The sequence below is a fragment of the Tyto alba genome, unplaced genomic scaffold (assembly GCF_018691265.1).
Source record: "Tyto alba isolate M040663 unplaced genomic scaffold, T.alba_DEE_v4.0 Super-Scaffold_23, whole genome shotgun sequence".
Lineage (NCBI taxonomy): Eukaryota > Metazoa > Chordata > Aves > Strigiformes > Tytonidae > Tyto > Tyto alba.
Window position 1 is genome coordinate 19,660,926 of NW_024881297.1, and position 127,823 is coordinate 19,788,748.

A 127,823-nucleotide genomic window follows, 5' to 3' on the forward strand; every position below is an offset into this window, starting at 1 on the left:
GTAAGTCCTACAGTCTCTGTGCCTGATCTTGTTGTAGCTCAGCCAAGAAATAGCAACAGCAGAAAGGTGTCTGCAACTTACAGTTTTCAGCAGTGCCTGAATCTTGGTGAAAATGCGTTGCCTCATCCAAAGAAATCATATCTCCATGAGGTAAATGTCATGTTTCTGTCAAACCATTAGGTGTTGCTTTAAAATTTCATTGATGTATAGAGTAGGAAACAGTATGGCTTCAGTGTTGACTTTTCTCTCTTGTTAATTGGCAAACAGGTTAAACTACGTATGGGTACAAAAGAAATCCTTCTGAAGCTTATGCAGAAAGAGAAATCTCTTTCATGGAGAATTCAGACATTGAGTAATTTTAGGTTTAAATTTAGATTCAATTCCAGTTTGGACCAGATTATAAACACTGCAGTATTTCAGAAAAAAAAAGTAGTGGTAGAAACCAATGGGTGAACAACTAGCTGGAGAACAAGGTGGCCTTATTGGCCAAAAAAAATGGTCTGTGGTCAAACTTCCTTGACACTAAGCTGCATGCTTAAAGTTTGTGGAATTGACAAATGTGATGGAAGTGATGTGTTGGAACCTGCTGCTGGCCTGCTGTAATGGCTATTTTCCATACTTGCTATCATATCAATTTCATGAGCAGCTTCAAGAAAATCCAGTGAAATAGCATAAGAATATATTTGAGTAATAATAAAGGATTGATTGAATTGCCATCTCAAACCCCATAAAGGAGTTGTGGCATTTCTAATTTTTCCGTAAGGAAGGGAGAATTTATTGTGGGTGGTCTTTCATTTGTGGCTAAGCAGTAAGCCACACAGGGAGCACAAACAAAATGGGTGGGAAGTGCCTTGACTTTTAGTACATCTTGGGCAAAAACTGGTTGAGTCCAAGCTAAAATCAAAGTGGTTCACTAAAATTTAGAGTAGAGCTGGGTAGCAGCATCTTTCTCCCCACGAAAGTCACTTCTGTGAGCACAAAAATGTATTTCAGTTCTGCATGAAGTGTGGATAAAGAGTTACCCTCACCTTTAACTGTTTAGTTTACCTCAAAAACATGACAGCTGGGACCGACTGTCCCATATTGCTACTTCTTGATCTGGGGCATCTGAACCTGTTTAAGAAACATGTAAATAAAAATGAGGATAGCAGCCAACCTATTTCTGTGGGAAGCAGAAGAGAGTATTTCAGCTTGACAAAAATGTAAATGTGTGGGAGCAGTTCTCATTCATGCACCAAAAAGAGAGGATGACAGCTGTAGATAGCCAGCGCGTAATGCTCGTGTCAAGAGCAGCAGGCTTCCTTGTTTCAGCAGAATGAATTCCTAATGCCCTAAGTGTGGTATCAAAGTATAAACTTAAAACTAAATCTCAGAAACTTCCTGGACAGCAAATCTGCCTTCAGCTTCCCCTCCAGAATACTGGAGTGCCAAGCTGTTTTGAGCACTTTCAAAATTGCTTTTTTTCCAGTCTCCTTTATTCCTTGTAGTGGTCTTTCCTCTTCTGAATAATACTTACATGGCAATTAAGCCCTTTACAAGTCACCTAGGATCCGGTACTTTAAGCCGCTGTCTTTGCGTTATATTAAATTTTCTCTAACTCATTTCCTTATTTTTCCCCTATGGAAAGCCCCTAAACAAACAGTTCTTCAGTGGACAATAAAATAATTTGAATGGCAGCCATCCAACCTGGACTTTCTCTAGATAAGTGGCCTGGGTATGCATAAGAAGCAATGAAAATTTTATTATTCAGTTATGTATGGTGTAGCCAAAGGGGGTTTTCCTCTTCTGAATGGGGAGGGTGGGGAGGTCAGGTAAAAAGATGCATATGTGATTTCTGTTGTACCCCCACAATTTTCCACTGGAGGTTAAGAGAAAGGGTTCCCCCTTCAATTTTTCCATTGACTACTTTTCTCTGCCTCCACTAAACATTTTGTTGTGCATGCTTTGCTGTGATGAAAATGTCATTACTTTCATATCACTAACATTTACAGGAGTTAAAAATGAAACAATATAATTGTTTGAGTCAAGGTGGCTGTTAAGCTGGTGTTAACAGGAAAGGAAGAGCCCACGTTTTCATCTCCTCTTCTCTGGAAGGAGCAAGGATGCTGTTCCCTACTAGTAACTGCAGAAGGCAGCTGTTGCTGCAGCAGACTGAAGAGCACATCCCTCCCCGTGTGTCCGTTGGCCATGGCTGTTGAGGGCTGCTACAAGTAGCCCGGCACGGCAGTAAGTGTGTGCAGCTCAGAATGACTCCAGTGAAAAGGTTTGTAAGTGTTTTGCGTTTGTTTCAGGGAACGCTTCCCAGAATAAATCGGCATCTTTGGTCACTTCTTATCTGAAAGGTTGCATGCCATCCCATGAGTTAACAGAAGGCACCTGACCTTAAAGGCTTAGCAGTCCTGGCTTTGCCTGGTCCTGGATGAGGAGAAATCTGATTATTCCTGGCCTTCCTGGCAGAAACCACAGTCGTGCAGTTGAAAGGTGACAGATATTAAACTCAGGAACAGCACACATGGAAAGTTTTAATTTAGCCCCATCATTGTTGCTGAGCTGACAGATGATGACAACATGACAACAACCACCCCTCGAACTATTTTCAGTCCCATAGAAATTAAGCATGTTGGTCAGTCCAAAGTCAAAAGCTGTGTTTGAGTGCAGTGAAAGCCAGAAACATAGAAGGCTGAATTCACCAGACTTTGCATGAACGCATCGCTGAGGAAGAAGTAATGCTATTCCCTTGTTACTCAGTCAACCAGTGGAAAAGCATTTCCCCTCAGAGGTGTATTTCTTGGCTTTGATTTCTTTTGCTGCTTGGAAGGATTTGAGTACATGCCACTCACCTCCCGAGACAGTGCTCTAGCAGTTTGCTACTGAGCTTTTGCTGGTGGGTTGCTTTCAAACCTCCCCTGTGGAGGCTGTTCTGCTTTTTATAAATGCTTATACAAAACTAAAATAGAGATCAGAATAAGAAAAAGTGACTGATGTGGAGCTGAGTGAATAGGATGCTGTTCTGAGAAGCGGAAGATGTTGGTACCATTTTTTGTTGTTGTTGTTGTATTTATTTATTTTAACCAGGCAGTCAGTAAATCTGAACTGTGTTGGTAAGAGGCTGAACCATCAAACTGAAGTAATTAACATTTTCTCCAACAAAGTAAAAGTAAGTACTTCATATGTAGTGGAAGGCTGTTATTGCAAAGGACTGGAGAAATCACCTTGCAACTCCAGCAGTTAAAACATTTATCCAAGAATTAAATACAGTTAAACTCCCTTCAGGGAAAGGCAGAGGAAGGAGTTGAACCTTGGTCTCCCACATCCTGACCCTGGCCTGTTGTTTCCTCTGCTATAATTGCAAATGCCTCCAGAATAGTGTGGTTGGTTTGGTTGTGTTTTTTTTTTGTTGTTGTTTTTTTTTTTTTTTTTTTTATTATTATTATTATTATTTTTGTTTGTTTGTTTGTTTGTTTGTTTTTTTAAAAAAAAACAAAACTGCAGTGAATTGGACATGAATTTGCAAATGATTACTGTGTGCATGTGAGAAGCAGAGTGTAAATGATTTGACAGAAAAAGATCCACCCTGCTCTACTGAGCAGCTGTGATATTTCTGCTAGGAGGATGGAAAATGCTCTCAGGGCAGTTAGATCACTAGTATTTCCAACCCAGGAGATAACAGAGTCTCCTAAAAACATCATCATGTTTTCTACTCCTTGGTGCAAAACTGCACAGGTTTTGTTGTCATCAAAACCAATACAAGAATCAGGCTTAAAGATGAACCTTTTTCTGAACATACCTGTCATGAATCTTTCACTTCTAGGTAATGCCCTGACAATGTTAATTTTTATCATCTGTGAAACTTGATTATTAACTCCTGTGTGCAGTGGACTGTAGCCCGAAATGAATAGTATATTCTTGAAAATGCTGTATCACTTCTTGTCTGTGTGAAAGGAAGACGCTTCTGCAGTCTCCACCTCTGTACGCCCTCTTCCTCAGACAGAAAATCAGATACGATAACGTAGTGTTTCTGGGTGGGGGCAGAGCTGAATGCCACTTCTGATGAGGAGACTGTAGCTGCTTGAGCTGAGCACTGGTTCTGTAGGGAAAACTTCAGAATAAATTCTAATTAAAGTGCATTCCTAGAAATGGGTCCCTGACCTATCTGCCCCTTACAGTAAATTATTCTACTAGATTAATACTTGTGTTCTATACCTTTTGAGTTGATGCAACTTTTCCACCATACTAGACCACTGCTTTTCCCACAGAGCAGCTATTGCTGTGCTTTTTTGCTCTGTGTGGGCGTACCATTGTGTCACTGTTCCATGGTAATCTGAAGAACGAGAGGGAATCCTCTGTGGTCTCTTACAAGCAGTGCTTTCAAGTAGATCTGTGTGGGCTGTGTTTGTTTGAGAGAGATGAATATGCTCTCAGTGTTAGAATGACTTTAAGAAAGGGGTTTCCCTGAGCCTGGGGTGTAGGTTAAACCTTGATATATATATATATTGAGAAATATATATATATATTTGCCTGCAAACCGCTTAGTTCTCATTTGATTCAGAGAGCCTTTATCGAGACTAGTACATCCTAACCTAGCAGCACGGAGACGAACACCTTCCATAAATATGGTGAGTAACTTCTGCATCATTTTGAAGCTCGTATCAGTGGGTCTCTGCCTAGCCTCAGAATGAAGTCATGCTTCTTCTCCCCTGTCATCTACCAAAGAGACCTTAAATTCAAACCCTGATATTTTAAAAGTGTGTTTGTTTTTCTTTTTTTTTTTCTAAATGACTTCTTAATTTCTTCATAATTTTTATATAGAATAGTTACAGCAGAGTTCCTCTACTTTCTTTTCTTGCACAGAGTTGGACAATGAAAGGTACAGGAACTGTAAAGGATTATTGCCATACAGAGAGCATTAAGGCTATGTCAAACAGTTATTTTGGGGTGAGTCTAGTGATACAAAGATTCAGTGCACTTGTACTGGGTTTTGACCCACATTCATTCCTTGGATAATGCTTCTGCTGAGACCTTTGGAAATTTTACATGTTCTGTAGAGTTTGGGATGTTCCCAGTGCTACTGGCTCTGACTGGAGCAGGCACGGCATTCCCTTAGCTGGGTCTGTCATTAGGAGATGGGCCCTTTATCCCCATCTGCTAAAAATTGTTTTCTGTAAGCCATGTAGCATTTGAGGCTAGGTTAGGACTCTGGTCTAGGTGGTGTTTTGCTTGCCTTGCTGCTGCAAATTGGCATTAATGCTGTGTCTCAGAAAAATCTCTGATGCATTCCAACCCCGAGTAAGAAATTCCAACCCTGAGTAAGAAATACTTAGAGCCACAGTATTATAAATTTCCAGTGGTACGTTTCAGATTAATAAGTACAAATAAGGTGAGCTATGAGGACTAGTGAGCTGAGGTTTGTGTAGAGGGAAAAAACCAAACATGACTGTGCTTTTTCCCCTACTTAATTACTTCTTTGACAAAAACATAAAGCTCCAGTACTTCTATCCATCATAGTGAGAAGCAGCCCTTCTGTTTTCAGGACTAGGGGTCTTTACTGCCAGAGGGCATGCATATCTGTTGTGGTAGGGCAGCTGTAGGAACTCCAGAATGCTCTACCTCCCCCCCTCTCAAAATGAAGCAAAAGTTGTCAGTGCACCTGTGAAGATTACAAAATGCTCACAGCAAACCACTTAGAGGACTGGAGAAAGAGAGCTTCTTATAGGGTCATCTTCCCTTGGCTTGCTTCTAGATCTGTAGGATGCCATGATATACTGCCGGCAGAGTCCTAATATCTAGCAGTAGCAGTACCACATTTCCAGAAGTGTGGGCACTAGTGTAGTACACTAGAACGTATGGAACGCAACATGCATTTCTGAGTTGCTTAGTACTGGTGTTCCTGCCAGCCAAGTGATGCCAAGGCTTTTTTGCAACATGCTTGTTAGATTGTTCCTACCCTTCTATGGGCTGCTCTTTTTCTTTTTTGTCCTGGGATTTTGCAGCTTGTATGGAGAGCATGAAATTTAAATAACAGACCTGAATTCCTCATCTAAATCAGATCCTTCTTACCTTCTCACTGCTCAACTTCTGTTCTTTCAGTTGCATAACTTTTTGTAGGTAGGTCTGCCTGTATCTTGAATTCTTTTCTCACAGCTTTGCTTCCTCCCCAGCCACGTGGGCCCTGTAATTGGTGCAATCTCTATTCTCTTATTGTGTTACCTCTTTATATTGCAGAGACTTGATTCCAAAGTCATTGGAGTTGATAGATCCTAAATCTTTTCCCTCTTGGCTTGGACTGTACAAGAGAGGTCCATCATTTATTTTTCTTATCACAATATCACAGTTTCACTGTAGTGAGATCTTCATTAAAAATTGTTCAGATACTACCCCTCTTAGGCACTATCAATGAATATTGTAGTTCTTAATCATGTTTTTATCCTGCAGCATTTTTCCTTATCAACTTTTGTGTTTTACCACTCAGAAATTTCCCTGTCCATACTTTGGCAGTGAATAATAATAAAGAACCATTTTTTTTACTACATAATTTAAAGCTGACATTTAACAAATACATAAGTACTTCCTTCCCATCTTGCCCATCTCCAAATAATTTGTTGTGCTAATTAAAGTTGGATACAGATCATGAGAAAACATGTTTGGAGAGGCTCATGCTGTGCTATTCCATGATATAGGGCTAGTTTGCAAGTGTTTTCCTGAAGATCCGTATACTTGGCAGATTTCCTTATATTTGCCAGATCTGTGATTGCTTGATGAATGAAGTTTAAACAAATCAGATAGTTATTGTTGAGGGTTTTATTTTTATCAATATATTTTGTACTTTTTTCAACCTAATTTGTGTTCTACTAACAACAATTTGCTTTCACAGAAATTGTGTACGATAGGTACGTTCAAAGTATCATTGACTTGGCCCGAAAACCTCCATACACTAATTGGCTTCAGTTGAACCTATCATCTTCCAGTGGAGAAGAGATCTCTTCTAAATGTAATAAAAATGAGGAGTCTATGTGCAGTATCTAAAAATCAGTGACAGGCAGCATTTAAATATCAGAGGGGCTCAAATAACTCAGAAGGTAAAATTTGTTTCCAAAAACAGAAAATGTTGGGATTTTCTTTAGATAACATCTTTGGTTGTCATCATACATCTTCTAGCAACTTCTCCCCAAAACAGAAAAGTTTAAATCCTCCCAACTCCAGAAGTCATAACCTTATAATAATTAGGGGTTAGTATTTCAATTGCGTTTTTTATGGCCTCTGATGATGGGAGAGAGAGGGTGACTACAGGAATCCAGAGAAGTACTGAGGTTGTTTTGAGGTATGTTGTGTGTGGCTCTGGCTTGATGATATTTATGGCTTCCTCTGGTCACTTCTTATGGGATTCTCTTGCATGTTGGAAGTGTAGTTGTGATATTTTTGTCACTGAACTTATGTTTTGTAGCCTTTCAAATTAGCTTGTATGCTTTAAACTCATCTGTGCAAATGCCCATGTGGAGGGACTGACATGGTAAGTTCAAATGCAGAAGTCTGCCACCTGAATGCCATGGGCACGACTGGTTGCTTTTTGATAACATTTGTACCACTGATTTCTACTTCAAGAAGGGATTTATATTCATTGGGGAATAATTTTTTCACTTTTAGATGTAGTTCTTCACGTTCAATCCAATGATCTTTAGAAATTGCTAAATGGACAGATTTCCAAACAGAGAAATATGCCTGAAAATTGTTCATCTCTATTTAATTTAAGAAAAAAATTTATTTTTAACAAGGCGATCCAGTGTAAAATGGTGCTTTGTACCCACCACTTAAGCTAGTTTATGTGTGTTGATGGAAGCATTATCACACAGCCAGTGGTGGCAGAGCAGCACCGGTAGGCCAAAAGAGCTATACAGCAAAGTCGCCCTGCTACATCCAGTACAACAAAGCAAGTGCAGAGATTACGCTGCACATTTTCCTTCCCTGGACCGGAGCCAAAGAAGCCGCAGTGCAGAGCCTCTCAGGAGCCCCATCTCCTCTGTGCCGAAAGCCAGGCGTTCAGCTCTGGCTAGAAGCAGTGTGTTCAGCCTTTAATTGGCCCATTCCTCGGACGGGTCCACTTCAAGGGGATTCTGTTGTTTTGGGTTCTAATTTACTTCAGTTGCTCTATAGTTTGAAATTATCTCAAGAAACGTAAATAGACTGCTTATCAGCTTGTGGATATCACAGCTTCGTGGGAGGGCATCTGTGAATTAAGTCCTTTGTGGTGATCGCTGTTCTGAATCTACTGTTACCCTAACCAAGGAGATTTGTACTTAATGGTGAGATCAGTTTTAAGTATTTGACGTGAAATCTTCCTGCATCACACAGGGCAGGTACCGGTTTCATTTTAACTGAACCGGATCGGGCAAAACAGAATAGAGGAATCGAACTACTCTTTCCTTTTTGCAAAAATCAAGCTTCAGATTTTAAATTTTGGTTAGAAACTATCCAATATTGAAGTTTCAGCACATTATCAGGAAATAATGGGGGGGGAAGGGGGAGGGAGAGAACTGGCAGGTCTTGCTGTGTTTATCTGTGGCTTTTTCTCATGATGCGTTTACATGACTGAAGCTGCATTTTCAGTGAAAAATGTTGGATGCAAAAGCCAGAAAGACATGTAATGCAGTGGCTGATTTGAGGCTGGCTGCACTGCACACTAGTGCTAATATGAGTACCAAATCTGGGAATATCTAGGTAGGAGGAGATCACAGAAATGTTATATGTTTGACTTCCCCAGAGCAAAGAAATCTTGAAGGCTTTAGTCCTGTTTCAGATCACTTTCAGTGAGTGTTGCTTAGGGTCTCTTTCATCAAATGCTTTTTTATTTCTTCAGTTGTTCTTCCATTTTGCTCACATTTACAGTAATAATCTATTTCTCCCTCCCACTCCTCCTACATGACAGCCACACACAGATGATGTATAACCTGCTGGCTTGTTTATCAACAGTATTTATGATTATATCTGTTCCACTTTGTTTCGGAGCTATTTTGCAATATGGGTAATACTTAAATGAGGTAAGTTTACTAGGCCTGGCTGTGACAGGCCCTGGATCTTTCGCAATACAAAAATTAGTATCACAGAAAGGATAACTTGTAAATGGGCTTATTCCTTATGTATAATTTGCTAATACGTACATCTATTTATTTGGCATACTATCTGTTTTCTGCTCCCTCCACTGTGACAATGTCTGTTTATGATAGTGGTCTGTAAAATTGAATTGTTGAGCTGATTTAGGCAAGAAAAATGAAACAAAAGAAAAAACTCTTTTTCTTTCTCTGCCTCATTTCTAACATTGATTTTTACATTGCATTCCCACAAAATACTGCTTTGGTACAACTGAAGAACAAGTGAATTACAGAGTGGGTTTTCAGAAAGTGAGCAAATATTTGGAAAAATAGGATGCTCTTAAGCTAGAATTAGACTTGGAGAAAGAAGAGGAGAATGGGGCAAGAGCAGTGCAGGATTTAATATTTATAATATGGATCTTTGTGAAATGCATTTAGGATAATATTTTGAAAGTCCTGTGTGGTGAGTACCTTGTCTGACTGTGATCATTTTTATAATTAAGATTTTACTGGAATTAGTGAATCTTGTCATCCTTGAGCAATGTTGGGGTTTTTTTTTAGTTTGTTTTGGGGTTTTTTTGTTTGTTTGTTTTTTTTCCCCTCTCCAAATATGTTTTTCGTATGTGGAAAACTTAATTGTTTCTAATGCAAATTAATACTTCAACCAAAAAGTGCTTTTTCTGGCCTATTTGGGTACATTTAGGAAGTATTTAGGGCTTGGAGCACTGATAAATTTGGTGGGCAAGCACCAAGGGAATTTTGCAAGCTCTTTACCAAACATTTTCAATTATTGCAAAAACCTATAAATCTGTGAGCAAAACTGATCCTGTTTTACTTCAGGGTGTTCCTGCTCTTAAAAGTCTTGACAGAAAGCAGAAGATTTATGTAATTCTGAGCAATGCTTTACATGACCATTATAACCCCCTATTTTCTATAGAGCCTTAATTCTTTGAAGGAGCTGAATTTTATCCATCTTGGCTTCAATTTGTCTGATCTAATAAAAACCTACAGCAATAAATTGCATATTATAGTTGTAAAAACTTATGGTTGTTTTAATAACAAACACTTGCACATGGTACAATAACCTAGTTGTATCTCTTTTGTTCAGATTCATAACTGTAGTTTTAGATTTAGCACAACTTGTGCTGCCAACTCATTGCAGTAAATTTTTTGATGTGAAGAATAAAAAAATTAATAAAAAAAGAAAAAAAAATCTAAAAAGCCTTTCAGAACTGACATGCTTTACCAAAAAAACTATAAGAAATGAAAGGCAAAACCTTTCATCAACAGTTCCTTGCACATGAATAGTTTGAGAAACAGTGGAGGCAAATCAAAGCGGGTGGCAATGCTGCTTAGGTGGCACTAGCCTGACTGTGCTCAGCTGGGTGGATTGTGCCAGCTATCACTGCAGGTAACTTTCTTCTACTTTTTGCCATATCTTAGGCTTGTATAGACATGCATTAAATGAAGGTGCCCAGCACTGAGGGACATGCTGCAAAATCTGCATATGACTGAGAGTCAGGAGATAAGTACAGCGGACCTTGTTGAGCCCCAGGGGAGGGGACTCGCCCCCACACACCCCAGCAGATGTTAGCAGCAGGACTTCTGGAGAACTGCTTGTTTACGCTGGCTGGGTGTGCAGCTGGGCCACGCAGTGATTTGGGAATTGTCGGCTTTAGCAGCTCCTTTCCGTGTGTTTCTCCAGCTTGGCAGATCAGGGCCATAGAAAACCCTGAGCATCCACTGTGTGGTCCCACAGAAATCCCCAGCAGGGAGTGTGCAGCACCCCTTCTCTGCGTGCCCCCAAATCTGGCTTGCATCCTGTCACTGCAGAACCAGGAAGTGACACATCTAATAAATAAATGTCTTTTTCTGTGTTCTCCACTGCTTTTTTTTTTTTTTTTTTTTTTAGTTTTTCAGAACTTTCTTTGCTGCTTGCATGAATTTTACCAACATAGGTATCTTTTCAGTAACATCTCATCTGTATCCCTTTAACGTGGCCTATTTTTCAGCACATGGGCTGCAATACTGTGTGTAACTTGGCAAATGCATCTGAGAGTGCTGAAACATCTAAGCCTAGTGGGATGAATTAGAGATGGAGTAGAAGTCTGAGTTCTGTGGTGTTTTGTTTTGTTTTTTTTTTTTTCTTTAGACAAATATGGTCAGATTTCATTTAGTAATTTCATTTTATTTTTTGTTGTTTCAGTGAGGGTATGGAGCATTCTTTCTAGGTCAATATTTTTCAAATTTTGTAAGTTAGACACCTAAAATCCAAGTTTAGGCACTCCAAAATAAGGCTTAATTCTCATTAATATCCAGTGTCTGCAGCTCCCATTGAAATCAAACAAATACAGCTTTCCATACTTCAACATGTTTTTGTTATGATTAAACAGACACTCATAAAACTCAGACAAGCTGGAATCAAGTTTCACATGAAACTGAATTGACGTTTTTTCTTAATAGGATCCTTGTAATTAGTGATTACCAGATGCATTTAAAATGTGTGAAATGCCTGCAGGAATGGGAATTAAGAGGGGGGAGGGATGCCAAACACCTCAGATCTTCTCCTGGCAACCTTTCATTTTGAATTTCTGCTCTGCACATAGATGAAGCAGCATGTTTTCTATAAAACGTTCAGCTGTGGTTTCACATTAAGTTGATGTTACCAACAAAGAGAGTGACTTGTAATTGAAAACTTATTTGGTTATAAATAGCAGGTTTCGCTCTTGATGGCTTCCCACTTGATTTCAGTGGTCACGTTGCTATCCTTACAATAGGTGCTATGGAATCAATTGAGTCGAGATAAGCTCTAACCTGCCAGTTTTCTAACTCCAGCAATTATTGTAATGCTATTGGTTTTTAACTTGATCTAAAGAGAACAATATGGCTTCTGGACTCCTTTTCTGATGAACAAGAGATGTCCCACCTAGCCTGAAGAATCATACCCAGAGCTGCCACCAGCCTGCAGCACAGGAGCAGAACGACTCCTCTGGATGAGGTGGCATTGGCTCACTCTTTGTGCCATCTGTTTTCCTGCTTATGATGGACAGGTGGTGGTGCCTCATAAAACTCAAAAAGCTTGCTTGCTTCCTGTTTGGAGTTTTCATCTGAAAGGGAATATGCTTACTGTTACCCCAATGCACATCCTTTTCTCGGTGAAGGGTGTTTTCCCCTCTTGTTTCTCTTTGGAAATGCAGTGCTGGGCAGTAGCTGGCTCTGGCGAGAGGGAAGCTTGTTAGGAGCGTGTATAGTTCTCAAACAATGCAGTTGTGCACAATAACTCATACATGGCTCCTTTTCTTTTTTCTCCAAGTGATCTAGATCAGACTCATTACTCAGATTCTCAGATTTGGAGCAGTAGTTTTACTGGACCATGAAGCATATGAATTTTCTGGTCAGTGTGAGGATGTGCTTTAACTTTAGAGTATTTAAGGTAGTTATTATTTTAGGATGAATAATAAAAGTCCTTTCTGCAAGACTTCCAATGTTTCTGTGACTGCTGATAGCTTTGCTCCTTGGGGACATTCTTGCAACCGCAGCCAGAGACCGTTATGGCTCCTACCCTTGCAAAACTGTCCCTGACAGAGCAGTGGACTTGAGAGGATGATGCTGGCAAGTAGATTCCTGGCTTAATTGTCATCCATTTATGGTATATGAAGAGGAAAACAGCAATACGGGCAAGGCATGGTTATTTCTTCTAATTGTAATCGTGTACTTAACTTTTTTTCTAGATTATTAATCTTTTTATTTCACTTTTAAGTCTGTGTTTTCCCTCCCTGTTTCTAATAGATTCACTGTGAGACGCTCAAAAGGCAGAATAAAGATGCAGAGGATCATCTAGAATTGTTCCTCCAACAGTGTGTCGAGATGGAAAGGTATTAACTATCTTAATTTTATGTAGAGAAACTTCTTTTATTTTTACTTTTTAAAAAGTAATTTACATTACATTATTGGAAACATATACTTGAGTGTTTCCTCTATATGTCAATCATTAATTTACCTTCCAGAGACCCAGGTTAATACTTTTTTTTTTTTTTTTCCTGCTTTAATCTGTCCTGTGGAGATCTGTATCAGCTCTGTTTAAATAAGTGAAACGTGAGAATTTTCTGTACAGAGAGGAGCAGAATCTTAGAGAATAGTGTCAGTTGGAAGGGACCTCTGGAGGTCATCTGGACCAACCTGCTTTGTGCAGGGTTAGTGAGGTCAGGTTACTTAGGGCTTGTCTAGGTGAGTTTCAAATATCTCCAAGTATGGAGACTTCACAACCTCTTTGGGCACCAGCTTATTCACAAACTAATATTAGTTCTACTGATAACGGCAGTAAAAGAGGTTGTAATATAGGATGTAGAGATAAAGAGGTCACATTATGGCTACAGCCTCTAGTGAGGCTGTGGTGATGGCAACCCCCTTTCTAAGACTTCAGTGAATAATAAGGAACTTTAAGAAAATTAGTAGTGCTGAGTATTTCAGCAAGATAAAAAAAAATTCAAAGTGATTGAGGATGATTAAAAGGTATCTTTTAGAAGTATTAAATATAGTGTGTGGATTTGACAGAGATAGAAAGAAAAATAGTTTTAAGGTAACTGTAGATTGTTCAGAGAAGCTTAGGAAATAATACCCTATCCTTCTTTTTTCCTGTAAGAAGCATTTTTTCCCAGGTTAATATATTGTGAAATAACTGGATTTGAAATCCCTTGTAGACTGGGATTTCCCATTTATTCAAGATATTGTGAGCTGCTGCCAGTGCAGTTTGACTCCAGCCTGTGTCTGTGAAGGGAGGGAGGTGCCAGGTTCCCGTCTGGCGATGGCATCCCTAGTGAAACCGGCCGCTGGTCGCTGGCAGTTCAAGCTCAGGACCTGTGACACATCCAGCCATGCAGCAAGCTTCCTCTGCCTTTCAGCTTGGCTGCCAAAGAGCTGCCACAGGCAAGAAGTTGGCTTGACTTAACAGAGCTGGTTATCCTGCGTCAGCTACTGTATGTTACATTTCCTGGCTGCGTTTCCAAATGGTGTTCATCTGTTTATTTTGCTTGCGCAGTTAGTAGATCACTGGAAATATCTTGGGTCTGTGTGGGAGACACTGGCCCAAATGAATCACGGACTTGTTTTCCTCCCAGGGTGCAGCCCAACTGAGTGCAGGTCAGTAAGATGTTGGTGGCACATCCACGTCCTGCCCAAGGCTGAACTAGGAGGCAACATGGGCTGTGCATAGGTCTTGTTCTGTTTGTGGTGATGCCTGATTTAGGAAAAGAAAGAATAATGGTGTAACGTACCAGTTAAAAATGTCAACTGTGTAACTGCATCAGAATCACAGCTTTCCACAGAAATGAGTATGGATAAGATCTGATTAGACTTGTGGTGTTCAAGCTGTGTTTGTGGAGCGAGCAGCCAGTCCAGAAAGGGCTGTGAGAGAGTGACCATTTCAAAAAGATCCCTGCTGAGGCTAGCAGAGTGTCCTAAAGGGGATGCAAGATTTTCTAGCATAGAAAAAGAGCAGGCCCTTGAAAACATCCAGATTTGTCTCCTTTCTTGTTTTTTTTAACTTAATTTTTAATTTTTTCATCATTTTCCTGCTGTCTCCCATTAGCTTTCTGCATGTGTACGTTTCAGTGGGGGAATTCATCTGCTCAGAAAGCACATGCTACTTGTTGGCTCTGCTTGGCCAAGCTTTCCATCTGATTGATTTTCATGGCAAAACTTCAGTTCCCTTTCCACTGGTTATCCCCACATAGCGACATGAGTCCTGGGTGACAAGTCTGGGTGACCGTGCTCCATTTAGTGCTTCTCTAGAGAGATAATCATCTGTATTTTGCTCATGGCTCATTTAAAGCCCAAGGAAGTTGGTGAAAATAACTTTATTGGCTTTCCTGAAGTTTGAGCTCAGCCCAGATGCTGTCTGTCAGGCATAAATTCAATTTTTTGGTCTTGGTAGTATAATTAAGCAGAATATCCAAGTGAAAGGGGAATTATGTTATTTTCCTGGTGTACAGGCTGTATAGGGTACAGAAGTGAGGTGGCAGCACTGAAACCCAGTCCAAAAGGACAGGAACCTCAGGCACAGAAGGGAGCACTGTGTGATAAGTAACGTGTCATTTAACATGAACCAGCTAGTTGTCATCCTCTTACATGTTACATATTTGTTGAGAGGAATAGTCAAAGACTGGGAGACACTTAACGTCTGTAAATCAGTAGCTTTACTTTTCACTGAGATGGGACAGGTTATAGGTGCAGCTTAATTTAATCACTGGGTCCTTTTTTTTGGGAGGGGTGGAGAGGGAGGAGCTTATTTCAGAGAAACCAGATGTGTTTCTATTAAGAACATGCACCTCTTCTGTTGTTGTGATTTGTGTAATTCTTAAAATTAAGCAAAACTATTAAAGAATAATTGTTTCTGTTCACATTAACAGCACACAGCTTCTCCAGATGTGGCATTTGACAGCCAAACAGCTGCTGGCTATTAAATGTGCCTTAAAAGCTCCATTCCTTTGTCGTAAAGGGAACAGAAGTGTAGGGACGTTTATGGGGTGATAGGCAGATGTTTTGGCTGCATCAGATTTGAGCGAAAGTTTAAGTGGTTTCTCTGCTATAGTCACAGTATGTACATGTTTTAACCCCTGTCATACACCTTGTCTTATGGAGCTCTCTTCTTGGGACTGCAGAGAGATTATTCCTAATCTCACACTTACCTCCCAAGCAACAGTGCCAGCACTTTTTTCACAGCATCTGGGACATCTCACTCTAAAGACAGGGCAGTTGTTCTGCTAGGTGCATCTCAGCTGCTGCTGGTGGCTGGCTTTCCAGCTATGTTTTTGAAATACTGGGTGCATTTTTTTTTTTTGGTGAAACTTGAGTTATTTCAAATTATGTCCAATTTGTTTAATGTGTTGCTTTTTTAAAAAAACCCAACCCTTTCTTTTTAAGTATATCCTCATAATCGTCAAAGGCAGGTGTTCTTTTTGTATTTGTACCAGTGCCGTATGCTTTATGCCCAATAAACTGTTTTTTATAGTGGTACATGAGAGGTGGAACATAGAACTAGTGAAGCTCAATTTCAAGAGATCTGGCTCAAATTCCCAAGCCTGAACTCTGAGCGGAGATCCGCTTGCTGGGTGTTGAGTACTGGAATAGCACCACTGATCTTTAGGGAGTTGCACCACATTGTAACTATTCTCTATCAGCTCAGAATCTACTAAACTTGTAAGAGCTTTTTTTTTTTCCTGTAACAGAAGTCTTTTTGTTTTCTTGGCAGAATTTTGTTCTTCCTATGGCTTGTTGGAATGGAAATTCTTTGTCATTTAGTCTTAACTGGATAAGATTTTGATATAAAAATCCAAACATATTTACATGAAGAAAATGTAATAATTCTACAAAGCTGAAGTAAAAGAGAGCAAAAATCCTGTAAAAATCATATGGAATATAAAAGAATAGGCTAGTTCTACAGATAAACTGTCACTCTTAAGAATTGTATGCCTAATTTTATTCCTATTATAAGTCTTATTTCTAGCACAAGTTAAATGAAATATTCTGTAACCCAGGTCTCATTCTCTCCCATATTCTAAAGGTATTTTTCTGAAATGAAGTGCGTTATCATAAATAGGAGAAATATGAGCTGAAGTGGTTTGCCTTGAAATTTGCCACCAGTTCATCCTCCATGATTCAAATGCAGAAATTTATTTCTTTCAATGGATCTGCCCTTCAGGCTTAGCCAAGCAAGAATCCTATGTCCCAATGCCCACCCAAGGGGATGAAGCATGTGTTTAACCCCTAGACTCTGGAATTAATTTCCCGTCAAAATATGACTCTGGTGTTGGTGTCTGGCTGTAAATCCTGGCTTAAAACATTTTTTCACAATTGTTTATGGTGTGTATTTGTGCTTTCTCCAATCACAGGAGAGTGATCCTGGCACACCAGCCTTGAAATGATTATTTCAAATAGAGTTATATGCCTTTGGTAGTAATATTTTGCAATAAATGCCTTGGGACGTGTTGTAGATATGTCCATAGTTGCCACAAAACTATTATTATTAGTAAGTAATAATGCCAGTTTCCAGTGAAAGCCAGGGAGAGCCAAGAGCTCACAAATGATACCAGCTGCAGAGCTGGGATTCTGCATGGGGCTTGTACCTGTATTGGATAAACATGTATTTTTTGGCCACCAGTCTGTGCTGCTAGAAGCCCAAAGTATGTGGCTCATCAAAAGACTATGGGGCAGGCCATCAGGAGCTGAACTGTTTGCTGCTCCGTTACGAAAGCGTGTATTATTGTTCTGTCTGCTGCTGCTTCTCCTGACCAGGAAAAGATGGATGGCAAGGAGTGCTCCTGACACTATTAGAAGCCACTGGTATCCACATCTCACACTTCCTTTCTGGTGCCACTGTATTCTGGCTTTAGTGATAGTTTTGGGCCAAATAATGGTTTTGCTCTGGCTCAGTTACATGCATAATTTAATAAAATTCCCCATGCATGTACAACCAGTACTTCATTGCCTAACCCTGTGAGGACAGACAGACCAGCATGATTTATTTAGCTGGGTGGCATTGATCTACATGGGAATTTCAGTCCCATTCACATACAAAACATCTGCTGGGCACAATTTCTGTTCTGGCTCCCAGCTGAAAAACTAAATTGCTGTAAAAAGTATGCAACCATTTATAAATAATTACAAAAAGCCAACTGAGCCTAGAAATTGAAATAGTGCAAAGCTATACCATGGAGCCAAAAGTGAAAACTGCTTTAAAGGCAGCTAGGTGAATATTTGGGAGAAATTAAAATCTCTTTAATGTGATGCACAGTTAGTTTCTAGCAGTGTAATCCTGCATGGGTATGGCAACTGGCAAACCAAAGAGAACAGGCCTTATTTCTTATTCTTGGAGAGCATGGCTAGAAGGATATGGGATACTGCTTTTCAGATATGACATGGTTGGACTCTCTCCTTTTCCTGCAAGCTGCTAAAACTTATGCTGGGGGACCAGTTTCCTTCATTACATCTGTAGGTTCTGCTTCCGTATCAAATGTCTTAATTTTCACAAAAGAGGAAATTTAGCAACTATCTCAAAGTTTACAAAGAGGAGTTAATATTCTAATCTTTTATAGGCTTCTGTGTTAATCATGGCTTCTGCATTAATCACAGCATGCTATGTAAGTAGGATGAGTTGTGTATTTTTTTATATCTTCATATACTTTAGAAAGCTTTTGAACATTGAATGGATATACTTTGTCCCATGTGACCACATGAAGGTGCTTTTAATATTCTCTTATGCTTGATCTTACAAAACATAAAAAACTATATCTCCTAAATTTGAATGGATTTCATTTTTCTGATTTTTTTTCCTATGAGATTGCCTATTTGCATAATTTAAGTATTAAAACCTGAAACACCTAATTTTATAAAATGATGGCAACCATGTAGAACAGTAAGGGTATTAATGGTGCAGAAATGTACCTGCGAACTTCACAAAACCAAAAGTATTTGTGAAAAAATTACTTTCTGCAGAAGCTAAATTCTATGTGCCCTCTAGAGCTCACCAGGGAAAGCTCAGGTAATCATCAAGAACTGTCTTGTTCTGGGGTAGCTCCTAAGCACCAGTATCCTGAAGATGTATTCAGGCACTCAGACGGTCTGTGTGCTCTGAAAGTCTGGACTGTAAAATGGATCTTTGCACCAGATATCATTAGAGTTTTACATCACAATAAATATATTCTTCCAATTATCAAAGTGACTAATATTAAAGTACAGATAAACGGATTAATATCTTCTGGTCAGAAGACCTTAGTCTAAAATCTGAGGGAAAACCAAATGCACTGAGAAATACAGTCAATTAAATAATTTTCTGACTTTCATGATGATGTCAAAACACAGAGATATTACAGAGCAGCAATCAATTTGTAGGCATTTGAGTCTTTTGTTGTTCTGTTCCTGTTACCCAGGCACAGCTTGTTCCTGCTTTTGCCGAGGTGCTCCTAAGCTCAGAAAGGAGAATGCAGAGAGACAGGGTGGGAGCAGCCAGAGGTGAACATAGTTTACAGCCACAGTGTCAGGCAAACTGCAGGGAGCAGAGGAATGAACACTTCCTGTTTGAAAACAAACATTTAAAGCCAATCCACCATCATTACTGGGGTATTTCCCAGCTCCATTCACCCTCTGATCTCGGAGGCTGTGGTCACACATCTCCTCTTACTGTGGCTGAACCAGCAGCAGAGATGAGTGCAGCCTGCCTAAATACTTGTTGCTGTACTCCTGTCAGAGATTGCTGCCCATCTTTTACTGTTCTCAAGACTGCACCTAGATATTGCTCCTTTATTTTGAGCAGCTGTTTTAGTCTAAATTGCTTTATTTGACTTAAACTCTGACCAAGCTGGGTGAGTGGGTTGTGCTGGCAGTTGGGGATGGTGATTTGCAGTAGAAAGGTAGTGAAGGTGGGAGGTGGCTGGGGCTATAGAGGAGTTAAACTCTGGCTGGCTTTGCTGCAGCTGGAGCAGGACTTTGACTGTAAGCCTGGGTAATGAGCAAAATGCTCTTTACCAGAAGACACTTTTAGGCCAGGGTTTTTTCTCTCAGCAAGGTGGTAGGCTGGTTGCTCTACTGATCTCATACAGGAGGTGTGTGGAGCAAATAGAGGAGTGCAACTAGCCTACCTTTGGTTGGTTCCCTAAGCACAGATAAAAACCTGAAGTTTTGAAAACTCAGGCTGAAAGTATTGGCCTGTGGTTTTAGCAGCTCTGTCCAAAATCCCTCAATATGGCTCAGAAACATTTCACCTTGCTTTACTTAACCTCTTCCTTCCTTTTGTCACATTTCTGGGGACTCTAAGGAGGCTGCAGCAATAATTTCTCCCTTACTATGCACATACAAGTTCATGCACTTTTCCTAAAACTGTACCATGAGCGACTGCTTCCGTGCTGTGGTTTTTCAATTCTTCAAAAGGACTGAGTGCTCTGCACGTTGTATATCCAATTCTGTTATGTAAAGCAATCTCAGACTGGGTCAGGCACAGGAGTCCAAATGAGCTGTAGATGCTGTTTTCCAGGGAAGTGCACTTGGGAGAAAAGGGGTGCTGCTACTGTCATGAAAAGTTTGCATTATGTAGCTGATTAAAAATGAAGGCTATAAGCAAAGTGCTTGGTCATGTGGCTGCCTGAGAATTTATTGTCCAGGAACCTTAACAGAGAACTGCTTAAAAAAGAAAAAGTGCCTTTCACACTGGCCTAGCCAGGATTTTGCAATATTTAGCAAGATAGAAAAGGGCTGGATTTCTTTCACAAGCTGTTTTCCTTCTGTAGATTTCTTCATGAGCTGCCACTGGATGCCTGTGCTTATGGGGCTCACCTGCCACCCACGCACAGCTGAGGCTTTGAAAACTGCCACGAGCGTTGAGAGCAGCTGCAGCCTGCTGCGCTGCCGTGAGGTTCATGACAATGTGCATCAAGAAGGCCTTTCTCTTCATCTTCATGGCTTGGAAGGGGATCTATGGCCAGTTAAAGTGGTCTAACAAGAGACAGTAATCTCTTCAGTTGGGTACTCTCGTTTCTTTGAACTCACACTAGTTGCTACATTTTTTTTGTTTTGTTTTGTTTTGTTTTTAAAAAAAGGCAACAGATTAGTATGAAGAACTATCTTTCTGCAGAGAAGAAAACTGTAATGTGTTCTAGTACTTCAGGACCTTCCAGCATTAAAACCCCCTGGTCTTGGTTCCTTGTATAAAAGTCTTATTCTGTTATGGCATAGGTCTAGGTCTCAAAATGCTTTGAAATACCTTGTTTTTGCCACGAAACTTTTCTTGGTGCAAGCAGGCTTCATGGCAGCTCTGAAACAGCTATGAAATTCCAGCTTGTCCAACTACTAGGTGTCAAGTTAACAAAAAGCTTTTGAGTTTTACTTGTCCTTATTTGCTACTGTTGGTATTTTATTGTAGAACCTCTGCAAATGATTTTGCATTCATGCTTAATGAAAATACATTTCTGTTATAGTCTCCGTATTGTAAATACTGAAAATAAAATTAATCATTTTAATGATTAGCATTAAATGCATCAATGCTATTAGCATTGAATGCGCCACACTTGTTTATTCTTATGATTAGGATAGATGAGTTTGTTTATTGGATACTTTTATCAATTGCCCTTCAAGAGTTTCCTCAGAACCTTCAGTGTGATCCCTGTGGATCATCTGTCTAAACTGCACTAAGTGTAACTGATAAATTCTTATTGCTTTCAGTTTTTCTGGTAGTTAAAATGAAGAATTTAGTATTTTCTGACTAAATCAAGAAGTAATCTTGCTATAACGGGTTGGTAATATTTTTAAGCCTTGCAGTTTGCTTTCTGGTCATGCATGACAGAGTTGGTTTAAGCTGACTAGGAAATGAAGGTCTGAGCTTGCAAAAGTCATGAGTGTTTATTGAAAACTTGGGTTGGGTCTAGCACTTTAAGGGGTTTGTTTTAATTATGCCTCAGTCCATTCTCTGAAAGTCACATTTCACCATTATGGTGTATCAAGTAAAGCAGCCCTAATTGCTAGTTCTGTGAATTTGGAGCAAGTCTTTAAGCATACCTAAGACCTGTGTGCCCTTAGCAAAGAGACTGAAAGAAATCATTTTCCCATCAAACAAATACCATTTTAGTGTTCACAACAGCAATTTTTACAAGATATGAATATTTTTAAAAGGAACTTTCAGGAAAAAAATATTGAAAATGCATGTCAGGTATCTATTATGAAGTGTTACAGAAAACAAAACATACCATTAAAAACCTTTGTGAGCTGAGCACCTGGTTTTGGAGTTTAAAGCCAATTTAACCATTTTGATTGCATTTTTGTTGAATATAAAATTCTTGAAACTGTGGTTGGGTGGGTAGGGTTGAGGGCACATGACATTCTTCATATAATCCCCCAAAGGGTTGACTTGGATTTCGTAGACACAAGATAGTAAAATTCATAAAGACCATGTGTTTAAATATTTTAAATTAATTTCTGCCACAAAGCACTTGGATATTGGCTGTGTGCCACTGCTCTAGTGCCCTCTGATTGCGCACCAGGAAGGAAGGTAGCAGGAGCTCAGGGCAGGATGAGCTCTGCTATCTGTGTTGTCACATTCAGAAGACAGCTGACAAATTTACTTTCTCTGTGCCTCAAGTTTTGGTGTAAAGATTAACACTGCTATTTCTTTCTAAGCAGGTGTGAAAGCAAAGAGCTTGATGTTGAAATAAGGAATCTGATAGAGAAGAATAACACTTACCAGTCATGTGAGGACCCTGAACCTATTGCCCAAGAGAGTCCAAACCCTCAGAGAACTTCGTGTTCCCTTAAGGTAAATGCAGTCTGCTTTTGCAATGTTTATTTCTCAGGAAGGAACATTCAGGGCATGTTCTCTGGGTGACTGGAGAATGCATGAAACTTTTTGATTTCTGAAATGATGCAATGAACTTGCTACACATTTTTTTTTCCCCCGATACAGCTACTTACTCTTATGAGGAAGACTGAGTGAGAAGATGTATTTTGCAGGGCTTTAAAAGGTTAACTAAGCCCACTGATTATCCAAAGTGCCACCCTCTGTAGCCAGCTGTGCCTTTTTAGGTAACAAATCCACAAAACTCTATACCCCAAGAGCACTGGCATTTCTTTAGGTTGTTGCGTTTGGTAGTTCTGGTTTAACTGAGGATGGGCAGAGGTGTGGGGGACAAAGATCTTTGGTAGTGTCAGAAAGGCTTTTAGATAAATCAGAAGAAAGAAGAAGAAAAATGATGATTCAAACCCACACTTCTGTGGTATGACAAACAGAAAACTGTAAGCCACCTGCCATGATGGTCATCTTTGCTTGCAGTGAAGCAGCGGTTAACGAGCATGACAGAAACTTGTTCTAGGTTTCCCTCTCAGTTTCCCTCTTCTCCCCTGAAATAGCAAGCTGCTTTTTATCTTGTAGTAGAAGGGCAAAAGGAAATTTTTATTTTCTGCAAACTGGGAAAGGGAAGAGTGAGAGGTACGAAGGAAAGGAGTGATTAATCCATGAATGCCATCCACCTGCAAGGGGTGATGCACTCACCTGCCTGTGTGACTCCACCACAGGGTGGGGGGAAGGAAGCCTCTGAAGGCTGCACTCTGAGGTGTGATGCCGGAAATTGATGAGGAGGTAAAGGAGAGATGACTCTCTTATATGAAATCTGAAATTACACATAGCTTCTTTCATATGTAAACCGCCATCTCTGAAATGACTCATGATCTCAGGGCATGAAGCTGAACTGAGCCTAAGGAGATGCCACAGGGTCAGACTGGTGGGATTAGAGACAGTGAGAGAGAAGCCACTGGAAGGAACGGGGATTCCCAGCCCAAGGGGAGGGATAAGCACGGTGAAACAGAAGTCAGTACAGAATCAAGTATCATTGAACTATGAAATTACAGGGCAGAGCAACCACCTTAGTATAAGATGCTAGGAGTACATGTATTGAATTGTGTGTTTTGGAAAAGGAGGTCATATTTTTAACAAACATACTATACTATACCTTCAGTTATGGAGGTTATAAAATAATATTTAGAAAAACAAAGCAGAAAATGTCAGTTTGTGAAATGAAATGCTGATTTATACTTAAAATGAGGAGAAAATTCTGTATTTAAGAATCAAGAAAAAGTTAATGAAACAAAAGTGTACCCTTCCCTACAGTGTGGGTCATTCATCAGGAAGTTATTTGACAGAGCCAGCAAGTAATTTTTGTTCTGTAGCTTTTTTTTTCTGGAATGAAGAGTATAAACTGCATGCTGCAAAATGGCATTTCCTGCTGAGTTTAAATAATTTTCGAGACTGTTATCTCAAAATGTCTGTAAACAAATTCCCTTTTTCACCAGGGTGTTTTCCATAAAAATATATTATTGTGGTTTTAAAGACTAATATTTGAGAGGGAGAAAATGTAGGTCTGTGGAATGAACTAATTCTTAGCACTTCCTGCAGCCTATGATTACTTTATCTGTAGTGCTTTAATTTCAGTTTGTCATGATGCTATGTGCCCCCCTCCAGGAGAGGGAAAAAAGGGATTAGATTACAGAGAAACATCCTTACAGGCAGATCAGAGCAATTAGAGCCTGTTGGTGTACTTGGTTCGCTGACACCCACTGGTGGTTTGTTGGTCCAACATGTAGAGACATAGGCACTCAAGTCCTTTATGTAGTTTGGCTAGGGACATTGTCTTCTCAGTTTAATGAAATCTGTTTACTTTTGCTACAAACATTGACCAAAAAAGGGAAACACGATGGAATCTTTTACTGATTAGAACAATTGTTAATTTCTAATTCACATCTACTTAACTATTCCCCTGTCTTTTGTAACATCACTTATTGCTGCGATGTACAGCAGGAGTGCATGTGAATGAGAAGGATTGCAAGATCCAGTCTTCAGAGGCCATAATCTGCAAAAATGCCTGTCCTCAAAGCGTACTTCAGAAAGGAAAGGGTTCCTTGTTCTGTCTTCCACAGAGGGGGATGCTGAAGGCTAAAAGGATCAAGCAATTTTCTATTTTAATGTAAGAAACCAAAGAAACATATTTCTTACAACAAAAAAGCGTCTTCCTTTTTCAAATTTAAGTATAAAGCTGATTACATTCAACTGGAACAAGCTAGACTATTATGCATTGAAGTACAAATATTAATAAAAAGTATTCATGCAAAGTGTTTTCAGTATGTTTAGGGCTTCATCAAGATTTTATACTTGAGAAGGATGTTTTCTGGGGGAGGTAAGGGTGGATAAAATATCAAATAGGAAGGGAAGAATAGCAACTAAAATGATTAGTGGTGTGTCAACATAATGTAAATTTGACAGAGATAGTATATTTTATGGGATCAACTGATAAAAAGAGAAAAAAAAACCAGTAAATATTCAAGCACCTAAACTGTTTCGGGTGTGAAGTGAAAAAGAAAAAAATTTCATTTAAGAGCTATCTGTACTTGCAACAACTATGTTGTAAAACTCAAAATAGCCTGTTTCCTACAGTTACAAATTATCATCCAATTATTGTTCAATGAAACTGGGATTTTCATCATCAGGCCTGAGTTTGTAAATGCTTAGGTACTTGAGTAGCCACGTCCTTGTGGTTAGTCTCACTGGTGATGATGGAAAATAGTGGATAAAGGAAATCCTGAAACAGAAGCCTGTGCTATGTTTTACTTACTCTGAAACCACATCTTGCTCTAATTTTATCTGGTTCCCACATATTAAGGCACACATTTGCATCTGCACATATTTTTCTGTCAGAGTGAGTACCTAAGCAAGCAACACAAAAGGTTGAGGCTGACATACTTTAAGGGAAAATCCCTTTCTAGCACACTTCTCTGTGTGAAGCACGCAGACCAGGTTTAGACAGGAAGATGTAGATTCTTCTTCTGGTTTGAGAGCTGATTTTATTCTTCAACTAAAATCTCTCATTTTTTACAATTTGACCATGTGCACCAGAATAGGAACAGAGGTTGCAATGGATACTGTAGCAAGCACTGCTGGCATAATAACAGCTTCAGGAATAAAGCAGAAAGCAAAGCTCTACCAAACTAAGCAAACAGAAGGCTCTCTAGAAGCCACCAAATTTTAACCCAAGCACCAATACAATAAAGCAAACAAATAAAAAGCCCCAACAGACCTCACAGCAGATTCCTGATCAGCTAGGAAAGAAAAAAAAAAAATTACCATTTTGTCATCATCAAGGAAAGATTCACTTTTACTTGAATCAAGCATTTTTATGGTTCTTGGTTTCACTGCAGTTAGTGAACAGACAGAATTTTCAGAAGTTACAAGTGGTTTTTATTATTTCAATTTGTGAGTGCCTATTTTGCAATACTGTAACAGAAGCCTTTTCCAGAATAAAGATCCAGCACTTTGAAAATGAAAACTTTCATCTTCTTGTTCTGCTGATGCTTGTGAGAGGATTCAGCGCTGGCCACAGCTCCAAGGCTTTAAATTTTCTCCTGTTGCAAGCTTCTCAAAGATGACTAAAAGACTTTTACACTCAGAATGGTCAGGTCTTCCTAGAACACAAACTGAAATAATTCTTATTTTTAAACAAAAATAAGAGGTTTTGAGATTATAAAACCCAACCTCAAAGCTGCTATTAATAGAAATTACAGAATATAGAAATGGAATAGAAGTTAATAAAAGGCTTCTAAGCAGTCCCGCACACTTTGCCCTTGATGGCAGGGTTGTATGCTGCCACCTGTGAGTTACCTCGGTGGGTTTCTGAGGGCAGCAAATCCTGCCTGGTCCCATTTACTTCCTGGGAAGCTTTTTTCATACCTGGTAGCTGACTAACTTATTCCTGCTCCTCACAGCAGTCTTTACAGAAGCTTCTGGCTCTCAGCTCCCTTCCTGGCATTCCTGGCAGCCGTGCTCCAAACCACCTGAAACTTTCTTACCTGAGTGTGCTCAAACGGATTGCCATAAAAGAGAATGTTTCCCCCTTCACCCCAGTCTTTGAAGTAACACAAGACAGCTGTGAACAAAAGTGAAAGATAAAACAGGTACCATCTGTCATAATGATCAGAACTGCCTGATTAGTTTTGAAAAATACATGGTCAGTTCTTCTGTCACCATTGCTGTAGCATGGACAAAGATCATAAATGCTAGGGATAATGCTTCATAAGCTAAGTATATGAGTATGAATGCAGAGAAAAAAAGGAGTGTGAAGGGTGGGAGAAAGTTGGATAAGGGTCTTACTAGTAATTCATGCTAATTAAGAGAATTTATATGTTTTAAATTACGATTCACAGACTTTACAGAAGTTTTCAGACTGTTGGTCAAACTTGCAGGTGCAGGTTTGCTCACTATATTTTCTTAATACATTTAATTGTGTTTTGATCAATCACTGTAATAGAGATAGAGCAGTGGAAGCCTATGAACAGAAGGGCTCATGTAGACATTAAGGAAGTACTTTTATAATACAGATAGAGGAGAAATTATCAACCACTGTTGTAGGAGGAGCCAGATCTGATCAGCTCTCTAAAGACAGAAAGTCATCTTTCTTCTTGTGTTAGCTTTGCTTTCTTAAGCTACTGAACTTCACTTGCACTTCTGGAGAGCAGACTCTGCTCTGTTTCTCTCCTTTGTTTTCCAAGTTTACTTGAACTATGCTCAAATGTAAAGAAAAGTTTGTTTATATTCAGTGGTGACTGATGCTACAATTACATGTCACAGCCCAGCAGAAGGAGTAATGATGTTTCGTTTCCTCATTTGGGATGGATAGAAGGAATGTGTGAAGGAAGTGACTTTCAGGAGATAGAGTGGAAGTAAAAGAGATGAGAAATGGATGAAAAGGTAATGTAAGTTACTTACACTCTTGCTCTAAAATATGTGCTGGACTCCAGATAGATAAAGGCCTGTATGTCTGTGTATTTTAGGGAGGCTATAAAAAGTGACATGACTCTGCCCACTGCAGACTGTGGCATAGTTGCACATGTGTTTATAGAGAAGTCAGAGGCTGTTATACTGTAAGAGGTTGCCAAGTTTGTGTTTTTCTACTCAGAGACTATTCCCTACAGTCTGTTTTCTCATGATTTTTTTATTTCCATGTAACCAGTAAATGCCATGACACAGACTGACCTCTTAATTTAAAGAAGAAGAGATAAAATAAACAGGGAAATTAAGGTTCATGAAAGCATTAGACTAGGATTCATAAAACTTGCTGACCAGTTTGTCACAGCACATTTAGCAAGTCTTGATTTTTGCATATTAGCAACTAAAGTAGGTATGATTTCACCACAGTAAAATCTGACTTTTAGTTGTCTGACGAAGGAGTGAATAGATTTCCCCACAAGCCGTTTACTGCAGTGTTAGAGATGGTGCTGATTTGCATAGCAGTGTCCAGTGTGTGTGCAGTCAGGGGTGTTGCCCACGACAGAGGTGCTGTTTCAGTCCACAGCTGCAGGAGTGGCTCGGGCAGCTCCTGGGGAGCACTCGCCTTCATTAGCGCCAATGGCCGTCCTCTCGGCACAGCGCACAGCTGACATCATTCCCACTGTGCAGAACAGGCACACTTGATTTCTCCTTAGGTATCTCTCTGCTTTTCTGTAGACATTTACCAAACAGTGAAGCACCTAGCAAACATGCCGTTGGACAACACTGCTAAGTCTGTATTTTCCTCCAAAATTTACTTGCCTGGTGTTCTGTGCAGACCTGTTTGCACTTTGCAGACTTCCTCTTCAGCTGTCATTTTTGCTTCCTGTTAAGCTTTCTGAGCTTCCTGTGACTGTGCAGCACTAGGACAAATTTTCCTCCAAAATCTTTAGCTGATTTGGTTATGTTTTGCAGGCTGGAAAATTTTAACAGCTTTTTGAAAGTTTGCTTGGAGCTCTAAATAGTTTTTTTTTTTTTTGTTTTGCGACTGCATTTACAGTCTGGTCTTCAACTAGAATTCTCCAAGCAATTTAAAACTGTGTATTTGATTCAGTACCTTCAAACTCAAGTATAAATTCCTTAAAAATACTTTTCTTCTTTTGACTGCTGAAGTTTGATAGTTGTCCAAAAGAGTCCTTTTAAGGATTTTTATATATCTCAGATTTCTGAAGTGCTGTTGTACAATGAAGTTGTTCTTCATTGTATAGCAGTGGACTGATAAATAAATGTAGCATTTTTATCTCTTCAATACCAAAGAAAACAAATGTTGTCATCTCCTTGTCCTTCTTTTCAGTGCTATTAAGTGTTTTCACAGAGAGAGACAACAATTTTGCTTCAACTTCTAGTTTTTGCTGGAAGAATACCACCACCTCTGAAGAGCTTGAGATTTTATTCCTTACTCATTGGCATTTCTTCTATTCGTAGATTTCAGACATACTCTTCTCTTTCCAATACCCTGTACTGTTCTTGGGTGGCAGTCAGCACAGAAGAGTGCTTGGGCGGGAGGGAACAAGGTACTTATCTCCCACGGAGCGACTCACACAACTGAACAGCACATTGTTCTTGAACAGCACATTGTCACACTTGAGATGTATTTCCTATCAAGTCTCTTAAAAGGCATTTGACTTTAGGCACTGTGCAAAGAGGCATCAGCATTATCCATATGAATGCGAAGCTTGACTAGCTAGGCACTGAAGAGTACTTCATGTCATTTCTATTCTGTCATACTTTGTATGAAACACTTGTAGTGAAGAGCAATAGCTAAGATGGTGCAAGAAAAATTGACACCATTTTTAACGTGTTTACGTAGGGTGGAAGGCCAGTAACAAAGCAAAGAGCTTCCACACAGGCAGGTCTAGCTCAGAGTTTGATTGTTAGCAGGGAGCAGTACGTCTTTCAAACAAGAGAGTAATGTTAAGTGAAAGATTTGCCCAGTGAAGGAGGCCAGTATAAATTGCAATCACTGACAGTGCCAAACTACATGCAAACAACAGCTATTTCAGCAAACAGCAAAACTTGACTCAAAACTCTTATGCATAGCCCTAGTGTGAAGAAAGACAACGGCTATTGCTGCTCAGTCACTATGGTAGGCTCACAGAGGGTGAAAATGGACAAACATGCAGGTGGTTTTGGCAGGGAAAGGGGGAGATGTGGAGATGCCGTTGCTGTTCTAGCATCTACTCTTCCCAGAGCTTCACTTTTTTCCCCAGGCCTCTCACAGAGTCATGCAGAGGTGGGGAGGGTGGAAAGGAACAGTGTTACTATTAGTTAAAATCCCTATAAATGGCACCTTCAAATCCTCCAGTCCGAGAGAGAATCATTCACTTTCAGTAGCTCTTAATACGGTCATTAAGATACCAACAACAAATGACTTGGTTTCCTTATGTCCACTAGCTTTTCAGGAAGCTACTCAGTTTTCCAGGAAACTCTTTTGAACTAAATAACGGTAACAACTGTGTGCACTCCAGGGTCTTAGCCTCATCCTCTCTTCAAAGTAATTTGAGCGCTAGTATCTTTCAAGTGAGAGCTGTGATTCATGACTAGGGCTGTGCCCTGGGTTTGCTCTTCTGTCCCCTCTGCAGGGACTGTTCAGCACCTCATGTAGCGCATCGCCGCGCGCTGCTGTGAGGAAATTGGAAACTGGGGCTGGTTTACCTTAGCAGGCCAGACCATAAAGTGCAGCTGTTCAACTGAAGCTTTCTCCCAAAGCTTAGCTGCTGCTGGAACGGGGATGGGACTGCTGAGCATGGGAGCCGGGGTAAGGGAAGGTGTCTGTGCTTGAGAATCATTGCCCTTGAGAACAGACATGCAACGCGGAAGTTTTGTGATTGTATTTTTATGAATCAGATGCTCAGTGTTGGTACTTTATAGACAGAGACAATTTCCATGAGTTTATAACCTGTAAGACTGTGGCAGGCCAGTGCAAGGTAGTGGGACATTGTGAGAAGGCAATAGATAGTTGCTGTTTGTGTCATTTATGTCTAGTTACAGTACCCTCTCCTTCAGCATCTGACTCTTAACTTTTCAGGTGTCCTAACTTTAGTACAGTCAGAACACAAAATTATGCAGTGACAGGCTGCTAATGGATGATGCAGATGAGGCTGTGACAGACAGATGGACAGACCATGAGTGAAAGGAGACGTCATCATTCTCTGACCTGACAGTAACATCTGGATGACTTTTAGCGTTCAGTTGGTCTGTTTCCCTATGTGTATCATAGGGTTATTGCCTACTTCTGCAAAGAGCATTGAAGACATTAGGTATAAGCTTTGATTTGACATAAACTTTCAATAATATTACAATACTCGGTCTCATTTTTTAAAACACATAGTGCTTCCTCTTCCTTCTCCACTACAGGGATTTTATGGTTTAACTATTACTACAGTCTCTCAGGTAGCACAGTAAGTTTATTAATTTTAGAAGTTGGCTTTCTTGCATGTCTGTTTCCCAGAGGATGACCTTCCTGTTTCACTCAACCTTGTTTTGATGGTACAGAGTCTTACTTTGTTTCATTGCCTGACAGTTACTGGCTCATATTTCTTACAATATATTAATCACTACATAAATGTCAAGAGATGCAATTGTGGAGATTGCTGTTGTATTATTAACCAGTAGTTCTTCTTTGAACCGGTGCTGTACTTGGGAGGGATATGCTCGAATATTAGTTTTGGTATAGGTAGATTAAATTATTTTCTTTTTTGATGGATCGGATGACTCCTATGTAGAATCTAAAATGTCTTTATTAAAATAACTTTTTTTTTTTTCAATTTATCTCTTTATACTCCACGAATTTTCCAGCTGCTCCATAAACCAGGAAAAAATAAGGACAACATCCGAGTAGGGAGGATATATTTAATATGCAAATATTATAATATAGTATCTTTCTTCCAAATTGCGTTTTGTATCTTGCAAAAGAGGAGTTGCTTAGTTCCTCATTATGAACCAGAGATCTGGACTGTGGCTGTTAAATTCCATCATTTCACAGGATTACTTTACTTTGTCGAAATCCTTTTTTTGGAAATTGAAAGAACTCCCACAGATTTATGTTATTTTATGTCAAATTTCACAGGTTAATTTTCATTCCATTCCTTGAAAAGGAAATAAATGACCTCTGCCCCCACTGAAAAAGCCTCAGACCCAGGGATCTTTCCACAATAAGGAAAATTATTTTTCTTTCATGCTTCCTTCTCAATTCCATCATTGTTCAGAATTCAAAGACAACAATACTTTGCACTTTTCTATTTTGTTCTGACCTTGGTATGTGAAGTCTGTGGAAACCTTTTCTTTGTTAATCTTTCCTGTGAGATTAACTTGATAAGGTTAACATCTTGTTCCAAATGGGAAACTAAGACACAAGTCTGAAGTGTTTGATACCTTGAGTACTCAAGTGAAGACCTGAGTAGCTTGAAGCTAGATCCATGCCTAGATAAAGTAAGTACTAGAACTGCAAATCCAATGTCCTTAGAAGAATAACAACACCTGTCATTAATCATCTTTGTGGAACTTTTCTTCAGGGGAAGTGAATCAATTTTCCCATTATGTTTTTCCCTTAAATATATTGAGGTTTATACGGGTGTGCTCTTCCCCTTAGCTGTTAACAGGCTTTGCTATTACTCCTTTATAAGCATGACTCACTGATTTTTCTATCATGATAGTTCATACTGTCTTAGTGTCACTTAATATTTGTCATACTTACGTAAGTCTTTTTTTAGAACTGGAAGCAGGGATAGAAAACTCTGTCCTCTTATTTACTGAAAAAACATACCCTTCCTTCCCTTATACATGCAACTTCCTCTCTTGGGGTTAACTGACCAGTTGATTGTTGATTTACATATACACTAAGCAGAGTACCCTTGCCCGTCATATTAGTCATAGGCACTGTACTTCAACCCTTCTGGGAAGTCCCAGCCAGGAAAGAGGAAAGGTTAAAACCAAAATTCCACCACTTATTTCTGAACCTTGGCTGCTTCCACAGGCAGCACTTATGGATCTTCTGGGTCTTAATGCAATTCTCCTGCTCCTTTAGCCAATGTAAAATACCTCTTTCACTGTTCTTTTTCTCCTAAAGACCCACAGTGAAACAAATGCTCAGGGCCATCTTGGATGCACGTGGAGCAACATGGAAGCCCCAGCAGAACCCCTAGAAGTAAGTGACTGTTTTGGCTGTCCTCTGAAGTGCTGTCTGATTAACAGGAACGGCTTGAGCTGTTGCAGGTATCACGCATTTCACTTTGTAGATTGACAATTATGGGCTCATTTTTGTATTCCAGTAGATTTGTCTGAATGCTTTACACTGTTTAAGAGTAGAAAGAAATGTTAGAAATATTTCTGAATATGACATTCTTAGAAAAAACCTTCCCTAGTGTTTTTTTTTGTTTGTTTGTTTGTTTTTTTTTTTTTTCCTTAAAAGTATCTGGTCATTTTAATTTGTTGTTGTACAAAGGGTAGAAAGTGGTTCATTTTAGTGACCCAACAATGTCTGTGAGCAGTATTTGGGCCAGTTGGTGCCAAGCGTGTATATATATATAGCTGTTAGATTTGTGAATTGTCCTATTCACTTTAATAGGGCTCTTAAATACATGCCTAAGGCCCAGATTTTGAAAGCAATTCAACATGAAAATAACTCCATTGACTGCCTGGTAATTGCTTCAGATACTTTAAGTTAAACACGTTGATGAACTTCTACAGAAGAGGGATTAAGTGTTTTCTGGCATGGAAGTTAATTGCTCCACATCAGAGCTCAGCAGGACTGGCCATGGGACAAATACACAGCCAGGATTTTTGCCTTAAAAAGGATACAAGACGACTATTCTTTGATCTTCTTCATTGGTATTTGGCTGTAAATTCTGTAGCTGAAGAAAAAATAATTTCAGGAGATTTAAGACCACAGAAGTGCTCACACTTTTATTCTAGTTTATCAATATATTGGTTGAGAATGTAGGGAGAAAAAACAAATCCCGCACCAGGTATCTGAATATAGTCTGAAGATAGTATGTTTTATTTTTATGAGCATGTATCTTCTCTCCAGTACAGTTCTCTTGATATATATCTATATGTATAATAGACCACATGCTTGTTTTCAGACAATCCACAGAGACTTCTTGGAAATTATGATATATGACATTGCCATTATAAGAATGAGGGTTTAGCTGCTGTTGTCCTGCATGGGCAAAACTCCACACTTTAAAAAATGGAACAATTGGAGACTGATTTCCTAATTTCTCCAAATGGCCTATTCATTTTCTCTATTGCTTATTTTGAACCCATTGAGTTAAAGTATATTGCCTTGGGCCTGCAAGCACTTAACAGGGGCAATACCACTAATTATTCTAGTTCTTGTAAATGAAGGGAATTATTTACAACCACTTCAACTTATGCTCAACTTTTGTGGCTTGTACTACTTGTTTGTATTACCATCTGTTAGATAATTAAAATCCTATTTTGTGTTCTGTGTTTCAGATGGTACAAATAGACATAATTTTGTTTATTTCAGTGTCCATTTGCATAATGATTCAACTAAAACACAGACTAAGCAGGGTTAAAGCAGATGTACACTTCAGAATCTGCTATCAGCAGGTATAAATGTACTGAAATATAAACGCAATGTAAGAAAATGTTGCTGTTTTGGTTTCTTTACATGCACATGGCAGGGTGGATGGGAGTTTTATATGATAATCCTGACTTGAAGAGAGGATGCCAAAAGCATCAATTTTTGAATATTTCTTTTCTCCAGTCAAGGCACATATTACTGACCAAAAAGAAGACTGTATCAGCCAGTTCTCTGGAAAAACAGATCTCCTCACTGGAAAGACAGAGACGAGAGGTAATCTTAAGTTTAGCCTTAACTTTTACAGGTATAAACTCTGAGAGACATTACAATATCAGTAATATGCCCCGGGCAGGAAATCACTGAATGTGTTATCACTGTTACTTACACTGTGTTTATGCTGCAGTTGGGTTTACTCTCCAGTCCAGCAAGGCCTATGTTTTTCCCGTGGGAAAAACATCCTGCTCTCTTGTGAGACAGTTTTTACATGGACACTTTATGCTTTGCATTTCTTCAGAGCCCGAAGTGTGCAAGCACTTAAAATTATGTTTAAACTAGTTCCTGTAGTCCTACTTCTCTCTACCAAGCTCAGTAGAGTTATATTTGGAAAACTGTTCCTAAAAACAACTGATGACTTACTGTAACACGACTATGAATCTAGAAGAGCAAAGATTTATATGATACAAAGGGCAAATTTTCTAAATGATTACTACTGTAAAGGCCAGAGAACCCCTGTGAGTACTACCCAGTGGTGTCTTGGTCACAAGTAACAGCAAGCTGGAAGCTGTTCTTTTGCTGAGCATCCTAAAGAGTGACCCTATATCCTACAGAGCAGAACACTTCAGAGGGACTTATTTAGCTTTCTCCAATAAAAATGCACGCACGCTGACTTCACTCCTACCACTTACATGCGTGGTGTTAGCTGATCTTCCAATCTTGCATGCCTACGCTTGCTTAGTTTAGTGGTACAAAGAAAGGCAAGCAGGGTTTGCACCCAGTAATAACTGCAGTCAACAGGAGTCTTCAATTCACTTGTTTGAAACCTTCTAATAGTACATGTTTGTGGAACTTAAAGCAAACTAGCAAGAAAGTCCTTGGCCGTTTAGGAGTTGCAGCTTGGGATTTGTACAGCGTTGCAAATGATTCACCTGTAGCTTATTGTTTATTTGCATGTTTCCCAAATATTACTTCCTGAATGTTCATGTGCTTTAAGTGAAATACCAAAGTGGTGGCAGGTGAGCCATAAAGCTTGCCAAACCTTAAACTTGCTTTTTTTGAAATTAACTGGCTGGATAATGAGGAGGTTGTGAACACTCATAACTGGAGGATTAGAGTGCCTGTCTAATTTTCTTTATTGACAATGTTGAAATAAGGTTTATTTACTGTGACTTCCTGATAATTACAGCTTCTGGAGGTGAACAAGCAATGGGATCATCAATTTAGAAGTATGAAACAGCTTTATGAAAAGCAGGTAACAATGCTGACTACTTCTATTGGAATATGTATGCCACTTGCTGATAGTTAAGTCTGTGCTTAAATACCAACCAGCCATAGCTATGGTAAATATCTTAGGGGGGGGAAAGGCATCATGTTTCTTTTGTCTTTAGTTCACAAATTAAAAAGCTTCATCACATAAAAGTGAAGCTAATGTTTGTACTATCTTCAGTGGGACAAAACAACCAGAGAAGCAGGGCACCTCTAAGATAGTAGAGACCAGGATGAATGTGACAGCATAGATCTTCATGCCCTCCACAAGGTAATAAAAATTGCTTGTACCTCAGAGCACAATTAACTGAAAATTAGCCTGAAGTTCCCGGTGTGCCCAGCCACTGATCCACATCACCACATATCTCTTGGTTCTTGTCCCATCTCTTGTGGCTGGCTTGTGAAGCCTGGAAGCTCACTGGGGCTCCCTATAATGGGGGAAGTCTCACATAAATCCTCCATGAATGCTGTCTTCTATAAGCAGAGAGACTTTTTTGCTTTTGAGAAGCTGCTCTGTACAGAAGCTCTTAATTAAAAAAAAATATACTGTAAATAAATACTTTTTATTTTCTTTTTTTTTGTCAAGATCCTATTGTCATAGCTTTAATTGCTTGCTTGCAGCTGTGTGATATCTTTGCTGCAGACATTATAATCAGCTGACTAGTGGAGCTGCCTGCTTCACTGGTATTCCAAAAACCAAGCTGGTTCATTGACTAACACTTCTCATCTCCTGTTTCCTTCTATGAAAAGGAAGCTTGCAGAATGACCTCATGTGCTTATCAGGAAAATCTTCAGTCTAATACTTTCCAGTAAGCTTTACGGAGATCTGGATAATTTCTTGGATTTTTTTGTCTTTTCTTCTTTCCCTAAAGAGAAGAGGGATTTAAATGGCTCTTCCTCATTTAATATGGGACCATTTTATGCCTCTGTCTAGATCATTTGGTTGTGCACTATTGCACAGGGAGTCCAAATTGCAAAAGGAAAAAAAAAAATTACATTAAAACGGAAAATTTATTTGGAGGGACAGACCCATGATAGTTGTCCTTTGGCAGCAAAATAGTGTAAGACCCAGCTGGGTTAACACCAACAGAGAATTTGCCCAGTATCATTAAGGGTCTCCACTGCAGATAGAGCAGTGGAGCTTGGAGGTACAGAGGGGAAGGTCGGTGTCTGAGGGCTTTACACACAACCAGCTGCACTCCTTCACGCTGATCTGCTGAGAGCTGAAAGGATTTGAAGGCACCTTCGAGGTGCTGTGCCTTTTGAGATCCCCAGTCAGCCCACCATGGTCTGTCACTTGCTTTTCAGCTGGCAGAAATGAAAGCAAAATTGGATGTGTCAGAGAGGAGAGTCAGTGAGCTGGAGGAAGAGAGACATCGACAGCATCCAGAAGATGAGAGGTTGCAAGCCCTGGGCAGAGAGAGGCCGTTGCAGGAAACGGTAGGAGGGTGCACTCTGCTACCCTGTTTGAGCTCAGTGTTGATGCTGTCTTGCCTTTCCTCTTTCTCATGAGTGGCAGGGTGTGGGTTGTCACACGGCCGTAAGATGAGACTGTGGTGTTGGGTGCTCTTCGATATTGTCCCCAAGACAGTGGCTGATCTTCTGTCTGATCAGAAAACTATGTATGCAGAGAGAGCCATTTCAACAGAAATTGGCAGAGAGCATGGCATTAGTGTGTGTGGAGGAGTAAAGAGCAGATTGATATGAATACTGCAGAGATTTCCTTCCTCGCTGTTCAGTTCAAGGTGAATTCCTTTGTGATCAAAAATGCTACAGTAATTTCAAATGGAATAGGAACATCATTGCAGATGTTACACAAAGTGCTTGGCAATAAATATTTGAAGGAATTAATTCAGCTCTGGACACCCACATTCTGGTATTGACAATATAGGCTTTTATACATGTGCTAGCTCTCTCAGCTCCCTGTAAATATTAGCGATGTAATCAGTGCAGTTATGAGGGCTGAAAGTGCATGGGCTGATAAGCTGATCTAGAGCAGTGTTCACCTCACCCTGAGAGTGGTTGGGCACCTCTCTCAGGACTCCTTAGGCACTGGCTCTTGTGTAAGGCATTCTCATCTGAAGTTAAATCCCTAAGCTGAAATCCCACCACAGCAAAACCACCAGACTGAGTGATTGGCATATATACGCGCAACGTATACACAAAACCTTGTGCCCTGTTTTCCAAACACCACTCCGTGGTGCTTCCTCTTCTCATTCTGCTTCGTGGTATCACACACTTTGTAACCTCTTTTAAGAGTTTCTGGATCGTGCTTTGACGGCTGAAGTCGGGCTTCTCTATTTGCTTGATAACATGAAACAAACTGAAAACAAGTGGTAATCGCATCACATCTTATCTGAGCCTGGAAATTAACTGCTACAGGAAAAGAAATGAAAATCCCTTAGCTTTTTTCTTCGTAAGCAGAACATTCATCTTACTTGCTTATCAGTTACGGTATAGTCTTAGCTAAGCATGTGCTTGATTTCCAACCAATAGGACCATTTACATGTTCTAAAGCAAACTATGTTGTTAGGTGCTTGCTGAATCACTGACTGTATTTGCTCAGCGTATGGATTAAATGCAAGACCATCTATCTTCCTGTTCATATTACTAAGGTTTTTACTGACTGTCCTTTAATATGATAGCTGTGAAAAGAAACCCTAGCTACCTTTTTGAAAAGGTAAGGATGAGCAGTACACTCTCCCAATTTTTTTTCTACATACACGAATAATGAACTAAACAACAATATAGCCCAAAATTCTCTTATGGGGACAGGTTAACCTGCATGGTACTTCAGCCTTAGATCAGCAATTTCTTTATAAATTATATACTCAGCTTTTATTTACCCTGAATTTCTTTACTTTTTGTATGTCATGCACGGATGCAAGAGATCTATACCTTTGCAGAGGTAGCTGCTAAAAGCATAGATTTTTAAGTGAGCAACAAGGATTGTAACACCCTGCTGTGCTAACTCAAGTTACCCTATGCTGCCCACAGGGCAGGATGAAGGAAAAGCAGTGCCAGGGGATGATTCAGGAAGATGCATAAAGATACATTCAGCTTGAAAGCATGTGAGCAGGATTGTTGCTTTTATAGTTCAGCACAGGCAGAAGAGGCCCAAGCTGACAGATCTACCAAGATTAGATTTTTAGGGCTTGATGGGTTTTTTGTTCTGCCACAGCTAACGTTCTTCATACCTGCATTTGGTTTTATATATGTGTGCATGTGTGTATTTTATTTTTTTCTTGAAAGGTAACAACCCTTGCTTTTTAAAATCTTTTACTTACTCCCCTGCCATAGCCACAGAGCTGGGATGCGTTGTACAGGACAATTGCCAGAGCAAAGTAATACGATGTTTCTTCTCTACTTGCTTATCTAGTCCAGCAACCTGACAGTACCTTTTAAATTTGTTTACTCAGAGTGGCAGTTCTCTGGGTGTTCTGCTGAGCCATTTAGGAAAACCAGCAGCACCAAACAACCCTGAGACAGATCACATGCTGCTGTCTTACAGAGCTGGGGTTTTTTTGTTTGGTTGGGTTTTTTTAATGCACCTGGAAGTATGGCTCTCACAGAATGATAATGTTGTGAACTTTATCTGTCCCCAGATTCTCCATGGTCCACAGAGGAAAACTGACTGGGAGATTTTTTTTTTTTTGTCTTTTTCTTCTCTGGGCATGACTGTGTACCCATACACAGGAAGCAAAAAACAACCTAGTCACTGGAAAGTCTAGGTGCCATAATACCTAAGATTAAGTCTTGAATAAAAAGCAATAAAACATAAGAATTCAGATAATTTATATGGTTCAAAAACCTGAACAAACTGCAAATCGTGAGTTATAGATGGCCATGTTCCTGGAGATGTCAGCCTTTGAAGAAGGAGAATGTGTGCTAGCGGCAGAAAGAGGAAGGGGAAGGGGAAGAGAAGAGTGTAGCTGAAAGCCTATATGAATTCTAGTGTTTTGTTTTTCTTTAATATCTTAAAACATGTACATACATGCCAGCTTAAGCTAGCTCCTGGGTGAGTTCCTGTATTTAATTCAGAGGTACCCTGCTAGTCTTGCCCAGTTTTTGGAGAAAATTAGATGTTCCAACTAACTTAGAACAAAGGAAAATTAAGCTACCTCATGTGTAAGTAACAGTTTCTTGAGTGTTTTTCACTGGCTCACTTGTGATGCACTTCTCATGGGCCCAAACTGCAAATGCCTAGTAGCTGGCTGCACAGAGATATGCCTGTTGCACAGAAAAAAAAAGTGTTCATGTGGTGTCCTCTCTGTGTGATTGTTGGATCTCATTTTTTTAATCACATAAAGCAGCTGCAGAAGAATATTTGAAATACTTTCTTTTTTTTTTTTTTTTTTGTAGAACGGGCCATTCTGTTTCATATGTCTAAAGAGCTTTGGTCTAAGACAGTCTGGCAAAACCAGGCTAGTGGGGAATGCATTACCCTGCGAGAGAAGCTTACACAGTGCCATATGCTTCAGGGGCTGATTTCACTTTAAATTGAAAATAGCCACACTGAACGAGATAGGAGAAGAGAATCAAAGGTTGGCAAACCTCTCCTAATTCTTCCTATAATACCATCCTGAAAGACTGGTATGTAAATCCTGTTGCAAGTAAGGACATCTTCCTGGTAGTTTGCTGGGGTGGCAATGGTGTAGGCACATGCACTAGGAAGGATCAAGCTCAAGTCAACAACAACTGTGATGAGGTTAAAGAAATTGGATTGTCAAGCCTTGGTTGTTAGCTTGGTAATTCTTGAGCAGGCTGAGACCTGCCTCAATCTCTTGTGTAGTAGAAAAAGCCCTCAGGCTACGCGATACTGGGATGTGGTTTTGTCTTTCATGTTGTATAACGCTGTGAATGGCTGGGACTCCACCAGGGTTTAGCCTTGGCCTTACACTATGAGTACATAAGAATAATGCAGGTTTGGGATAATTATCAATGTAGTATTGATCTGCTTGGCCTCCCAGCTTTCTCATGCCTTTCTCTGCAGACTGTAGAGAGCCAGGATTTAGTCTGGTATGTTGTCTCTGTCTCATCATGTGGTGAGTGGTCAAAACAATTTCAACAGACTTTATCATATCTGGGTTTTACTAACCATCCGCCTTCCTGTTGCCTCCCTTCCCAGCTGTGTTTGGGACAACAAAAATGCAGCACATCTGCCAGACAGCAGATATTATGAAAATTGTTCTCGAAAAATGGTTCCATCTGCATTTCAGCAGCATCTCTCTGTATTTTTGCATCCCAGAAGGAAGCAAAGGTCCTTAGTGCAGCCCTCCATGACATGAAGGAAGAGAACAAACTCCTGAAGCAGAGGAACGCCTCAATGATCAGAAAGAAAGAACACTATGAGTGTGAAATAAACCGCCTCAATAAGGTATGAACGAGAATGAGCCACTGACCAGGACTTCTGCCTTTAATTCTAGGGTCTCTGTTGTCAAGCAGTGACACTGCCAGACGCCCATCTTTTCAATCCTGGGTGAGCAACCTGTTCATGGTAGCAAACTCACGATCATTGTTCAGGAGCTGGGGAAACAAGCAAGAGCTTACTTTAGCTAATACCTGTGCATGCTGTTCTTGGAAGGTAGTAGGGTTGCGTTGTAAAGCGGAAAATTAAGATAATCTTTGGCTTCTCCTGTGAAACCTCACTATGTGTCGTATCTAAGCTCCTTCTACATTCTTCCTCCTTGGAACAAAAGAGAAATGGCACAAAGATGCTTTCATATGCATCCAGTGAAACACTGTCATTAAAAAATATTCTGTTTGAAAACTGTTGTTTTACATATATTTGGAGTTTGAGAATAATGGCTTCTCTTCACAAGACATGCTCTTAATTTTATATGCATATATATATTCATACATATAAGTGTTATGTGTATATATGCCTCATCGAGGAATTGATATAAAATAGCTAAATGGGATATATTTTTTTTAACTGGGGGAAAGTAATAAATGTAACTTTGTTTAATCAAAAGATCACATAAAGCAGTAGGTGTTTTCTAACAATTTTGTATTTCATGGTGAACCACAAACACTTCCTGAGGAAATGCACTGCAGTAACCATTGCTGTGTAACTTTAAGTGATACACAAGCTAAAGGGCCACGATGTGCAAAAGTCAAGGCAGAAAAGTAATGTTGCCATATTAAAAAAATCTGACAACATATGATCTCTAGCTCTTTTTGAAATGCTTTGACAGGACTTGCTCAAACCCTCAGGGTAACTTTCATTCAGGGTCTTGTTTGTAAAACAACTTATTTCAATGCTTTATTTTGCTGTCTTATCTTATGATGTGGTTGGAACAAAGACAGATGGGTAAATAGACCATTCTTTTAAATGAAACATTGGCTTCGTGTAACATGCTTTCCCATGAGTAATTTACTGATTTTCTGTGTATTTGCATCCTTCAAATCTCATGTCATGAATGCACATAAGACTGGAAGGGACCCTCTGTGCCTTTTTAAGTTTAGTTCCCTGCTACTGCAGGTTCAGTGACTTGAAGTTCTTACAAATTCTCTGAAATCAAACAACTTTTTCTTTAAAAGTATTTAAGCTCCTCTACTGTGGTTCTGTTGGAAGGCTGTTCTGGAACAGTGACCTTTCTTTCATTAGATGCTTTCATCTGTTTCAGTCGGACTGAATTTATTCTGGCCAGATGATATTCATCTGTTCTCCTGTCGGTACTGTCGAACAGATCTGCTTCATTCCTTGTGTGAAGCAGAGCTGTCTTCTTCATGAAACAGAACTGTCCTCTAATGAAAATATAATTGCTCTCAGGGCCACTTGATCTTTTGCTATAGGTACAGAAAGCAATCGTATTTTCACTAAAGGACAGTTTTGCTAAGTTGCCCCAGCTATTTAGTTTTTTTAAAATACAGCTATGCCTGCTAATATGCATGTTTTTTCATCTGTCATTTTAAACTGCTTAGTTCTCAGTTTATGGAAGATGCTTCTACTTATTTCTAAGTATATCAACCTTTTTACTTTAAGAACATTTGGCTTCATGCAACCTTGATCCAGTCTTCCAGAGAACCCAAAGTATGCCTGATCTGATCCTACTTTGATGTCTGAAGCAAAAAAGTGATGTTGCAGTGCAGTAATCCCAAGATTATTGGCATGTTTCCTTGTTCACTATATAGTTCAAGTAGAAGCCAAATTTCTGACTTATTTCATAAATTTGCTGCAGCGCTGTCTCAAGTGTTATTTAAACATAGACTAATAAGCCCTAATGCATTTCCCCTGATAAGAAAATCTGTGTTTTATGAAAGACATCAGATTAAAGAGTGCTTTACTTAATTCCTATTCTTATGTCTATAAGGCAATTCTCTTCAAAATTTTCTCCCAAGCCTGACACACTCTTGGGGTTATATTAAGAGGTTTCTAGGTACGTGGACCACTTATCCTTTTCATAGCTTTGGCCACCAAGGTAGTTATTTTTCAGTCATACAGTCCCATTTTTGATGTTGAAAAAATCAGGAAACCTTTGTGCTGTTTGTCTTGCAATTTCAGGTTTCAGTTCTCAGTATTTTTGAATGAATGTTATGTGACACCACATTAAGTTAAACTCAGTTTAACTCAGTGAGCTGTGAGTTCTTTCTGATTGGTACATCTTCCTTGCTGTTAGTCATCCTGCCACTGCACAGTGCTCTACATAATCCTCCTGATTGGAAATAGTGTCTTTAGTCTTGCTTTCCTGTGTAATGCCTTCCTTCTTGTACTCATTTGTATAGTGAAAAAAAAAAAAAAAGTGTAGTTATCTGTATATATTTTACAGTTTTATTTCTTTTGCAGTATACAGTGTGACTATCTCTCTTACCCTACACCTTCAGCTAAAAGCTACTGAAAATGGTGGCTTTTGTTCAGATGAAATCCTTTCTCCAGTCCCTAAAAGCATTTTAATTTTTCTTCTTGAAATTATTCATCTAGCTGTCCCTCAAGCATTTTTCTATGCTTTTTTTTTTTTTTTCAGCTTTCTTGAGATATGATTTTCTGGGGGATAGGGATAGGGGAGTGGTTTGTTTGGTTTGAGTTTTCATAAAGTAGGAATAGCCAAATGATCTGAAAAAATTGCATACAGAACCAATTATAGAAGGTGCCTAGAAGTTCTTTGTAATTTCTCAGATTTGCTAATTTGAAATTACAAATTTTAGTTACATATTTAAAATATCTTATTTACTTTTACTTTCAAGTGTCTCATAATCATTTTATTCAGTTGTTTTTTAAAACCAGTGGAACAGTAATAACTTTATCTCTTCCATAAATGAGTCTAAAACACCTTCTTTCAGTTCAGAGTGATGGGAATTTTGAAAGAAAAATACTCCAGTTATATTTTTAAGTATTAGCTTTAGTAGTGTTCACTATCCATTTTATACTTGGGAACCCAAATCTCCTATAATGACATAATTCTCATTAATTTGCTGTTGATTTAATAGCAACATTACAAAATTTTACTTCCACCTCCTCTTCTCCCCAATACCTGGCACTTCTCAGAATGTCTCTTAAAATCTTTACTCAAAGATTTTGATCTGGGTTTAGTGGGACTCTAAACCAGTTCATCTTTATTCATGCTGCAATTTCTTATTTTATTTGAAATGATAAAATGGGCTCTCACAGTATTGCTTCCAAATGTGATTTTAAAAAAGCCTCACCTTATTTATCTATTTTGTTAACCTTATTAAAGATCAAATTTTCTGGATTTTTCTATTTTTATCTCCATAATTCTGGGGTGTAGAATCTCCTCAGGAAAAAAACAAACAAATAAAAGAACCCCCTAAAAAAACAAACTTGAAGAATTGCCTAATATATCTATATCATGTTATGATCCTAGGAAGTGAGCTGCAAGAAAAATAGTCAATATATAGTAACATCTATTCAAGAATTAGAACTGTCAACACCTTATGAATATACATACTTCAGCTGTAAAGGTGCATTGCCATTTGGTAACGTCAGGGTGGCTGTGATCAGTAAGATGCATCCTAGTGAAGGAGCTTTAACAGAAGACAGAGCCATATAAAAAGTGGGTGCAGAAGATGACTGGGAAAATGGTACATTGTGAAGAAAGCAAGACACTCAGTTACCTTTGAATTAGGACATCTGAAGCACTTTCTTTTGAGGGTGGTCAATATTAGAAGTTGTTTCCTGGAGAGGCCGTGAAATCACCCTGCTTGGAGGTGCTCGATACTCAGTTGACGGGCCCTGAGCAACCTGGCTGGGCTCTAAGCAAGGGCTTGGAGGTCCAGTGGTCTCCTGCCACCCAAATGAGTCTCGTGATTCTGTGGCCATCAGCCAGATCAAGATGTATCCCGCGTAGGCGGGGGTGAGAAGAAAAACAGAGCATGTTGCACTCATCTTTGTCCTCAGTGATAGACTTAATAAACCACATACCTGGGAAAGGATCTGGGTTGCAGTCAGCCAAGGAGCGTATTGTACATACTGTGATACTGTCAGACTTCACTCACTCTTGCTGCTGCTGACGATCCACGCCCGATCTAAACACCAACGTGAAACTTATTTTTATTATTTGTTTTATTGTTTGTGCAGAGCACTGCAGTGTCACAGGCTAAAAGGGATTAGCAGTGGCTCAGAGGGGCAAAAGGAGGATTAGTCAGTAACATATCTGTATTTTCATCCTCCCATGTTTATGTTCAACATGTTTATGTTCAACACTACATGTTATGTAGTGACATGGCACACAAACTTTGCCACTATTATACCAATTTCTCTTCTGCATAATTCTCAGGGACAGTAGCTCATCAGATGAAAAGCCTCCCTTTTCTCTTCTGTTCTCTCCATGGAAAGTGCTATTTTTTTTAATTTTATTTTTTTGTTGGTCTTTAGGTTGTTAATACTAATCCTTGGATTACTTTAGATACTGGTTCCCCTGCTTGGCCACTTCTCCCTCTGCCTTTTCCCCCTTTAAATTATCTTCCCTTCTTCACTTATGGCACGAACTGTGGCCAGCAAGGAAGAGCTGGGGGATCATTATCAGGAATTGAACTTTCTAAAATGGATGAAGCTAGCTGAGTCACTATCTTATGAGAGAGACACTGAAAAGTACTAAATTGTATTTGTGCTAGAGTGAAAAAAAAATATATATGTGTGTAGTGGTTATAGAAAGAGGGGTAAGAGTGATTTAAAAATAATTCCAGTCCAAGGGAGAGCTGTGTGATACTGTTAAAGATAAACAAAATTTGCAAAGAACTATGTCAGGAATTGACTGAAAAATAGAGTAAGAGCATTACCAGTGTACTGTGTGTATTCATAACTCCCTCTAGTGACAAGCCATAGAGACTACATAACTTCCTCTCAACCTCAGGGTTTACATTGGTTCCAGTTGAAGAAATTTGTGTTCTTAGTGCAAAAAATGTTTCAGTCAGACTTTACTGTAGTCACATTTTTTTAGGCCATCTTTGAATATTGCCTTTATCTTCTTAGGTTTTTTGTTTGCTTGTTTTTGACCTCAGAGGAGTTTAGACACCTCTCTCTGTTTTCCCAAATTCTGACTTGCACAGGGAAACGGTGTTTATGAATGAGACTTGCAGCTGTGATTTCTGCAGGTAAATGTTGGTTATAGTTACAAGTAAAAGCATAGTCCCCTAAACAACACCGTCTCAAATTCAATGATGTAGTGTAGGCACTTTGAAAATTTGGACCTAGACATGCATGTATGTTTTCCATGGGGTTTATATCCAGTGTATAGAATTGAAGCAACTGCAAGTGAAGGGAAAATCCCCACAAGTCTGTGGCTTGCTCTAATCTGTTTATTTAGAGAGCAAACATAATAATTGTAAATGATTTTTTTTTTTTTTTTTTTTTTTTTTTTTTTTTTATGTAGTGCATATCTGTTTAGTAATTTTGCTGTTTGACATTGCAGGCCCTTCTGGATGTCTTGAAAAAGCAGCACTCACCTGTCCTTGGGACTCCTTCAGAGAAGGATAACAGGAACAGCCTTGAGGACATGAGAACCCAACTTGAAGTTCTCCAACAGCAGGTAAGAACAGCTGGAAGGAAGCCTGGATGGATTTCACACAGCATAATTTTGCCCTCTCTCCCAAGAATTGTGCCTGGTAGACTTGCTGTGTAGAACTTTTGAAAGGAAAAACCAGTTTAGTCGTAGCCCATTCAAACGGTGTTTCCTAAGATGCTACTATCACAACAGTGTCCGCAAAGTGGAATTGAGTCCTTTCAAAGGACTGGAGCAAGGACTTGTGGAGGACTCAAAGCAGCAGAATAGTTCTCCTGACTCTTGGATACATCCTGCCAGCTCTCTGCTAGGGGCTGAATTTCATCCAGAGTGAATGCTAAATTTCATGAGTTACTGATTATGTCTTCTGCTCCTTTTTTCTCAGAAGCTGAAAGTTTAGTGAATTATTTAAGAATCCTAGTCTTGAAAAACTAGAGTGTTGGCAGTGCAGTTTTTCAAAGCGTGAGGCAAAACATTTGCATCTGTAACCTGCATACCAGTCATTATAGAGAAGTGTATTTATTTTTTTTAATCTTTGTTCTGAGAAATTCAAGTGCTTTGTGCACTCTTGTTCTATCCATATGAAAGAATCTGTTTAAAAACATGATACTTTTCAGATAATTTTACATTTTAGGTCTGTCATCCTGGACAGTGTTAGGGTTAACATTATTGACACACAAATGGATGTGATCAGAATGGGAATTTTATTCATTGAGAATAAAATACTTGTTTCTGTCACGTTTGACAGCAGAGCCAGATTTTGCTCTCTAATGTAATGCTTGCCACATGCTGGAGAATAAAATCCTGCACTTGATTGTACAGTAATGAGTTATTTCATTCTACACAATAAAATAGAGTAAACCAATTTTTTTTCATAATTCTCATGGGGTATCCATTTTATGAATGTCTTTTTCTAGTTGTATAAATCAGTACAGTGAGTCCAGACTTCCTTCTGCACAAAATGGAGCAGAAGGCTTTAACTGTACAGAGGAAGGTCTCTGGGGACAAACAGCGACGTGACAGAGTCTCACCAGAGCTTGGCTGTCATCAGCCCATCCCTGGCCACGACAGAAGAGATAAAGGCATTCATTCCTTGGGAGGTGTCCCCCTCTTTCCCAGGGCAACAGAATATATGGCAAAACTGTGACAAAGTGGTTCCCTTGCAGCTTCAGCAGTTCGTACAGCTGGGGAGTGGGAGGGAGGTGGGACAGCAGAGAGGGAATTGGGAGAGAAGAAATGAGGAAATACTGAGGAGAGAAGCGTGTAGGTGGACAGGGATACAGGAGACCGAGATTTCTACAAGCGACAGCTTTGCCTCTGCTTTGGAGGGTCAGGAGCTGAGTCTGTGGAGCTGAGTCCCCACACGGCCACACAGAAAGCTTTTGTTCCTTTTACACAGTGTTATTCAGGAAAGGGGTTATATCTAGTGTGGGGGACCATCGGGTCTGAAAAAACCCTTGAAAAAATTAGCTGCAACAGGCAAGTCGTGAAAATAATTTATAGAGCCCTGTGTTGACTTTTTTCTTCCCCTGAGGTATTAGCATTTCTTTAGTCCTCCTGTGAAGTCATAGTGCTGCTGCCAGCAAAAAGAAAACTGGATCTATATGACAGGCGAGGCATGAGCCACAGCAAACAAGTTCTTTGGAAATAGACTGTCAGCAGGCTTTAGTGACCAACCAAGAGGACATCAAAGGACTTCTGAAAGTTCTGGTGGTGGTTCCCACCCCAAAGTGCTTTTGCTGTTGTTAATAGAAGTGCCACCAGCTTCTTACCAGGTGGATGCCAGCCCATTAGCTGAAGAATTAAGCCAGTCAGCTTAACACCAATTAATCTACAGACTTGTGTTTTGCTTCTGAATCCATGCACTCGCTGTCTGTGCCTGGGGTGGTCAGATATTTTTATAATGGGATGAAGCGCTATGAGTCCTGGTGACATAAAAAGAGCTAAGCCATTGCACTCTTCAGTATTTGAAGTGCAGCTTATCTTCTAGGAACAAAGTCAAACCTCTCTATTTCCATTTTGAACTGTGTACATAACATACCCATCTGCTTCTACACTGGGGCAGATAGGTTCTTGGGGCTGCAATCTGAGAGGATGAATTAGAAACCCTATATTGCAGACAAAATGTACATGGACCAATGATCTTTTCCACGTACAGTTTCTAACATCTGGGCCGTGATAAACTCCTACAGGTTTTTTTTTTTGTTTGTTTTGTCTTGGTTTTTTGTTTTCTGTTTGTTTGTTGTTTGTTTGTTTTCTCACAGTGCTGCAGTCAAGGTCTAAATTCCTTGTCAGTCCTGACTAGTCCAAGTCTTCTGGTCATTAATAAGTGACCATGGCTGTAAATACCATCACTTATTCTGCACAGATTAGTCCTTTGTGCCATACCTTGGTTAGACAGCTAGCGCAGTGGTTAGGGTAAAGCCGCAGACAACTACGAAATGGTGTAAAGCAAAGCAGACAACGGTATCCAGTGGGCTCTAAAAAGGCAGGACAGGATTTGATGTTAGTGGCTCATCCTTTTGTTGGGTAAGGTGATAATGTTCTGTCAGAGTGCATGCTAGAAGTAATTTTTTTGTGCTGTGCCAGCACCTCCCATCTCTTCCAGGATGCTAACTGCTTGTATCTGAGATACAGGGTGCAGTTACAGTGCTTATGGTTGAAGTTAAAAATAGCTGGTAAAATGTTTGTCCTGCTACTGTTTATCCCTTAAAAGATCCATGTCCTTAGTATTTGCTTTCTTACTTGTAATATTTAAAACTGTTGTCAGTCTTTTCAATTACAAGGGTCTATGAATATTGAAGTGGTGGACTGTTCTGATTGATGAGTGCCATTGGAGAATAGCCATTGCTTGTAATTTTATATCGGTCATAAAATATACAAGGGAAACTTTTAGTTGCAGGATTGTGAAGAGGAGGGATCCCTTTGCAATGCACCCTACTTCATGGCCAGTGTTTGAAAAGCAACCAAACAACGAAGTGGATGAAAATTTCCATTGTGGCTCCGCTGAAATTCACATACTTGGTTATAATGATTGCAGGTACAAATATATGAAGAAGACTTCAGAAAGGAGAGATCTGACAGAGAAAGGCTTAATGAGGAGAAAGAAGCACTGCAGAAAATTAATGAGAGATTACAGTCTCAACTGAATAAACTAAACTCTCAGGTATGAGTCCAAAGAAAGTTACCATTGCCAGCACATGTGTATTTTATTTTTATTTTCTCACTTTCCACGCAACCCAAGGCTTTCTGGCTTCCATTAATTGACATTGGATTTTATATAAGGTCACCACCTGGGATGAAATCATTCTGAAGTAATGCAGTAAGAAGATGAGAAATTATTAGAGATGGCTTCCAAATTAAGTAGATGAAGGGAGTATTTATTGCAAAAACTCTTTAAACATATCTTGAAATTGAGGGGGCTGAACCGAAAACAAATCCACAGAACTGTTGATTGTTTCACTGGCTCTTGATATAAGAGTTCTAACATCAAACCAACTTTTGAAATAAAAAGCTTCTGTAATTAATCCTGACCTCTGCAGTGAAATTACAGAGTAATGTTAATATCACTGAGGAAAAAAATTGTCTCCATCCAAATTAGCTGAGCAGCCGCTGCAATAAGTTTTTGTTGCAACATCCTTTTTATCTTTTCACAGTAGTGTCAATATTCTGTTCACAGACATTCAAGAAGCCATAGTAAAATCACGGCATGAAAAATTCTGAGCTTTCTCAATTCCCATTTAAAAATGATGAAATTTTGAGGTTTCCTGTCTTGACAAAATTGTGCAATGTTTTAAAAGAATGGCTGATTACCAAAATGTTCTATGATGATTTATTGTCCTCCCCAACATTGCTGTGAAACAGAAACTTCAGTATTGGTTTATTCTCAACCAACCCATGCATCAATGCTAATAGGATCTTGCAATAGTGTCAGAAGCAAGGTGCTGTCAAGCACCCCTCACTCCCATCGGCTTCAGCAGGAGTGGAGAGCAGCTTGGGCAACCTGGCCGATGCTGGGTGCTGCTGCAGTATGGCCCCAGACTTGCCTGTGCTTTTATGGGTACTTGGAAGCATTTCATATAAGTGTCAAAATAACAATGCCAGAGGGAGTGCCATGATTTGCCACTCAGGGCACCTCGGGCATATAGAAATACCTTGGACAAATCTGTTAGCATTGGGTGCAGCAACCTTCAGGCATATTTCCCTGACGCACCAGCCCACTCCTGAGTGGCTCAGTAAGGTAAAGAAATTTTTTTGTAGGAGACAGAGTACTCAAAGACACCTTCTTCCTATATATATTTTTGCATTGCCTAGAGATTGTAAAAGACTAAATTTCTTGCACAACTCCAACCCATCAATGGATGCTGTGAGAACCTCTCACAGCAGTGACAGTGAAGAGAGGGACTACAAATGGGGCTAAAAGGCCTTTCCCACTCCTCCCCAGCTGCTCTGAGCCAAGAGAAATGCCAGCAGCACTGCACATGCACAACACACCCGAAGGGCTGTACATGTGCTGTTTAATATGTACAACTTGACTGTCCCTGCATTGCATTGATAGTTTACACTAGAGATAATTTTGTTTGTCTCTTCCTGCCTTGGGATTTGATTAAACAGAGCTTGTGAAGTATTTTAAACATGAGAGAAACCATATAGAATATTTATTAGTTTGTTTTCTTAAGTCAAATTATTTAGTTGTGACTCATAGAATCAGAATAGAATCATAGAATGTTAATCCTCTTTTACCCTCCTTGCTCTGTCCTTAGGCAAATTCCTGTTGACTCTGCTAGGACACAGAGGGCCTAAGAAAAGGCAGACCCAAATCTCGAGGCCATTGACTTTGGTCATTTACCAAAATTATTTTTTTTTTCATGTTTTGCAAGTGCCTGTCCATGTATCTCTGCTTCAAATTATTGAAAGCTATTGAGTGTAATGAAAATGTTTCTTGAATATAGAAAACACCCAGAAATGTGCTTGCCATATCTTGACACCAATATTTTCTCACATAAGAAGTGTAAAGACTCTGGTATAGCACAAGTCAGCTTTCTTAACTAATTTTGTAAATCATGAACAGTCTGAAGGGGCTAAATGAGCAGCATTGCAACCCATGCTGAGAGACGGGGGCTTCTTCCCTGTTGCTTTTTTCTGACAAATTTGTACATGAATATTCTGTTGGTCATTGTATCCCATTGCTAGTGCATTTCTTACTTTTCTTATTTTTGACAGACAAAAGACCTCCCGGTACAGCCTGAGAGGCCCAGCTACCCACCTCCACTCTTCCTCTCACCGTGCGTGAATTATGGGAATTGTGGGTTGGTTCTTCACTATCAAGATCCTCGAGTACATCCAGCATCTCGCGGGGCACATGAGCAGCAACAGCCCTTGGTAAGGTTCCCACCATCTCCCATTTCACAAGGGCACTGATTTTCTCACAGCATGGTGACCACAGGAGAATAACCCTGTGCTATCACAGTGCCATCCTCACCAGTAACTAAATCTGTTGTTTTCTAGTTTGTTGTTGGTTCCAGATCAAGATTTTGTACTGGTTTTAGAATTAGCCCTAGGTCCAGAACAGCCTTGGTGATCTCTGTACAGTCCCTCTTCCCTTACTATCTGCCCCAAAATGCTGGTTTGTTTCTTCCTTGCTGTTCCAGTGTCTTTGGTACTAAGTTCCACAGAGTGTTGCCATGTCCAAATCAAAGCATAACCAACAGAAATTGGTGCACAAAGAGGAAAAATTGCAACAATTTTAATATATGGTTGATGAGTTATACTTTAAGTATATATTATTATATATTTTACTTTTACTTTGGCAAATACTATTTATCTGCAATACCACTAAGAAGAAAAAGGGATTATACTTTTGTTTTCAGTAATACTGGTGGTCATTCCTTAATTAGAAAAAGAAGGTTGTTTGATTGGAATCTTGCTGATTTCTTAGATTAATTTACTTCCATGACACATATTCAGAGCCCTTTCCTAGCTATTTAGTTACCCAAATTCATAAATATGGATCTGCTCTCTGGAGCCCAGTTCTGGGCCTTCAATATAAGTGATAGTGACAAAAATTAAAATGTAGCTGTGGTCAGCATTATTCTGGTCTCTTCCCTCTATTCAGTGTAAGAAAGCTTGTTGACTAATATGTCTTATTTCCATGTCTTACACTGTGTGTTTCTTTCTCTGGCCCTGTCTTTGGAAACATGACTTTCCTTCTTCACTCATGGCTTCTATATTCATAAGGTAACACAGCTGTGCTGCCGTCGGGCAATACTGCTGTAGCCAGACCGCAGTCCCAGGTTCCTGTAACGCTTTCTGGGGCGGGCAGACAAGCTATCGGCAGGATTCACAACGTTGCTATTGAACTGTAAGGGTGAAATCCCAGATGCTGTTGCTTGTACCCAGTAGTATCTTCCCTCTGGTACACTGCTGTGAAATGGGATTACGTGAGGAAAAAGGTTCTATTGAGGGTGAGGCACTCTGGCTATGAATACTTTAGGAATGCAGTTTTCCCAAGCAAGCCTGTGTATTTTAAAAAATAAGAAAAAAAAAAAAATCAGCAGAAGTGGAAGTTATATCTGAGTGTGGCTAATACAATGGGAAATTTGCCTTTTTTCCTGGCACACAACAGTGTCCTGTCTTCCTCATCATGAAGAAGAACAGCCTTGCACTAAGGCAGGTTATGTGAGGGGGAGTTATCTATTTCAAGGAAAATACTCCTTCAAAGAATTGTATTTTTGAAGTGCCTTTGGGTTATCTATGTGGGCTGTGCTTATTCAAATCTAGTGAGAATTCATTTAAACATTGTGAATGTAATTTTAAATACACAATATCTGTTCCTGGCTATAAAGCTGTCGTGTGGAAAAATGCTCATTATTTGATAAATTATAGCTGAATTTTTGTGAAATGTATATAAGACCTTCGGACTGTAGAAATCCAATGGAAAAGCTGTGGTCAAACAAGCCATTTCTATGCTTCAGTGTGCTTATCTACCTATTTATCAGAGTGGGAAGTATTGCAGAAAGTTTTTCACTGAAATTTGGACACTGTCCCAGATTATTTTGGCTCTTCTCCCTGAACTTTCATCATCTGGGTTTCTAATTCTGCAAGGGATCACTGGGTTTACAACTTTGCCATTCCTGCTGGAGCACCGGGGTCAGTTTGACTGGTTGCTTTGTAACTCCCAGTTTCATTCTGACTTTTCTTTGAAATTCTTTGTCTGTGTGAGTGCAGCATTGCTGCTCTGAGCTTTTGATACCTCCCTGAGCAATTTGTTAGCAATGAAGAAAGGTGTTAGAATTTAATGAGTGTCCTGAGTTAACGTATGTAATCCTGTGTGTTTAGTCTGTGCTTTCGCTTTTTCATTCTTTTTGTATCTTGCACCTTTTCATTCATTTTTACATTGTTAGTAGAAACATTTTGTTTAGTCTGACATGAAATACATCTAGTTTATGAAATTCATTCAAGTTTGCATAGTGTAAGTAACATATGAAAAAGTAGAGTAGATCAGAGAACTTAAAATTCAACACAATCTCAAAAAAAGCAATGCAAATAAGTGTATTTTGAGCCATTGATGGAAGAACTACCCATGCCTAAAGCAGAGTCTTGCTATGTATCAAAGCTTATTTTGTTTGCCCACAAGCACAGATTTAGTTAATAATTCCCATGGATGGTATAATTTAAGTGAAAATAGGATGGCTCACTTTTCCCTGACAGTGAATGAGACTGATTACTGCTATGTAACTATGAATGACAGCATACATAAAAGTTAAATCTATTTTCTGTATCTACAGCTCCATCCTGCCATCGCAGTTTAGGCAAAACTTCTTTAGAAGTCTTTGAAATTTCTTCCCCACAAGTTGAAATCTGTAAGAGTCTCCTTGGGACTACTCAGGATTTTGTCAGAATAATTTCTACGAAACAATAATTATTTTCCCAGTTTAACTAATTTGAAGCAGCAGGTACCTGGAATTTGACAAGTTTGCATGTACAACTTAAACCAGATAGCTTAATATAGCTTCAACTGAATGTCTGGTCCCCAAATTGTTTTCTCTAGTGGTAATTTGCTAGTCATTTACCACAGTGTGTGTTTTAAACTATAATGCAGTGTTTCTTCCTTCCAGGATTTCTCTGGACAAAACTATGTTTGCATGGACATAACTTCCTCTTATAAGAAAGATGGGAATTTTTCCCATCCCACAGTATTTTCAAGAAGTTATTTGATAACAGCTAATTTTATAATGACACTAATGCTAACCTGTGGGGAAGGGAGGAGAGCGGAGAACTTTATTAAATGGGTTATTCCTGCCACACTGAAACATGTTGTAGACGTTACATGTATTCAGACTGGAACAGCTTCACCTGTCAGGTCAATGTGTACCAGGTTTCTCCGGGGTTCTTTAGTACAGAGAATGTGATGCCTGCTAGTATTTTCTGGTGCGCTTCATTCCTTAGCCCTTTTAAAATATGATTTGTTTCTGTTAATGCTTCTTTTGATTTGTGGGATCTAGAAAGGTTTACACCAATATTTCTAATGAGTGGAGCATCTAAACCACATGTCATAAAAAAAGAAGCAAGCTGAAAGACTTGATCAGTGGGAATATAAAGCTAAATATAAGATTTTTTTGTAAACTACTTTTGTGTGTCTAATAAAAAAAGCTTCACAGTTCAATTATATTTTTATCATGTCACTATTCTTTTGTTTGAAGTGTCTATGAAGTCCATATTGCTGTAATAATGTTTTATTGTTCTGTGCAGCCAGACTATCAGTGGTATGTTCCTGACCAGTTTCCGCCAGATGTGCAGCACAAGGCAAATGGTAAGACAACAGCTGTACAGAGCATATTTTAAATGTACTTTTTTTTTAAATGGGGGCCTTTGAGGGATGTAGAGTAAACTTTCCTATTTATCTGTTGAGTGCTTACGTGACAGCTTTGCCTCAGAGAGCTGAGGTTGGTGTATGTGCAACACAGGTGAGGTTTCCAATGTAATACCATCTACATTACAGTTTTTGGCTTCATTGCAATTCATAAAATGTCTCTATTACACATTATACGATCACACATTTGCCTCATTAAACACCTAGCAATAGTCCTAAAGAAAAGATATCCTTAGAGTTGTCCTTAGAGCTTCTGTTGCTCTAGCTAAGACTAAGTTTAATGATGTGCTGAACCTGGGGGCCAAGATGGGGCAGATTTTAGAAGTCCTTGGTAACAAAATACAGGCTTTAGGGTGTTGTTTCACCTTAAAGTCAAAATACCCTTTGCTATTCTTGATCTGCTTTGATAGTTCAAGTTGCTCGGTCTGAAAATAAAACCATATAAATGGACAAAGTTAATTAGTTGCCCAACTGTTGGTGTGAACCACCTTTTGGAAACTAGGAGGAACAGCCGGTTGTACCTGGATTTGAAATCATGCGAGGTTCCTGGGTGTTTCAAAGCACTTGTTTCAGACCACTCAAAAGATGGATGCCAGAGAGTACAAGGAAGAAGGGACATTTTTCTGGGTGGGAATCCTCCACTCCATATCTTCTTCTTCAGAAACTCCCCTAAACAACTCCTTTTCTCTCAAAAGTGGTTGAGAATTATGGCACCTAAAGTTTTGCATTTTGCTCTGTTCTCATGTCCCGTGGCCCTTTTGTAGAGATACTATCTCAGATGAATGATAACATTATCCTGTGCTGCAAGGGGACCAGCAAAGTTTGCTGGTGTGCACTGCAGGAGCATGTGCTTCATGCGTCTGCCGTTTCACAGTGTGAGTGGGTGCCATATGGGGTGGCAGGGACTCATCACCAAAAGCTGTTTTGTAACATTTAGAAGATGATGTCTACAGAGGAACCATTCCATTATTTATTGTCGTCCACATTTGTGCAGAAGAGAGGGTGGGGTGGGAACGTAGCTCGCTGAAATGGAGGCTGAGCTTCTCATAATTACATGGTGTCTGTTTGGAGGGTTCTGATGTGGTTGTAGGGAAAGTGGTGCTGTGACTGCAAGAGAGGACAGGAGATTAATTTTGTAGTTCCTCCCACTTAAATTCAAAGTGATTTACTGCACCAGAGAATACAGGGAGGATGTTTATAACAGTGAATGAAATGAGTCCGGCCACCAACTGCAGCTGTGGTCCAGGGCAGTGCACTTAGGGGATCTGAAGAAAGAGAGTTCTTTTATCCTGCTTGATTATATGAGTTGACTTCTGGCTCCCTGTAAAAAACTTTTTTAAAATCCATGCTCTGTCTTGCTATTACTGTTCCTTGTCCAGAACATCCAAATACCTTCTTCCCAGTGGGACAGTAAGTGGGACACTTGGAGACTTTTCCTTTCCCCTTTTTCTTCAATACCCATAAAGAGGAATTCTCAATGAGTCCCCATCATAGTGCTGTGTAGGATGTCTGCTTTAACACCTTTTAGCTCTTATTCTTTTAATCTTTGCTGGTAAAACAAAGATTATTTTATTAGCCGTTAATCACAGAGAAGTCCAACTTCTACTATCAATTAAAAGGCACTAGCCTGGGTTTGTGTATTATATGAAGTCATCTATATTAAATCTGCATTTCAGTGTTTTGAGAAGGTTGTTTCAAAGAAAGAAACTCGAAGAATACGTGATGAAATTATTCTCGATATTCCAATTTCTTTGTTCTATTTTGTACAAGTGCTAATTACAATGGTGGGTTTAAATGAGCTAGTATGTGCAGCAGCATTCCCGAGTCTCATTTCTCCTCTTTAATTTCCTCATTAGGTGATAAACTGACCAATAAATCTTATCTCTTCTCAGATAGGGCTTTATTATAGAAAAACAAAAGAGCAGTGCAGCAACTTTTAGGCATGAGGCAGTTTCCTTTAGGAATGCTATTTCAGTAGATTGATGTTTCTAGGGAAGACCCTTAAGTTTTTCTTAACAAATTTTCCTTTGACACAGGGTATTTTTTCTTAAGGAATAATTACAAAGTACAGGTCAAGGGTTGTAAATTCAGACCTGAACACAAGTGAAATGAATCGGAAAACTGGTATTTTTTATGATACCAAAAAAGCCTGTTTTAAAGGTATCTGAAATCTATGAGAGTCTCTGTATCAGCTCTGACTAGTTTGCTATAATGTCATTGGGACTGCAGAGGTATATTGTCACCAAGGAGGAATCAGTAATTTTTTCTGCAGTTTTTTATAGATGTACCTAGTTTGTGTTTTCTTCCATCTCTTCCCTCCTTTGTGAGGGAGGAAGTTATCTGCACCCAGGTGCTTTGGCAGTTGACTTAGGTTCTCCAGGTCCTTCTGTAACCAGTTGTAATCTCATATTTTCTCCTTCTCGTGTAACCATATCTGTACTTTTTTTCTGACTGACACCACTATTCTTAGCTGCTCCTGTGTTCAAAGAAGGCTGTCTTAGAGGACTGCTGCCTCTGTGAAGCAAAGTTTGTCTTTCTGTTTTCTGTAAGCAACACATCTTTGCCATTATCCACAGAAAGAGATGATAACTGAAATATTTTTAAAATGTAAAAAAAAATCTGCTACAGAAATTTTATCAATCCTATTTGATCCTATTTTCCAAAGTTTCTACTCCAGTCTCTTATTTTCACCACAGATCTATATTTTGGCAGTTGGAAGAGGATCACTTATGCACAAGTCTGAGGTGCAATGTTGCCTCCAGCACTCAACTTTCACGATAATGTGGTGGTTTGTGTCTGGCACTTTTTGATTTGAGCTCTTTCTAATTATCCTGGAAAGAGCTTCTTCAGAATATTGGAAGGCTGAGAGGAATAGGGGGGCAGAAAGAGAAGGAAAAATAAAACAACTGAAAAAACAAAACAAAAAACCCAAACCAACCAACCAACCAAACAAACAAAAAAAACAGACCAAAACAAAAAAACCCAACCAAACAAACAAAAAAACCCCACAACCTCAGAAAACTTTTATTTTTTCCATTAAGCCTTTCTTTCCAAAATGAGAATGTACAAGAGATTTTCCACAGTAGCAAGACAATGGTAATTATTTAAATGAAATCCTTGCAATTTAGCTTTATGAAGACAGTGAAGCTAAAGGGAGTTGCTAAGATTACAACTATGAAGTATGGCTTTATGCAAAAACCTTATATGTCTGTTCAGAGTTTGGAGTAGTGAACACCACTTGTTACTTTATCAGGGCTACATCAGCTCCCTCTTTCCCAAGAACTTTCTCAGTTAAGTGAGGTTCAGCGATGTCTTTGACTACAACACCTCAGACCTACCTTATGCTTCTTGCTGAAGTAATCTGTATTTTGTAGCTAGAGTATCTAGGGACCACTTAAGGATTTAATTCTACTGAAAAGAGCATAAGGAGTTGGTTTTAGTGATCTACCTCTCTGTTTTACAGCTATGTACCTATGTACCACTTAAAAATCTGGATGAAGAGAAGGGTCTTGTGCCCCTTGTGGTACTTAAGGCTCTGTAGAGAGAGAGACAGTTATTCCCAGAGTTGCCACAGGCTGGCTGCTGTGGCTTGACACCTGTCCTTGGCCTTGAAATCACGTCAGCATGCCCTTGAACACAGAGTTCAGAGCGTGACACAACAGCATGCTCGAGTATCTTATCCCTGCCTTGGTTCATGTAGGGCATGGAAATGTGATGGTAGGAATGAGTGCAGGTGACCAAACACAGCTAGCAAGCCTGGTATGTGTGTTTGATTACATTTATTTAACATCTTTACTTCTCCATATGCCTAAATAAGTAAATAAAAACTACTGGCTCTATGTAGACATCTGGCATCCAGGAAGGGATTCTGTGGAAAAGACTTGGCCTTTCTTTATATTTTTGATTCGCTAATCAAGATTTAAATGACTTTATAATTTTTTTTTTTTTTATTTGTCCACAGTTGCCCATAGTTATTGTTGAGTTGCCTTCTTTAACCAGAAGTTGATGATCCCATTGACTGCATAAAGCCACTCAACTTGTTTTTAAAATGTGTCTCTGCCTTTAGGGAGTTTACTTAAAAGTTAGCAAGAAACACTCAGGCCCTTCTGGCTTTAGGACCCTAGAAATGTTTTTAGCAGGCTTCATAGGTTAAAAGCCACAGTCTCTCCATTGGTAATCATGGAGACAACTTTGACCTGCCAGGGATTGCATGGGACAGTGAAGAATTAGTAACCACATAAAATATAATTTTCCAAAAAGGATGGGGAAAAATTCTGTCTTTGATGATGGGTTTAGTGAGTTGATGTATTCTACACCCTTGCGCATTCGCAGTGCAACAAGTACTAAAGTCATGCCCCTGGTTTGGGGTGACTTTCCTGCCAGGCTGCACTGCAGGAGGCAGTTGCCTGCCATCTGTAGGTCTGCATGGCCATAGGAAGGTGAGTGTTTAACCCTGTTCCTCTTCTGCTCTTTCATGCTGCAATCTCATCAAGAGTTCAGTTTTCCACACCGCCACCAGGATCCAAACTGAATCCAGAAATATTCAACAGGCAGTTTGCAAATAGGAGGGTGTGGGCTGTGTCCAGGTTTATTGGTCTGATTTTACTAGCATTTTCTTCCCATTTGTATCCAGAAAGTTTCATGTTGCACCTCCTGTTAAACTGTTTAAAAACTCAGATAACTCATGCCAGAGTTCATCTTGTCTGTGAACGTAAGTATTTCTTCTCCATATCTTCCCAAACATGAAATACTCCAGCTGAGAGCAGGCAGGGTAAAGAGACGGACAGGAACATTTTGTGTTCAGCCATGCTCCGTAGGTGGGCTGCAATGGAGATCAGGCTGCCAGGGAAAGACCCTCAGGTAGTCCTCACAGGGCGACCGCCTGTCTTCAGAGCAGGATTAGGGGAAACCGTCAGGCTTCCAGAAAAGCAAAGATGTTTCCTTGAAGGTCACAATAAAGAGAGGGGCAGTGGGGAAATGTAAGTGATGGGAGACAGGTAGAGATTAAGGAAGGAGATGGTGAGATGAGATGTTGTCTCACTGCACTGGCAATGTATTTTCTCTGAGAGAAAAATTCTTCCTGCCTGCCTCTGGGCTGGTCCCTCCCCAGGTACTTTGTGGTGCAGAAAGCCGGGTCCTAAACTACACTTAAATTCTTCCAGTTTAGCCTTTTATGACCAGCAGCGCTCCTTTGGAGGGACATTAGCTCCTAAGTCTCTCTGGGCTCTGTCACTCAGCGTTCCTGGATCTGGTTTCTGATCTTTTTGTTCTTGGTTGTGGAGTTCTTTTTGTTTTGTTGTTTGTTGTTTTTTTTTTTTTTTTTTTTTTTTTTTTTTTTTTTTTTTCCCTTTTTAAGGAGCAAGGCAGAAAGATTTCCAGCAAGTGTACTTAATGTCACTTTATTTGGCAGGCAGTGTTGACTTCCTTCCTTATCCAACTGTGCAAAATTGAAGAGACAGTTGAAAAAAAGATTGATTTTTGGAGATTTTCCCTGAACCCAGTTTTTTAATGAAAAATTCTCTGGAAAAGAGGTTTATTGCTCAAAGCCTGCTCAGAGCAAGAACCCTTTTGCATGCCATGACTGCTGGCATGTATTGCCTTTTTCACTTCCAAAATTAATCTTACTGTATTTGTTTTCTTGGCAGAAAGATTCTCGGTACATGTATTTAAGAACCCCAGTTACCCCTTCAGAACATCAGAAATAACTACCAGATTTCTTTGACCTAAACTGTACGTTTTTATTTTGAATCTAACTATGCCAGGCACAAGGAGAAGCCAAAATGTAGCCCTTCACCCTATCTCTGAGTTCAAGGGGTAGCTCTGGAGGGGGAGGTGAGAGCAGCTGGTCACCACCTTGTCTTGGCACGCCTAGGGAAAGCAGAAATCAACCTGCAAAGCCCTAAGGATGCCCAGATGAGAACACGAAGAAGCATGATGTGTCCGCTTACGTTCATTATAATATCATCTCTTGTTCCCTTGCACACTCTGCTGCTTTCCAGATTTTTGCCCTCAAGGTACCTACTTTGCTGCTAATGTTGTTATAATTATAGCTAATTGGGAGAAGAGGAAGGGGAAGTGTGGGGTTTTCCACTGAAAATAATGACATCTGTAGGGAGGGGGGAAAAACTGAAAAATGGATTTGTGGAGATCTTCAATGAAAAACAGACAGAAAAAAAAGTCAATTAACTGACATCTTAATTTTCCTGGAAAAAATCCCAGACCCTAAACATTTTTGGTATTAGCCTGTCCTCAGTGTACACATTACATCAGAAATTATCAGAGCATCCAACTAGTCAAGACAGATTTAATTAGCAGCTTGCTATCCCCACTGGGAATGAAAATGTGATTATTTTCAGGATTTTTACTGATACAACTTGATTTCTGCTGCTGCAGTGCAACAAAAAGGCCATTAGCATACCTTTAATTTCTAAATCCAGAACAGGGGAAGTTTTCTTTCGTAGAAAGGTATTTCTTTTAAAAGTCAACTTGAGGTAAAGATCACAGAACATGTTGGTTTTCAGAGTATCAGGCAGAAAAGTCTCATGTGAAGAGGAACAGGATATGTAATTTAAACAGCTGGATGATTTGATAATTTTGTTTCTATGAAACAATGTATCAAGATTTATCATTCTGTGCCTGTTAGATTTTAAATGACTTCACACACACTGGTATTTTTTTTTCCTTTGAGAATGAAGCATAGGGAAGAATCAAGGCATTTAATGGGATGTCAGTGGTGGTCTTCTGGTAATAGGTGACGTGGTGGCTGTTTTCATTAAATTACTCTCTTTCCTGGTCACTGGATGATGCATCCGTCTGTTAACTGGAAATATCCTTAGTTCCTCATTGATCATCTAAGGAAGTGATGTAAAAATTAATTCCATGCCATTTGTTTGTTAAAGTAGCAGCCAAGTGCTACCTACCCTTGTTACATGGAGCCCACTTTCCTTTGCCTGTTGTATGTGTTTTAAGTGTAGGCATACTCTGTGATGGGCTCTGAAGCCTGCTTGTACTGCAAAATACCCAGAAGGTTTTCTGAGTGGTTAATGCTGTCCTAGGTGAGAGGCACTCTGTGTTTTGGGGAGCCACATGTTATATCATGTTTGCTTTTCTCCTCTGGTAGACCGTGCCTGCAGTGCTGTGGTACCTGTTGGTTTGCACCAGCTGGGCAAGAATTTTGGGAGCCAAAAGCATCTTGGCATAAGCGGGGTGACCTCAGTGTGTCCCAGTGGGACTCAGCACTGGGAAGGAACAAAAATAATTAAAGGGCATCCCCAGTGTATAGCTGCCTGAGGTGTTTGAATATCTAGGTCCTTTTTTTTTTTTTTTTTTTTTCCAAAATATTGTTATATGAATGCCAACATTTGATGTAAAGCTTTGAAGGACTTTTCTTGTTAGAAAAGTTTTGTTCCACCATTTTTGCTGTTATAGGGGGCTATTTGCATGAAATTAAATGAACACACAAGTATCTGTACCTTGCACAAAGAACCAGTCTGCTAATTGTTGCTCTTCCTGGCTTTTGTGAACAAATAACATGAATTTTAGCTCTGATACTACCTGCAAGGAAAAGGTGTCACCAAAAATCAATGATTCACGGTATTGCCACTTGCTACAAACGTGGACCTTTTGGATCAAGTTTTCTTTCCTATACATTTGGATATCATCAGTGCTGTGGGTTTGGAAACGAGTGATGGGGTTACTGTGTAGCAGCTGCAGAGAAATTCTCCTAGGAAATTTCAAAACCCTGCTGGAAATATTTCACTCATAATGTTTCTCTTGTAAGCAAAATACTGTGTGCACTTGTGTGTGTGCTACTAGTGATGTGTTACAGCATTTCCAGAATCTTTTGAAACTTCAGGAAGGAAGTATGTGTTACACCGGCAATAGTATATTTCCGTTCTTCAATTTTGTTTTGTTTTCCTAGCTTGAGTGAGTTACTCTCAAACACATCTTTGAACCACAGACACCTACTTAGCTGTAGGTACTACTACCTAATTCTTCCCTCTGTCATACTTATCTACTCTCTTGGGTGCACCTAACACTAATGTATACCTATGAGCACTGCTGGATGTCAGCTATTATTTTTAGAGGTCTAAAAAGATTTTATATGGGGGCTTTATGTTATTAGACCCTACTGTTTGCTCTGTATCAAAAATCAGGACTAGATTAAAGTTGAGAGAGAGACTTCTAGTGCACTGTATGTTATCCATCCCTACCCTCTTTTGCTTCTTCACACTCACGCTGTATTGGATTGATTACAGACTCATAATGACGTACAGTATTGGCTCCTGGGGTGTGTGTGTGTATGTGTTACGAAATAGAGGGAAATTAATCATAAGCAAGTTGATTTCTTGATGTCAAAATAATTTGTATTGATCTACTTTTGCAGATTCATCCTCGGAGAAGGGAGCCCATCGCTGACAGCCTATGACCTGAAGAAGTGTAGACCAAAGGCTGCGAGCTAGTCTTGCAACTTCGTTATTCTGGGGTTTTTTGGGTTTTTTTTTGTTTTTTTTTCTCCCCCTAGCTCCTTATCTCTTCAGTGCGTGTTATTTATGCCTGGTGAAATCCCTGCAAGGACAATAGAAAAGCAGATCATACAGGCTAGTGATCCTCAGGATCCAGTTAAACTCTGCTGGGAAGCGTTATTGCCCTTTGTTCTGAAGATGCTGTTTGTGCTGCCTGTGAGAATCTGTTAAAAAGCCTATGAGAAAAGATGCAGCTATTGCTGGGGATTCAGAGACAAGTCACATCTGGTTTGGATTCAAGAACTTATAAGCCCAAGAGTCTTGTGATATTTTTTTCTTGGAGAATGATAGTCTTTTTTATTTGATTCCAGGGAATGATTTGTTGATATACCATCTTGAATTCTGCACTCCTTTTCTTGGTTGTTTGATAAAAAGGAAATATGCTTCACTGGTTTAACACATTTGTGTAATTGTAAGCAGGGTACTGCCAATGCCACGCCAGGTAGAAGATGCCTACTCCCCTTTTTGAGTCAAGGCCAGCTCTCCTTTTGTTTTGGTCCCAGAATGATATAAAAAATGTAATCACAGTTTTTTTTCTGTGTGTACTTATTTGTATCAGAAGAATTTTAGAAGAAATACTTAATGGGTTTATCTTCTCAGTGAAAATGGCTTTACATTTCCAAATTATTATTGTAATGAATCTGAACATCGTTGTGTAACCTCTAAGCCGAGAATAAAACCTGGCTTTTAAAACGAAATTGTATTTAGACCATGAAATTTTGCCAGAGAAATTGTGGTGAATGAGTGTTCAGCAAACATTACTTTATAATCTACTTGCAAGATTTTCTCTTCCTTTCAGGCTTTTAAGAGGGCAGCTGTTGAGAGGCAGGTACCCGAACCTGCTGGGATCCCACCTGAAAGAAGGAACTGAGATTTTTATACCATAAGGCCACATGAGATGTCCTGTGTGCTTTTCTTATAGCTCAATGAGTTTAAGTTCCCACACAAACAGCATTTTGGCCTGTGCAAAGACAGTCATCAGTTACGAGATAGCCTGCCTGTGTCATTTCTGCTTTTAGAACAGGTATTTCTATTCCCATCAATATACAAAGATCGTGCATTAAAATAATAACCTTACAGGATGAAACATGTTCAGCATTTGATTGTGGACACAATGGGGAACGGTCCATGGGAAAGGATTTTTCTGCTTTTGCCTACATTGATCAAAGAAGGGACACTCCTAATTTACAATACAGACTCGGCAAGAACATGAGCAAAGCACCGAGCGAAATGGCCTCTGGAGAGAAATTGCCTTTTCACAAAACACTGAAAATTAGAGTTTAACTGCAACATAAACTACAGAATAAAGTCCTAAGTCTGTTCGAGAGATAAAAATTTCTATCTCTGCGTGAATTTGGAGCTGGCTTATAGACACTGTAGCAGCAGATAGTTTAACCAGAAAACAACTGCACTACTCCTGATTAGTGATTTGGCGAATAAGGGTGAGATCACGGAAAATGCTAATGCGGTGCCTTTGGAAAATCCAATTATAATGTAACCTAATTCAATGCGAGCTCTCAGCAGGTGACCAGTGCTGTGGGCAGAGCACCCCACACTCAAAGATGTCGTGAATCCTTAAAACAGACAAGCTTCTGTGTGGTTGGTAGGGGAGGCAACAAACCCCCATTTCATCCGTTGCCACTGTTTTTCCCAACTAAACCACGATGGTTTGCGCCTTCCATTTGTGCCGCTGAACTCATCATCTGACAGCTTGTGCAAGCATTAGCTGGCCCAAATGGATGATTCAACATGAGCCATTCACAGAAAGAAAATAGTTTGCAGGGCTATCTTTTCTTTCTTTTTTTTTTTTTTTTTTTTTTTTCCCTTTGTTTAGTCACAGACTTTTAATGTTTGCCTGGCTCGGGCACAAGACTGTAAACCCTGACTCACACAGATCCTTATCATGCTGAGTGTGGGGTATTCCTTGTATTATATGATAGAGAATTTGTATATTTTAAAATGCATATAAAATGCCTGTACAGTTAACTTTCCTCTTGATGTTCTTATAATGATGTATGTTTCCCAAATGCAGGTCCTGTCATCTATTTGAATTAGCATTGTCAGACTCAAACACCCCCAAAGGATACGCTTTCTGCAGCGACCCAGACAAGTTTGAGGGGGTGAGTTATTTTAGTTAAGATCAACCACAGTACTCAGGCATTTTTTCTTCCTCAAGCTTTGCTGAAACTGAGTATCTGCACTCCCAGTTCTTCCTCTGGCCTTTTAAAGAATATTTTGGCATTTTCCAGTCTTTCTTACAGAATTTATTTTCCAAACACCTCCCAAATTTTCCATCTGATTCTTTCTATTTAGCTTTCTGTGTTATTTCTGTGTATCAGTGGTGAGTGGACCAATTTCACAGTAAGAGCTAATGCATTTGTGAAAGGCCTCTTCTTTTTTCCTTCCTTTTCTTGTAGGTACTGCTCAGGGTTTGGGAATATTGGAATTACTAGGCACATTGCAAGAGGACCAATTCACATACAGAGTGTAACTTTCCTTTCATGCCAGACCAGGCATTTATTTGCATACCCAGACCTGTAACAGCAGTAATGAGTCATGGTTTGTGCCCCCAGATTTCTGCTATCATGGTGACTTGGGGAAACAAGCCAAGCATAAAGTGAGTTTTCTGCCAAAACTTTTCAGCAGTTTAAGGGGATGTTTTCACTTGTCTAGCAGAAAGATTAATGTGTCCTGCATTGATGCTGGCCAGTCTGCCCACCAGGCGCAATGTATCAGGAGCGCTTAACTCATATCCCTGTGTGTGTGTTACAAGGAATCAGCTGCCATATTAAAAGTGCTTACAAGGGGATGAATTTTTAGGTATGTGATAAGGAACTGACCTGTAATTAAGCTGATTACTTCACGGTGTTAAAATGCTGAGGGGGGTCCAGGCATCTGTTGTGATCAGCCCTTAGAAAGCCTCGTTACTTCTGGTGGGAGCACGCGTGTTGACACAAGTCTGTACAGATTTTGAATGGTGAGTTATGACATCTAATAGGCACACAAAGTTTTATTAAATAACAAATTCTAGAGAATATTTTATGCATGTTTTGGCATGGGTTTCTGTAGACTTTCTTCTAAATGGAACTTTTGCTATTCAGTTGCAGTGTTATATACTAAACTTGTGGAGAAATTTTAATTTCTATGAATGAGAGCAAGTCTTCATATGTCACATGAAATTATCTGCCTACAATATTACTTTACATTATTTTCAACACAATATGCTGGATTCACTAAATGATGTTTTGATTAACATAGCAGTAATTATCCAACATTAAAATAGGCGCACGTTTGAAGTCATGGAGTCATTAACACAAATGAGGTACCTAAAAGTCTTGGGGACTTTGGGAAACTTTTGTCCCGTCCTTTTTTCTTTTTCCTTTCTTTTTTTTTTTTTTTTTCGGTAGAGCTAGCAAATGTGACACCAGCATTTTGCTGACTTGGAATTTTTTTGGTTTGATTCACCACTATTTTACTTCCCAGGTATAGGTATTTTAAGCTTTATACCTTGTCAAAAAAGTATGTTTTTTTAAGATTGTCTTTTATTCTGAAGGCCTGAAGTGCTATGGGTGACCACCATGCCAGTGCTTATTCCATTCTATTTCTATAGATACTTCTTTCTACCCTACATAAAGTGTGGCATGATATGAAGATTTAATTGGTGATGAGCAAGTTGTCTGTCTTTATAAATCACTGAATAGCATCCCTCTTTAGTCTCAGGATGTCATTTGTTTTAGGAAGGAAAAATTTTTACTTTGAAATTTCTGATATAAGCTGGGAGCGGTTTGAATTGCCTCAGAAACTCTGGATACAAGAGGAAGTGGATTCGTGATAATGCTGTAGGCAAAGCACGTGGGGAGCCCCAAATGCACACCTACACTACCCTGTAATAGGAAAGCTAGACATCACAGCTGAGGTTGATTTGATAGATTACAAGCAAAATCGTGGATCACATTGCTTTCCTCCTTGAATCCATTCACTAGTTCTTTATCTTTTACTGCATCAGTATTAGATTTCTCGTCCAAATAATAAACCTTCATCTCTCATTCATCTCCCACATAACATTTCACTCTCTCAGGCTCTCCCACTTTTTTATCCTTACTCTTGCATTCCAGAGCATGTCTTTTGCATGCTATATAAGATGATGTTGCTATTGCAGAGTCTTCAGCTTCTGCCTGTGAGAAACATTTCTGTCTTCCTTCAAATCTCTCTCGTAACCCCACTTCCCAACTTCTCTGCATGATTGATTTCTAAACCTTCTTTACTTGCAGTGGCCTTTCAGATTCTAGCATACCAAACTAGTTTGTCTTTTAATAATATCTAGGAGAAGGTCAGGGCTTTGTTTTCTAGATCCACTGGCAAAGAATGCCATTCTACAGTCCTGTAAGAGGGATTTATGTGTTATCCTCTGCAATGTAAAGCGTTATGTTGTTAAATATAGTCTCAGGAATTATAGTAGGAACAAATCATCAACAAAAATATTTCCTTCTGAGATGAAACAAATTATATAAATAGCAAAACTAGAAATGCATAGTGAATGCTGTGGATGAAAAACACCCTGTATGCTTTGGCTCCGGTTCCCCACACCCAAAGACTCGTACTTCATTAGCTCCACGTTACACTCCCAATCTTCTACCAGTCATTGCTCTGTCAGCATTTCACTTTCCATGACAACATGTTTTGGGAAAGTAGGATTATTAGATGCCCATACTTTCTGGTCTTCATCCCCCTTTCCCTTTCTGTAGTCTAGAATACCATGAGAAAAAGCTGGTGGTATATGACCACTTTTGGTCAAGCAAGCTGAGTTACTGCAGCTCCTCCTATTCTTCCTTCCTATAATAGACTGGGAACGCAGCCTTACCCTAATGAACTGGAAATTCTGCATTGCCCATACCGCCCTGTGCTGAGCTTAGAGAGTATTTCTAATCAGGTTGAAGTTCTCCCTCTTGCTTAAAAAAAAAAAAAAAAAAAAGAAATCCTCAAGTTTTAAAAATGGTTTCTGTATTTTAACTTTGTTGTGAGAATGACAGAAGAATTTCTCTGATTTTTGCAGATGCAAGTTTAAAGGTCTGCAAGACACCACAGGGTGGAAAGTATTTTTTTGATTAATAAAACACTTTCCCACCAGGAGCCAGGATGCTGGCCAATGCTGTGTTTTCACTTACGGCAGCAACAGCCTTGCTTCCACCTGTCCTGTAAATGGGGAACACCCAGGTGCTTCCTGTTCAAGGGCTGCTTATGAGAGAGCAAATGGCCCACGCTGGCCACCGACCGTGAAGTGGGCTGGTGGTGGTGAGAGTGGGGCTGCAGGCAACGTGGGCGGGCAGGTAGGGTACGTGATGGGGCACGGTTCCTGATACGATCTGTTGATCGCTGTAGAAGTTAAGATCTTGCAAGGCTGAGACGGTAGGTTGCAACTTTGTTGGTCTAATGGGAGTTATCAGACCAAGGAGGGTCTGGGGCTCTTCCCATAGCCAAGGGAAAGGATTTGGAGAAGGGAAATCTCATGGAGCAAAAGCAGGATATGTGCTGCTAGTATTTGTATTGCATGACCTGATTAAGAGAGAAGTTACAGCTTTGATGAGGAGTAAGCTCCTTTGTTAGCATTTTCATCAGCAGGTTGGTTTCTTTCATTTAATTATTTGGTTTAGTTGAGAAGAGACAGAGAGGCATTTTAATTTTCTCAGAGGAAGTTTTCATTTTGTGCCTTCCTGTGTTCAGGCATCTTCTATCTCAGCTCTTAGCCATGTAAATCCCAAGTTAATCCATTTAAGGCGATGGCATTACCCTGTAGAGCTGGCACACACATAAGTCCTTTGCAAATTATTCACAAAACCAGCTACCTCTTTGACTAAATATAGCAGAGACTTAAAACTGTTACTTAAGTCTAGGCATCAAGCACCAGCCAGATTATTTTCCTATGCTAAAGGCTGGGAAAGAGCTGCATTTTTCTGAAGATTGAACTAAGAGCTGGTCCTTTTGTAATTCCTGTTCTTTTTGTTTCTTTCTCCGCAATACTGAATTTGCAGGCTGTCCTTTGCAGTCATGACCCTGCATGAAATCTGTAGAAATAAAGTGTCAGGAGAAACAATCCTAGTTGTGCTGAATGGAAGGACTAGCAATGATACCAGAAAGACACAGTCATCAACACCAAAGTGCAGGATATTTCAAATAAAATTCTTTCTGTGTTAATGACCTGTTCAGACCCCAAAACAGCTTTGGAGGTGCAGTCAATCTCCCTATATTTTCAGCTTTCTTTTAGGAAGGAACGTTATGGCCATACAGAGGAAAAGCAGATCACTTCTGAACTGGTATGACAATATTCTCTTACATTGGCAGTAGCAAGGAAGGGATTACTTTATTCCCTGTTATAATTCCCCAGTGGTCAAGAGTTAGTGAGAGTGGGGGATACCACACAGGGGACTTTGAGCCTCTAGTGATGTACTTGCTCTAGAAGGGAAGGGAACTTGCTAAAATCAGGGTTGAGGCATGAATATTGCATTACAGTTAACTAAAAGCAGGCTTGAGTCTGGCTCAGTAATGCCAGCAAAAATGGTTGCTCACAGGGGTTGTTCCTAATCCTTAATAGTGACAATTAAAATTCAAAGCGTGTGTGTGATGTTGTCTCTTCAGAAGTCATGAATAGTGAGATAGTGACTTCCCTGAGGATTTGGGTGTGGTTGGGTCAGAGGGCTCTAGCTGCATTTCTATTTCTGTCTGATAAATTAGTAACTTGGGAAGTTGAAACACAGCTAAGAAAAAGCTGCAAAACCAGAAAACCTCACCACCAAATCAAACCCACTGTGTTACAGGGTGACCTCTGTGAACCACAGTTCTGCATTACAAGATACCTGTTGGGCAACTGAAAAGAAAAAAAATCCTCAGGAAAAAAAAAAAAGGCAATTAATCTGAATGTGCTGTTAATTTAATAGTATACCCGTGGGGAGCCTTAGACAGTGCTACTATTCACAAGCTTACCATAACTTCCTACTGTTCCACAGATGCTTGTGACAGGCTCCACTTTCCATGCTTGTTCCTCTGAAGTCCTTTGCTTTGGAGTCACAGCAAACCATCTATTTGTATTTTATGAGTCAAACAAGGTTTATGGAAAGTAATATTCCCATTAGACGTGAATTTACAAAGGTGGTGCTGTACCGCCAGGGAATTTTTCCAAATAATTGACTTCTTATTAATAGAAGTTTTCACTTTGATGAATACAGACATTCAAGCTATAGCATGTTGTGAGGCTCTCTGTACCTGAAAGCACAGATAAGAGATGTGGGAAAGGCAAACAAAAAAACCTCTCCATAGTACCAGGGAGGGGGAGGATATTAATAAAGAAAGGAGCATCCCTCACAAGTTTCTTGTTTGCTCTGATTCATTCAGCCTATTCAACCTGATTTTGTTTAGCTTCTGTATGTAAACTTTACTATTGTTTGAGCAGTATTTAATTTTGGTTGTAGAACAGCTTAATCTTACGAAGACTGTAAGCCTTTCTTCATCTGAGAAGAAAATGATAAAGATGTTGCACCTTGATTTATGTAGGGTATAACGCTGACACGATGTTTCATGACTACTAAACAGATGCCATTCATCTTGGTCAATCATTCTCAAAAATACTACGTTTTAGTTGCAGGCATCTAAATCTCCATTAAATTCTTCAGGCTATTTAGCAAGCAGATATAAATCATACATGCTTCTTTTCTAAGTTAAGTAAATGTGGCCTGTCTACCTGTGTCCAAATCAGTAATTTATGTCCTTTTACTAGAATAAATGACACATCATGATTCCGAGTCCCATATCCCTACATACTATCAATAGTTTCTTTTCAGTACTCCTACTCTTTTCCCAGGGGCCTAACTCTTGATCTAGTTCGTTGTGAGACTGGTTAGTTCTACCCTACTGATAAGGGATAGATAGAAGAATTTATTAAAGATAATTCATTACAAAGTATAGTTACAATAATACAGTTAAGATTTTACAACCACTCGCGCTTGACTAACAAATATATGTACAATATCTACTGATGTAAATACAGCCTGATTTGACAAATGATGCGCAACCTTATCTTGTCGGGAACTAGAGAGTCCCAATTCCACCAACAATTTGTAACTGCATAACCTTCTACAGATTAGTCCCTGAAATTCTTCAAACTTTCTGCCTCTGACGTCCCCAGGCACCCGGTGGGGCTCTACAGAGCCAGGCTGATTCTGGCTCTGCTAAACCACACGGGTTTTCCTTGCTCTATAGAAAAATGTATGTAATATCTCAGGTGCTTCCAGGAGGTCTAACGACTGCACCTGCGGGTGGTGATGTTCATGAACATATGAACACATCCCAGTTGGTGCTCATGTGCATACTTGTGTATTTATATTATACACACAGAAAATAAGTGTTCAGTTACGAAGGTTTGAGTGTAAGAGCTAAATATATAAATATACATGCTCTTTCCTCTATGAAAGAAATCTAGCAGGATTACTAAAACTTTTTACCTGGCCACATAACAAGAGTCAATATGTTGTGTCCCCATGGGAGAGCACTGTACTAAGAGAAACCAAAGATTTCTTTTCAACCTGGAGTTCAAGCTACACCAGGCTCTAACTTTTAAGTCTTCCCAGGCTGAGAAGCTTTTACTGTGTTAACGATGCATAGTATTCATGGTTGGCAGAATCTGCTACCGGCCACCATGCTTCCTTTCTCAGTGCCGGCTTTCTGTTTATACACTGGTGAGAGAAAAGTGCATTTCCATTGGTTTTTATTTACTCTTTTATTATGAGTACTTTGAGTTTACTAAAACAGTTTAATTGGGCTCCAAAATGGTCTGTCCCGCTCACAAAAGCATATTGTTGTTCCCCTTCTGTTTTTCCTCTTGGAATGAGGGGCCTCCAGAGCTAAACCACCGTCTCCTCTCTGCCCGCAGGCTGCAGAAGGGCTCGCGGTGCATCTCTGTGAGCATTGCTGGAGCGGCGCTGGGCGGCACGCACCTCTCCTCTCCTCAGCCTCCTTCGCCCAGCAATGTCTGGTGTTTCAACAGGAGGGAGAAGGTCAGTGACTCTCCAGTGGAGCTGTGCTTCCAGCCAAGAGGAAGACTGGACTTGTCTGAAATGAAATAATTTTTTACAAACCTGAAAAAACACTCCTTGCAATGTGTACACCTTTCCTTTTGTAGTGAGAAAGTACAGTATAACAATTGGCTTCCTCAAAGGCTCCCCGGGTTATTCTCTCTCCTCACCAACCTGGTTTCCATTGTGCAAGGCACAAACTCTTCATTTCAGGGGTTGGATTGATTTTACGAGTTCCCAAACACAGGCACAACCCTGCCTTACCCTTGCATGGAGGTGAAGAGACCCAGGCGGAACAGGTCCACGCTCTTTGCCTGGTTCCCTACTGAGCAGTGTTTATGAAGCTGTACTGGCTGCGTGCATGCACGTACCTGAGAGTGCATGCGTCTGCCAGGCCTTCCCAGTGAGCTTGTAACATCTATGAAATGTCATATTTCCCAGCTTCAGTCAAGTTTGTTAGAAAACCAACAGGTCTCAAGGGTGTTAGCTTCCTAGAGGTGAGCAAGTAGAAAACAGAGGAACCTCTTAGCTCAAGGAAATCTCAGCATGAAATCTGTGCTTATTAGACATCAGAGAATCCACACCAGGCCTCAACGAGGCAAGACCTGTCCCTGGGGGACCCAGATTCAGCGACCCGGGGCCATGCTGTCTGTTTGATCTCCATCCCTGGTCCCGCAGGTTGCAGAGCTGGTGAGATTTTTTGGAGGGAGAGAGGCAGGCCATAACGAATCAATGTGGGATGCTTATATCATGCACTGTGGACGCTTAGAAATTTATGGTGTTAGTGTCATGTTTTTCTTGATATTACAGTCTGCATGATCAACTTCTGCCTGAGTGGTTATACTACAGACTATACAGAAGTTTTCCTGATATATGTATTGTTTCTGTTAAAGGCATTTTGTTTCATACTCTTCATTTTGTATAGGCACAGCTGTCTTTCAGAAGGCCGATAAAGCCATAAAAGGCAAATAGGTGGGTAAGAGTGATCAATTTTTATTTCCATTATGGTCATATAACACAAGGCAGGGTTACATGAAGTTACACTCATGAAACATGATAGGTTGGCTTTCCAGTGTTTCCAGTTTGATTAGTGTTTCAGTCAGAGAAAGCTCCATCTTTAGTCAGTGTTCTGAAGATATATCACAAGGGGAATGCACACCAAAATAGTGTATCATCATGTATAAAATTAAGCCTGGTGCATTCCTCTATTTAGGGAACTGAGGCTTTTATATTTTTGGTAGTCATTCATTGATGAAATTCTATGTCAGCAGAACAGTAAAATAAGAACATAAAATGTCAGTAATGTATGTGCACAATCACGTATACATACAGGACATGTTCAGAAGATGGAGTCCAACCTGTTTGTTTTTATCAGTGGGAACTTTGAATAAGGATATCAAAATAAAGTCACTGCTGTACAGACTCATCTCTGCTTTGGAGATCATAAAATTCTTCAAGCAACTTCATATGTGACTTTACGCTGGGAAGGAGGGAATTCCTCTAGAGGGAATGAGCATGTAAAATGTAGAATGCTTGTAATCCAGATCCAGGCCAATTCAGAGGAAATTTGTAATGTTATCAATAAAGCAGGAGAACATTATAAATTAGTGCATGATAAATGGGTTGATGGCCTGGCACCTCATCTAGACAATAAATTGAAATCCTCTTATTGATGCCAGGCTGAAGTTAGAGCAGCTGAAGTACTTTGATGCTGGTCTTCCCTTGATTTGACAATGACATTTCTGTGAACACGGTCATCATCATCTTGATGGTTTCACGGAGAAACCATGCTGTCTTCTCTGGAGAAGTGGGATGTATTAAGCAGCACCTGAGGATGCTGCCTTGTCTGTATAGTGCCAGGCCTTTACTGAAGTGGCATCGTGTTGCTGTGGCTAAGCTGTAGCTGGTGCTAATGCTGCCTCCCCCTACTTCTCCATCATCTAATTTCTTTCTTAACAGGAGTAAAATACCATTTGAAAACAAATGTGCTGCATCTTATTCCACTTTCAAAGATATGCTGGTGATGGAGAAAACGAGAGGCTTCTAAACTGCACATTTCCTATTTGGCTTTTGCTTGGTTTTAAAATGCTGCTTCCTTTCCCTTTCTCCTTGCTGAGCCAACACTCACAAATCTTAGAAGGCAACCCTGCACCCTTGAAACACCTGTTCTCGCAGCAGCACTGGGGGTATTGCCAGGTAGGGATGTCTGTATTTTTTGGGACTTGTCCTTGGGGCAGCTGGTAGCATCAACTGCTGGTTGTACACAAAGGCATTACATGACTTTGCCCTCCCTGCCTGTGTTAGCTGGTTAGCACTGCACAAATACTCTGATTACAGTGTGATGGAGCACTTTCCTCTCCCAAGGGGTATGTGTTTGCCACAGAGACCTTTATTTTAACCAGTTTGGATTCTAATTATCCCCAGAAACATTAACAAAAGAGGAAGTAAAAAGGAAGAGCTACCCATGGACCCCAGGAGAAAGTAGATTCCAGTAAGAAACTTGGGGCTTGTGAAATTTTTGCCTGCATGTTTCTTGTATTCAGTGTAAGAGTTTTTTAAGGACTGATCTTAGTAACATTCCTCAGAGCCTTTTGACACAGCAAGTCACGGTGTTTACAGGCAATAAATGCCGGTTCTGTGTGGAGGAGTGGGAGAAGAAGCTGGGGTTGGAAAATATTTCACTGACTTATACAAAAAACCTTAAAGCTGGTGCTGAGAAAAATAATTATCTTTAAGCAAACAATTCCATTTGGAATGGTAATACCCTAAAAGTATTTCCAGCCATTTAGTTCAGGGGTGCTCTTTCCACTCTGACTCTGATTTAGTTGACTCCCTGTGTTCTTCCAGCTGGTGGTGTAAAAATGAGAGGAAAGATTAAATAAATGTATCCCGTCAAATCCTCCTTGGCCCTTACAGCTTTGGTAGTAAGCTCATCTGCACAGATTTCTTAATGTCTCGAGGCAAGCTCTCCCATGGGCTTTCCTGAGGACCACACACAGACATTCAGTTCTCTTCTTGCATTTTACTGTTAATTGCCCATCTTATAACAAGCAGTCCTTGAGCATATCAAGAGTCGCAAATAACTTCTTTTGACTAGCTCTGATGTGCTTAGCTACAAGGAAATTGTAAATAGAAAGCGTCTCTGTTGTGCCTTTTGCTCCTCACAATGTATGAATACTATGAAAAAACAAACTAGTCAGGCTTGTTGACTGCACACGCACATCTGAGGCTATGTGCAAGCTGTTCACATAGCCACGTGAATCCTGCTAGCCTGCCCGATTTGTGGAGGCTCCTACCAGAGACAACACAGCGAGGGCTTCTGAAGGCAAACAAGTTACGCATGTCCCCACATGCTGTATTCTTTAGTCAGAGACAAATTTCTGCTGTTATAGGAGATGTTGGGTTTTAAGCTTTGCATAGTAGTGTTTTATATCATATTGTTCTTGTATGTTTTTAAATTTTGCTTTCCTGGCCAATGCAATTTGTTATAGTTAACTTTTAATCTTCTGCATTGGTCTTTACTATCTATTCGCTTGAGACAGGAAGCAAGTCTAGATCTTTGAAATAGATGTCCTACTTAGACTCAGCAAAATATCTTTAACAAGCTTAAAAACTATGGTAACATCCTAAAGTGTAAAGTTGGGACCTTTGTTGTTCCTGAGCTATGCTGTCTCCCATCGATGCAGCCAGGTGCAGTAGCTGGAGAAAGTGCTGAGGGATCAGGGTTCCTGTCACTGGTTTGCCGTGGGACCAGAAACAAGTCACACCTGGCTCAGTTTGTTGTCTAAAGACCGTCATCTAGTGCCATCTGAGCTGCCACTGGGTATCCAAAGCATCAGCAGGTACGACACTGGGCAGTGGGAGGCTTACATCCTTCAGTATGGGCAGCTATGGCCAAATAGGACCCTCTGAGATGTCTTGGTGGGTGTTACGTGCCTCTCTTCAGGAAACTGATGTAGCCTTTAGTCTCCCTGTGTCTTGTTTTCTCCATTAGTAAAGACCGTGATACTGGTTGCACAGGGATGTTGTAAGGCTTGACATTGGAAAATGCCAACTGCGTTTAAGACTACTCCATAGATTAGTTTCAGAGCACAGAAAGTCAGAGATTCTTGCTGACACAGATGTGATTACAGCTTTTCTCTGCGAGAGCCGAACAGGCTGGCAGGATGATCTTTTGGTTAGCTGTCCTTTGAACGAATAGTCAGGGTTGACCAAAGCAAGACCAACTCCATGGCAAAGGGCTGATGTAGGACATCTGGTCCTGTCGGTTCTTGTTGGAGGGGCTTGTAACTCTGGGTTTGACCCTGAGGACTAAAATCAATCCCCTGAAGTCAGTCATGGCTGAAATTCCCACGTGTCGTTGGGGCACCTGAATTTGGCCCCGGGAGAGCTGGCTGGATGCTTCGACGTTTTGGGGAAGCCCACCAGATGGAGCTCTTGTTTGAGGGATGAAGCTCCGGCAGGCTGCTGCAGAAGCTGAGGAAATAGGACATAGACCTCGTTTTTATTGGATTGTTTCACGTTACAGAGTTGCACTGAGAAAGCCTGGCTTCCCAGGCTCTTGCCTTTAACAGGAAACATTTGATGTTAAAGATGCGGAAAAAGGAAATGTATTTTTGCAGATAGAAGTGCTTGAAGCTTTCATTGATGTTTTTACTTTCTTGCTGCCGACTTGCTTTGCAGAACTGTTTTACTACTTATTCCCTCAAAACTTTCTGTCCTTTAGTATGCTTCCCGTATTTAATTATAATAATTGCACCCCTTAGCTACTAAACCTATATAAAATCCAAGCACTGGAAAACTTGCTTAATGGTTTAGAGGAAAAAAAGGGTACGATTGGGGTTTGAGAAGGAAAAGTCTTCAACCTTAAACTTAGTTACCTAAAAACCAGCTAATAAAATGTTGGAGTGTGGCAAAGAAAGCAGAATTAAACATGTCCTGGTCTGTGAAGTTTTCTGAGAGACGGAGTCTGTGAATTCAGAGGTCCAGCTCCACAACATTGCCACCAGGACTGTGCTGGTTTGACATGCACATCACCTCTCAGATTTGCACCTCAAAAGCTTTTAAAACCACATTTTTAGAAGCACGTTTGTTATTCATGTAATCAAACAACTACATTAATACATCAGAGAGCAATGTAGACATTCTGGCTATTATAGACATTATGCTTATCTTCAACATGGGTGGTACGAGCACTGATGAGATTTGGTCCCTGCTCCATGCAGCACAAAGTGGTAATAAGCCATGTTCTTCAGGGAAAGCAAAATGAATAGATATCACTAATTTCACCTTCTAATGAGACAGTCAAGTCATTGCAACCCACCTCCTCTGTTCTCTGTAATGCAACATAGCCATCCTGACGGCACTGGGGATGTCCCGGGGGTAATGTAAAGCTGAATTTGACTCACTTGCTCTCAGATTTATTTTAAGCTCCACCAACCAACCAAATAATGTGTTCATTTTTTGGACTCTAGTTTCAGACAACACGAAGCACGCCTACTGCCTCGTACACTGGAATTTCTGGGTTTGTGAGATGAAAAACAGTCAGATGATCTTTTATTCTAAATCTTGTAAGATGAGCTTCCCTTCAATAATGCATTTAGAAGAACCATTTTATAACTCTCCATCCTGCTCTGTTGTTGCCTGGAGCTCTCCTCCACTCTGTATAAGTGAATGCTAGCACACAAAACATTGCTGCTAATTGCTGGGTGCTATTGGATAGACTTGGATAAGAAAAAAGGAGCATATGTGAGTTAACGTAGCTGGATGTATACTTTAAGTGCTGTGTGGCGGCTAGTTGTAGTTTTACAGTAGCCAGACATTGCCTCATGCTTAATTTAACCTCTTTTTATATTGTTACAGCCCATAGTGAAGACTTTGAAAATGGATAAAGTTGAAACCCAGGGTTTACCAGAGAAGACAGTTTAACAGTTTGTTTCCTCATTGGTCCTTATTCATAATTATGGAGAATCAAATCTTAGCTCTGATATATTTCAGATTCTCCCAGCAATGCTGTCATCTGGTCAATGACTGACAGTTTCCCTTTTGCTCTTTCTTTCTCAGGATTTTGTGTCTCTTAAGTAAATTGCATACTCCAATTTCCTAGGAACCAAAGTGTCTGCTGATTAAATACACCCAGTGCCATGGGTCAGCGCTTATTCGGGGCTATTCTATCAAGAGAGCGCCATGCCTACTGCACACAGCAACATTATGTGCCGTAGGTGTACAAAAATGCTAAGAATTCTGAGCATCTCCATGTTACACTCAGCTTGGGATCTTCTGGGAAAGTCTAAAGGGAAAAATGCTGTCATGAGGGTGATTTGGGTGTTTCTGCTGAGTAGAGGTTGTAATTTTTAATTCTTGTCCTTGGTTAACCAGAAGGGAAGAAGTCTCAGTCTTGAAATGGGAGCTGAGGATATCTAAGGCTGGTCTTCACCTTGAGGGAGAAAGGAGAAGAGGAAGAGGTTGATGCTGTGGATTTTTCAGTGGCCTGGAAGGAATTAGGACACTACAGACTCCCCTTGTCTGTCCTGTGTGAAGGCAAATCCTTCTCAGTCAGCTGTCATCAGATAAGCCAAAAATCAGTTCTTTGAATTGGTTCTAGTTTTCTGCCACATAAATTACTATTTTTTGTATTTAACAGGTAGATACTTTGGGAATCCTCAAACTGATCCTAAAAATTGCAATTCCTACTTTTGCACTGAGGTTTTATGAGGAGCAGAAGGTCTTAATTGTCTATGTGTGTCTATGTATAGTTGAAGTTCAGGGCACGTGATGCGTTAAATGGGGAAAAAAAAAAAAAAAAAAAAAAGAAAAGAAAAAAAAGAAGAAAGTTTTAAGTACCATTTTTGAAGAGCTGATTATTCTTGCCAAGGAAGGAATTTGTTGCTCCATTGTGTGAGTGTGTGATACCGTGGTTGAAAATAGTGACTTGAACAAACACTTTGCAGTGACATGTCTAAAACATTTATTCTTTGAAGACAAGAATATAACAAGAACTTAGGTCTGGGCTGTGTCTGTGGGAACACCTAGTCGCAAGAATTAAAGGGTATGTGTTCTAGATCAAAGTAGCCTATGTTTCATAATACATCTAATTATCATACCATTCTCCTTTATTAAATTCGTTTTAATTAGAGGAATAGATATCTTGAATCAGAGTTTAAGGGGTCTATTGGGCATTTGATATTAAATCAACGGTTTGTTAACAGTTTTATCTGGAAAGTAGATTAGATTATTTAAATTCTGTGAAATAGCATAATTTTTATTTTCTCAGTAGAATAAAGTTATGATAAAGAAATAATGCTTGGAGCATGAGAGCTCTGCTTGTCATTATTTTTCACATGCAGATTTGGGATTTTACAGTAAAATCACTCATCTTTAATCTGCTTATATAGTACTATATCAAATATGGCAAAATAAAACAAGTGCTCCAGTAGTGTCTAACAGCAGGTGTTTTCCAGTGACGATATGGGAAATGCTAGTGCTGGCTACCTGGATCATATTTTAGATTTGTGTTTTATTTTTGTGCTGTTGGAGCAAAAACTCTTGTTAATCAGTTCATAAAACAGTAGGATTAAAAAGAATGCACTGGAGGTGTAAAACAGTCAACACCAAGAGATTTTAAAGTTTAGCTTAATAAATAAAAGGTAATTGGATAAACTAGGCAAGTAATGAGTTAAGGGCAACTGAAATGTGCAATTTCTCGGGGTCAGTGGCAGCGCGTCAGTTTACACCGCAGCTGGGTAAAGCCTAGAGGGCACATAACAGGGTGTCGCGAAATTGTATTAACCACGCTTTGCTGTTGAGGTGTCTTGTTTTGTCCTTCTCCCACCAGTGCCTTTAAGCGATGCGGGAGGAAGACTGAGTTAAATCGCAAGCTGCACACCAACTGCTGCACGTGCTTTTGATTTTTCTCAAGATAGAGTAAAGAAAATGTCTCTTATTAGAACAAGAAACCGTAAGTGAGGGGAGAAGGGAGCCAGCAGCGTGTGTGCAGGGTGCTCTGGGTTTTTGGTGGCAGCATGCTGGGTGCTGCTCCTTGCCTGCCCTGGGCTGTGAAGCGGGGAAGATGTCCTCATGGGCTCAAGATGTCCTCACGGGTCAAGATGTCCTCACGGGTCAAGATGTCCTCATGGGCTCAAGATGTCCTCACGGGTCAAGATGTCCTCACGGGTCAAGATGTCCTCATGGGCTCAAGATGTCCTCATGGGTCAAGATGTCCTCACAGGTCAAGATGTCCTCATGGGCTCAAGATGTCCTCACGGGCTCAAGATGTCCTCACAGGCTGAAGATGTCCTCATGGGCTCAAGATGTCCTCATGGGTCAAGATGTCCTCATGGGCTCAAGATGTCCTCACGGGCTCAAGATGTCCTCACAGGCTCAAGATGTCCTCACGGGCTCAAGATGTCCTCATGGGTCAAGATGTCCTCATGGGCTCAAGATGTCCTCGCGGGTCAAGATGTCCTCACGGGCTCAAGATGTCCTCACAGGCTCAAGATGTCCTCACGGGTCAAGATGTCCTCACAGGCTCAAGATGTCCTCGCGGGTCAAGATGTCCTCATGGGCTCAAGATGTCCTCATGGGTCAAGATGTCCTCACGGGCTCAAGATGTCCTCACGGGCTCAAGAGGTCCTCACAGGCTCAAGATGTCCTCACGGGCTCCTGCTCTGCCCAGCCCTGAAAGGCTGTCACCCCCTACGCAGGTCGCTCCGCTTCAAGCAGCACCCCCCTGCTGCCTAAGGGGCAGAAGAAAAAAACCTCTTCTTACTGGGGTGAAACCCTGTGGCTCAGCCTCAGGCAAGCGAAACCCTGTCAGCATTCCTGCTGAAAGGAGGAGCATCCTCTCTCTGCTTGCAGCAAATGGTTTGGGTTTTATTGCCTACCTGCGCGCTGTCGCAGCTCGGGCTCCACCTGGGCACTCAGGGGTTGCTCCGCCGGGGAAGGCAGCAGCAGCTACTGAGCCAGATGCTTCCGAGGTGCCTCCTGAGGCCCCCGCTGCCCAGCCCACTCCTCTTCTGAGAGAGTGAGTGCTGTGTGATGCTGCAAAACTAAAACCCATCGTGGCCTATGAGGCATAATTGATTGGTAAGTCCCGTTTAGCATCTCAGTTTCTGAGGTTAATAAGTAACCATACTCTTCCCCTAGCAACAAATGTTAATTGATGGGTTACTGATAACAGAGCTTCAAATCTGCATCACAATGGGAACCACATAATTGGATGAAAAAAATAATATATACATACAATTAAACATACCCATGCGAGCACACACAGTGTCGTCTGTCCTCCATACCAAATGCACAGCAGCACTGGGTGCTAAAATTTGCAATGAATTATTTATATGATGAATTATCTCTCTTTCTCTCCTCCTAGAATATCCAACTGCCCATTTCCATTTTTGTTTCTGAAAGATTTATTATTCAGATTTGTTCACTGGATAGCTTATTAAACATTTCCTCCTCTTTTTCTCCATAATACAGAACATACATCTCGTTTTCTGGTAGCACCTATCCATCCGTTCTAAAAGGGTCTCCCAGCGTGGTGAGACAGTGAAGAGCGCAAGTCTTACCCAGACAGTTTACAGTCGTCTCTGTGAACCAATTACAGATGTTCCAAATTTTGGATATTAATTTGCTCACTTAAGTCAAAACAGTTTCAGCCCCTGAGGAAATGATCCACAGCTACAGATGGAGATTGCGACTGCATGCGAACGAGTAATTTGGTTCTCATCAGTATTTAGCATGCAGCTCTTGAAATTCATTCTTGTGTCCATTTTTGCTGGTAAAGCTCAGTTCCCTGGAAGCCTTTGGGAGAGTGGAAAAAGGTGAGTGCCCAGAGCCAAGTAACTTAGAGGTTTGCTGATCTCCTCCCCCCTTAGTTTTCTCAGTTTTGCCGTGTGGGCATAAGGAGCAGCATTTTACAGTCAAAGACTTCTCGCCCTGGGTGTCATACGCTGCCGTGCCTGGGACCTGTTCCTGTAAAGATTGTACAAACATGAATTGTCTCTGGATTCAGGGGGTAGCATTTCAATGGCAGTTGGCTACGTGCTGGCATAGTACCTGTGATAGTTAAATGGATTTAAAAGGAATCACCTTTAAATCACGAGAATTTTCCATATTTTGGGCTTTTGTTGTTTGGTTTCCATTTAACTGGCTCCCAGGCATTCATGTAATTTTCAGCTTTTAAATCCTAAATCTGCCTTCCCTATCTGTGTTTAATATTTTTTTGTACCTTGTAAATTTTGAGAGTGGTGAATCTTGTTCTGAAAGGGTTTTAACTGTTCCTCTGGCTGGGAATCGCTCCATGCTACACTTTAAATCGTGATGGAGATTTACAGTTGCGATAGAGGTGCAACTGCAAGCATCCAAAAAAAGAGTTATCTATACGCAGAGGAGTCGGTATTCACACACCTCAGTAAATAATATCCCAGGGATGTCATCCTGCTTCCCCTGAAATCACAAACAGTAATACCCTCTAAGAACAATAGCACTAAAACTGTCCTCGGGTTAAAAATAATCGGTTTGCCTGTGTGTGAAGCGCATGGTCTCGAGAGCTCTTTGGCTGGGTAGCAATATTTTACCTCTAATGACCTCAAACCGGAGCCAGCCATTTTTGCAGGCTCCACAGAATGCTGTTGTGCCACGAATCGTACCCGAAGGTAGCTGCCTGCCTTCACCTGAGCACGTCCCTCTCTGCCGGCCCCTGCGCGCCCCAGAGGCTTGGGGGGAAACTAGGCAGAACGTACTGGGTTTTCTTTACTAATTTTGGCTTTCTTATTTAGTCAGATTCTCCCATTTTTGGATGATTGAATCTCTGTGTCTTCTGCAGCAGAAGAGGAGCACGTGTAGTTTGCCGAGATTTCTTTTTTTTTTTTTTTTTTTTTTTTATTGAGGTGTTGCAGTTGGAGGCAAACGATCTTCTAGAAAGGAAGAAGTCGGGATGCTGTGTGCGAATACCAGGTATTTTTAGGTTCTCCTTAAACGTGCATAAATTAATTATAAACTTCTGTGTCTTTCATCCCTTCCCCAAACTCCTACCCTTGATCCTATTTGAAAATAATAAATATAGTTATGAAATAAATAAAAATAGGGATGTGAACACAGAAGGGTAACTGGATGGGGGGTCCCATGGGACTCATTTTCTTAATCCTTGGTTTCTTTCGGTGAACTTATACTTTTGAGCAGACCTTTGGGCAGAGCGGCCACTCTGTGAGCTGGCAGAGTGGGAGGTACATGGCAGTAAGTCATGGCAATTAGCAGAGGTCTGGACAGCTACATGTCCCTGAAGGCATGAGCTCTCTTGGGGGTTGTGTCTTCACAGAGTGACACTGACTGTCACCCTACAGAATATGACAATTTGCATCCCTCCACCCAGGCTTCACTGCCAGATTTGCTCAGCAGTCTTGCGAAAAAGGAGGTTTTACTTTATTTTTGCTCCCCAAATCTGTTGAAGTATTTGGGGAAGGAATGATTACCTTCAGGGAAGTTACCCATCAGCTGCTATTGCTAATAACCCGTTTAATGCTTGTGTAGCACTTGACGTTTTTATGACTGATCTGCCAAAAAAAGAAACGAAAAGAGAGAGGGGGTTTGTTTTTAAATGGCAAAGGATACTTTCTGCCTTTTCGTTGCAGCTCCCGGGCAATAGTAAGAAAAACATCCCTCGCTCCCCAAACCTGAAAGGCTGCCTCTGGTCAAAACGTGAGGAGGGAGAAGGTGAGAGGTTGCATATGCAGCTTCGAGACCCGTTTGCTAAATTGCAGGGGGGTTTAATAAATCCCATTTCGCACTCATCCTTGGCCACCTCTCCCGCCCTCTCTCCCCTGTCCATCGCCCTCGGGTTGCTCCGCAGCGTCCCCGCAACCCCAACCCCTTCAAAGCAGCGGCTGCGTGAAAAAGAGCAGGGGGAGGGCTGCCCCCCTTCCTTCTTCCACAGCGCACCCCCTGTGTCCCCCCCTTCCCGAGCCACCCTGGCCCCACTTTCGGTCAGGATCCCAATTCCAAGATGGATGTTGAGCAGCTCCCGGCAGCGGAGCCGAGCGCGGCACAAAGCCGGGCGGCGCGGCGCTGCCCCCCGCGGGCCCTGCGCGGTTCTGCCGGGGGGGGGGGGGAAGTGGAGTGTCCCCCCCCGCCCCAACACACCACCCCCCCGTGGGGCGGCGTGCCCCGGGGCTCCCCCGCGGGCCCGCCCCTCCGCGGAGCGGCGCGGTGGCGGGGCGGGGCGGCCGCGCCCGCGGGGCACCCCTGCCCGCCCGCCCCGGCGGCAGCAGCGAGACGCGCCGGGCGCCGCCGCTCCGCGCCCCTCCGCGCCCCTCCGCGCCCCTCCGGCAAACTTTTGCCGGCGCTAAACCGCCCCGCCGTTCCTCCGGGGAGGCGAAGTCGGGGCCGTGCCCTCGCCCCGGCCGGCGGCGGGTGCCCTGGGGGGGTTCCCGGTTCCTTTCCCCTGCTTTTTATTGTTTTTCTTCCCTTTTTGTTTTTGTTTTTGTTTTTTTTTTTTTTTTTTTTTTCTCTTTTTTTTTTTTTCCCGCGGGGAGGGGTGGGGAAGGCAAGGGGCTATAAAGCGCGAAGGGACGTGCGTGACACAGTCCCCGTTGCAGCCCGTCCCCGCTGGAGCGGGGGGTTAGGTGAACAACCCCCCCCCTAAAAAAAAAAAACAAAACCTCCCCGCCCCCCCACCCGGGAGCGACAGGACGGGACGGGACCGGACCGGACGCCGCAAGGTAAGGCACCGGCACCGGGCCGGGGGAGCGGGGCCGCCCCCCCCCAATTGCCGTAAGGGGGGGCGCGGTGTTTCCCCCCCCAACCCCCCTCGGCACCATCTGCGGGGCCCCCTCGGCCACCGAGCGGCCACCCCGGCGCGGTCCCTCCAGCCCCGCGTCCCCCCGCCGCTCCGCCGCGGCTTCTGCCGGGATGCTGCCGGCGGGACCTCGGCTCCCCCCGGCCCCTTTGAGGTTTGTTCCCCCACCCCGCGCCCCGGTTTGGCTTTCTTTCGGTGCCCCGCACTGCCGCCGGGAGCCCCGGTGCCCCGAGCGGGTGCGTGCCAGGCGGGGAACGGCTCCGTCTTCGCTAGCATCATAGTCGGTTATCGGGGCGGGGGGGGAGAGAAGAAAAAAAAAAGTGGCTACCGAAAAAAAAGTAGACAGAAAACTCAACGGTGCGATGTAAGTGCTGAGATTTGCTACGTGCCGCTTGGGTTGTGTTTTTACTTCGACAGCGGAGAGACAATGGCTACAAAGCGCTGTTTAATCACTTGCAGATATAACTTTTATGCATTTAAACCTTCAGGGTTAAAGGCTAGCGCAGATTTTGGAAAAGCCGTGATTCTCGGGGCGCTTTTGTTCTGGCTGTATTTAACACCCGGGCGGTAACGTGCCCTGCTTTCCCCAGCCCGCTTAGCTGGTGCCAGCGAGCAGCGCGATCCTGGCCGTGCTGTGCTGCCCGGGCAGCTCTGGGCACGCTCCCGGTGGGCGCCTGGGTGGGCAGGGCAGCCCCCGTCAGGCTGGGGCGCCTGTAGCGTCCCTCGGGTTTGCCCTCCCCACCGAAGGATCTGGTTAGCGTCTCGCTGCAATCTTTAATTAAAACGCCTCAACGGCATCGCCGCTCCCCGGGGCTTGGCTGGGCTGCGGGAGGAGAGCTCGGAGGGGCCGCGAGGTCCCCAGCGCCGCTCCCCGGGCCCCCCTGGCCCCGCCGGCTCTTTGCGAGCAGATGCGGGGTGACGGGCGGGGGCACCGGCGTGACACCGGCGTGACACCGGCGTGACACCGTGGCTCCGTGGGCGCGTCCCGCGGTCAGGCTGCGCTGGCAGCCCCGTCCCGCAGCGGCTGGGGGTGGGCTCCCAGCCCAGGTGCGCCCACTTCACGCTTGGTTGAGGCGGTGGAGCTGTGTCTGTGTAAAAGTGGAAGAGAGGAGAGCGGTTGGAGGGTGAATTCCTCCCTGGGCGGTTGGCGGCGAGTGATTTATGCGCTGGTGACCCTGGCAGGGCGCTGCTGGCTTGGCCGTAACCTGGTTTCCATAAAAACAACGCTCGGGTGTTAGACATCGTCGGCACCCTTGGCTGTGCTGTAAGGAGAGAAACTTAGTGATTCTGTTCAGCCTACTTGGAAAATCGCTGATTCTTAGCTATTTTAGGAATGGCATTTTGGATTGCTTCTTTTCAGAAATGGCTCATCCTCCTGGTCTCGCTCTCCTACCTCGTAGCAAAATGCGTACCTGCAAGAGGGGAGCTGCCACGGTCAGCTTTCTAGTACCACTAAACGTCTCTGTGAGTACTTAGAGTAATGTCTGGGATTTAAAACTTGTTAATATTTGAAGGAGGAGAGGACTTTTTAAAACACTGAGAGATGTTTTTTATGTTCTAGTTTGACCATTAAAAATGTGATGAAGCAGAAGTGTGCAGTAGTGCATCCCGTGTGGGTACGGTACGGATCTGACATCCTGTGGCTGTGTGCTTCATCGTGTCGTGAGGCGAATGATACCTGTTCTTTGTGGAATTTCTGTGTCAGCAGATAACGAGCCCCTCTTAATTTGAAAGAGCTTCAGAATATGTCTGAAAAATCCCTTCAGTGATTCATGTTTCCGGGATGAAGGGCCGCGGGGGCATCTCGCTGTCCTGGTTTCTGCGCAGCCCCGGCCAGGAAACCCACTGGGTTTGTCCTGCCGTGGGGGGCCGCTGCGAGAGGGGCCGGTGGCTCCCTGGGGGCGGCCACAGCTGGCAGGCGGTGGCACACGTGTGACGTGCTGCCGGCGTCATCGCCCGGGGGTCACCTCACGCCCCAGCCTCTGACACCCCCCCCCACCAGCCCGGGGCGGGGGCAGCTCGGGGTTTGGTGCTCAGATGCGCAGGTTGAGAGGGAACCAGAAGGCCGTGTTGGGATGCTGATCCCACAGAGATTAATACGGGCTCCTTTTTTTTTTATAATTTTAAGAAGGTTGTCACGGAGGTGAGGCAGAGCTGCATAGGATCGCCCTGCGTGCCTGTTTTGTTGTGGATGACTACTTCGGAAACACCAAGGAAAAGCATTTAGGTTTCCCCAATGTTTATAAATACAATATGGTGCAAACTGTCAAGCAAGCTGTTCAAAATCACATAACGCCTGTGCTGCCTTCCCTGTTCGGCTCGAATGCCTTCGCCACATACTCATCCGACGTTTAAAGCTCCCGGCACGCAGCTCCGGCCCATCTGCTGCATTTTTTTTTTTTTTTCTTTTTTTCCAGCATGCTTCTCCTCCTGTGAGCTGGGCTGGGGACACGGCGGCGTGGGCAGGATTGGGGATGTGGCCCCACTTGCGCCCCGACCCGCCGGTTAGAGCCCCCGCCTCTCCCCTGTCACCGCGCCGGCTCGCTGAGAGCCCCAGCTGCCCCGAAGCGTCCCGGCTCCTAGGCCAAAAGTACATGTAGGGGCAGAAACGCCATCTTCCAGTTTTGTTTGTCCATCTTGGAGGCTCCCTGACAAACGAAGGGGTGAGCCCCTTGCTGGGAGGTGCCCTGAAGCCGGTGGTGGGTGGTCCCTGGTGCCGGGGGAGCAGGGGCTCACCTTGGCTGCGCGGTGCGTTGCCGCTCCCCATCCCCCGGCGTCGGCAGGGCTGGAGGGAGCCTGCTTGCCGGACAACGCGCTCTGAAGCGTGCCAGGGTCTTCTGCCTTACTACATATAAACAGATGACATGTTTACTAAAGTCAGACCCTGCTTTTTCTTCTGCAATTTGTGTTCTGAAAGGCTGGTAATTAACAGTTTATTAAAAAGAAATCCTGATTTATTTCTGCAATGGTTACGTTTCAAGCTGGTACCAAACAGTTTTGTAGGAGGCCACTTTTTATGCTTCCCATGGCAGTTTAAAAGATTGCTAGAAAAATAATCCAGAATCTAAGCAGGTTTGGATAAAGGCAAGCCAGGAGTGTACGTCAGGGTATGTGGTGCTTTTATGCAGCGAAGCGGCGGATTTTACCACAGAACATCTGGGTACTGGCTTCAGTTACAGCACAGATTTTAGTGGGATAACAAGTCTTGTTTGGCTTCGCCTTCATTTTGAAGTCACTAAACTTTATACGAATAATAAAACTGTAAGCCCATTACTTCACGATTTTCAAGGGGCTATTTCAGTCCTGCTTCAGGGTCTTGCATGTTTCTAGAGCTGGTTTTATTTTGTTTTACTAAGTGGATATTTATCTTTTCGGTCCCCGGCTTGCTTTTGCGGGAGGCAGGTTTACTACTTTGTGCCGTTGGACACAGCAGAGGTGGTGGGTTTCCACTCGACCTTGCCGAACGTGCACATTTTCTGCATTAAGGGCAGTCTAATGAAAACTGCACGTTTCTCGTTCAGTGCGTTCGAAGGGGCTGATGTTATTAACGTGGAGGACTACACAGCTGCTCTGGGCTACCAGCTCAACCGCTCGTGAGAGTTAAAATAACAGGGGAGGGTTTGCTTTCTTTTTCTGTTTGATTATAAAATGCAGAGGGGAAGGGTAGACCTGACTGAAGGAGGGGAGGCCCTCCTCCTTCATGTAAGAAAAGAGGTTTGCCAGCCTTTACAAAAGGGTGCAAACACTGGGGGGAACGCGCAGCATCGGGGATGGTAACCTCGACTGGTTATATATCAAGAAACACGTGTTCGGAATCTAAGGCTTGTGTGGGAGTGCATGGACAGCCCGTGAGACTCATGGTTACCTTGCTGACGGAGAACCTGGTGTGATACTGGGCGTGGGTGAGCTCTGTGTGGTGGTGGCACTGGCTGTACCGGCAGGAGCGAAAGGAGAACAAATCGGAATTACCTGAAAGGAAATAGAGTATCTTAGGGTAAGACCAGTGAGAAGGGACTCAAGTCCTGCTTCAACTCCGCTAAATATGAGCCGTGAGTGAGTGAGCATCTCCTTGGAGAAAAGGCAGAGTACAGCAGCTGTGTGCCCCGCTCGTTGTTTTATGTCGTGACTGAGAAGGCACTACTTCTGCGACAAAAATCTTCACTAGATCAAGCAGGGATAGTTTCTGCCAGAGAAAACGATTCAAGTAAGATAGTGCTTATAGCTGGATGGAAGGAGCTTTGAAGGCTGAGGAGATGTTACGTTTGAAAACTTTAACAAGATGTCAATAGGAGAGGAAGTATTTGCCCTTAGATCGGGAAATAGGTCAGGGTAATAAATCATAACCCCAGGAGAATGTGCTTAAGGCTGGAAATAAGAGGGAGAGAGAGAGTAAATATTAAAGACAAGTTTGTTCTTTCAGAATTAATTTTCTAATTTGAAGTATGCAAGGACACCCACTGAATGGAAGAGAGATAAATGCTAACACAGAGCTGTAACAGGAACCAGCCCCAAATCTCGTGACTGTGTAGATGCCTTTGACTGCACCCCAGGGAGCACGTCGGTCGCGCGGGACACGTCTGAAGCAGGCAAAGCATCGTCTTTCGCAGTTCGTGTGCGAGATAGCTGATACTATAACTTCACCACAAACGTGACGATCCGTCTTGGGACATTTTACGAGATGGGATTTAAATGCTGTTCGAGTAATCAGCAGCACGAGCAGTCTGAGAACCCACCCCCCCCGCCCCAGTCCACGACTGCTTCGATAAACAAAGGTATACCTGAGTTACCAGAGGGGTGCGGGCGAATCCCGGGCTGTGTCCTTCCACTCGGGCAGGGGCGGGTGCTCAGGTAACCGCAGCGTTCTCAGCGTTTCTCACAGATTGCTCAGGAGCACGTGGGGTTGTTCAGGTTTTAGCCCGAATCGGGACCACTCCGGCTTTAAGGTAATTAAATTCAGTAGTTGGAGAGATGTTTGTTGTTTGCGTGACAGCTGAGATGAGAAGCAGTGGGTACTTACTGCGAGCACCTGGAAATCTGAAAACCAAAAGGCAATAATTTATCTTTCCTACTTCATTCCCCGCTCTGCAGGTCCGGATATGAGTGCCCCTCCAGCGTGACCCTCGCACGCTCACAACGTGACACACCGCCGAGGCCGACACTTCCCCTGTGATTTACAGGGGAAAAGCATTGTTCGCCTAATTGAGCGTATTTCTTTTTTTTTTTCTTCTTTTTTTTTTTTTCTTTTTTTTTTCTTTTTTTTTTTTTTCTTTTCTTTTTTTTTTAATTTAAGGAAAAGTAACTTTAAAGGGCTTGAAACTTTATCAGGGTGTGGGAAAAATGATGCTTTTCATCTTTCTCACTTTTAGCTTGCTCAGTACCAAAACAGAGCCGCGCCGGACTGGCCGCCGCTCCTGCTGCAAAGGCTGGTGGGGAGGCAGGCGGGAGGCGCGACCGGATCGCAGGTTCTTCACACACCACTGCAGGGATTGTTAAACAGGGTGGATGGTTTTTACAAAGCAGCCAGAGTATCCTGAAGATGTAAGATCACTCTCTCCTTCTCCCTCTCCCTCTCCTTCCCTCTCTCTCTCTCTCTCTCTCTCCCCTTTGTTTAGGTGCAGCAGATTTACCGCTAATTTGTTTATAGTCAAACAGTCTAAACGTGTCTCAGCATTTTGAAATCCAGAAACCTGATGCAAATTAAGCAGTTTACAGATTGGGATGATGATGGTGCGGGAAAGCCAAGTGTCTCGGAGCTGCCAGCTGCTCTCTGGATGCGAAGGAAAACGTCAGTGAGCAGCGTTAACGGTTTCTAGTCCCCATTCTTTCTCTTCCTTTGGCTACTAAATCTGCATATAATTCCCCGTGGGCTTTTTCTCCTGGGTAAGAATTACTTACTTGAGTATGATTTGTAGGACTAATAGGGTCTTACCCTTATTTGGGGAAGACCCTTGGGGCTCTCTCAAACTGATTTTTTCAGTAATGAGAAATAATGAATAAAAATCTAATAGTCCTAGGGGGTATTAAAGTCACAGTTTTGCAGGGAAGATTTAATGTCAGTCAATTAAAACTTTTATAATCCTGTTACAGTACAATAGTTGAAAAAAATTCACAGTAGGAAAAATAAGTAGATTTTAAGACTGTTTAACATCATGTGAACAAGTCTAACAACTTGACATTTGAATTAAGCAGGTATTTTAAAGCAAGAGTATAAGACATCTCTTGCAAGTATGGGATAGCAGGGCAGCAGGCTCAGGGAAAGAAACATTAATTTATGGAGCGTGTTCTAATTCCCACTCATTTAAGAAAAAGCGTTTGTAAGAAAATCCATGCAATTAGGGCTTTAACTAGGAAATGCAAAATTTGTTTGGAAAACGTCAGCGAGATGTACTTCCAGTAGGCCAAAACATGCTTCTGGCTCAACCTTTTGCTCACTGGCTTCGTGGCCGGCCCCGCTCAGCACCACGGGCTTGGCGTGGTTTTGTTCAGGCGGGGACTGTGCGAACCCCGACTCGCGGCCCTCGGTGAGACGTGCAGGTGGGCAGCAAAGCAGGGCCCGGGGGCATCGTCCCTGGGGGCAGAGCCCCCCGCCCGGCTCCAGCCCAGACCGCTCGGGCCTGCCGAAATGCCTCGTGGGGACAAAGCACCAACGAGCAGATCCTTTTTTGAATTGAAAGCATTTTGGTTTTTATGATGCAGTATTAACAGTAATGTTGAAATGACACTCGGTCCTTTAGCAGTTAGTAGCTGTAACCAAGGATCTCGCAGCCATTTCCAGCCACTAGCGAGGGGACACCCCCAGAAGGCAGCGCAGGGTCCCACACCATGGCTCTTGCCACATCTTCCCCCTTTGGGAAAGGAATGGCCCTTGACACGCATTTCAGCCATCTCTGAAGGCAGAACCTTTCTCCCTCCTTTCCTTTCTCCCTCCTTTCCTTTCTCCCTCCTTTCCTTTCTCCCTCCTTTCCTTTCTCCCTCCTTTCCTTTCTCCCTCCTTTCCTTTCTCCCTCCTTTCCTTTCTCCCTCCTTTCCTTTCTCCCTCCTTTCCTTTCTCCCTCCTTTCCTTTCTCCCTCCTTTCCTTTCTCCCTCCTTTCCTTTCTCCCTCCTTTCCTTTCTCCCTCCTTTCCTTTCTCCCTCCTTTCCTTTCTCCCTCCTTTCCTTTCTCCCTCCTTTCCTTTCTCCCTCCTTTCCTTTCTCCCTCCTTTCCTTTCTTTCTCCCTCCTTTCCTTTCTCCCTCCTTTCCTTTCTCCCTCCTTTCCTTTCTCCCTCCTTTCCTTTCTCCCTCCTTTCCTTTCTTTCTCCCTCCTTTCCTTTCTCCCTCCTTTCCTTTCTCCCTCCTTTCCTTTCTCCCTCCTTTCCTTTCTCCCTCCTTTCCTTTCTCCCTCCTTTCCTTTCTCCCTCCTTTCCTTTCTCCCTCCTTTCCTTTCTCCCTCCTTTCCTTTCTCCCTCCTTTCCTTTCTTTCTCCCTCCTTTCTCCCTGCTTTTCCCTGCTGTCAACCAAGGATGTATGGTTACCATAAGAAGGCCTGAAGGTTCTGGGGTTGTTTGGATGTTCGCTCACCCATGACAGTCCGACCTATCTGCCCTTGTGTGTTCCCTCTGCTTTTGTTCACAGTAACTAGATGAAGAACTAACCTTTCGCCTGCTAGCCTGGACAAATAAACAGTGGCCCAGCAGTAGAGTAGGGCTGAAACTGACCCTTTCAGTAATCTGATTTTTGAGATCCCTTATCACAGCTCTGCAGTTGACCCTGGCAGGTTTCAAACTCTTGTGGCACATCCCTTCAGAGCGCTCATCTCTTCACACTCAGGAAAGACTTTTCAGCTTGGTCGTGCTGAATTCCACTGCTTAGAAAATCCAAAAAGTGTTAGAAAGCCACTTTGAAGACTGGCAGCTCCCAAAGGTGCTCCTGTCCTGCTTTGGTGTGATGGGCCAGTGGCTGGTGAGCTGTGGTTGGACTCATGGAGTCTTGTAAGCTCTTCAGACTGGTGGCAGCAATCTCCGTGGCCGTGCTTCCCTGTCTTTCTGGGCACGGACTGTTTGGCCCCTCGGAGGCGAATCCTTTCTCCGTCACACGTCTCCTCAGCCCTGGAGACGTTGAGTGATGCTGGGCGAGCGGTGCCTGCTGAGCGGCTCAGGGCAGGCGTGCGGGATGCGTGGCTCCCTCGCGCCTCTGGTGCCTGGCCACGCTTGTCCCAAGTCTTTCATCCATTTCTGCAACAGCCTTGAGCAACCTTGGGAGCCACCCCCGCACCATACGGTCGCTCTCCTCCTGCGAGAGTCCCCTCATGAACGTCGGGCGCGCTCACTGCTGTCGTTTGTCCTAGTGAGTAGCGGGAGGATTAGGAAATAAGGGCTGGAGCCTCCACGAATGGGTCTGGGCAGGATGAATCTCACCCTCCTTGTCCTGCAAATGTCAAGCTGTTGGGGGGAAACAGAAGTTTGGATTTTCTCTGGAGGTGGTGGGAAGTGTCAGGCACCACAGCGAGCAACCACAGGTAGCTGCATTGAGAAATTCAGATCAGCTAATGTCCTTCTCTAACAGTTTTTCTTATTTTACTGAGTTGCCCTCTGTAGGAATCTGCATCTTAAAGCAGGATGCTCAGGAGATCAGTGCTGATATGCAAAAATTTAGCCAGCACGAGCATTCTGGCTTTTTCTCGTCCCTGCCCACGTAGCATATAGGTGAGCATGCGAAAGAGGTAATTTTCTGAGTGACACCCAGGAGAAGTGGTGAGGCTGATCGTCTTCCCCGGGATGTGGTTCACTTGCGATGGGCCATCCTGTGTGTGTCAGGCCACCGCAGCCTCTGGGCAAGTCCCCAGAGCTAACGGTGTGACGCAGAAACCGTGTGCTGCTCTCCAGGGACGGTGGGGATCGCGTGGGGGGCAAGATCTGCCCTGGGTCTTGGAAAATCCTGGCTGCTGTAACTGCAGCTGAGATCTGCCGTCGTTAATGTTGAGTGTGCTGGTAGAAATATGTAAATATCGATTTCTTTAGCACTACATTTGATACTTTCCATTTTCAAACATTTGACAAATGTTTACATATTTTCAGCAACCCTTTCTCAACTAGGGAAAGTGAGTCGCAGAATCTGTGAATTACCGTGATACGTAACAAATCATTATAAGAGAGCACCTTAAGGGTTCATTAAGGACTTGTAGAGCCTAAGATTTCCTTTGCATGTCTGTAAAGCTGAAGGCAGGTAATATTAAAACTGAATCCAATTTGGGACAGTAAGTTCAATCAGAAAAATTTGGATTTTGATGGTAATTAAGGAATTGGAAAATTTGGAGGATTACCGACCAGCATAACGTGTATTGCTGTGGTCCTAAGTAATATGTGCTAGAAAAAGCCTTAGTTTCTTTGAAGTCAGCTGAGGATCTGGATTACGTGATTCAGGCGTAACTAAAAGCAACACAGGGGTAAGACTGAAAAAATATAGGAAAGAACAGAATAAAATAGAAATAGCTGTTTTCTGCCGTTCATAGAAACTGTGTTTTCTCATCCCATACGCAGTTAACTACAAGTGTTCCTAGGTTGAAAAAACCTAGAATCCAACCTCACAATTGCATTTGGTGCCCGATGCCTGCTGCTGTTTCCGTTTGAGTTCCCGTTGCTGTGTCTTTGCTCCGAGATACCCACCACCCCTGCAAACTGCTGCGGGTCGCAGGGCTGGGAGAATCGCCTCCTGGGTGCGAGCGCCGCAGTAGGGGCTGCCGCTGGAGCTGCCGTCCTGCTTCGCTCATCCAGCTGCCAGAGGGCTTTCTGGAGAGCTGCTGCCGGTACTCTGGGCATTACTGGTTGTTACTGGTTAGCCTGGAAACATGGAGGAAACCCTAGGAAGTAAAAAGGAAGATGTGGTAAAATTGCAAATGAGAATTTCTGAGTAGCTGTTGCAGGAAAACTGTGTGTAGAGGTAGGGAAGTGGGCATGAATACTAATGCACTTGGGCTGGCTGCGGTTTGTAATCCTGTGTGCATGTGTGGTGGCATTCCTGACGCTGAAGAAAACTGCGTGTCTGATGGAAGCTGAGGGAATCAGCCTCTGTGCACTTAAAAGGGTTTCAAAGTAGTCAGCAGTTTTCCCCCTTTTTAATTGTCAACCAAAAAGCCGGCGGGAAGATGCGTATAAGCGATTCCAGCGTGCTCATGGCACAGCTTCCCACAAAACGGGAGCGCTCTGGTCGCTGCTGGTGCTGCTGGAGGCTTGACTTCCCCCTGTTCCTGTTCCCGCTCCTGTTCCCGCTCCCACTCCTGCTCCTGCTTGTCACGCCCGTGGCCCCCAGCCCCTGGTCTGCAGCCCCCGCCCCACGCGAGCCCCTTGTTTTCTCCCCTTTAACAAACACCTCGTCGGCTGCGGGGCAGCTGCCAGGCGAGGGCTGTTCCCCAGGCCCTCGCAATGGCTCAAACAGCTTTAACTCCCGTGGTCGTTAATACAGTTAACGACTTCGGTCTTACGTTTTGGCGCTTCCCAAAGGTCTTTCTGACCTCCAGCCGTACGCCTCGGCGGTTTGAGGATGCGATGGCAGGATGCACGGCCCCTTTTTTCTCCTGCTCTTTATCGAACCCTGACGCTTCAGTCATCCCTGCCCCTCGTGGGTTTTGGCAAGGGCACTCGCTACCATAATGTCATTCAGAAGTATTCCAGGGAAACAGTGGGAAACTCTGTACCAAATACCAACATGCTTGTGTTGGTTGTAATTTGTAATTGTTCGTATGTGTTCCTCCCTGCTAATCCCCTTGCTGAAATTCATTATGGAGAGACAGTAACACACACTCAGAGAGCTGTGCTGAAGGCAGAATGACTTGGCCAAGGAAAGTAGCTATTGTTTTATGATTAAAGGAAGGGATTATACTGGGATTTCCTTGAACAAGGAAAGTCGCTGCCCTACTTTTATTGCTTGTAACAAGGGGATAATAATTACTCTCCATTATAAAACACCTCCAGATCTTGCGATGAAAGATTTGTGGTAGGGCTGTGTGGCATTCAGGCTTGATTATCTTAAATGGCCTGGAGTTGTGCAAACTAAGATTTCTCTGCCTTATCTTATTTCTCCTACTGGGGCTCAACCCCTGCCGAGGCTGTGGAAGAAACGCCCTTTCTCTGAGCTGGGTGTCTGACATGAGATTTTCCTCTGGAAGAGCCAGTACCAGTAGTCACCCGTCCCATGATGTGTGCCCTCTCCGGGAGCGGCGCCCAACCGCCTGGGGATTTTGTCCGGGCTGGGGAGGATGAGCGGGCACGACGGGAAGGACAGAGGCCGGCCGGTGCCGGAGCGGCCGAGGGAAGCGGAGCTCAGCGCGGGGGTCGAGCCGCCAGCTGGCTGCCACCCCCTGCTCCTCCAGCACGTCACTTCTTCCCGCGCCACTGCCGTCCCCTCGCAAGGAGAGCTACGAGAGAACAACTGAGCTTTGTAACAGAGGTCGCTGGGGACTCGCTGTTTGTTTGGTTTTGACGCTCGCTGCTGGGTCGCATGGGCCGAGATGGCTGTGAAGGAGAGGAGCGCTGGTATGTGGTCTCTGATTAAAAAAAGAAAAACTACGAGGCATTTCCTCAAGTGTCCCAAGTGGCATCTCCTGGCTCAGCTGGTTTTTGAAGCATCCAACTGCCACCAGCTCCAGGATGGTGATTTCAGTGTAATCAGAGTTGAATCTGTTTCCACTCAAAGTGGAAAAATAAATAAGACTCAGTTTAGAAACAAAATAGTCCATGTAAAATTTGATTTTTGATACCATATCTCCCTGAGCATGTTTGCTTTTCAACATATCTAATTTGAGACAGCTCTGCATTTCACAACGTTACCCCTCTGGAGTTAACCTCTCCCCTAAGATATAGTTCGTTGCCACTGTTGTTCATTAAGATTTGGTGGAAATGTACCCTTATTTCTTCGTACCTTCTTATTTTTTTACATAGGTGGATTTTTTTTCCCCCCATGCTACTGCGATTCGCTTTACTAAAACAATACTCCCAGCAAAGGAAAATCACGGGTTGAATTGGAATTGCAAGAGGTGGTCAGTTAATCCACAGATTATTGACACGGTGGACCAGAAATGCCTCAAAGGCACCATTACAGTCCCTGGTGTCCGTACGCATTTAGGGAGCCTTAATCCACGGATTACAGGTCCGTAAATGCTCCTGCCCTCCCAGTTGCAGCCGGTCCTGCCAACGGGAGCTGCCACGTCAAGCCGGCCGCGGTGCTACACAGAAAAAATTTCTCTCTGAAATCCACGGAAACACACCCTGTGTCCCTGTCGGGGCTGTGTTTGTTGTCCCCCCCCAGGTTCCGCAGGGAAAGGCTTTGGGCTGGTGCGCGTCCCCGGCGGGGGGGCTGTGGGGGCTGCGTGGGCCCAGCTCCCAGCGAGGCTCCCGCAGCCCTGCGTGGCCCAGGCTTTTCCCCAGGCACCAGGCAGGACCAGACAACAAGTTTTCAAGAGCAATGCTTTTTTTTTTTTTTTTTAAAAAAAAACCCAAACCAAAAAAAAAAAAAAAACAACAAAAAAACACAACAAAACCCAAATGAAAAGCATACCAAACTAGGTGTGCTTTTCTGGGCCCTTCAGGGAATAGTAAGTATTAAATGGCAGGCCTTCACTTTTCCCCTCTGGTCTCCCCCTAAACAAACAAACCGAGCAGCTCCCAGTAAATACTTAAAATTTCAAAGGCATTATTTTCCCTTGTTTGCACATTAAAAATAACTAATTGTATTACAATGAAAATTGGTAGGCGCTTTTAAAGGCCTCTGTTGCTGAGGTGATAACTCTGTATGCTGAGGTGCATATATTTGTGTTCGATATCTCTGGAAATGAAGTGTATAATGGAAAAGCTCACAGGCTCTTTATTTGCAGTGCACTATAATAAGTCACAGAATTCACACAGTGCCCTTTTATTTCCGAAGCTGGACTTAAATCACATCAATAAATCTACAGACTTATTATGAGATGCAGCATGGGTAATGTAAACAACCAAAAAAAAAAACCCAACACACCAGAGTTTAAAAATAGGACATAAGGAGGAAAAAAAGTTAACCATCCATACAATAAAAAGAGAAGAAATGCAACACAAAAGCACTGTGGCAGGCAGTGCCTTGAAATTATCCTCACTAAATTACAGTCATGCACTTTCCACTCTCTGTAATTAAGCATTAGGGTTTATTTATTCCAGATGCATTTGCTTCGAGTAAACCCAGATCTTTTTGTTTTGTTATTGTAAATCCTTTACAGGTCTCTTTGACCTGCAGACAGTTGAGCCTCAAAGCAAATAATTTCCATAGATCAAGACACTTGAAGATGACTTGTGAGTCGTACTGGCATTGCACATGGTGAATCAATATACTCTTGCTCCCTTTTTTCAGGGCATAGATATATCTGGTGATGTTGAGTCTTCCTATGAGTGCACGGGTCTGTGTGAAGTGAATGTGCAGTGAAACCCAAACAGGAGCACACAAGTGCTTTGACCCCAAGCAGCCAAGGAAAATGGATTCTTGGCTTGTTGGGTGGGATTTCTGTGATGGGATGTAAGCGGGGAGCCTCTGATACCTCACGGGGTACAACCTGTGCAACTGCTATATTTTGCTGGAAAAAAAATGGCTTGCTTAGGGCAGACAGAAAATACTGTAGGCTTGATTGGCGAAATCAGAAATGGGGTGATTTTATCTGCCCCAGAGGTTGCCTGTTTCTGGCTTTGGTTGAGGATGTTGTCCTCTGACTCGGAACCTAAGCCGCTTGCAGATCCCGTTATCCTCGCCATTTCTGCTTGTAATTGCAGTTTACCTAGATATTTGCAAGCCTTTCATAGAGATGAAGCTATGCAATGGTCTTAAAGGCTGGACAGGGGACTTGCATACGTGGGATTTTGGAAAGGTCGGGTAAGGCTCATTGCCTGAGTGGAAATCATTAAAAAGGAATGAATTGTAATCATCATAAAATCTATGATCCAATTTAATGATATTTGTCATGAATGTGCTTATAGCACAAATTTATAAAATGGCCAGACTGCCACTTTTGTTTATTTATACTTTCTGAAGGAAAAGAAAAAACAACTCTGGCAAGATGATAAATTTTGAGGTGTTTAAAACAATTTATATCCCGCTTCAAATGTAGATCATGCATTTTGTTGATCTGTTTAGATAAGTACATACAGGTTCATTAAGTAAACCTTTTCTGAGGTGCGGCTGTGGCTACTGGAGTGTTTGTGCAGCCCAGGAGCCGCTCACCCCGGGGACAGGGCCACTGCTTCCAGGTTAAAATAAAAGGACACCCTGGCCAGCTGCCCTGGCCCTGCTCAGCCTGCCGGGGCTCGGCGGCCGGAGGGCAAAAGTGGGTGGCCCCGTCCAGCTGGAAGTGGGGCTGGGAGCGGAGCAGCCCTCCCTGGGAGGAGATGGGGCCCCCCTGGATGCTCCCTGCTCACAGCCTGGCTCCCCAGATGGGTCGAGAAAAGGAAGAAAAAAATACACTTTTTTTTTTTTTTTCTTTTCTTTTGGAAATGAAAGAATATACAAGCAAGGCATGTTCTCTCAAGGACGTTGTTGAGTGTGGCTCTTGTTGCTGGCCCAGAGCCGCTGGCGTCTGCGTGTGCCCCCCTGGGCCCGCCAGCTGCGGCGGGTTTTTACCTTTCAGTTCGTGCCGCGCGGTGGTTGCTGCGTTGGGATCTCCTTCCCCTCTCGCAGTGCCGGGAAGGTCGGCGTCCTGCCGCGGCCGGGCTGGCGAGCGAGCCCGTTCCCCCCAGCCCGGGTGCGACCTCCCGGGGACCAGGGGTGCCAGCTTTGTCCTGAACCCACCGCGCTGGCCGTGCTCCGCACCCTGCGGGGCAGAGCAGCAGGTTCGCCTTCGCACTCGGGTTTAAGGCTCGGTTCAGAGTTTGGGGAAAAAGCAAGAGGTAGGGCTGGGCCATTAGAGGGCACTTTTGCAATCCTGGAGAAGGAAAACGGTGCTTATTATTTCACTTAGGACTGTTTATTTTGGCGCTCTCTTAAATTCAGTGATAAACAGCAGGCAAATCCCTCCAGTCAGCAGGAGTATATCAATAAAATATTGACTCAGAGTTTAAAAGAAAAGAAAACAAGGCGAACTTGTAGAAAAGGGAATAAAAAGCATTTAGGAGGTGGCACAGTCTGGAGAATAAAAAAATCACACAACGTATTTCACGTAATTTGCATGGCTTTACAGCGTAGCACTTAGGCCTCAGCTTGTACCTGGCTTCTAAAAATGAAACCGGCTCAGAGCTCGGCACACTGAAACAAGAAAATCGTCTGTTGGAGGATTCCGAGGACTAGGTGGGACAGCACAAATTCACATGCTCACATCTAGCAAGTGCATTTTCTGAGGGACTCCGTCAAAGTCATTGCCCAGTGGTGAACTTGCCCAGAAAGAAACACGGGATGAATAAATGATTTTTTTGTTTTCCTCTTGATGGTTTGAGTGAGTAAACTATAGAGGATTTAGCTTTAAAGTCTGCCAAATTATAATGACTACGCTGCAAAAAATAAAATCTGTTTATTAACTGGTGTGAAAGGGTGATGTGACTCTGGCAGCACGATTTCCAAAAACTGTGAGGGAGTTTTAGATGCCTCTTTGCTATTGAGGTGTCCCGCTCTTGGAATTGTTGTGCATGAAAATCGGGCCCATTTGAAGCCTCTGAGGTTGGATGTGTGAAAATGAAAGCGCTCAGAATCCTATTTGCCTGTTAAGGAACAAAGATTAGAAAGCTTTTTTTGTTTTTTTTTTTTTTTTTACAGTAATAGTTGATAACTTTGCCAGGCTATTTCATATATGGGATGGGCTGGTGCTGCCTGCCCAGGCTGGGCAGGAATTGCAGAACTAACCTTAATGTGTCTTTTCTAGTTATTTTTAAGCCGAAATGCTTTTACAATTAGATAAAGAAATCAGAGACAAATCTGTACCTTGACACTACACCGCGATTGTTAATGGGGACAGAAACGCTGCCTATGAGAGTTTCTTAAGTAAATTAGCTAGTGAAATTATTTAAGAAGTGAAGCTTAGCCTGGGTAGTCCTATAATCAAAAATAGTTTATTTTAATAGGGGTTACACTGCACTGGAGCTGACTATGGGACTACACAGGATCGCGATTTCAAGGGGTTCATGTGGAGGACGCTGTCTGCAGAAAGTGTCAGAGTTCCTTACCTAACCAAATAGCTGCTGTAACTGTTGTGATTAAGTTGGAAAGAATTTCTTCCCTGTTGGCCAACGATAATACTTGAAAAATCAATAAACAGCATGTTAGAGCACACGAAACTCATCCTGCTTTGTGTGAGAGGAGGTTTCTGCTGACTCTGGTGACTCAAGTCAGCAAGTATTTTGACTTACGATCTTTGCTCCAAAAGGTCAGATGTCATTAGCTTTGCTGATAAGTATCAACACTTCAGTCTGAATTCGAGGAAATATGTCTGCTGTCATCAAAGGCAAAGTCAGGACCTGGTTGGGATAAATTTTGACAAACGCTGGGAAAGCTAAATCGAGATTTAACTTGAAGTAGCAATTGCACGTCTTAGGTAAAGCCCTTTACTCCTTTCCCTTCCGTGGGGCAGAGCACTGCGGTAATCTGTTAGTAAAACATTCCAAACAATAACGAAGCACACAATTTGTGACCCGTGAGCACCGGAAACGAAGACATTACAAGCCCTGCAACCAGGGAGCCGCGGCTGTGCGTTGCCGTTGCCAGGTTATCGCCAACTCAGTAAGGGCACAGCCTTCTCCAACTACGAAACAGCTCTGGGCAGCCTCGGCACAGGCAGGGCCGCCCTGCAAGACGGCGGGGCCCGCGACGGGCGAGCTCGCCACGGGGCTGCCCGGCACGCCTGCCGCTCGCTCGCAGGGCGTGCGGGGAGCCTCCGCGGCATCCCTGCCCGCCTGGGACATCGCAGCGGGGGAAACTCTGCCAGGTGAAGCTCAAGCATTCGCTTTCATCTGTCCTGTGGTTTTCCACTCCGGAAGGGGAAGATCTGGTGGCAAATACCGGAATACAGGGCAGGCCGGGGAGGGAGAAAGCTGAGGAAGGAGTAGCAGCCCTTGGTGTGAGGGAGGATGGAATTGCATCCTGGAGAGGGAGTTTTCAGTGAGCGTCCATCGTGGCTTACGGTCACTTTGGGGTTCACTATGTATTTTCTCTTCCCTCTTGTGTCATCACTTTCAGTGAGAAAACAGAGATGAAGGACAGGGACCGAGCTGAACAGCACAAGCTGGAGAAAGCAGTAGGAAGTGGGATGGGAATGAGCTGAGGTAACGGGGCCAGGGACAGCGGAGAGGAGGGGAGGGGGTGAGCGGGGGGGAACTTGCACCTTTGATGGAAGGAGCAGTTAGATAATGATGTTAGAGGAAGCAATATGAGGGCAAATGAGCCTTGCTGGTGTCAGGAGACCCGCTGTCCTGCCTGTGGGTGTTTGTGTTTAGCTGTACCGGGAGCAGGACAGACTGTGGGACAGGCAGGTGCTGCAGCATCCTCTCTGCACCCGGTGGAAGCGGGGGCTAGAGGCAGCAGGGAGAGGGAGGGGTTGGGGAAGATTTTGTCAGAAGCTTGGAAGTAAAAAAGAGGACAAGACCCCATTGCTGCCTGCTGTGAATTCCCGTGTTTGGGATGCTGGTGCCTGGAGGGAGCTTCAGCAGGGACGTGGTGATGGTGAGAGGGGCAGAGGCTGGCAGGCTGCTGGCCATCAGCCTCCGTGAAGGGGAGAGTGGGAAGGGGCACGCAGGGATTTGGGGGCTGCCGGGGAGTGGGTCTTGCTGAAAGCTCCCAAAGGGCCAGAGCGGGTGGGCTAGGGCGAGGAGGAGGAGGGTCTTGTGCTGGGACTGCACCAGCCTCCAGTGGCTCCTCTGGGATTTTTGGAAGGTAAAGCCATGGGAGGGAGAAGGAGGCGGCTGCCAAGGCTTCCCTCAGGGGTGCCGGTTTATACTGTCATGAAGCGCTTGAAGGGGAAGAACAATTTTATTATGGCTTAGACTACATCATGCCACTTCTCAAGGAGCTTTGTATTACTATTTTTACATAAAATTTTAGAGAAAAGTCAAGTGGAGAGGAAAACAAAAGACCAATCTCAACAGCAGAGTTGATTGTAAAGGTAAAAACAAAGAGTTTGTTATAAAGCCACAGTCAACACAGCGCAGCATGAGGAGCAGTGCATGACTGCACATTCAGCCAAGTAACAAGGTAAAACTGCTCCTGCCAGCTCAGCTTTTTCTCATGCTTTTCCCCAAAGCCAGGGGCTAACACAGTTTAGGTAATGGCCTAAACTTCTTTTTTTCTAATTTTAAAAAATATTATCATTTAGCAATTTAAACTCACTATGCTCATACCAGAAATGGGCTTCGTTTACCCCCTACCACCACCCCATACCAGAGCCATTAGAGATGAGATCATCTACTGTACTGAAAGGATATTTCCAGCCTGTCTCACTGTATATGTTAGGGTAGTCATTACTGACCTAGTTGTAGACATAATAATGAAAGGCTGAGATTATGAATTATTATGCCTAATTTGTAAGGGATTCTCTGCTTTTGTGTTTTGCAATTCCCATCAGGTTTGAGGATTAAGCTCTGCTGAATTGCATGCTAATACCAAGGTGCTTTGAGTATGTGTGGGCTTATATCACATGTTTTCCTAATTCACTATTTTTATAAGGAACAATTTCACTGGAAATATTTACTTTTCAAAGGACTGTTGGAAGCCCGACCAACATCTCCGAAGGAAGGTGAAGTCGATGTACCCTCCATCTGCTCTGTGCTTACTCTAGCTCCCATGGCCCGCGAGCTCTATTTCTGCTACAGCAAAACATCAAACTGTAGCTCTACCAAAGCATGTGGAAGGCTTTTGCTCTTTGTTAATAAGATGGAGAGATACCAATTTGCAGCCAGTGCGCGGGTTTGCTTTCAAGTACAGTTCAAGATGGAAAAATCGTATTTCCATACTTTATCCAAGAGCTGTGACGATGCGAGCTTAGCCCTTACGATACGTATTCCTAGTGCTTGTGCAGCACTACGGTGAAGGTGCCTGCAGAACATAAAGTGCACGTGACGTTGCTATAGGTACGCCCGCGTTTCCGCGGTAAATCAGCCCACAGGAGCCACGCGAGTTTGCAGCTAGCCGAGGCAGCGACCGCGTGCCGCGAACAAAGCGGTGCTTCGCCGCGCCGCCGCCCACCAGCGTGGGACGAGCTGCCCGTGGCGCAGCCCTCCTCAGGTGGGACCCCCTGTCGTTGCTGTAGGATGCTGCTGCTGCTGCTGCTGCCGCTGCTGCTGCTGCCGCTCAGCTCCAGGCCCCAGAAGTTACCGACCAGAGATGAGGAGCTCTTCCAAATGCAGATCCGGGACAAAGCATTTTTTCATGATTCGTCAGTCATCCCAGATGGAGCTGAAATTAGCAGCTACCTCTTCCGAGACACCCCTAAAAGGTATTTCTGTCCAGCTGAAGGGAGGAAGTTGTACTTTGAAGATACTAGCTTTATCTGCTGGGGGTTTTGAAATAAAAATCGGATCCAAACCAGAACAATACAAATGCCAGCGCTCTCTCTGGTGAAGTAACTATGCGAAATTCCATCCCAATCTGTCCTTCCTGGCTGAGGGTCTATCCAATTTATTTGATTTCTGGGATAAGCGCAGAGCTCCCACAGACGGCTGAAGTTCCCTGAAGTGGGGCCACTAACCATGTCTGGAGGCAAAGGGAGCGGGAAGGAAATGAGAAACTACAGGGTTACCCCACCACACTTGTCTCTCTTCATTATTTCATATTGTGCTTTAAAGAAGCAGCGTAAGCCAGTCTGGTCTGAACTCCCCACTTCCCAAGCTCGGCCCTGTGGGTTAGAAAATACTGAGGCTGGAATGGGGAAGAACCTGAGGCTCCAAAGAGTTCAGGGCAGATCAGCATTGCCACCTTCCTACCACACACCTCCTTCAGCCTTCATCGGTGAGAAACATTTTACAGTAAATGATGTGAAGTGCTTGGGGGGATGCGAGAGGACGTCTGAATGCGTATGCATCTACATGTGCTTCTAGGGACCTTACCTGGACATAGCATAAAATGTGTGTCCTGCTTATGTAAAGCATATCCCTAAATTCCAGGAAGGATCCCATTTCCCTCATTAATGCCTTTGTGATCATTTATACTGTAAATAATGTTGGGGGAAAAAAGTGAAGCTGATGGAGGGGAGGGCAGGAGGCCAGAAACCCCTCTGATGTGTCTTGACAAGGAAAGTGTGAACTCTGCACCAACGTGTTAGTGGGGGGACTCTGCTCCCCTCCCTTCCTCTCCTTAGCTCTTGCCTACCCACCTTTCTATGCTCCCTCTGCACACCTGTAAGTTAGGCTTTTGTCTCTGTTGCCCCACCAAGATCCACCTCGATCATGTCAAGTCAGTCCCGGTCAGTTGGCTGCCTTTAGGGTTTATTGACGTATGGGTCTGTTAACCTTCCCCTAGGTATTTCTTTGTGGTTGAAGAGGACAACACTCCCTTAGCAGTGACAGTGACGCCATGTGATGCCCCTCTGGAGTGGAAACTGAGCGTGCAAGAGCTCCCAGAGGAAGCCAGTGGAGAAGGTTCAGGTAACAAACCATCAGCGACTTCCCTTGTGCCTCAGAGACCTGCTTTTCTGCTGGATTCAAAGCCCCTCAAGCCAGTCCGGGTGTGACGCTGAGTCTTGCAGCAGGCCCATCTTTATGATCTCCTGCTGTTTGGATCTTCAGCCCCAGTCCTGCTGTTGTGCAGGAAACTGGCAGCAGGTAGCAACATGACAAGGAAAAGGTCTGTAAAAAAGTAAAAGCTGAGGTTTCAGTTACAGCGTGCACTGGATGCCACCACAACAAACTGTTTGCCCAGAGTAACTCGGTTTCACAGGCGCTTTGCTGTGAGCTGTGTCCACAAGAGAAGAACTGCAGAGAGAGACAGGGCTGGCGTGGGAGCAGGGCTGAGCTCGCCCCTTTGAGGGGAGTTGCCTGTAGACATGGAGCTTATTTGGGAATAGCTGTATAACTGCTACAGAAGAGAGAAAAGGTCTTTGGCTTCCAGAGCCTCTCACAAAAGTGCTAAAATGCTATACACACCATGTTGTATGGTATGCACACCTTTGGCCCCCGCTGTATTTAGGCACAAGATTTTAGCATGAGTCAGAGGGCCAAAGCTAAGGGCCCAAGTCCGGAAACAGGCAGTGGAGTCAGTTCCCAGTGGGGAACTGTATGGCATCTCCAAGTTGGGTGCTTGAAGTACTTTAGTGGGAGGTATTAGTTACCATTCACGAGACTCCATTAATACTGGTCAGGTGCAATTTTGTTTGCATTTGGTTTTAACCTGAGCGCCAAACCAATTTCCCTCTCTGATTTGAGAGAAATATTGATTACATCTTCCTCAGAAGAGAAAACCTTCCTCTTTCACTTCACTTCTTTATTTTGTGTAGAAGCGTCTGTTAGAGTTTTATTTTCTGATATTCGCAGATTGTGCCTGTACAAATGTTTTTCTCTGCTTGTAATCTAGGTGAACCAGAACCTCTTGAGCAACAGAAACAGCAGATTACTAATGAGGAAGGGACAGAGCTGTTCTCTTACAAAGGCAATGATGTTGAATACTTTGTGTCCTCTAGTTCCCCATCTGGTTTGTACCAGCTAGATCTGCTGTCGACAGAGAAAGATACACATTTTAAAGTGTATGCAACCACTACTCCAGAGTCAGACCAACCTTATCCTGAATTACCTTATGACCCCAGAATCGATGTCACTTCTCTGGGACGTACAACAGTGACCCTGGCGTGGAAACCAAGTCCCACTGCCTCCTTACTGAAACAGCCAATTCAGTATTGCATAGTCATCAATAAAGAACACAATTTCAAAAGCCTCTGTGCTGTTGAAGCCAAGCTCAGTTCTGATGATGCCTTCATGATGGCTCCAAAACCAGGTCTGGATTTCAGTCCGTTTGACTTTGCCCACTTTGGCTTTCCCTCAGACAACAACTCTGGCAAAGAACGCGGTTTCTTAAAATCATCATCAAAGTTTGGGCGCCAAACATCCTCAAAGCCGAGAGTTGACCTGCACAAAGTTTGTATTGGGAACAAGAACATCTTCACAGTGTCTGACCTGAAGCCCGATACGCAGTACTACTTTGACATGTTTGCAGTAAATACCAACACTAACATGAGCACCGCATACGTTGGCACCTTTGCCAGAACAAAGGAGGAGGCTAAGCAGAAAACAGTCGAACTGAAGGACGGCAAAGTTACAGATGTATTCATCAAGAGAAAGGGAGCCAAATTTCTACGGTTTGCTCCTGTTTCATCTCACCAAAAAGTCACCTTCTCTGTTCATTCATGCCTAGACGCGGTTCAGATCCAAGTGAGAAGAGATGGAAAACTTCTTTTGTCTCAAAATGTGGAGGGTGTGCGGCAGTTCCAGCTTCGGGGCAAAGCAAAAGCTAAATACCTCATTAGGCTGAAAGGAAGCAAAAAAGGTGCTTCTATGCTGAAGATCCTGGCTACAACAAGGCCTAACAAGCAGTCATTTCCTTCTCTTCCTGAAGATACGCGAATCAAAGCCTTCGACAAACTCCGCACGTGTTCTTCAGTCACAGTGGCGTGGCTGGGCACACAGGAGAGAAACAAATTCTGCATCTACAAAAGGGAAGTGGATGACAATTACAGTGAAGAGCAGAAGAAAAGAGAACATAACCAGTGCTTGGGTCCAGATACGAGGAAGAAATTGGAAAAGGTTCTCTGTAAATACTTCCACAGCCAGAACATCCAGAAAGCAGTGACCACAGAGACAATCAGAGGCCTGCAGCCTGGTAAGTCCTACCTGCTGGACGTTTACGTGATAGGGCACGGCGGGCAGTCTGTGAAATATCAGAGCAAATTGGTGAAAACGAGGAAGTTCTGTTAGTGCCCCTGTACATAGAAATATATGGAACTCCGGTCTGAACATTATTCTACTTCCAAGTATACAGATTGACTACTTGCACAGCTGAGAAGTTGTGACCTGTATTTGTACTGTGTAGAAAAGATATCAACTTGTATATTTATGTTTACATAATTGTTTGGAGGAACTGAGGCTGGTGCTTTCCAGTAGCATCTGGCAGCGGTACTATCATGTGTCCAGTGACCCACATGTGATGCTCAGTAGATGTCCAAGGTAGCAGGAAACCTCGAAGGAACTGGCACTCCTTTGCTTCCATATTGCATGAACTGCTTCTAAATTATTTTATACTTAAAAGGCTGAGATACATCATTTGTCCACCTTGTTATTCACACAGAAAACTCACAGACATACACCCTTTCTCTCAGTGTAGATGGTAGGGTTTCTGTAAATTATTTTATAGAGTCTTGTTTTAAATGTTTATGTTTCTATGACTGTAAACTATTAAAATATCTTCCCAATAAAATACAGATCTAAACTAAGTATTAACTGGTCTGCACATGAAGCAGTTTCATTGCTAATGTAAATTCTTACCTAGCTGATTTTCATGTTTAAATACTGTATGTATTTCATGTACAAAGTTGCCATAACGTTATATTCCTGTACATAAAATTAAAAATATTAGATTATATATTGTTTTCTTTTTTTCTGGAGATTCTAAGGGGGCAAACGGACTTGGGGACAGAAGAGGCATGCTGAAACTCAAACTGAATTCAGTTAGGACCTGCCCCCTTGTTGTTGTTCTTCATCTTTTTGGCCAAGGTGACTGAAGTCCAGTAGAATTCCTGATGTTACAGTCAGTTAAATTCTGCAAGGGCACGCAGGCCACTGGAGGAGGGGTATTTATGGCATACTCAGGGTCTACAGTGATACAAGCACTAAAGGAGCAGGACAGCACGGAGGAGCTTCACTTGTCCCAGGTGAGAATGGATCCTGTTTTGTCATGGTTGCAGGTGCCACCAGCATGTCACAAGGAACTCACAGTCTGAGTTAGAGAGACCATACAATTCAAACAAATAACACGCCAGAGAACCAGTTGTTATTTTTCCTAGATTATCATTGAAAACATTTGCTTTCTGGATGCTGCTGGTTTTGACCGCAGTAATAATAAGCTGAGAGGATTCTTTTTATTTTTTTCCGTTGACAAGAATGGTTGTGCTAAGAAAAAAACATGCACTTTCATTTAAATTGCAGTTATTTCCATTGTGTAGATTTCTTTAAAATATTAAATGTCTGGATCTCATCTTTTCTAAATTTTCTTATTTGTTTTTCCACGTCACGTTCATTGACTCAAAAACTTGTATAGAGCTGCTCAATGGAAAACACACTTCCAAGAAGCAACTAGACCAGCCCCATTTCAAGCAGCTAAGAGCAAGATATATACTGCCTCAGTCCCACTGTTGTAGTATAGGTTGGGGCCTCAGGACAGGCAACTGAGACCTTTTTTTCTCAGTCCTATTGTATGTATCAGCCCGCAGCACTCAGGCAGTGGATGTCAGTGCTTATTCAAAGATGGTCTCTGTCTCTTACTTAGGTTCCTGTCCACAAAATGTCTCACTGATGGGACTTTGGCACTTACAGCCCCCTTGGGGCTCTGAAGATACACGCGGAGAAACTGAGGTATGAAGGCAAGGGGCCAAAGCTCACATTAAAGCAGATTCCTTTTAGGCTGCTCACAGGGTAGACAGGAACTCTCCATCCCTGCAGAGGTGAGCTCCAGTTTTCCTTGGCCCCACAGTGCTGAGCTCTTCAAGTTGTCCTTTCTGCTGCCCCCAGCACATTTCAGTTTGCAGACTGGTGGGCAGCAGCAGGGTTTCGGGGCTGCGTGTGCTCCCACGCTGTTCCACATGCTGACTTTGATGTGATGATTCTCCAAGAAAAAGGCAGGTACCATATGAAGACTGATCAGAAGCTGCCTGCTATGGTTAATGTAATTGTATAATAAACCAAATGACTGAAATTTAGATTTCTCCAGAGATGTTCTCCTCATTTGAAAACATCTCTCTGATTTCTTAAAGCAAATGGCTTCAGTAACACACGCCTGCTAGATTACCGTGCCAGGGTGTAGGTGAGCAGTAGATGGCTACAGCTGGGAATCCCTCAAAAATGGGACTGTGGTAGCAGTGTTAGATCACCAGTTGCCAGGAAGATACTTTCCCTGCCTGTCACTGTCCAAAAAGCTACAGAATCCTCCAGTTAAAGGCAACACTTGCAATTTTTAAGCATTTCTCTGTTCACTGCTGCCATTTCTGTGGGGAACGGTACCCCTTCCATTGGCCTATTACGATGTTTACTTGAAAACATATGTTTCATCACCATTCCAACTCTATTTGCTCCCTTTAGCCAGATTTCTCTGGATAGTCATCCAGCTCATTTGGCTTTTCTGCCTGCTAACCACTTGTGTTTGCAGTATGTGACAAAATGAAAAAAACCCTCAAGATGCGTGCATCATCCATTTCTGAATACTACATTTACAAAGAAAAATGTCACAGTATTTGTCTTTATTCCCACTGGAATTCTTATTTTCCCAAACAACTAACTCTATTTAGTCTTCTGGATGAAACCGAGACCATACTAGTATCACATCTAATCATTCTGCTATTATTCAGCTCTTAAGGGAGACAAGTGGAGCTGAGTGAGACAGTTCTTATGATGAAGAAGGATGGAATAAAAATAAAGGCACCAGTCTTTATACAGTGCAACTATAAGTCACCCTTAAGTGGGAGGTGACTGAAGTGGGTATTAAATAGGTAAAAAAGTAAAATAGTAAAAGCTCCAGACAGAATGTTTGTGAAGCACAGCGTCCACATAAGGAGTCACAGCATGGGTGAGCAAAGAGCTCTGCTCGTGCCCCGTTGCTGCCAGTCAGCCTGGCCGTGAATGCAGTTCAGACTGCATGTGTCTTCATCCCCTGGCTTACCTCATCATCAGTTTACAGCTGTCTACTGAGAAACAAAACAAATCTACAGACTCATTTCACGTGAGCCACAGAACAACAGTAACGGTGAACTCCTGCCCTATACTGGGTCTGACTTAGTCACAGATCTGGATCCCATTATTAATCCACTGTCACATTTGTATTCCTAGTTTCACATCAAAACACATATGAAAAACTTCTTAAAGAATATAATAGATGGATATTTGGTATAAAAGGTCAACAAAAGCTGGTATATCAAATACATATACATATATATATATAATATGTAAAAGGTTTTTTAAGCACAAGGCTGGAGACGTAATTAAAATAGAAACATAAACTTGGAAATAGAAGGTTAAATGGAGTTCAGTATTCATACTGATGGTATGGGTCTCTTTGGGAAAAAAAATGGCATGCTGGAATATGCAGTTGAAAATGCAGGGCTAGAGGAATGCAGTATACAGTGGCCCACCGTGGTGGCAGCGCCTCATGAAGGCCTACCTACTGCAGGACTAACAGAAAAGAAATGCTCTACAGATCTTTTTTCTTGTTTGTTTCAAAATGACTAAAGAGTCATTGAACCACTGCACACCACAAGATAATGTCCAACACCTTTATCAATCAAAGTGAAGTTTATCTGATTTTACTGATTTACTTACTGACAAATCTGGCAGCAGCCTCACAATGTAAGCTTCGAAATGCCCAAAGGACAAGATGGTCCCTGAGTTATAGAACACAAGTTAAGGTTATGATGGTAGCAAAACTTCAGAATAAATCACTCAGTTATACACACAAACATACAACTTCATTTCAAGAACTCCACTTGTAAAAACAATGTATAGGTCTCAGAGCCATATTTGTCTGGGTTCTGAGTAGCAATTTTAAGACTGGTAACATAGCAGGGAAAAAGAAAAATCTTATTTGGAGCAGCAAACATGTTTTTACCTTAGCACTTGGCAAAAAAAATACAACAGTTGTGGTTGCTCAACGTCATTTGAATATTTAGCTTTGAAAATACCGTGTTTGAGTACATTCAGTAAAATGGGATATGAAGATGCAAGCTACCCATTTCAGTACATAAACAGTGATGAGCAACTGTGTACCAGGAACCCGTAACTCCTTTCTCTCCCTCTCTCTGCTTGGAAACCTATTCATAAACCTTTGTGACAGCGGAGATCAGCCCTCAAGTTTTGTGGCAATACACACATCTCTAGTCTGACTGACCACACAGAGATTGTCCCAGATCTGCGCAGCACAGCCAGTAATTTGGGTTCTCAGTACTACATCTATTAATTCTAATGACTGTGACTTCAGAGTTATTTACAAGTAAAGACACATTTCAATAAAGCATGTAATTTACACTTGGCTTGTACTGAGTAGAGAACATGAGGCTGAAGGCTGGTATACACTATGAAAAGCTTTTACCATAGATTAAAGACTGGCAGTCATCAAATATTACTCATACTAGTAAGCTGTTGGTCTTTAACAGAGCCTTAGGAAAAGTCAGTATTCACCCACCTTGGTTAGAGAAGCTGTCTCTTCCATTTCCTACAAGTGGTACTCATTGTTATCTTGTCTGGTAAAAAATACACCGCTGCTAATCAAAACAGCAACAAACCTTGTACTCGTAAGTGCAGTGTTGAGTTCCAAATGCCAGTTGTCACACAGTTCTGCTAATCTGGCCAGCAAGCCTTCTCAGGTTTTAAGGCCGCTTTCAACAAGCACTTCAGGTCAAAGAGTTACTCCAGGGAGACCTTCTTTTTATGTCTCAAGATAAAAGAATTCAAACCTGCGCTTTCAACGTGAATGCATATTTTATCTTCTTGCATGGCCAGCACCAGAAACATAATTCATGCTTGAAAAGTGTGGCATCTCCTCGCAGTGCTCTTATCTGCTTGAGAAGCGTGAGCCCTCTTCCCAGAGACGTCAAACACACTCTTGGCATAATGAATGAAATCAGCAAAAGAAGCAGCTATGCTGGGAAGGGTTACTTTGCTGAAAGTACTGCGTACTGGCTTTTGGTCCAGGGCACTCATCTCAAAGCAGTCTGTCTGGCAATTTCCTCCGGTTTGTGTAGCAACTTAATTGGTAGCTACCTGGTACAACTGATGTCAGTTGGGTCTCTGTCTTGTAATGCGCTGTGTCCACACAGGGACCTGCTGTGGCTGGAAATCAGCGTAGGGGCAGGGGTTCCCCTAAGCAGATCTCATTTCAGGATCTGGGCTTTAAACTATGAGGCCCTCTAGAGAGTACAATGACTGTGTGAATTGACAGCATTTGATAAATAATGTGTGTAGACTAATTTAAATTGTTTCTTTGGCCAAGAATATATTTGACTATTTGGGAAAGGGAGGTTGTTTGGCTTCTTTTTCCACCAATAGTAATCTATATTCTTCTTAACCACAAACTAATTGCTTACAGTGAAATAAAGTGGACATTTTAACTGTGTATTTCCACTCTCATTCTCCCTTTCCAATTTCACTGTGCAAGCATTCCTGCAGGTCCAAGCTAAAATGAACAGATAAAGTCTTGGCACATGCAAAGAAAATATTTGATAAGATTCTGGACGCCAAAGTATACATGAAGTTCTTGCCCTAGTGCGGAAAGTTAGGAAGGACTGGAGTACTCCTGAGTTATTAACATTTTCTTTTATGTCCCCTTCCATTTCATAATGTTTACTCTTACTTAAAAGGTCTCCTGGCATTCCAGCGATGTTAGAAGGAGGCTATAGGAATGTGAATGTTTTCTTCTTGCCTATTGCATACTTTATTTTTTTGCCTGTTACTTCTTGCCTCTGGTTTTCACTCAAACACATCTGCTTTGAAAGTGCAGCAGAATAAGATGCACAGTTTTGCCCAATAAACAAACTCAAAGCGATTTCACTTCCTCTTCTGGGAGGCTAGTAACAATGATCGTGTTAAAAAATGTGGGGCTGTGGCCTATCAGCAAAGCCACCTACTGAGGCCATAGAAATCTGGGGAAAACCCTGTGAAAACCCCTTTCTCTGCCGGCTTTCCCTCTTACATAGACCTTTCATGGTGCTATGGATACAAAATAAAACCACACCAGAGAAGATGGCTTTTCCCATCTGCTTTCACTGATTTGAGCAGCTACACAAAGTGCAAACCAGTTCCACAGGGAAATGTCAGCCTGCTCTCCGGAGCGTGCGGCTGCCCCTCAGCCCCGCCGGGCCCGGGAGGATGCAGCTGGGCTTCATTACCAGCCCCACCGCGGGGCCGAGTGACCCTGCTTCCTCTAACAAGCCTTTTAACGTGAACTATAAAAGATGCCTGTCCTTCCCTAGGAGGAGGGAAGGTAAGGGTAGGTTTCTAGAGGTGGGTGGATTGGTCCCCTTTTCCTTTTAAGTAAAAGGAGGTGCTTCAGATCTGTAGGGTTTTGGTTGTGTTGATTTTTTTTTTTTTTATATTAAGTTGTGTCAGGAAGAATTATTTTTATTTTGATACTGAAATTTGAACTAGTTGTTTGTAAGTGATTTGTAAATGTGCCTCTATTACAGAAAATACTTCTCTCTTTCTGTCTAAAAAGTGTATGTATTTCTTACCTGTATTAGGTCTCCTGAGCCAGCTAACCTCACACATCAGAGGTTTAATACAAACTATTATGTCTCTTACTTTAGAAAACAAACAAAAAAATTCTGGAAGTTGTTCTCTGAGTAAGCAATGAATAAGTATTTTATATCATAAATGTGTGTTGGTAAGAAAATGGCAAAACTGTTAAAAGGCTGATGCAGAGGAAATAATTAATTGTTCTTTTTTGGGGTATTAATGCTATATTGATACACATGCCAATTCTCATTACCTGTTTTGTCCACCTGTTGTGACCGTATTTTTAATGCTGGGTTCAGATAATAGTTCAGACTTTTCTTGTGTGGCAGTAAGGGTAGGCTCTAGGCTGTTCAAGGCTACAGTTATTCAGAGGTTTAATGCGTTTGGTTCTGAATAGGAACTAAACATATTTGTATGATCTGTGTACATGTATTGCTTGGCTGTTTAATTACAATGCTAGCTATGTATGTAGTGCTTGAAATAAGATAGAAAAATGTGTAGTAAACTTCCCTAGAAATATAAAAGTTGTCTTAGCTTCTGCTGTATCTGGCAGAGGTGTGAGCATTTTCTGATGTTATTACAGCCTGTAAGTATTGCTGGGAAATAAATTCTTACTCTGGACAGCTGAAGTGAAACCTTCAGCCTTTTGAAGTCAACGGATTTCTTTGACTATGTCAGTCTTGTACTTCTATGAATGTTTTTAGTGTAGGCAGTCTAAAAGGCTGCGTCGTAGATTCAGCAGATACTAATGCATCTTGTTACTACAGTAAATTGTGTTCGGTATGTGTGGACTAGTTCTATGTGAGGCTTTTCCAAAATATATTAGTTCTCGTCAAACTTACTTCTACTAGTTTTGATGATAGGAGGGTCTAGCCATCACTGAACTTTTTTGAAAAACCTGTCCTAGGTACTCTGGATGCCAAGTAAGTGATGGCAGATACAGAATTTGACAGGGTGATTTCTGACAGGAGAGGTTTTATGCTATTTGTGTCACACTGCAAGTGAAATGACTCTGTTATTAGTAGTACAACACCTACTCAAAGTAAGCAGGCATGTGCTTAGTTGTTTCACTTTAAGAGAAATGTGCATTTGTAGCAACAGGCAGCTGAAATAACTGTAAAATTCTGCTCCAATGGCTTAGTTTAAATAAATGTTGACAGGATTATTAACTATTAATCTTATAATACCTCCCTTCAAGGACCTGAATTCTCATTTTAATGGTGTCAAAATTATTTTTTCGAAGTCTAGTAAGTCTGGTAGTGAAGGGTTTGACTGGCCATCTGAAATCTGGTTGCAAGAAGGGAGTAAGACTTCTTCCTTAAATCACAAATGGGAAACACTGCTTTAACTTGCTTTGCTTCTGGTATGGGAGATAAGAAATTATCCTGCTTATTCGTGAAGTAAAAATATGGGGGGAAAAGATCAGAGAGCTTGGATTAGAAAATTATCTGATGTCTGGTGCTCAGTGGTTTAACTTAATTCCTAATTCATAACCATTTTGTTACCTGTGCTGTTCCATACCTGGCATTGCACACTATTTCAGGTGAAACTGAGGGATATAGAACAAAAACAGATTAAATGCTTTGTGAAGTAAAAGATTTTAGTTTTTCTTTTTTTCCCTGATTTCTTTAAGTGTTAATGTTTACAGCACACTCATTCCTACTTAACTTCTCCACTGCCCTGCCTTTTCAAGCTGCTGTTTAACAAATGTTGCCTTTTCCTGTTGAGCTGCCGCAGCTGTTTCAGGCTGTGTAATCTAAACCTGTATGTAGAGGAGAAGCTGGGCTTTTCACATAATTTCCATATTTTTTCCCCAGTAGCTCCACGTTACTGAGGAAAGCCTTTAATTTGTTGTCTTGAGGTACTTTACAGATCTTAGAGTCTGTTTAGAATTTCAGTGATGATGTGGAAGGCTGCAATAGCAACCGATATAACTCTGAGATGGTTTAGGATGGTTTAGTCTTTTAAATAAGTGTCTAGACTGGCTTATAAACTTGTGGTATTAATCTTGTTGGAGATGCGAGTTCTTCATTCATTTCATCTGTTCGATGGTTCCAAAGGCTACTTTGGAAGAATGCTTTTATTGCTTTTCTAAAGTCCACATAACTGGTTATAATAATCGTAATGCTCAGCCTGCCTGGACAGCCACTCCTGATACCAGGGTATGTGGGACATACTCCCCCCCTCTTTTTTAAAGTTATTTCTTTTAAAGAGAAATGTTTATAAATGCAAGCTTAAGTGACCCGATAACACTGATTGATAGGTTTTTGAATGCAGCTAGTTATTACTTTCCAGTATAACTTGCTCTTTAATGGTAGGTATCTGCCTGTTTAACAAAGGGGCTTATCTATCTCATAACAGGCATGAGTGAGTAATGAATGTATAGTTGGCATTCTGATCTTGCAGCCATTGTATATTTTGGCAAGTCCACTGATTTACAATTTGATTTCTGCCTGCTGAAAAGCATAGAGTTGAGGTACCTTTTGATGAACTGTTAGATAAACATTTATCATTCACTTCAAAAAGATATCCTCTCCCCCTCTGAAGACTTTCCTTACTGATCCTATCTACTGTGTGGAAAACTGAAAAAGAACAGGTGGAAATGTTATTACTTGAATACTGGCTGTTTATAGATACAAAATAGTATGCCTATTAAAAGATGTTACATCTCAAAGCCAGATAACTTATCATCAGGGAGGGATGATGTTGGTGGGAGGGTGTTTCCTTTAAGGCAGTTAAGCATTATTCTTATTTTGCTCCTTGGTGGAATCAGGACTTAATTCCCCAGGACACAGGATGCATAATTAATTATTTGAGGACACAAGGATGAAGACTCTGCTAAGTGTAGGCAGGACTTGCATATAAGCTGTGAGAACTCTTTCTACTTTTCCTCCCACACACCCATGCATATGCCAGCTGCAGTCTGGCCCCATTATTATTACTGTGTTTATTCTCCTTAATTTCCCATCACACAAATGGGAAGTTGAATGCGAAATAAACACAAATACATTTACTTCAAGTTGGTTTGCACAGTGTTATAATTAGAAACTGGAGACAGCTCTCTCCATCATTCAATAGTGAGGCATTGTTTCTTCTCTTGGTTTTAATTTTCCCAAGTACTGTCTCTTCATAGCTGTTCTTTCACAGATCAAAAGTTCTGTCTTTGTTTTGTTTTTGTTTTGTTTTGTTTTTTTTTTAATGTTTGCCATGTTTAAAACTAATGGGCAGGTACACTAAGCGAATGCATATATTGTGCTGTTCTAGAGAACTGGTTTAGTCTGTTTTGAGAGCAGAAGCAGCTGCCAGCCGCCTGCATATGATGTTGACTGGACAGACAGTTGCTCATGAGTGATTCCATTATGTTTCCTCAGATTCCTTTTTGAGTCTTGTTGGGCAACAGCTCCTAACCTCTAATGGCTTCCATATGTTATCTCACCCTCTCATTCAAACTGCAGCTGGCTCCCAGGGAGGACAGCACAGTGACAACGGCTGCTGCAACGTGGTTTGCAGGCAGATGATGTGTGACAGTGTATGGCCAATACAGTGTTTCTGATTCCTGTAATTGGTGACTGCTGAGTGTTGGGGAGTCCATCTCATGCCCTGCTGAGAGAGGGTGGAGCAGACATAAAGGACATGGAGAAAAGGTGGTGCAGGTTAAAGCAAGTTACAACTCTTTCTGGATCCTGTTCAGTTGCAAGTTCCCTGTTGGTATTGACAAAGCCTATTTTCTTGTTGTTTTGGATATATTTGATCACTTTCCTCTGGCCTTCCTTAAGTGGCTTTCCAGCTGATTGTATAGGAACTCAGTCTAGCATTTATAGCATGCTTTTCAGGAGGCTCTGCCCAGAGGTTTTGATTAGCAGCTCCTAGTTTGGATGAAGTAAAGGAGATGTAGAGAAAGACTGGGAAGTTATGAAATCCTTTTTATGAGAGCCTCATGCTGACTTCTATCCAAGTGTGAAGGAATTGTTTCTGAGATCATCGCTGTTTCTGAGCTCAAATTGTGTCCTTGTGCATGGCTTGTGATGCTGTCACTTGCTCACACTTTTTAGAGAAGGAAAGTCTTAGAGTATGGCTCGACAAAGCCACTATTTATATGCTGCACATAGTAGCTAAGTATTTGTCATCATAATTAAATGAAACAGCAAAATACCTCTGTCATTAAAAAAAAAAAAAAAAAAAAAAAATTCAAAAACCCCCTCTGACCAGAGCTTTGAGGCAGGTCTGTCCAGACGTCTTCCCTCAAAGAGCCTTTAAATTCAGACCCCAAGTTTTCTTTGAACAAAAAGCCTTCATTAGACAAACCTCTTACAACAGACAAGAGAGAGAGAGAACAGACAGACTAGATGGGAGAAGGGTTTATAAACACATCTCCTGCTGCTTACTTTGTCCTTGATTCCAGTATTGGTTTCAGTCAGCTCTGTGGCTTTCGGTGTTGAAGCAGACTGTGAGTTCACTCTGGTCCCTAGCAAGTTTGGTTTTTTGTTTTTTTTTTTTTTTTTTTTTTTTTCCCCCATTGTCACTGGGGCTTGTTTCTAGCTTCTCCTGCTGCTCTTGGCTATCTCCTGAGCCTGAACTGAATGCTTATGCCTTCTTGCTGTTTGTTTTTCCCCCCTTAAGCATACCCAGTAGCTCTCAAAGATACTGCATCCTTTCCCCTGCAGAGGGGCCCACTTGTCCCTGTCCCTCTCTTTAAAGGAAGATAATATACCAAGAGAAACAAATAAATTGGATACTGTCTGTCCTAGCCCTTAACAGAGACATTTTTTCTGGAAAAAGAAGGGTATGTTGTGATAAATGAGAAATGTACAATATAAATATTTATCTACTGTTACCTCATCTGTTAATGTTTTCTGGCTATGTTTTCAAAGTTGTTTGTGTGCTGCTTTGTACAACTTCTCTAATATTATTTTCCGTCTCAAAATACAAAAAGGCAGGTTTTTGAGTTCTTGTATAATGGAGAAAATGTACAGTTGCCCACAACTCCAGTTTGTGCAAAGGTGAACTGGGAGATCTCTTTGATTGCCTTGTATCTCAGCTGGAATTTGTGCTTTCAAGTCTTTAATTACTGGGTTTCTGTTGTCTAGGCTGATTATTTCTGTTAGTTCAGTAGAGGTGTTCATAACAGAGTAGAGGTTCAGTATTTAGTCTATTTTCTGCATGGGATGGATGAAGAATTTTGCTCACATTTGGTAGTATTGTAGTAGACCACCTGTGTTAAGCAAGTGTAGCTGCTTAGGTCAGATTAAGAGGAAAGATTTTTATGGGTAGTGATCAGATGAGGAGTTACTGAGATACGTAACAAGTCTGCTGAAGTAATGCAGCTCCCATGATACTCCACACAATGGATATGGTTGCTTTTATCCTGCTCCAGTCTAAAACCTGCTAATGAGTTCAGAGAAGTTGTTACAGCAGAAGCATACCCATCTGTAATTTAACCACTAGTGTAATGAGAAGTTATACAAACTTATAACATCTAACCAGTTCCATGACAACTAGAGGAACAGCAAGATACTTGACAAAATGATGACAAAAAATGATATTGAGGAGGAAGAACATACATGAAAGAAACAATCAAACAGTAACAAGAATAGAAGCACATTTTCATTACATGAAAGCATCTTAAACAATGACATTTCTGACAAACCACAGAAACAGCAAACATGCAGCCTTTTTAATAGTGGTTTCATACTGGAGTTTTGCACACAAAACCCCTGGAAGCGTAATGCAATCAAATGCCTATGGCTGGGATAAGGCCTGTGGGAATATGCTCTGATGGCTCAACAAACAAGTGAAAGCTTGCAGGTTAATCAAACCTGCAGGGAATCCATGTTCCTGACTATCCTTCCCTCTGCTTGAATGTGAATTTTTCTCATTTGTTTTCTTCATCCCTGTCATTGCTTTTATGGGAGGGAAGTGAGGGGCAGAGGGGAGAACAAAACTGTTTGCAAATATCTGTCATAAAAGGTATTCTTAGAGTCTATGAAGTGACTTGTCTTTGAATTTAGTCCAAGTCAGCTCTAGTTCCTAATGATGCTGGGCTGCTGTAGCACTCATCAATGTCACACTGCATTTGAAATGGATGTCTTGATTTATATGATGACAGGGTTAATAACAAATTTTCAAAAGACAATTCAAGAGCATTAGAGATTGTTTTCAACTCAGTGTAGACTATTAAGAGTTAAAATCCCTGCAATAGACATATGCTTCACCTATGTCTATTTAATGTTTTGCTCCTAATCTTTTGGATCATTCTAGATTTTTCCTATGTCTTTTATCATAGTTCACTGTTAGTTATAAACATTCTCCAACCTTCAAAACTTCTTGAGAAATAATGGTTATGCCTACTGCCGTCAAGTCTGTAAAGATGCAAAACACAAGATGAAAAGAAGCTACTGCTGTTCTTATTTGATAGTGTTTTATCAGAAAAAATGTGTAGTGTATAACCCAGGGACTCTTACTGCAGTTTATAAACTAAACTGAAGTAATGCAGTGTCAGGAACTATTGCACAAATGATAAAATTCAGCAACTCCAAATAGAAAAAATATGGTTTCTTTCTAAGAAAGCATGAGACGGGAACTGGAAACTCTGCTTCTGTTCTTTGCTGGGGGGCTCTGCGTGTCTAGATTTGTGCCTGTGCCTGCATCGGGAGCAGATTCAAAAATCCACTGGTTAGACAGGCAGGACACTAGCAGCAGCTGCATACTCAGTGCTCTGCACCCACAGTGCTTCCTTCTCTTAGGCTCCTTTCCTGCTATAAGAATAACCTTGCTTAGGCACGGATCAGGCAAAACCATGTTAGTTGTGTTGTATCCTGTGACTCTGTGCAGGTTAACGCTTTTCATCCACATTAATAGAACAGCTAACAGTGTTCAGCATGCAAGCTGGCCACAGGCATTTTGCACAAGGGCTAACTATGGCTACTTCTTGAGTGCAGACAGGGTTTCATTCAGCCTTTCTGTGATGAATTATTATCGTTTGGGAAGACTTTCATATAGCTTCAGAAAGGGCATGTTAATGTCTTCTACCTCTTGAAAGACACACTTTTAAATAAGATGCAGCTGCATTGTATTTTCAGTCCATTCCCTTGCTGCTTTATGAGAAAAGATGACTAAGTCATTTACGGCAATACTGAGGGGTAATAACTTTAAATTTATGGGTCATCCAGTGTCTACATGCTTTAGGGCGCCTGACAGGCTATAACTTAAAATGTAACTTTTAAAAAAGCAGTGTGATTTAACACAATAGAACTGATGGAGAAACAGAAACCCTCTTGTGTGATTAATAGAATAGCGTCCCACAAACAATATCAAACCCAAACTCCATGCTGCCTGACCCAGAGGGGTGCCATTGTTTTCTCTGAAATGTCAAGAGAGGAGTACACACTTGAGCTAAGAGAAAGCATTTATATAGGCAGGCTTTGCATATGGTAAACCAGAACCAGCTACAGCTTTAGGCTGAGCAGTAGGATTTGTGGGTCTTGATAACCAAGGATGAATACTTCAGAAAGGCAGCAACATAATAGCAGGTATCTTTCAAACGTATTTCTATACCTATTGCTTTTTTTTTGAAAAGCATGCTTTTCAATGTATACTTGTCCTCTTACTAATCATTAGATTAACCTGTACATATATACACATACATTTTTTCCATTGGTCCCTCTTCTCTGTAATTTTGGATAGTTGCAGAGCTCCTTGCTGACTTTAATCTGCTCTCAATATCAACCTCTGTCCCAAAGTGTAGGTTTAACAAGCTTGTATCAAGCTTTTGTATTGGCTTCTGTTCTTGGTGAACAGTGAAAGTAGTTCCTGTGGGGGTGCCATGTGAGATCCTTTTCCCCAATTATTTTGGTTTCCAGACATCTCTGCTTTGTGACGCTAAGTAGATCTAGAAAGTTTAAATAGCAGGCGTTGTCTGAAAGAGTGAACTTGTCTGAATAATTCTACTATTGCTTGTAAGGAAGAACATATTTCTTATTTCTGTCTCAATTTAAAAACATAAAAATAATGGGGGAAATAAAATTAAAAATTTGTATCGTTGTCTTTAATCCTTCTAGTGCTTTCAAATCTGAGTAACTTCACTAAGCAATGTTAAAGTGCACAAAATATTTGTAATAACACAGCTTAATCCTTGAAATAGCTATTGGTTTTCTTCATTTTTTTTTGTTTGCTTGTTCTTCTAATGTACATGTCACTTTACAGTTGATACTTACAGACCTTGGCAACAATATCCAAAAATCATTTGAGCCAGAGTTGTATACTTGATGACTGCTGCTTTTTACAATTTTTTAGTCTAGTCTGACATCTTATTTAATACAGACATGGAAATAAGACTCCTGCAGTTAAATAAATTATCCCATTAAGTATTGTGAAAGACCATCACGTGTAACTTTTATTTCTAATAACAGAAGTACTAGGTTTGTAGTTTTCTTATTTGATATAGTGAGTGTATCGGGGGGTGGGAGAGTAGAATTAGGCAGTCTCTAGAGTCCTGCATACAATTTACAAAACAATGTATTTCACAATCTTGGACCTACCTCATGGCACCCCAGTTAAATAATGTTAACAAGAAATGCATTGCCCCAAGAAGTGCAACAGCCAGAAACTTGCATAATATGGCATTAAAAAATATTTCTATTTGTCTGATGGATAGTGAACTTTAGGTGCAATCTAAAAATAAGCATTATTTACAAAGATTAATAGAACATATAAGAGGACACAATTTTACAGAAATTGATGATATTCAGTGGGTGGTTGTAAATCGGAACAATTGTTATTGAAATCAGTTCTTCTGAAAGTCATGACATTGTATATTGGTGATATTTGAGAAACAATTTTTTTTTTTTTTAAGATGACTCTTCTCTGTTTATTTGAAGCACTGCATATAGACTATATGGCTGGATGCGTTGCTTTAATAACAAAACAAACCCCACAAGCATATATAGCACATACCAATAGGTAACTTGCAGCTCTGTTTGTCTCTGATCCTACATTTTCAGCTGACTTGACTTTGAATTCTGAATGTTTGGGACAGAGTTGATGAGTACTCATGGTGTCAGATGGAATATAATGAGAATTAGAGTTTTCAAATAGATTCAACAGAAAAGCCATTTTCAAATATTCATCCTGCATGGTTTAATGAAAACAAAATTCCTGACAAATGTTGGTGGTTTGTTTTTTTTTGTTGGTTTGTTCTGTTTTTTAGGCTCAGTTCATTCTAAGCATAAATCCTATAATGGTTTGGGTTAGAAGGGACCTTAAAGACCATCTAGTCCCACCCCCCCTGCCACAGGCAGGGACACCTTCCCCCAGCCCAGGCTGCTCCAAGCCCCGTCCAACCTGGCCTTGAACCCTTCCAGGGAGGGGGCAGACACAGCTTCTCTGGCACCCTGTGCCAGTGCCTCACCACCCTCACAGGGAAGAATTTCTTCTAGATCTGAATCTACCCTCTTTCAGTTTAAAACTGTTACCCCTCATCCTATCCCTACTCTCCCTGATCAAGAGGCCCTCCCCACCTTTCCCGTCCCCCCTTTAAGCACTGGAAGGCCGCTATAGGGTATCCCCAGAGCCTTCTCTCCAGGCTGAAAACCCCCAACTCTCTCAGCTTGTCCTCACAGGGGAGGTGCTCCAGCCCCCTGATCATCTTTGTTGCTTCCTCTGGACCTGCTCGAGGAGGTCCATGGCCTTCCTATGCTGGAGGCCCCAGAGCTGGACACAGCACTGCAGGTGGGGTCTCACAAGAGCAGAGTAGAAGGGGAGAATCCCCTCCCTCGGCCTGCTGGCCACACTCTTTTTCGTGCAGCCCAGGGTATGGTTGGCAGTGCATGTAATACCCCTGATTATGCATGTTCTTAAGCTCTATAAAGCAGCTCATGACCATGGGTGTTAGTGAAACTGGATCTGCTGAAGCTTGTTGGTGGAAAACTCTGACTTGTTTTAAATTTTTTATGCAGGACTAGCTTTTGGCTTTTCTTTCAGAATATAACAAGTATGTAATGGAGTGAAGCAATGATCCACAGAAGAATTCAAGTGTCTGTCCTCTAGGCCTGTGTTAAAGCAGTAAGAACTTCCCATTCTTTCAGAGGAATTTGTTACAGCACCGAGAAGTAAGTATTTCCTGGTGGCATATGTCATCAACCGAGAGAGTGACTTCAGTGGAGGACAGACAGGTAGGAGCCTGAAAACCAAGGAAAGCACTAAGGTGTGTTAAGAATGGGCAGAAACTATCCTAAAGTTAGTAGCTCTCATTTTGGTGTGTGCTCTAAGGAAACATTCTTTGAAGGATTCACATAATAACTCTGAAAAGATTTAGTGCAATGTTTAATTTTTATATTAAATTTTTAAAAACCCCACATAGTTTCTGTTTGTCAAGGAAAAAAAAATCTGTATACTTAAAATTGACTAGAAGATAGATTCTTTGCCGTATTGATGTAACTTTCCCAAATCTCTTAATCTTGCAATTTATAGATGGCATAGTTACCAGCAATCTAACATAACTTTAAATAAATAAATAAAAAGACAGTGACTAAGGGACACTATAGGAATGCATTTCTGCTTAGAGTCACAGCAGAGCTCAATACAAAACAATTCTTTCTCACAGAAGTAGTTACAGGACATAGTCCTCCTTATGACAGGGTACTGTGCATAGGACTCAAAACCCAAAAGAAACAACATTGCATTTATAGGGCTGAATGTTGTATTGCCCCTTATAAGATACACCTCAAACTACATGGTGTGCTGATTTCACCTGTTCTAAAAATAAACAAAACCGAGGGGGGAAAAAAAAAAAATCCAACCTCCTTCTAAATAATACTCCCAGATACCAGACCCCTGAAGTCAATGAGAATTCTTCTTGCATTTCAAATCTGCCTCCACTCATAATGGTTTGGTCACCTGGGTTTTTGTCTAGTATCTTAGGTGAAATACCATTGATAGTGTGAATTCAACACTTCATGAAAGTGGCGGGAGGGGGGAAATCTGGGTCTTTAAATACTGGAGGCATGTGCTGGTCCTTGAAACACGTGATCTCTTTGAATTGAGTCTACAAGATAGACTGAAGTGGTGCTGGTGGTGAAACCAGTCATGCATTGAGGGGGATTCATGGAAAGAGTTTTAAATTCTTTAAAGGAGCGGTGGGGAGAAAGTATTTGGTGGCTAAAAGTTGAGGGTGGTGTTCTAGCAGAAAGGAATACTAGAAATACCACAATGAAGCAGGAATTAAGGCAAGATATGAGTGAAGAAGCTGGAAAGGGATCAGAAAGGAAAGTAGTAGGTATGCAGGCTGAAGTGCAAGAAGGTAATACTTGAACGTGGTATCTGGTCTAAGATGATTAAAGCTATGTAAGTATTGCCTCTTAGGTGGACCCAGGAATTAGGCCTAGCTTCCCAACTAAGCGATGTAGATTTACTTGTGTTCCTGTTTCCTGTAGGCCTTAGAGCAAACTGTTCTCTTATGTGACCTGGTTTCCCAACCAGGAGAATTAAATTGCTCCAGCTCACAGTTCAGGAAGAAACTAACAAATATGTAGTGTGGATCATCAGGGGGCTTAAGCTCTCCATTGGTGGTTCAGACACAACTAAAGAGCATACTGAAGGGTAGAAGGTAGTGGACATTCATGATGTTGAAAAGAGGGTAATGCAAGTGCTGTGCTATTTTTCTGAGAATGGGAGGAAGACAGTGAGGCCAAAGAGCATAATAATTATGTGAAAGATGACTTGAGACAAGTCTCTGAGAAAAGGACAGGACAGATTTTGAAAACGTGCTTAGAGTGCCAGAATGAATTTTCTGTAGCTGGTAGTTATGAGAAATCTTGTGTGCATGTAGCCATTCTCCAAGGACTTAAACATTTTGTGTAGCAGCTTTATGATACCTTATGTAATGGAGTACTAAAAATTCATGGAGAAGTGAAAATACAAATATCCAACACCATGTGGCAGACGTGAAAGGTAAAGCTTAGTAATGAGAGATGTCATCCATCTGCTATAATAATATTAACAAACCACTCTAAGTTCATAGCACAGTAGTCATCTGTCTTCCTGCTACAGGAAAACCCAAGATGGTGTTCCAGCTTCCATGTCCTGTTCAGGAATGGTGGAAAAATACTTCACAGCGTTAAAGCTCTTCCAAGGTTTTATAAAGGATTTATTGTGTGTCTGGACTGCCAAATATGGCAAGTTAAATGACAGGCACAGAGTAGGTACTGAAAGGAAGCTTAATTTCTGTTTTTTCAACAAATAAAAATAGTTGCACTGAGTAGGAATCAGCTTGGTGACAAAGCTCGTATTACATGAAGATCCCTCTCAAGATTAGCTTGGAAGTAGGAGAGGAAGTAGGTAAGTTTAAGACTTATTGCTCCCAGAAGGAGCATATGATCAACTTAGTGCAAGACCTAATGGGAAATGGGGCCTGAGAAGGTATGACCTTTATGCAATGGGGCATGTATGTGAATGGTTAGGATTGAAGGAACTAGCTCACCAGGGAGAAGCTGGATCTGGAAAGTCACTTTCCATTAGTGAAGGAAAATGAGTGAGCTGATCCTGAAGAGGCTGACAGGAAAAATAGGGTAGGTGAGATCAGTTTAGGAAGTCACTCTTGAGCTGAAATAGGATATCACTGAGCTGAGGAAGACACTTTTAGAATGACTTAGGATGTGGCCCAGGAGTTCATTTGCTACTGCCTAAAGTGATTCTGTCCATTTTTGTCACTGAAGAAAACAATGAAGGTGGCTTACACTAAATGTTTTAAAAGAAGTATTTTGGAGTT

At 41.9% G+C, this 127,823-nt stretch overlaps 2 protein-coding genes across 6 annotated transcripts; both read left to right on the top strand.

The window, feature by feature from the left end:
- The first annotated feature begins 12,456 nt into the window (after nucleotides 1-12,456).
- Nucleotides 12,457-64,520, top strand: TNIP3 (TNFAIP3 interacting protein 3). The gene is made up of 13 exons (XM_042796876.1): nucleotides 12,457-12,477; nucleotides 12,873-12,958; nucleotides 22,248-22,380; nucleotides 32,501-32,578; nucleotides 34,166-34,255; nucleotides 35,385-35,450; nucleotides 36,773-36,904; nucleotides 40,713-40,841; nucleotides 46,336-46,452; nucleotides 49,466-49,591; nucleotides 51,649-51,807; nucleotides 55,177-55,237; nucleotides 63,684-64,520. Exons 1-13 carry the CDS (start codon nucleotides 12,457-12,459, stop codon nucleotides 63,713-63,715), a joined length of 1,230 nt encoding a protein of 409 aa, XP_042652810.1. The 3' UTR covers nucleotides 63,716-64,520.
- Nucleotides 64,521-66,763: 2,243 nt separating this feature from the next.
- On the top strand, nucleotides 66,764-109,208 carry NDNF (neuron derived neurotrophic factor). Of its 5 annotated transcripts, none has more exons than XM_032997813.2 (4): nucleotides 66,764-66,799; nucleotides 104,893-105,078; nucleotides 106,101-106,225; nucleotides 107,151-109,208. In XM_032997813.2, exons 2-4 carry the CDS (start codon nucleotides 104,894-104,896, stop codon nucleotides 108,542-108,544), a joined length of 1,704 nt encoding a protein of 567 aa, XP_032853704.1. In that variant the 5' UTR covers nucleotides 66,764-66,799; nucleotide 104,893; the 3' UTR covers nucleotides 108,545-109,208. The 5 variants fall into 5 exon arrangements, with proteins under 5 accessions (XP_032853704.1, XP_032853703.1, XP_032853707.1 ...); XM_032997812.2 differs by lacking the exon at nucleotides 66,764-66,799 and adding an exon at nucleotides 83,769-83,840; XM_032997816.2 differs by lacking the exon at nucleotides 66,764-66,799 and adding an exon at nucleotides 84,577-84,596.
- Nucleotides 109,209-127,823: the final 18,615 nt, after the last annotated feature.

Bases quoted from the DNA above. Each gene is read 5' to 3' on its own strand.
- TNIP3 (XM_042796876.1), top strand. From the start codon at position 12,457: ATGAAGCATATGAATTTTCTG. The intron at 36,905-40,712 runs GTAGGAGGGTGC...TTTGCATCCCAG, and splicing joins AGAGGCCGTTGCAGGAAACG to AAGGAAGCAAAGGTCCTTAG. The intron at 51,808-55,176 runs GTAAGGTTCCCA...TGTTCTGTGCAG, and splicing joins ATGAGCAGCAACAGCCCTTG to CCAGACTATCAGTGGTATGT.
- NDNF (XM_032997812.2), top strand. From the start codon at position 83,821: ATGCTGTGTGCGAATACCAG. The intron at 83,841-104,892 runs GTATTTTTAGGT...TCGTTGCTGTAG, and splicing joins ATGCTGTGTGCGAATACCAG to GATGCTGCTGCTGCTGCTGC. The intron at 106,226-107,150 runs GTAACAAACCAT...CTTGTAATCTAG, and splicing joins AGCCAGTGGAGAAGGTTCAG to GTGAACCAGAACCTCTTGAG.